Raw genomic sequence first — 144,179 nt, 5'->3', positions numbered from 1 at the left:
CTTAGTTTTGTTGACGTTGAGTGTGAGGTTATTTTCCTGACACCACACTCTGAGGGCCCTCACCTCCTCCCTGTAGGCCGTCTCGTCGCTGTTGGTAATCAAGCCTACCACTGTTGTGTCGTCCGCAAACTTGATGATTGAGTTGCCACGCAGTCGTGGGTGAACAGGGAGTACAGGAGAGGGCTCAGAACGCACCCTTCTGGGGCCCCAGTGTTGAGGATCAGCGGGGTGGAAATGTTGTTGCCTACCCTCACCACCTGGGGGCGGCCCGTCAGGAAGTCCAGTACCCAGTTGCACAGGGCGGGGTCGAGACCCAGGGTCTCGAGCTTGATGACGAGCTTGGAGGGCCCTATGGTGTTAAATGCCGAGCTGTAATCGATGAACAGCATTCTCACATAGGTATTCCTCTTGTCCAGATGGGTTAGGGCAGTGTGCAGTGTGGTTGAGATTGCATCGTCTGTGGACCTATTTGGGCGGTAAGCAAATTGGAGTGGGTCTAGGGTGTCAGGTAGGGTGGAGGTGATATGGTCCTTGACTAGTCTCTCAAAGCACTTCATGATGACGGAAGTGAGTGCTACCGGGCGGTAGTCGTTTAGCTCAGTTACCTTAGCTTTCTTGGGAACAGGAACAATGGTGGCCCTCTTGAAGCATGTGGGAACAACAGACTGGGATAGGGATTGATTGAATAAGCCAGCTGGTCTGCGCATGCTCTGAGGGCGCGGCTGGGGATGCCGTCTGGGCCTGCAGCCTTGCGAGGGTTGACACGTTTAAATGTTTTCCTCACGTCGGCTGCAGTGAAGGAGAGTCCGCATGTTTTAGTTGCGGGCCGTGTCAGTGGCACTGTATTGTCCTCAAAGCGGGCAAAAAAGTTATTTAGTCTGCCTGGGAGCAAGACATCCTGGTCCGTGACTGGGCTGGTTGTCTTTTTGTAATCCGTGATTGACTGTAGACCCTGCCACATACCTCTTGTGTCTGAGCCGTTGAATTGAGATTCTACTTTGTCTCTATACTGACACTTAGCTTGTTTGATTGCCTTGCGGAGGGAATAGTTACACTGTTTGTATTCGGTCATGTTTCCGGTCACCTTGCCCTGATTAAAAGCAGTGGTTCGGGCTTTCAGTTTCACACGAATGCTGCCATCAATCCACGGTTTCTGGTTTGGGAATGTTTTAATCGTTGCTATGGGAACGACATCTTCAATGCACGTTCTAATGAACTCGCTCACCGAATCAGCGTATTCGTCAATGTTGTTGTCTGACGCAATATGAAACATATCCCAGTCCACGTGATGGAAGCAGTCTTGGAGTGTGGAATCAGATTGGTCGGACCAGCGTTGAACAGACCTCAGCGCGGGAGCTTCTTGTTTTAGTTTCTGTCTGTAGGCAGGGATCAACAAAATGGAGTCGTGGTCAGCTTTTCCGAAAGGAGGGCGGGGCAGGGCCTTATATGCGTCGCGGAAGTTAGAATAGCAGTGATCCAAGGTTTTTGGTTGCGCAATCGATATGCTGATAAAATTTAGGGAGTCTTCTTTTCAGATTAGCCTTGTTAAAATCCCCAGCTACAATGAATGCAGCCTCCGGATAAATGGATTCCAGTTTGCAAAGAGTCAAATAAAGTTTGATCAGAGCCATCGATGTGTCTGCTTGGGGGGGAATATATACGGCTGTGATTATAATCGAAGAGAATTCCCTTGGTAGATAATGCGGTCGACATTTGATTGTGAGGAATTCTAAATCAGGTGAACAGAAGGACTTGAGTACCTGTATGTTGTTATGATCACACCAATGTCACGTTAACCATGAAGCATACGCCCCTCTTCTTACCAGGAAGATGTTTGTTTCTGTCTGCGCGATGCGTGGAGAAACCAGCTGGCTGCACCGATTCCGATAGCGTCTCTCCAGTGAGCCATGTTTCCGTAAAGCAAAGAACGTTACAGTCTCTGATGTCCCTCTGGAATGTTACCCTTGCTCGGATTTCATCAACCTTGTTGTCAAGAGACTGGACATTGGCGAGAAGAATGCTAGGGAGTGGTGCACGATGTGCCCGTCTCCGGAGTCTGACCAGAAGACCGCTCCGTTTCCCCCTTTTACGAAATCGTTTTTTTGGGTCGCCGGCTGGGATCCATTCCGTTGTCCTGGGTGAAAGGCAGAATACAGGATCCGCTTCGCGAAAGTCATATTCTTGGTCGTACTGATGGTTAGTTGACGCTGCTCTTATGTTCAGTAGTTCTTCTCGACTGTATGTAGTGAAACCTAAGATGACCTGGGGTACTAATGTAAGAAATAACACGTAAAAAAACTAAAAACTGCATAGTTTCCTAGGAACGCGAAGCGAGGCGGCCATCTGGTGCAGCTGGCTTCTGGGTTAAGTGAGCAGTGTGTCAAGAAGCAGCGCGGCTTGGCAGGGTCGTGTTTCAGAGGAAGCATGACTCTTGACCTTCACCTCTCCCGAGTCCGTAGGGGAGTTGCAGCGATGGGACAAGACTGTAACTACCAATTCGACATTATGAAAAATTGGTAAAATTACTTTAAAAAATTAATGCAATGTTCTTTAAGATATGTACCTGAGCATGTCTTTAAGAAATGTATGGAGCATGTGTTTAAGAAATATATGGAGCATGTATTTAAGAAATGTATGGAGCATGTCTTTAAGAAATGTATGGAGCATGTCTTTAAGAAATGTATCTGAGCATGTCTTTAAGAAATGTATGGAGCATGTCTCTAAGAAATGTATCTGAGATTGTCTCTAACAAATGTATGGAGCATTTATTTAAGAAATGTATGGAGCATGTCTCTAAGAAATGTATGGAGCATGTCTTTAAGAAATGTATGGAGCATGTCTTTACGAAATGTACCGGAGCATGTCTTTAAGAAATGTATCTGAGCATATCTTTAAGAAATGTTTGGAGCATGTCTTTAAGAAATGTATGGAGCATGTCTCTAAGAAATGTATGGAGCATGTCTTTAAGGAATGCATGGAGCATATCTTTAAGAAATGTATGGAGCATGTCTTTAAGAAATGTACCGGAGCATGTCTTTAAGAAATGTATCTGAGCATGTCTTTAAGAAATGTATGGAGCATGTCTTTAAGAAATGTATGGAGCATGTCTCTAAGAAATGTATGGAGCATGTCTTTAAGAAATGTACTGGAGCATGTCTTTAAGAAATGTACTGGAGCATGTCTTTAAGAAATGTATCTGAGCATGTCTTTAAGAAATGTATGGAGCATGTCTGTACGAAATGTACCAGAGCATGTCTTTAAGAAATGTATCTGAGCATGTCTTTAAGAAATGTATGGAGCATGTCTTTAAGAAATGTATGGAGCATGTCTTTAAGAAATGCATGGAGCATGTCTTTAAGAAATGCATGGAGCATGTCTTTAAGAAATGTATGGAGCATGTCTTTAAGAAATGTACCGGAGCATGTCTTTAAGAAATGTATCTGAGCATGTCTTTAAGAAATGTATGGAGCATGTCTCTAAGAAATGTATCTGAGCATGTCTTTAAGAAATGTATGGAGCATGTCTCTAAGAAATGTATCTGAGCATGTCTTTAAGAAATGTATGGAGCATGTCTCTAAGAAATGTATGGAGCATGTCTTTAAGAAATGTATGGAGCATGTCTTTAAGAAATGTATGGAGCATGTCTTTACGAAATGTACCGGAGCATGTCTTTAAGAAATGTATCTGAGCATGTCTTTAAGAAATGTATGGAGCATGTCTTTAAGAAATGTTTCGGAGCATGTCTTTAAGAAATGTATCTGAGCATGTCTTTAAGAAATGTATGGAGCATGTCTTTAAGAAATGTATGGAGCATGTCTTTAAGAAATGTATGGAGCATGTCTTTACGAAATGTACCGGAGCATGTCTTTAAGAAATGTATCTGAGCATGTCTTTAAGAAATGTATCTGAGCATGTGTTTAAGAAATGTATGGAGCATGTCTCTAAGAAATGTATGGAGCATGTCTTTAAGAAATGTACCGGAGCATGTCTTTAAGAAATGTATCTGAGCATGTCTTTAAGAAATGTATGGAGCATGTCTTTAAGAAATGTATGGAGCATGTCTCTAAGAAATGTATGGAGCATGTCTTTAAGAAATGTACTGGAGCATGTCTTTAAGAAATGTACTGGAGCATGTCTTTAAGAAATGTATCTGAGCATATCTTTAAGAAATGTATGGAGCATGTCTGTACGAAATGTACCAGAGCATGTCTTTAAGAAATGTATCTGAGCATGTCTTTAAGAAATGTATGGAGCATGTCTTTAAGAAATTTATGGAGCATGTCTCTAAGAAATGTATGGAGCATGTCTTTAAGAAATGCATGGAGCATGTCTTTAAGAAATGTATGGAGCATGTCTTTAAGAAATGTACCGGAGCATGTCTTTAAGAAATGTATCTGAGCATGTCTTTAAGAAATGTATGGAGCATGTCTTTAAGAAATGTACTGGAGCATGTCTTTAAGAAATGTACCGGAGCATGTCTTTAAGAAATGTATCTGAGCATGTCTTTAAGAAATGTATCTGAGCATGTGTTTAAGAAATGTATGGAGCATGTCTCTAAGAAATGTATGGAGCATGTCTTTAAGAAATGTACCAAGCATGTCTTTAAGAAATGTATCTGAGCATGTGTTTAAGAAATGTATGGAGCATGTCTCTAAGAAATGTATGGAGCATGTCTTTAAGAAATGTACCGGAGCATGTCTTTAAGAAATGTATCTGAGCATGTCTTTAAGAAATGTATGGAGCATGTCTCTAAGAAATGTATCTGAGCATGTCTTTAAGAAATGTACGGAGCATGTCTCTAAGAAATGTATGGAGCATGTCTTTAAGAAATGTATGGAGCATGTCTTTAAGAAATGTATGGAGCATGTCTTTACGAAATGTCGGAGCATGTCTTTAAGAAATGTATCTGAGCATGTCTTTAAGAAATGTATCTGAGCATGTGTTTAAGAAATGTATGGAGCATGTCTCTGAAATGTATGGAGCATGTCTTTAAGAAATGTACCGGAGCATGTCTTTAAGAAATGTATCTGAGCATGTCTTTAAGAAATGTATGGAGCATGTCTTTAAGAAATGTATGGAGCATGTCTCTAAGAAATGTATGGAGCATGTCTTTAAGAAATGTACTGGAGCATGTCTTTAAGAAATGTACTGGAGCATGTCTTTAAGAAATGTATCTGAGCATATCTTTAAGAAATGTATGGAGCATGTCTGGAAATGTACCAGAGCATGTCTTTAAGAAATGTATCTGAGCATGTCTTTAAGAAATGTATGGAGCATGTCTTTAAGAAATTTATGGAGCATGTCTCTAAGAAATGTATGGAGCATGTCTTTAAGAAATGCATGGAGCATGTCTTTAAGAAATGTATGGAGCATGTCTTTAAGAAATGTACCGGAGCATGTCTTTAAGAAATGTATCTGAGCATGTCTTTAAGAAATGTATGGAGCATGTCTTTAAGAAATGTACAAGATGGAGCATGTCTTTAAGAAATGTACCGGAGCATGTCTTTAAGAAATGTATCTGAGCATGTCTTTAAGAAATGTATCTGAGCATGTGTTTAAGAAATGTATGGAGCATGTCTCTAAGAAATGTATGGAGCATGTCTTTAAGAAATGTACCGGAGCATGTCTTTAAGAAATGTATCTGAGCATGTCTTTAAGAAATGTATGGAGCATGTCTCTAAGAAATGTATCTGAGCATGTCTTTAAGAAATGTATGGAGCATGTCTCTAAGAAATGTATGGAGCATGTCTTTAAGAAATGTATGGAGCATGTCTCTAAGAAATGTATGGAGCATGTCTTTAAGAAATGTATGGAGCATGTCTTTAAGAAATGTATGGAGCATGTCTTTAAGAAATGTATGGAGCATGTCTCTAAGAAATGTATGGAGCATGTCTTTAAGGAATGCATGGAGCATATCTTTAAGAAATGTATGGAGCATGTCTTTAAGAAATGTACCGGAGCATGTCTTTAAGAAATGTATCTGAGCATGTCTTTAAGAAATGTATCTGAGCATGTGTTTAAGAAATGTATGGAGCATGTCTCTAAGAAATGTATGGAGCATGTCTTTAAGAAATGTACCGGAGCATGTCTTTAAGAAATGTATCTGAGCATGTCTTTAAGAAATGTATGGAGCATGTCTTTAAGAAATGTATGGAGCATGTCTTTAAGAAATGTATGGACCATGTCTTTAAGAAATGTACTGGAGCATGTCTTTAAGAAATGTACTGGAGCATGTCTTTAAGAAATGTATCTGAGCATATCTTTAAGAAATGTATGGAGCATGTCTGTACGAAATGTACCAGAGCATGTCTTTAAGAAATGTATCTGAGCATGTCTTTAAGAAATGTATGGAGCATGTCTTTAAGAAATTTATGGAGCATGTCTCTAAGAAATGTATGGAGCATGTCTTTAAGAAATGCATGGAGCATGTCTTTAAGAAATGTATGGAGCATGTCTTTAAGAAATGTACCGGAGCATGTCTTTAAGAAATGTATCTGAGCATGTCTTTAAGAAATGTATGGAGCATGTCTTTAAGAAATGTACTGGAGCATGTCTTTAAGAAATGTATTTGAGCATGTCTTTAAGAAATGTATCTGAGCATGTCTTTAAGAAATGTATGGAGCATGTCTTTAAGAAATGTACCGGAGCATGTCTTTAAGCAATGTATCTGAGCATGTCTTTAAGAAATGTATCTGAGCATGCCTTTAAGAAATGTATGGAGCATGTCTTTAAGAAATGTATGGAGCATGTCTCTAAGAAATGTATGGAGCATGTCTTTAAGAAATGTACGGAGCATGTCTCTAAGACATTTATGGAGCATGTCTCTAAGAAATGTACGGAGCATGTCTCTAAGACATTTATGGAGCATGTCTCTAAGAAATGTATGGAGCATGTCTTTAAGAAATTTATGGAGCATGTCTCTAAGACATTTATGGAGCATGTCTCTAAGAAATGTACGGAGCATGTCTCTAAGACATTTATGGAGCATGTCTCTAAGAAATGTACGGAGCATGTCTTTAAGAAATATATGGAGCATGTCTTTAAGAAATGTGTGTTAGAACTGCTTCTGTACTGGATTGTTCCGGTTGTCAGCTAAGAGCAGATAGACCGGACTCCATACAAAGAACATACGGCAGGCCGCTTGTTGATACCCCCAGCACAATGCAGGCTGGGACAAGGCGCACCAATCTCCTTCAACCTTTAGAAATATCACATTTTTCTACAAAAGGTTCTAGGATGGGTGTTGCCACCTGTTGGGGCCTGCCTTCCAGGAAGAATACTCGATTTGGTGCAGGAGGTGGTGTAGGCCAATCAATGAGATACTATTTACTCCACACACAGAGTTTACAGTAAGTCATAAATCTGTCTGCTACCAGGGAGATAGCCTAATTCCACCTCCCTCACATCACACTGTAAAAACCCTTAACAACCTTGTTGATATACAGTATGTTGTGGAAGAAGCCAAAGGCATTTTTCTGCTTTTAGTTTAAAAAAAGAAGACTCTAAATTGTACAGTATATAGTTTATGTAACAGCTCAACCTGGTGTGGAATGAGGTCAATTGCAGAAAAAAAGTGAGCAACAATATCAGTCAGCTTCATGTACAATTCTCCATCTTCCTTTCCATCCTACTCTTGTACTACAGTAATCATGGTATTAATCATCATCGATTCTGGCCAATATTGACTCCACCAACTCCTCACAGTGGCACAAAGGAGGTTTATGGATTGCTTCCTCTCAATAGACTTCAGTGTATTATGATTTTACATAAGAGCTGTCCTTTACAGTCAAAACAACAGCACGAGTTCTGATCGGTCCACAGACATATTGATGGACTTTGTCATCAACATGACATCTTTGTCATCCACATTGTCATCCAGCCAACGAGGCCTGGGAAATCAGCAACACTGGCCACTGGGATGCCAGGCTGCAGCCAGCAAGATCATCTTACTCATGGCTTAGCTGTGTGAGTCATGCGACAGTGGTGTGATCGAGAGCGACTCATCTAGTCCACACCCATTTTACCAGGCGCCGGCATCTCTACCACACTAAAGCCAACCAATGGGATGACACTGTCTACTGGGCTTGTACCAACAGCTTCTCCATGAGCCTGGCAATGCAGGACTCCAACTGTACAGAGGAGAGACTGAAGCAGGTTGAGAGTATGTGGTGAATACCTGTCACATAACGCCTCTGGAAGGACTCCACACTGGAGGTGTGGCTCTAGCCGACAGGCATTTGTGTTTTTGACTTACAATACCTTCAGAATGTATTCACACCCCTTGACATTTTCCACATTTTGTTGTTTTACAGCCTGAATTTAAAATGGATTACATTCAGATTTTGTTTCACTGACCTACACACAATACCCAGATAATATCAAAGTGGAAGGATGTTTAGTTTTTTTTTACAAATTAATTTAAAAAATGTAAAGCTGAAATGTCTTGAGTAATCAAGTATTCAATCCCTTTGTTATGGCAAGCCGAAATAAGATCAGGTGTAAAAATGTGCTTAACAAGTCACATAGTAAGTTACATGGACTCACTCTGTGTACAATAACACTGTCTAACATTATTTCTGAATCACTACCTCATCTCTGTACCTAACATATACAATTACCTATGAGGTCCCTAAGTCGACCAATGCTTCGCAAACAAGGGCACCTATTGGTAGATGGGTGTATCAATACACCCAGTCAATACAAAGATACTGGCGTCCTTCTTAACTTAGTTGCCGGAAAGAAGGAAACAGCTCATGGATTTCAAACATGAGGCTAACGGTGACTTAAAAACAGTTACAGGGTTTAAGAAAAACTGGGGAGTTACAGCACATAATATGACCCCAGGGGAGTTAGAGCACATAATATGACCCCAGGGGAGTTAGAGCACATAATATGACCCCCCATAATATGGGGAGTTAGAGCACATAATATGACCCCAGGGGAGTTACAGCACATAATATGAGCCCAGGGAGTTAGAGCACATAATATGACCCCAGGGAGTTACAGCACATAATATGACCCCAGGGGAGTTACAGCACATAATATGACCCCAGGGGAGTTACAGCACATAATATGACCCCAGGGGAGTTAGAGCACATAATATGACCCCAGGGGAGTTACAGCACATAATATGAGCCCAGGGAGTTAGAGCATAATATGACCCCAGGGGGAGCACATAATATGACCCCAGGGGAGTTACAGCACATAATATGAGCCCAGGGAGTTAGAGCACATAATATGACCCCAGGGGAGTTACAGCACATAATATGAGCCCAGGGGAGTTAGAGCACATAATATGACCCCAGGGGAGTTACAGCACATAATATGAGCCCAGGGAGTTAGAGCACATAATATGACCCCAGGGGAGTTACAGCACTAAGTATGACCCCAGGGGAGTTAGAGCACATAATATGACCCCAGGGGAGTTACAGCACATAATATGAGCCCAGGGAGTTAGAGCACATAATATGACCCCAGGGGAGTTACAGCACATAATATGAGCCCAGGGAGTTAGAGCACATAATATGACCCCAGGGGAGTTACAGCACATAATATGAGCCCAGGGGAGTTAGAGCACATAATATGACCCCAGGGGAGTTACAGCACTGAGTATGACCCCAGGGGAGCCTGTCAGTGGAGGGGTGTGGAGCAGAAGGTGAGAGTGGCTGAGGATTGTTCTGTGTAAAATACAAATAAGGTAGAGCTTCCAATAATAAAACAAGGTAGAGCTTCTAATAATAAAACAAGGTAGAGCTTCCAATAATAAAACAAGGTAGAGCTTCTAATAATAAAACAAGGTAGAGCTTCCAATAATAAAACAAGGTAGAGCTTCTAATAATAAAACAAGGTAGAGCTTCCAATAATTAAAAACTATAAACACAGTTGTAGTTTTTCAGTCACTAGGTAGGCTATGCCAGCTCCTTGAAACCAATAAAACATGTAAAAATGGAGTGATATAATCAGTTTCATGTAATAGGATTACAAACAAAATGATAACTGTAATCAGTTATTTTTGTCATGATCCATGCCACTGCTGCTTTTAGTTTGAAGATGTAATCCGGAGACAGGTGTTTTCCCATCTCTTTAGCTATGTCACGCCCTGGTCTAGTATTTTGTGTTTTTCTTCATGTATTGGGTCAGGCCAGGGTGTGGCATGGGGTTTTTGTATTGTGGTGTGTTTTGTCTTGGGGTTTTGGTGTGTATGTATTGGGATTGTAGCTAGTGGGGTTATCTAGCAAGGTCTATGGCTGTCTGGAGTGGTTCTCAATCAGAGGCAGGTGTTTATCGTTGTCTCTGATTGGGAACCATATTTAGGCAGCCATATTCTTTGAGTTTGTCGTGGGTGATTGTCCTTAGTGTCCTTGTTCCTGTCTATGTGTTAGGTTACACAAGTATAGGCTGTTTCGGTTTTCGTTACGTTTATTGTTTTTGTAGTGTTTGTTATTGATTCGTGGTTTACGTTCATTATTAAACATGGATCGCAATCTACACGCTGCAGTTTGGTCCGACTCTCCTTCACCACACCTAGAAAGCCGTAACAAGCTATTATACTCTATGATTCAACATTATTAACAACACAGACTGACCAGCTCAAATAGACAAAAGCCTTCTATATAGCAGACCAATCCAAACTCATCTCTCGGCATGTCCAGCCCGCTCATTATCTCGGACAATCATGGCTAGTGGGAAGGTTGCTGTCTTAATATGTGGCTTAACCAACAAGGCTCGTAATTTAACAATTGTATTCGTATTTACAGATGGCATACAAGTTTGTTATTATGGCACATGAAAGTTCACATGTTCCAGAAGGCATTTCTGCTAAGAAACGCATTCTGATGAAAATATATGTTTACTTTCAAACTGCTCTCCTGTGAAGTCGTGACTTGCGACATACGCCGAGTTTCCTGAATCTGGTGATTCGTTTTAGCCAATCAGTTGTGTTGTGACAAGGTAGGTGTGGTATACAGAAGATAGCCCTACTTGGTAAAATATCAAGTCCAAATTATGGCAATAACAGCTCAAATAAGCAAAGAGAAACAACCGTCGATCATTATTTTAAGATATGAAGGTCAGTCAATGCACACAAGTGCTACGATGAAACTGGCTCTCATGAGGACCGCCACAGGAAAGGAAAACCCAGAGTTACCTCTGATGTAGAGGATAAGTTCATTGGAGTTAACTGCACCTCAGATTGCAGCCTAAATAATTGCTTCACAGAGTTCAAGTAACAGACACATCTCAACATCAACTGTTCAGACAGCTTGAATCAGACCTCCGTGGTCAAATTGCTGCAAAGAAACCACTACTAAAGGACACCAATAATAAGAAGAGACTTGCTTGGGCCAAGAAACATGAGCAATGGACATTAGACCGCTGGAAATATGTCCTTTGAGTCTGATCAGTACAAATTGGAGATTTTTGATTCCAACTGTCGTGTCTTTGTGAGACGTAGAGTAGGTGAACGGATGATATCTGCATGTGTGGTTCCCACCGTGAAGCATGGAGGAGGAAGTGTGATGGTGTGGAGGGCTTTGCTGGTGACACTGTAGGTGATTTATTTTGAATTCAAGGCAGACTTAACCAGCATTGCTACCACAGCATTCTGCAGTGATACGCCATGCCATCTGGTTTGCACTTAGTGGGACTATTATTTGCTTTTCAACAGGACATTGAACCAAAACACACCTTCAGGCTGTATAGGGGTTATTTGACCAAGGAGAGTGATGGAGTGCTGCATCAGATGACCAGGCTCCCCAATCACCCGACCTCAACCCAATTGAGATGGTCTGGGATGAGTTGGACCACAGAGTGAAGGAAAAGCAGCCAACAACACGTGCTCAGCATATGTGGGAACTCCTTCAATACTGTTGTAAAGGCATTCCTCATGATTCTGGTTGAGAGAATGCCAAGAGTGTGCAAAAAAGCTGCCATCAAGGCAAAGGGTGACTAGGTTGAAGAATCTAAAATCTAAAATATATTTTGATTTGTTTAACACTTTCTTTGTTACTACATGATTCCATATGTGTTATTTTATAGTTTTGTATTTGTCATGTTCTGACCTTAGTTCCTTTGTTTTGTTTTAGTTTTAGTATGGTCAGGGCGTGAGTTGGGGTGGGCAGTCTATGTTGTTTTTTCTATGTTGGTTTTTGAGTTTGGCCTGGTATGGTTCTCAATCAGAGGCAGGTGTCGTTAGTTGTCTCTGATTGAGAATCATACTTAGGTAGCCTTTTTCCACCTGTGTTTTGTGGGTGTTTATTTTCTGTTTTGTGTGTCATCACTAGACAGGACTGTTTCGTTTGTTTGTTCTTCCTAGTTGTTATTTTGTTTAGTGTTCAGTTTGATTATATTAAAAATCATGACCACTTACCACGCTGCACCTTGGTCCTCACCTTCTTCCACCGATGACGGCCGTTACAGTATTTCATAGATGTCTTCATATTTATTCTTCAATGTAGAAAAAAGTACAAATAAAGAAAACCCTTGAATGAGTAGGTGTGTCCAAACTTTTGACTGGTACTGTACACATTACTGTAAAAATCACTCCACAATATATATAAAATGTCTGTCTCTTCACAGTCCCCTTTGTGCAGTAAGGTGTTCTTTAATCTGTTTTTTGAAACTGTTTTATTGCTAGCTTGAGTTACTTGGGATGGAAGAGAGTTCCTTGTAGTTATGGCTCTATTTAATACTGTGTGTTTCCCAGCCTCTGTTCTGAACCTGGAGATTGCATGTCGTGTGTTGTACAGATGAGTGTCCGAACTGTGTGCCAACTGCTTGAACAGACAGTGCAGTACCTTCAACACCTCGCACAAAGACCAATAGTGATGCCGTCAATCTCTCCTCAACTTTGAGCCAGGAGAGACTTACCTGCATGTTACTGACACTTGACACTTTCCCTCCGTTTACATTTAAGTGCGATACGTGCTACTGTTCCGGACCAACTACAATTTACCTATGTCCTTCTTTGCCACACATGACCACACAGTCAGTAGTTCAGGTGCAGCAAAACTAGGGTCTGTAGGACCTGCCTAGTCAACTGAGATGTCAAGAAGGCAGAGCAACATCCTACCATGGACAGATCTCTTTGCATTTTAGCAGCCATTGAGTCTATATGTTTTGACCATGAAAGCTTGATATCTAGGGTTACCCCATGCAGTTTAGTCTCTTCAACTTGCTCAATAGCCACATTTTTCAATAATTGATCTAAACGAGGTTTAACATTGAGCGAGTGATTTGTCCCAAAAAATTATGCTTTTAGTTTTTGACATATTAAACACCAGCCTATTGCTAATGACCCATTCTAAAACTGACTGGAGCTCTATGTTAATAAGGGTGTCAGTTATCTAAAACTGACTGGAGCTCTATGTTAATAAGGGTGTCAGTTATCTAAAACTGACTGGAGCTCTATGTTAATAAGGGTGTCAGTTATCTAAAACTGACTGGAGCTCTATGTTAATAAGGGTCTCAGTTATCTAAAACTGACTGGAGCTCTATGTTAATAAGGGTGTCAGTTATTTGTTTTACTGTTGCAGCCGACGTGTATACTGTTGAGTCGTCAGCATACATAGACACACAGACTCTTATTCAAGATCAGTGGAAGGTAATTTGTAAAATCAGAAGAAACAAATATCTCTGGCAGGCTGCCCTGCGGTACACTACATTCAACTGAATTTGCATGAGAGAGGCTTCCATTAATGAAAACCCTCTGTGTTGTATTAGATAGGTAACTCTGTGTTGTATTAGATAGGGAACTCTGTGTTCTATTAGATAAGTACTCTGTGTTTTATTATATAGGTAACTCTGTGTTTTATTAGATAGGTAACTCTGTGTTTTATTAGATAGGGAACTCTGTGTTCTATTAGATAGGTAACTCTGTGTTTTATTAGATAGGTAACTCTGTGTTCTATTAGATAGGTAACTCTGTGTTCTATTAGATAGGTAACTCTGTGTTCTATTAGATAGGGAACTCTGTGTTCTATTAGATAGGTAACTCTGTGTTCTATTAGATAAGTAACTCTGTGTTGTATTAGATAGGTAACTCTGTGTTCTATTAGATAGGTAACTCTGTGTTTTATTAGATAGGTAACTCTGTGTTTTATTAGATAGGTAACTCTGTGTTCTATTAGATAGGTAACTCTGTGTTCTATTAGATAGGTAACTCTGTGTTTTATTAGATAGGTAACTCTGTGTTTTATTAGATAGGTAACTCTGTGTTCTATTAGATAGGTAACTCTGTGTTCTATTAGATAGGTAACTCTGTGTTGTATTAGATAGGTAACTCTGTGTTGTATTAGATAGGTAACTCTGTGTTCTATTAGATAGGTAACTCTGTGTTCTATTAGATAGGTAACTCTGTGTTCTATTAGATAGGTAACTCTGTGTTCTATTAGATAAGTAACTCTGTGTTGTATTAGATAGGTAACTCTGTGTTGTATTAGATAGGTAACTCTGTGTTGTATTAGATAGGTAACTCTGTGTTCTATTAGATAGGTAACTCTGTGTTGTATTAGATAGGTAACTCTGTGTTCTATTAGATAGGTAACTCTGTGTTCTATTAGATAAGTAACTCTGTGTTGTATTAGATAGGTAACTCTGTGTTCTATTAGATAGGTAACTCTGTGTTCTATTAGATAGGTAACTCTGTGTTTTATTAGATAGGTAACTCTGTGTTCTATTAGATAGGTAACTCTGTGTTCTATTAGATTGGTAACTCTGTGTTCTATTAGATAAGTAACTCTGTGTTCTATTAGATATGTAAACCACAATCCATAATAATGCAGAGGATGCAAATACATTTTTTCAGCAATAGCTTATGATCAATGACATATAAATCTGCACTGAAGTCTAACAAAACAGCTCCCACAAGATACTTTTAATAATACACTGCCTTCTCAAAAGTATTCATAACCCTTGACTTTTTCCACATTTTGTTGTGTTACAAAGTGGGATTAAAATCGATAGATTTTTTATTTATTGTATTTTTTATCTACACAACTGTAACTATGACAGTCAAATCTTTAAAATTGTTGCATGTTGCGTTTAGATTTTTGTTCAGTGTACTTAGCAGGTTAGCTAACCCTTCCCCTAACCTAAACCTTAACCATTTAACCTAACTCCGAACCTTAACCCTAACCTGAACCCTAACCTTATCCCCTAACCCCTAGCCTAGCTCAAGTTAGACACCTAGCTAACGTTAGCCACAACAATTGGAATTCCTAACCTATGATATGCTTTGCAAATTTGTAACATTGTACGGATTGAAATTCATAACATATCGTACGAAATGGATGACATCCACAAATGAATACATACCATACAATTTGTAACATATCATACAAACTGGAGTGTCCTGGATTTACATTTACTATCTTACCTCTACCCCCGAGTCCAGGTTGAACATAAGCCTTTCCTGCACCGATATTAACCTGTGTACATGACTATTACACTTTCATTTGATTTAACCAGACACACACAAACAACCAACAGCCTGGAGCAAGTTAGGTTATGCTAATTTGCCTAAATTTCGAATCCGCAGGTGATCTGTCAGCATTTGCTTTTGGAATGCAGTTTTTGTTGTGGTAAACTTACAATAGACAAAGCTTGGGATACACCCAGGTGAATGGACTCTCTGGCTTATCAAACACATGAACCAGACCTTGAGGGGATACGCATAATGTGCCAAAGGCGACTTGACCGCAAGGCCACCCTCAGGCTGATGGTTGTCATGACTGGTTACTCATTAAACAAACCTTTCCCGTGGTGCCCCAGGTTACTGAGTTAATGGTTACCGGATTCATTTAATCACGTAATTGTAAACACAGTTAATTATTCAAAAAATAGCATGTCATCACGTTAATACGCCACGACATAGTCTTACATTCTACCCATAAAAAAATGTGAAGCGGGTGCTGATGGGAAATCGTGTTATATAATTATATAACTAGCTACTGAACTAAGGACCTGCCATTCGACCCTCATAGGGAATGCAAATACACAAAGGAGCTTTCACAGATGTTTTATTGATGAATCTCAGAATACTAAAAGGCCGGTATTCAATCAATTGCAGATTCTGGATTTCAGGTTAGCGCTTTCAGAAGTGTGGTTGTTATACAGTGTGAATTGCACACACACACACACACACACACACACACACACACACACACACACACACACACACACACACACACACACACACACACACACACACACACACACACACACACACACACACACACACACACACACACACACACACACACACACACACACACACACACACACACACACACACACACACCTGCCAGTATTAATGCACATAATTGTAGAGAACACCGCCAGGGTGTGGCAGGGCACTGCCGGCTTTCATCATTAATTTGTGGGACACTGATCCTGTGCCAGTCCCAGGCAAAGCTTTGTCTGCTCCATGCCAACTGCTGGGTGGGTATGAGTGGGTGTGGTCCCTTGGCACAGGTAATGGGACATCATCAAGGTGATTTTGTTTTACACAGACTCATTGTAATACCAAAGAAATTGTTGTATGACCAGTCAACCTCTCCCCTTATGACAAATAAGAGTCAATCTTGCCCCATTCATCTCTCTACACGTTACATTATGAATACTGAATGTATGTTCTCTTTTGTTCAATCCTTTACAGTCTAGAGTTCCCCTAGGGAGGATACCTCCAACCACCCCACTCCTTAATCATTCTATAATGAAATGTATATCAAAGCTCATTTCAATGAGAAAGTGAACCGCTCAGAAGGGTGTTGTCTTGAAGCGGTTACATTTCATCTGAAGTACCTAGTCTTTACATCTACTGGGGTCTCTGCACCCAAATGTCCACCGTTAGGGCAGAAACAATGCAGCGTCATAAATGAGACCTTAGCAGCACGAGGAAGGTATTCTGAACCTTAGCAGCACGAGGAAGGTATTCTGAACCTTAGCAGCACGAGGAAGGTATTCTGAACCTTAGCAGCACGAGGAAGGTATTCTGAACCTTAGCAGCAAGAGGAAGGTATTCTGAACCTTAGCAGCAAGAGGAAGGTATTCTGAACCTTAGCAGCACGAGGAAGGTATTCTGAACCTTAGCAGCACGAGGAAGGTATTCTGAACCTTTCCCGTACTGCTCTCTCTGATGTCAAACAGTATGTCTCACTTACCACATTTAACGAGGGCTGCTTCTCCTTTAGCTGTACCGTTCTTACATCCACTATCATTTTAATATTTCATATTTATAAACCCCTAAGGCCTAACTCCTAGGGGGAAAGCACATGCCATAGTATGACAATAAAAACCAACCATTTAAAATGTTTTTTTTTGTCACTTCTATAGGGAGTGGCTTCACCTGTGTTTGATTGCCTTCAAGATCTATTAACGATGATAACATACTTGTTTTCGTCTCTGTGGTGAGATTGACAAGACACTTCTATCTCAGCAGTAAGTCACTTTAACGACTCTGGAAAGACAACGCCCATCCACAGTTACGAGAGTTATAGCTGCCTGACTGAGAGGGGTATTTTAGCCCTTACAGAGGCTGATAGGAAGAAACATGCAGGAGAGGGTTTTTGTATCTAACCTTATACTTAATCCTGACCCTGACCTTTGTTGACATAAAGTAGCGGACTTACTTTCACGTGAACATAATGGCACAATGCTCTGCAAAGATGTAGTACCACAGGTGTCCAAGGTCTGAGACCATACAAATCCCTTTACAACATTTTGATGTGCTTTGTCCAACGGAAGTCTTGCATAATTTGGAGACAGGGTGGTGAAATGAAGTCAATCTGATCAGAATGTCTCCTTCACTAGAGTTGTAATTGTGGTTCTGAACCCAGATGCAATGTAGAGCTGATCTGGGATTACTCTTGTTCATGAGAGTGCCGGTACTACAGTCATTAGACATTGAGAAGGTAAACAGGGACATTAAGATACTATAGTCATTAGACATTGAGAGGGTTAACAGGGATATTAAGATACTATAGTCATTAGACATTGAGAAGGTAAACAGGGATATTAAGATACTACAGTCATTAGACATTGAGAAGGTTAACAGGGATATTAAGATACTACAGTCATTAGACATTGAGAGGGTTAACAGGGACATTAAGATACTACAGTCATTAGACATTGAGAAGGTAAACAGGGACATTAAGATACTACAGTCATTAGACATTGAGAGGGTAAACAGGGATATTAAGATACTAGAGTCATTAGACATTGAGAGGGTAAACAGGGACATTAAGATACGACAGTCATTAGACATTGAGAGGGTAAACAGGGATATTAAGATACTACAGTCATTAGACATTGAGAAGGTAAACAGGGACATTAAGATACTACAGTCATTAGACATTGAGAGGGTTAACAGGGACATTAAGATACTACAGTCATTAGACATTGAGAGGGTAAACAGGGATATTAAGATACTATAGTCATTAGACATTGAGAGGGTTAACAGGGATATTAAGATACTACAGTCATTAGACATTGAGAAGGTAAACAGGGATATTAAGATACTACAGTCATTAGACATTGAGAGGGTAAACAGGGATATTAAGATACTACAGTCATTAGACATTGAGAAGGTAAACAGGGACATTAAGATACTACAGTCATTAGACATTGAGAGGGTTAACAGGGACATTAAGATACTACAGTCATTAGACATTGAGAGGGTAAACAGGGATATTAAGATACTACAGTCATTAGACATTGAGAGGGTAAACAGGGACATTAAGATACTACAGTCATTAGACATTGAGAGGGTAAACAGGGACATTAAGATACTACAGTCATTAGACATTGAGAGGGTTAACAGGGATATTAAGATACTACAGTCATTAGACATTGAGAGGGTAAACAGGGACATTAAGATACTACAGTCATTAGACATTGAGAGGGTTAACAGGGACATTAAGATACTACAGTCATTAGACATTGAGAGGGTTAACAGGGACATTAAGATACTACAGTCATTAGACATTGAGAGGGTTAACAGGGACATTAAGATACTACAGTCATTAGACATTGAGAGGGTTAACAGGGACATTAAGATACTACAGTCATTAGACATTGAGAGGGTAAACAGGGACATTAAGATACTACAGTCATTAGACATTGAGAGGGTAAACAGGGATATTAAGATACTACAGTCATTAGACATTGAGAGGGTTAACAGGGACATTAAGATACTACAGTCATTAGACATTGAGAGGGTTAACAGGGATATTAAGATACTACAGTCATTAGACATTGAGAGGGTAAACAGGGACATTAAGATACTACAGTCATTAGACATTGAGAGGGTTAACAGGGACATTAAGATACTACAGTCATTAGACATTGAGAGGGTTAACAGGGACATTAAGATACTACAGTCATTAGACATTGAGAGGGTTAACAGGGACATTAAGATACTACAGTCATTAGACATTGAGAGGGTAAACAGGGATATTAAGATACTACAGTCATTAGACATTGAGAGGGTTAACAGGGACATTAAGATACTACAGTCATTAGACATTGAGAGGGTTAACAGGGACATTAAGATACTACAGTCATTAGACATTGAGAGGGTAAACAGGGACATTAAGATACTACAGTCATTAGACATTGAGAGGGTTAACAGGGACATTAAGATACTACAGTCATTAGACATTGAGAAGGTAAACAGGGATATTAAGATACTACAGTCATTAGACATTGAGAGGGTTAACAGGGATATTAAGATACTACAGTCATTAGACATTGAGAGGGTAAACAGGGACATTAAGATACTACAGTCATTAGACATTGAGAGGGTTAACAGGGATATTAAGATACTACAGTCATTAGACATTGAGAAGGTAAACAGGGATATTAAGATACTACAGTCATTAGACATTGAGAAGGGTAAACAGGGATATTAAGATACTACAGTCATTAGACATTGAGAGGGTTAAACAGGGATATTAAGATACTACAGTCATTAGACATTGAGAAGGTAAACAGGGATATTAAGATACTACAGTCATTAGACATTGAGAGGGTTAACAGGGATATTAAGATACTACAGTCATTAGACATTGAGAGGGTTAACAGGGACATTAAGATACTACAGTCATTAGACATTGAGAAGGTAAACAGGGATATTAAGATACTACAGTCATTAGACATTGAGAGGGTTAACAGGGATATTAAGATACTACAGTCATTAGACATTGAGAGGGTTAACAGGGACATTAAGATACTACAGTCATTAGACATTGAGAGGGGATATTAAGATTAACAGGGATATTAAGATACTACAGTCATTAGACATTGAGAGGGTTAACAGGGACATTAAGATACTACAGTCATTAGACATTGAGAGGGTTAACAGGGATATTAAGATACTAGAGTCATTAGACATTGAGAGGGTTAACAGGGACATTAAGATACTACAGTCATTAGACATTGAGAGGGTTAACAGGGATATTAAGATACTACAGTCATTAGACATTGAGAGGGTTAACAGGGATATTAAGATACTACAGTCATTAGACATTGAGAGGGTTAACAGGGATATTAAGATACTACAGTCATTAGACATTGAGAGGGTTAACAGGGACATTAAGATACTACAGTCATTAGACATTGAGAGGGTTAACAGGGATATTAAGATACTACAGTCATTAGACATTGAGAGGGTTAACAGGGACATTAAGATACTACAGTCATTAGACATTGAGAGGGTAAACAGGGACATTAAGATACTACAGTCATTAGACATTGAGAGGGTTAACAGGGACATTAAGATACTACAGTCATTAGACATTGAGAGGGTTAACAGGGACATTAAGATACTACAGTCATTAGACATTGAGAGGGTTAACAGGGATATTAAGATACTACAGTCATTAGACATTGAGAGGGTTAACAGGGATATTAAGATACTACAGTCATTAGACATTGAGAGGGTTAACAGGGACATTAAGATACTACAGTCATTAGACATTGAGAGGGTTAACAGGGACATTAAGATACTACAGTCATTAGACATTGAGAGGGTTAACAGGGACATTAAGATACTACAGTCATTAGACATTGAGAGGGTTAACAGGGATATTAAGATACTACAGTCATTAGACATTGAGAGGGTTAACAGGGATATTAAGATACTACAGTCATTAGACATTGAGAGGGTTAACAGGGATATTAAGATACTACAGTCATTAGACATTGAGAGGGTTAACAGGGATATTAAGATACTACAGTCATTAGACATTGAGAGGGTTAACAGGGACATTAAGATACTACAGTCATTAGACATTGAGAGGGTTAACAGGGACATTAAGATACTACAGTCATTAGACATTGAGAGGGTTAACAGGGACATTAAGATACTACAGTCATTAGACATTGAGAGGGTTAACAGGGACATTAAGATACTACAGTCATTAGACATTGAGAGGGTTAACAGGGATATTAAGATACTACAGTCATTAGACATTGAGAGGGTTAACAGGGACATTAAGATACTACAGTCATTAGACATTGAGAGGGTTAACAGGGACATTAAGATACTACAGTCATTAGACATTGAGAGGGTAAACAGGGACATTAAGATACTATAGTCATTAGACATTGAGAGGGTTAACAGGGACATTAAGATACTACAGTCATTAGACATTGAGAGGGTAAACAGGGACATTAAGATACTACAGTCATTAGACATTGAGAGGGTAAACAGGGACATTAAGATACTACAGTCATTAGACATTGAGAGGGTAAACAGGGACATTAAGATACGACAGTCATTAGACATTGAGAGGGTATACAGGGATATTAAGATACTACAGTCATTTACACATTGAGAGGGTTAACAGGGATATTAAGATACTACAGTCATTAGACATTGAGAAGGTAAACAGGGACATTAAGATACTACAGTCATTAGACATTGAGAGGGTAAACAGGGATATTAAGATACTACAGTCATTAGACATTGAGAGGGTAAACAGGGATATTAAGATACTACAGTCATTAGACATTGAGAGGGTAACAGGGATATTAAGATACTACAGTCATTAGACATTGAGAGGGGATATTAAGATACTACAGTCATTAGACATTGAGAGGGTTAACAGGGACATTAAGATACTACAGTCATTAGACATTGAGAGGGTAAACAGGGATATTAAGATACTACAGTCATTAGACATTGAGAGGGTTAACAGGGATATTAAGATACTACAGTCATTAGACATTGAGAGGGTTAACAGGGACATTAAGATACTACAGTCATTAGACATTGAGAGGGTAAACAGGGATATTAAGATACTACAGTCATTAGACATTGAGAGGGTTAACAGGGATATTAAGATACTACAGTCATTAGACATTGAGAGGGTTAACAGGGACATTAAGATACTACAGTCATTAGACATTGAGAGGGTTAACAGGGATAAGATTAAGATACTACATTAAGTCAGTTAGACATTGAGAGGGTTAACAGGGATATTAAGATACTACAGTCATTAGACATTGAGAGGGTTAACAGGGATATTAAGATACTACAGTCATTAGACATTGAGAGGGTTAACAGGGATATTAAGATACTACAGTCATTAGACATTGAGAGGGTTAACAGGGACATTAAGATACTACAGTCATTAGACATTGAGAGGGTTAACAGGGACATTAAGATACTACACATTGAGAGGGTCATTAATTAGACATTGAGACTAACAGGGTCATTAAGATAGACATTGAGAGGGTTAACAGGGATATTAAGATACTACAGTCATTAGACATTGAGAGGGTTAACAGTCATTAGACATTGAGAGGGTTAACAGGGATATTAAGATACTACAGTCATTAGACATTGAGAGGGTTAACAGGGATATTAAGATACTACAGTCATTAGACATTGAGAGGGTTAACAGGGATATTAAGATAAGTCATTAGACATTGGAGGGTTAACAGGGATATTAAGATACTACAGTCATTAGACATTGAGAGGGTTAACAGGGATATTAAGATACTACAGTCATTAGACATTGAGAGGGTAAACAGGGACATTAAGATACTACAGTCATTAGACATTGAGAGGGTTAACAGGGACATTAAGATACTACAGTCATTAGACATTGAGAGGGTTAACAGGGATATTAAGATACTACAGTCATTAGACATTGAGAGGGTTAACAGGGATATTAAGATAGATACAGTCATTAGACATTGAGAGGGTTAACAGGGACATTAAGATACTACAGTCATTAGACATTGAGAGGGTAAACAGGGATATTAAGATACTACAGTCATTAGACATTGAGAGGGTTAACAGGGACATTAAGATACTACAGTCATTAGACATTGAGAGGGTTAAACAGGGATATTAAGATACTACAGTCATTAGACATTGAGAGGGTTAACAGGGACATTAAGATACTACAGTCATTAGACATTGAGAGGGTTAACAGGGATATTAAGATACTACAGTCATTAGACATTGAGAGGGTTAACAGGGATATTAAGATACTACAGTCATTAGACATTGAGAGGGTTAACAGGGACATTAAGATACTACAGTCATTAGACATTGAGAGGGTTAACAGGGATATTAAGATACTACAGTCATTAGACATTGAGAGGGTTAACAGGGACATTAAGATACTACAGTCATTAGACATTGAGAGGGTTAACAGGGACATTAAGATACTACAGTCATTAGACATTGAGAGGGTTAACAGGGATATTAAGATACTACAGTCATTTACATGTACATTTTAGTCATTTAGCATCTGCTCTTATCCAGAGCAACTTACAGTTAGTAAACTCATCTTAAGATAGCTAGCTGGTACAACCACATATCACAGTCATAGTAAATATATTTTTCCTCCATAGTAGCAATCAGCAAAGTCAGAGCTAGCCAGAGGGGAAAAAGTTAAGTGTGAATATTAGTTCACAAAAGGGGGGTTGCTGGGAGATTATTTAAGTTTCAGATGTTTTATGAAGATGGACAGGGACTTCAGGGGGAAGCTGGGTTCCACCATTGCGGTGCCAGGTCAGAGAATAGCTTGGACTGGGCTGAGTGGACGCTGTCCTCCCGTAGGGGTGGGAGGGCCAAGACACCGGAGGTGTCAGAAAGGAGTGCTACGGTTGGGGTGTAGGGTTTGAGCATAGCCTGAAGGTAGGGAGGGGCAGTTCCTCCATAGGCCAGTACCATGGTCTTGTAGTGGAAGTATACCCTTGACTATTTGAGTATAAAATATACACAAATAAATACCATTTAGTGAATGCTTCTATCGAAAGTGAAAAGCAGTGTTACTTATCAGACCTGAACACTATGTGTGTACAGTAGGGCCTATGCTTCAGAATGTTCAGTTAACGGTACAACTCCAAAATGCTGGCGGAGTTGTGAGATGCAATGATTCATTCAGACTGCAACAAAACAGTTCCTCCATTTTAATAGTTCATTTTACGTCAGAGGCTCATTTTGCTCAAGTAATCACTAGCTTTTCTCAGTAAAACCTGCCAAGTATCTTGAGATAAACTGAATTTGAGCTGTGCTCTCAATGAAACAAGAGCAACATACCATACCAAAAGGCAACCTAACTTGTCACATGTCATAGCTGAGAAGATCTAAGATTCTGTGACTGGCTGATTCCCATCTACTATCTTTGAAGAAGGTTAACAACAATAGGTGCACAGAGATTATGAATACAATTAAATAAAATGCTGTGACCTGATTGTGACGACCATGGTGCCAAAGCTAGTGCCTCCACTACAGATTACGATTCTACAGTCATTAGACATTGAGAGGGTATACAAGCATTCAAATCAAATCAAATAATAAACAGGTACATTTGCATGCAAGCATACTGTAAAGCCCATGCAGACCTTTTAAATTGACATGGCATTGACACTGGTATGACATTGACAGTGTCTCTGATATCATGTTGCACTTTTCTGACAGTACCATGCTTGGGAGAAAAATGTCTGTGTAAGCCCTGTGTGCGTGACGGCATGAAGGGTGTGTCCCGCCCATAGTTCACTTGCACCCTGCAGACATTCTAGGTGTACTACGGAGAAAGGGATGTCTCCACCTATGGCTTAATAAGTCTGAACAAGTATTTCCTTCTCATTTTCGCTGTCCTTTCTTCTAAACTGTCAATGCGACACTCTGCCATGTTTAAGCTTCCCGTTTTTTGCACAATAAACCAACTTAAAGTGCATTTAGTAACCCAGAAATAGCCAGTTTACGGTATAGGACCATTTACAATAAAATAACAAACCGCTAAATGTTGCATATAGTGTGACTCCCCTAAAAAACTTTTCAAGATGTTAGCGTCTTTTGGCAACAAAGCGGTAGGTGGTATGCTTTCCAATTGCAGCCCATACAGTAGCAGGGCTAGACACGGAAGACAGCCAATGCCAATGCCATAGATCCCTTCAAACTCAACTCTGTACCTCAAAGCCAGTTCCACTACATTTTTTATTGTTCCCCTCTAATCAGGAACTGACTTAGAACTGGGACACCAGGTGTGTCCAATGAATTATCAGGTAGAACAGAAAACCAGAAGGTTCCGGACCTAGTAGGGTAAGAGTTGACCACCCCTGCATAGATGATGACTGGAAGGCTTGGGGCATGCTACCAGCTCACCTTATCATGCTAGCTTCTCTCCTATGCCTTCACCAGGAGAATATGAGCCAAGAAATCAATCAGATGTCTAATAGTAAGGTAATTGTCAGAATAAAAAACGAATCATAGCCTTGTTGTTATTTTCTTTATAATAATACTGTCAAAGTTCCAGTAAACTGTGCCAAAAGCACCTTCCTTACTTCATAAAAATGTATTCAGAACACCGACAACTCAATCACTCCCTCAGAGTAAATATTTTTCTCTGTGCTTTATTTCTCTGGTTCTCTCAGAGGATCAAATTACTTACAGTACGGCTGTAGAATCTTAATTTGAGCATGTTTGCTACAGCAGGAAAATAATCCTGCAGCAACAGGAAATGTATATTGTGGATTATAATTAATGTACACTTTTTGTTGGGGTTAATACATTTTTCTTTAGGGCAAATCAAGTCTGGCATTTTAAAGTGGAAATTTTTTTATTTTATTTTTTTAAACTTTAGAAACCTTTTTAACCTTGAATACACTACAAGTTTGCATTTCCTGCGGTGCAAAAAAATGATCAGGAACAACATTAGTGATCAAATTAAGATCCTACACCTGTGTGTGTCCCCACAGCACTGAGCTTACAGTGTTTTGACTTCACAAGGTAACTATAGCAACACACAGACTACAATTATAAATATTTAACTCTTATATTGTCTAAGCCTACAATAAAGTTAGTCTTCTTCTATGCCTTTTCTGCATCCCCTCCTTATCTCCATTGCCCTCCCACAGTTCAGCTCTTTTTCAAAATTTTGTCATTCCCTCGACCAAGATCAAGAGTAACTCCAGAACAACTCCCTGTAACCAAGACACTAAACATACAAGAGACAGGCTGAGACAGAGTCAGGCAGTTACATTCCTCCCAGCACAGTAACACCACCTACAGAATGTAGTGCCATACATTTCTGTCACCCCACTACGGTGTAAGAATAACCCTTAGGGTCGTGCTGCAGAGATGAAACCTACATTGTAGTTAGGGATTTATCAATCTCTAAATAAAAATGTCACAGATCCTAACAAACACTGATGAATGTGAACAAAACATTGAACTATTCTCAGGTATTTTGATACGACCAGTCTCCCGGACGACCAATCCAGTCTGTGTATCCGTGAGTGAGGCATTGAGTAGAGGGAACAGAGCAGTGTTTGTGTTTTCCAGACAGTTGTAGTCTCTGTTTCCGTGGGGATGAGTGAGATGATAGCCTCTTCTGATGAGAGATTAGGAAGCGTGGTACAGTCTCTTCAGCAAACGTTACACATTCAACAATTCCAACACAACCTGCAGGATATATTATCCTATCCTATACAGTCCATGCAGATATTAGTCTTTGCTCAATCATGCAAAGAGTAGCTGACTTTTTGGATATCACCATGCACAAAACCCCAGATGAAATTATGTGATGAACATTTAGTCTTCAATACACATGAGAAAGTAATGTCTCTGAGAAATAACTGAATGGGTTTGCCATTCCTCTGTGTGTGCACCTGGGTGTGCCGGAAGCCTGATTAGTTTACAGCGGCTACCCGTCTGACGAGCTGGGTCGCTCCAACCCCTCAGCCTGCAGGTGAGAGAACTAGGAGGCAGGCAGATGCTGGGGAGGAGCCCTGTGCCATGCAGACCCACCCCTTGAGAGGGAAATATAAGCCAGCCGCCTCCAGAGAGCAGTCACTCAGAGGGACTTGACTTTCCTCTTAGTGAGATCATCTGCACCACCAATCCTCTCTGTCTCACTCCATTTCTACTACCCCCCTCAGAGGACCAGAACAGCTGCAGCCATGAGCATCAGTTACAAGAGCAGTGGCAGCATGAGCGGAGGCTTCGGCTCCAGCAGAGGATTCAGCTCCGGCGGTGGTGGCGGCGGCGGCGGTAGTGTGAGGAAGAGCTTCTCCAGCTTCTCCTCTTCAGCAGTTCCCATGGGCTCCAGCCGTATGAGCAGCTCGTCGGTTAGACGCTCTGTAGGCGGCAGTGGTGGAGGAGGCTTCGGCCTGGGTGGTGGTGGTGGTGGAGGAATCTCCAGCTACAGCTACATGAGCGGTGGTGGAGGCATGGGCGGTGGCGGTGGAGGTGGAGGCTTCGGCGGTGGAGGCTTCGGCCTGGGCGGCGGCGGTGGAGGCTTCGGCCTGGGCGGTGGTGGTGGAGGCTTCGGCCTGGGTGGCGGTGGTGGAGGCTTCGGCATGGGTGGCGGCGGTGGAGGCTTCGGCATGGGTGGCGGCGGCGGCGGTGGCTTCGCCCCAATCACAGCTGTCACAGTCAACACAAGTCTGCTAGCCCCCCTCAACCTGGCCATCGACCCCAACATCCAGACCGTCCGTACCCAAGAGAAAGAACAGATCAAGGGTCTCAACAACCGCTTCGCCTCCTTCATTGATAAGGTCAGTAGTGTTCTATTCTCTGAAAGCCCTTCCGTCTAACAGGATGTTAAAAGTATTAAGTATGCCATAACTATGGGCCTGTCCAAGTAAATTAAATATACTGCATTGATCATCATCTACCATATGCCAGCATAGACAGGATGCAGATACAGTATACTACAAATCAGACACTGCAAAGAGATACTGCAAAGTATCTGCAATAGCAATTGGCTGGGATACTGTTTTATGGTACAGGTTGCAAATAGCACACTTGACTAGCTGCAAGACTGTGTCTGTTGTACGTTATTCTAGGGCTCATTAAATATTTCACAGCCACTCATTATGCAACACCCGGAAATCCTAACCATATAGGAACCAGTTAAGACTGGCTGTGAAAACAAATACACTGAATGCTGTAGTGGCTGCATCCTTTGCCTTAAAGTAAAAACAAGGGTGTATCCTTTACCTTAATGTATAAACAGGGGCATATCACTTTGTCACAGGTGGTCAAAGTTCCAATGTGCAGACTGTAGCATTGAAACTGAAAGTGCATCACTGCTTGAGTAGTTTTGTTAGACTGTAATTGCCCTGGCTCTGTGAGTTAGAGGGGGGTGAGTTTGGAAACCCTAGCCCAGGCAGATCCTATAACCACGGGCCCACTCTGAGTGGAGTGAGGGACGGGATCAGGTTATAGCCCCATTCCCATGGCAGCAGCAAGGGACTCGCTGGCTTTCAATAGAATGCTCTGTCTCTGATGGTGCACCTGAGAGTTTCTCCTCTCTCCCATCTCTCCCTCACAACTGGCAGAGACCCACCTGCAAGAGTTTAAAGTTAATATGGCTAAAATTATACTTTATCAATCTGTCTGAAACAGCAAGTTGTGTTAGAGGTTGTTCCTAAATACTTTAATATTTCAGATTACGATGGTATGGACAATAGTGAAGATCAGACATCTTCTCAAGGGAGAGATAGAAATCACCTAGCCTTACCCTGTTAGTGAAAATGCATATTTTCATCTTTTCACAGACATGGACCTGCTTTTTTTCTGGATGGTCGAACAGATAAAATTCAGTCATCTCATTTGTCTTTCTTCTGCAAAACATTTATATTTAATAAACCCTTAATTCCCTAACTCAACCAAATGTAAATCAATGAAGACTTGTTTTACCAAAACAGGACAGTAAATGCCCTCAGGCAGGTATTTCTCAGATGCTGTAGAATAATGTCTTATAATTACAGGGTGTGGCAGCAGGCAAGTTCATTCACTAGGCCATTCCACCTCAGGCTAAGGCGGGGCAACCCAGCGATATCTGCTGGGGCTTGCCATTGGTGATAATAAGGGAGGATTGGCTCGGGTATGGCAGGCTAAGACTCCCTCCCTCCTCAGGGATGTGCAGCCTCGCCCATGTACCTCACATGGAAGGAATCTTCTGTAAGCAGGAAACTGTTGAAACTTGTTCAGGTTATGGCAAGTCAAGGCAACATCACCTCACTAGAACAGAACACACATAGTACAGAGAGATATAAAGTGGATGGATGTCTTCCTGTCCGCCCCAGCCCTGAGGGAAGAGCTACGCTCAGTACCTGTTAACAAGGGCCCACAGAGGGCTGCGTGTGCAAGTCAGTCCTTTTATACAGAGGTGTAGGAGAACAGCAGCTTTGTCTGAGACCCAATAAACAACTACAGGCATACCGTCTTCATTAACTTAGTGAATGCAAGTCTTGAGACACTAAATAAATACACAAGTTAATGTTGCCAGGGAGATGTTACCAAGGCAACTCATATGGCATTGCATGTAAATCAAATCAATCAATTAAATGTATTTATAAAGCCCTTTTTATATCACCTGATGTCACAAAGTGCTATACAGAAACCCAGCCTAAAACCCCAGACAGCAAGCAATGCAGATGTAGAAGCACAGTGATACAAGGTGATAAAATATTACGTAACCCGGATTGGTATTCTGTAGTGGAAGATGTGTGCAACCCTGGTTGTAGTTGTAAATATGACACCTGATAGTAACTGTTCCATTTGCATCACAACACACAGGTACGCTTCCTGGAACAGCAGAACAAGATGCTGGAGACCAAGTGGAGCCTCCTGCAGGACCAGACCACCACACGCTCCAACATCGATGCAATGTTCGAGGCCTATATCGCCAACCTGCGCAGACAGCTGGACGGCCTGGGAGGAGAGAAGGTCAAGCTGGAAGGAGAGCTGATGAACATGCAGGGTCTGGTGGAGGACTTCAAAAACAAGTGAGTTTGACACCAGACGTTGCATGGATGCTCTAACTGTCCTAAATGCTGGCCCCATATAACCATATGCAATGTGTTTTTGTAGATATGAAGATGAAATCAACAAGCGTGCCTCAGTGGAGAATGAGTTTGTCCTCCTCAAGAAGGATGTTGATGGCGCCTACATGAACAAGGTTGAGCTGGAGGCCAGGGTCGACTCCCTTCAGGATGAGATCAACTTCCTCAGGGCCATCTATGAAGCAGTGAGGACCATGTCAAAATACAATAAGCTTTGCATTTATTTTTCATTTTTATCCACATTGCGGCTTTCCTGACTTCCTCCTATCTCCTTCTCTCTCTCCAGGAGCTGAGTGAGCTGCAGGGCCAGATCAAGGACACCTCAGTGGTGGTGGAGATGGACAACAGCCGTAACCTGGACATGGACTCCATCGTGGCTGAAGTGCGCGCCCAGTATGAGGACATCGCCAACCGCAGCAGAGCCGAGGCCGAGTCATGGTACAAGCAGAAGGTATGAGGAGACTTTAGTATATTTCTATCACAGGAGGTTGATGGCAACATTTATTGGGGAGGATGGGTGTGTAGTAATGGCAGGAGCGGAATGAGTGGAATGGTATCAAATACATCAAACACATGGTTTGATGCCATTCCATTCGCTCCGTTCCCCTCAGCAGCCTCCACTGATTTTTATAGATATCCTTTAATTAGGTACAGTACATAATAACATATAGGCTTCACACTGACTCATGCCTGGGCCTCTATTCCTCCAGTTTGAAGAGATGCAGTCCTCTGCAGGACAACATGGGGATGATCTGCGCAACACCAAGGCAGAGATGGCCGAGCTGAACCGCATGATCAGCCGTCTCCAAAACGAGATCGAAAACGTCAAAGGACAGGTACAGTAGTTTGTCAAAAGACGGCCAATTCAAAATAGTATCAGGTCTGGCACGATCTGAATTCTGATCTTGTCTTTCTTTTACCTTGTAGCGTGCCAACCTGGAGAACCAGATCGCCGAGGCTGAGGAGCGCGGGGAGATGGCGGTGAAGGACGCCAAGCTTCGCATCAAGGACCTGGAGGAAGCCCTCCAGAGAGCCAAGCAGGACATGGCCCGGCAGGTGCGCGAGTACCAGGAGCTGATGAATGTCAAACTTGCCCTGGACATTGAGATCGCCACCTACAGGAAACTACTGGAAGGAGAGGAGAGCAGGTAATTACACAATCAAATAAATAGATAGTGAAACAAAACGTACCAAATGGATGGATAGGAAAAGTAAAGGCTCAACACAATTGAAAATCTTTTAAATGAAGTCAGCTCTTTCACTGTAGTATATGCTTAGTGATCATGTCAACTAATCTATGAATCTCTTCAAAGGATTACCGGAGGTGGAACTGGAGGTGGAATTGCAACCATCCACGTACAGACCTCCAGCAGTGGTGGTGGTGGCGGTAAGAACCTCATATGCATTCAAATTCAGTTAGACAAGAAAATGATAACAGTGAAGACAATCGGTCTGATTAGTCCAAGTACTGACTTCGCCCCTTCCATCTTCCTCTCCCAGGCTCCGGCGGTGGATTCGGCATGGGTGGTGGTGGAGGCGGTGGAGGTGGAGGTGGCTTCGGATATGGAGGTGGCAGTGGCATGTCCATGAAAAGCAGCAGCGGCTTCGGCATGAGCAGCGGTGGCGGCGGTGGATTCGGCATGAGCGGCGGTGGTGGCGGCGGCGGCGGCTTCGGCATGAGCGGCGGTGGTGGCAGTGGATTCGGCATGAGCGGCGGTGGTGGTAGTGTCTCCATGTCCCGTTCCTCCATGACCTCCACATCCAGACGCTTCTAAACACAGAAGTCTGTCTGGCTGTCCCCACCTCCCCCTCACCTCCTCCTCTCCCTCTCTTCCTCGACAACCAAAGCAAGTTACAAACTCCTCCTGTCACATGCAGGCACAGAGCATCTATTGATCTACATTATAACCCAGGGTGGTTTGACCTCCTTAGCTGCATATGCCCCATAGTTACTGGCTGATAGGAAATACTGGATGCACTTTGAATGCAGCTGACAGATCTTTTCCAGCCCAATATTTCATGTGATTTATTCCTGCACTGAGTATCCTGTCCCTCACAGATTCAGAACATACACCAACAAAGATGGAGGCAGAGAGATAGTGAGAACCTGCAGCAGAGAAGTGAGTCTGCTCACTCTACATTCAGCCTGGCTGTCTTTAGTTGCTGGATGGTGCCTGTCATGGAGACACAATATTGGTTGACAGTGCTGTGACAGTGCATTTCATAAGGTAACAGTAGGTTCCCTTTGCACACATAGCCTCCAAATGGGCCTGGCAGAGACGTGCCATGCTGTTCACTCAATGTTGAGACAGCTGACAAGTACAGAGTACACCCCCCCCTCCCAACCCCCTATCCCCACTGCTTTGCTGCCCCCATATTGCTATGCATTGTGGGGACTGCCAGGAGATCAACATAAGCAGCCATACTAAAGTGTCGCCCTTTGCTCTGAGGTAAATAATCTAGCATTAACTCTTAACTCTCCCTATCATAGGGACAATGGGTTCTCCACTGATGTTTGCAAACAGTGTTTTTCTTGTCATTCTGACTGGTACACCCAGATTTATTGAATGTTATTGATCATGTACAACCAAAACATTGTGAATAAATCGGAGTTCTATAAAATACTTGTGTTCACTCTTTCTCTTCTTACTATATCTGTTCTACATGAACACAATGACATTACTGACAGGGCTGATAGGGTTACTAAAAGCAACCACACTTTTAAAGTTTACAAAGAGTTAACTTACTTGTAAATGACCTCTTTGTATTTGTATTGGTATTCACAGCTGATTTTGAAAAGGCCATTGATAAAGCACGACTAGAATTGATATATATATATATATATATATATGCCTGGACTATTTCAATTTTGGAGAATCTCTTATAAAATGGGTTAAAGTTATGTATAGTAACCCTAGGTGTAAAATAGTAAATAATGGCTACTTCTCAGAAAGTATTAAAAGGTCAAGAGGAGTGAAACAAGGTTGTCCATTATCGGCATATGTGTTTATTATGACCATCGAAATGCTAGCTATTAAAATTAGATCCAACAGTAATATCAATGGGCTAGAGATCCAGTGCTTTTTTTTATTTTACTTTGCAAGTCAGTTAAAAACAAATTCTTATTTTCAATGATGGCCCAGGAACAGTGGGTAACTAACTGCCGTGTTCAGGGTTAGAACAACAGACCTTTACCTTGTCAGCTCAGGGATTCGATCTATCAAGCTTTCGGTTACTGGCCCAACACGCTAACCACTAGGCTACCTGCTGCCACAGGCTTAAATCAAAGTGGTCATGTTTTCTTTTAAATCTGCAATTTGGAACGCTCCACAGCCTCAAAGAAGATCTAGATATTTTCTCTCACCTCTCTGGATACACCTTATCCAAATACATTTAAACTCAATTTAACAATTCCTGACATTTAATCCTAGTAAAAAAAATCCCTGTTTTAGGTCAGTTAGGATCCCCACTTCATTTTAACAATGTGAAATGTCAGAATAATAGTGGAGAGAATCATTTATTTCAGCTTTTATTTCTTTCAGGACATTCCCAGTGGGTCAGAAGTTTACATACTCTCAATTAGTACTTGGTAGCATTTCCTTTAAATTGTTTAACTTGGGTCAAATGTAGCCTTCCTCAAGCTTCCCACAATAAGTTGGGTGAATTTTGGCCCATTCCTCCTGACAGCGCTGGTGTAACTGAGTCAGGTTTGTAGGCCTCCTTCCTCGCACACAATTTTTCAATTATGCTTGGGGTCATTGTCCAGTTGGAAGACCCATTTGTGACCAAGCTTTAACTTCCTGACTGTCTTGAGATGTTCCTTCAATATATCCACATAATTTTCCCACCTCATGATGCCATCTATTTTGTGAAATGCACCAGTCCCTCTTGCAGCAAAGCACCCCCACAACATGATGCTGCCACCCCCGTGCTTCACGGTTGGGATGGTGTTCATCGGCTTGCAAGCCTCTCCCTTTTTCCTCCAAACATAATGATGGTACCTTCAGGTGTTTGAAATTAAAAAGTCACTTGCACATCTGAGCAATCTTTTTTGCAGGTGCATGGCAACAGGTGACGGTGAAGGAAAGAGCAGTGTGCGGTTCTTTTTCTTTCACCTTCAGGCATTTGGAAATTGCTCCCAAGGATGAACCAAACATGTTGAGGTCTAGAATTTTGTTTCTGAAGTCTTGCCTGATTTCTTTTGATTTTCCCATGATGTCAAGCAAAGAGGCACTGAGTTTGAAGGTAGGCCTTGAAATACATCCACAGGTACACCTCCAATTGACTCAAATGATGTCAACTAGCCTATCAGAAGCTTCTAAAGCCTTGACATCATTTTGAGGAATTTTCCAAGCGGTTTAAAGGCAGTCAATTTAGAGTATGGAAACTTCTGACCCACTGGAATTGTGATACTGTGAATTATAAGTTAAATAATCTGTCTGTAAACAAATGTTGGAAAAATTACGTGTCATGCACAAAGTAGATGTCCTAACCGACTTGCCAAAACTATAGTTTGTTAACAAATTTGTGGAGTGGTTGAAAAACAAGTTTTATTGACTCCAACCTAAATGTTTGTAAACTTACGACTTCAACTGTATGATAACTGTACCATATTACATATTGGATCACATTTAAAAAAAAAAACATTTTTCATTACCGTGTAGTTTACCAATAAAAAGGTCTGACGGTGTAGTGGACATACTCGCTATTTATATCCTGTCACGATCGTCGTAAGAAGCGGACCAAAGCGCAGCGTGGTGTGAATCCATTCTTTTATTGAATGACGAAAAACACAAATAACACTTAAACAAAAACGACCGTGATGCTATGCTAAAGAGTGCTGACACAGGCAACTACACATAGAAAATAACCCACGAAATACCCAAAGAAGATGGCTGCCTAAATATGGTTCCCAATCAGAGACAACGATAAACACCAGCCTCTAATTGAGAACCAAACTAGGCAACCATAGACCTACATAAACACCTAGATGGACACAACCCCATAAATCTACAAAACCCCTAGACAGTACAAACACCCTAGATGAGACAAAAACACACATATCACCCATGTCACACCCTGACCTAACCAAAATAATAAAGAAAACAAAGAATACTAAGGGCATGGCGTGACATATCCGAAAGAAAGAAACGATCAAACTGCAATACATTTTTACAGAAAGTTATCAAAAATAGATAGGATCTTGCTACCATGGAAAGGTGAACACCTGTCTATTTGTTGAAAAATCACCCTGATTAATTCTTTAGTCATATCGCAGTTTACCTATGTACTTATGGCCCGGACTATACCAAACAACTTGTTTTTAAAATATATGAACAAACAATATTACATTTGATTTGGAACAGCAAGACAGACCAAAAATTAAACGGTACAATTTATATAATGAATATGATTTCAGAGGGCTGAAATGATTAAATAAGAAATCATTGACCCTCTCACTTAAGGATTCAGTAATACAAAAGTTGTACTTAAATCCTAACTGGTTTTCTAACGGATTAGTAAGAATGGCTCATGCCATGTTTAGAAATGGCCTTTTACCCTATATTCAGATTACAACCTCTGGCATTCATCATTACGCACACCTGGCATTCATCATTACGCACACCTGGCATTCATCATTATGCACACCTGGCATTCATCATCACGCGCACCTGCGCTTCATCATTAGGCACACCTGGACTCCATCACTTCACTAATTACCTCCCCTATATCTGTCACTCCCTTAGTTCCAGTCCCCAGGCAGTATTTGACTATGTGTGTCATGTCTATACATGACTCGTGGCTGTTATTGTGGCAAATGGTCTGTTTATTATTAAACTCATCACCTGCACTTGCTTTCTGACTCCAGTTTTGTACACCAGCTGAAAATACAACATATTTGTTTATGGAAAATGTATTTCATTGGTTTATATGGTACAATGATTCTCCACACGATTCTTTCTTGTTTTGCCACATAAACTGAAATTAAGGAACTATTAGAATTTTTAGCCACCAGGAAAACAAGATGCAATCAGACACGAACGGCTCTTTGCAATGTCAAAGTGTGAGCTGACTTGTGAAGAATTCGATTTCAAACCACAAAATAGCCAAATGTAATGACACATCGTCAAGGCCTGTAACACAACATTGAGGAATTTATCCTCACTATAATCTAGTTAACCACTAAGTTATTAAAGGGATAGTTCATCCAAATTACAAAATGGCATTGTTTTCTTACCCTGTGTAAGCAGTCTATGGACAAGGTATGACCGCACTCCATGCATTGGTTTTGTTTACCTGGCCACTGTTTCAAAAGATATCTTTTTAGCATTTGTAGCACAAATGAAATGCAAGTTAATGGTACCTATATAAGCATTTTTACTCTTCATGTCCGAATCATGTAAAAATGTATCGCAACTCATTGAAGTTTCTTATAGATGATATGTTCATAAAGAGCAACAATTATAATATAGGTACAAATGATTTGCATTGGATTTGAGCCAAAAATGCAAAAAACTTAGCATTTGAAACAGTGACCAGGTAAAGAAATTAACAAAGCATGATTGTTGTCATACCTTGTCCATTAACTGCTGACAGGGTAAGGAAAACAATATAATTTTGTAATTTGGATGAACTGTCCCTTTAAATGGGATTTACAATGAATCTGACAGTATTAGATTGTGTGAACATGTGTTACTTCTCTTTACTATAAAAGAAATATCAACCATGTATGGATGTTTTCTGAGGAAATTGGGATAGCATTTATAGCACCCAAAACAATACAATCAAACATTCATATTGCCCTCTTTTTGGAATGCTAGTGAATCGTTACAGGCAAAAGCAGTAGTACTGTATTAATTAAAATGTAATTCAATCTGATTCAATTTAAATGTATTTAATCTACTTCAATTTCAGCAGGTGGGATACAGGCAGACAACTTTAATTAACGTAACACACGCATACATCTACTGTAACACAATGGTGAAAAAGGTACTCAATTATCATACTTGCATTAAGCAGACCAGATGGCACAATTGTCTTGTTTTTTTTATTGACGGACAGCCAGGGGATGCACTCCAACACTCAGACATAATTTACAAATGCAGTATTTGCAGTGAGTCTGTAAGATCAGAGGCATTAGGGATGACAATGCGTTATATTGATAGACGCGTGAATTGGACCATATTGCTGTCCTGCCTGAAAATTCTGAAAAGTACTTTTGGGTGTCAGGTAAAATGTATGGAATAAAAGGTACATTATTTTCTTTAGGAATGTAGTGTAGTGAAGGTAAAAGTTGTCAAAAATATAAATAGCAAAGTACAGATACCCCCCAAAAATGACTTAAGTAGTACCTTAAAGTATTTTCGACTTATTACCATTGCTGTAACAGAACTGAAATGATGACCTATCTGACCCGTTCACAAAAAAAGGGCAGCATAAGAACATTATACATTACACTGAACATGTGCCGTCTACTGTACACTATGTGGATCTATTGATTGAGATTTAGTTTTCTGGCATCAAACATCATTTTTCAGTTAAGATACCAAAACATGCTTAATTTTGGAAAATGCTAATTGAGTCAGAGATGAAAATGTGTTCATAGATGAGATTGATTTGAGGTATGAGGTTTTACTCAGTCATGATAAAAACATTGTTCATACATAGATTGTAGCCAATTGGATAAACATGCAAATGGTGGGGTTGATTACCACGTTACTATATTTAATATGATAATACTACTAATATATTAAAAGGTTGTACATCATTCATATTCCTTTATACGAAGCATTCTGAAAATGTATACCTTAAAACAAGTTAAAACCATGACCTACCCTTAAAACATGAGGGATCCTTAAAAATGATGACATACCAAATCAAATCAAATTGTATTTGTCACATGCGCCGAATACAACACTGTGAAATGCTTACTTACAAGCCCTTAACCAACAATGCTTTTAAACAATCGCACAATTAGTTACGGGATCGTAAAAAGACAGCCATCTCCTTCGGCGCCATTCTTTCCAGTATCATGTTTCATGAAGTCATAAAACCATGTTGTGAAATGTGATGCTTTTTATAAGATGGAGCAATGGTTGAGCCATGTGGGAGCCAGTGTTCTGTTGTGTCTGTCTGCTACATTGCAGTGGCACTGGGGTTTCTGGGGTCAAAAGTCATAATCTCCATGTGGATCAGACCTAACAGGAAAAGAGTAAATATTTTTTACATTTTACCACATGAACCACACCCACCATACAGTATTTTGGAATTGAATTTCCTAAAAGGGAAACTTTGCAGAAGTGTAAGTGTAGGGCTCTAAAAGCAGTGGGTAATTCAGGATAAATCCCATCAGCATGTACAAGGTAATCAGTCATAGGTAAGATATACTCACTACTCCACTCTCCCACGTCAAGCTCCATGCTTTCAAAGGAGTCGTCGTACGGTGGGGAGTCGGGTTCAGATTCTGGATCATGGAACTCAGAGAGGTAGGGGTGTGAGAGGCCCTCTTTAGCTGTCATCCTGGTGTCTGGGTCCAGCAGCAGTATGCTGTCCAGCAGATCCACCGCTGGACAGAGGTACACACAGGACATGAAGAGAGAGAGGTAGGCATTTAAGCAGTAAGGCCCAAGGGGGTGTGGTATATGACCAATATACCACGGCTAAGGGCTGTTCTAACATACGACGCAACACGGAGTGTCTGGATACAGGGCCTTAGCCGTGGTATGTTGGCCATATACCACAAACCCCCAATGTGCCTTCTTGCTATTTTAAACTGGTTACCAAGGTAAATAGAGCAGTAAAAATAAATAGTCATACCCGTGGTATACGGTCTGATATACCACGGCTGTCAACCAATCAGCATTCAGGGCTCAAACGACCCAGTTTATATTAGGAAATAGAGCATGAAGTAGAGTCATCACAGCCCTCAACTGTTCTCAATACAAAGCAGAAAAACATCACTGAAGAACTGGATATTCATAACCACCATGCAGAATGTTCCATTAGCAAAATAATGATAGATAGACCAACTCACCATTTACATCCAAGGAGGGAAAGACTTCCTTAAAGTTTTTCTTCTTTTGGATAGGGAGACCCTGCACATATGAACGAGCCTACAAGACAATACCAACAATGTTCAACTGTCAATCCCATACTGACCATAACTTGTGACTTCAACACCAAGCTACATTGAATCATTGCAAGCTGAATAGTTGCCATTAGACTGAGATGACAGTAGGCCTACATCTTTGCTCTGCATCTTCTGCAGCAGGGAGGACGGTGGTGTTCCTGTTACGTGGAGGATCTTCTTCAACTGGTCAATGCCTGAACAGGACGGTCAAGGAGGGGGTAGAGACACACAAAGGCAGACAGTGGAAACAGTTTCAAGCAAAATAGTTACAGCAATGATCAGTGAACAGTCTGATTGCATGATTGGTGTTGTACTTTGTGCAACTGCACAATGATAACTACACAATAACTCCATCAGCTAACTCCACCTGATAACTACATCAGATAACTACATGATAACTACACCTGATAACTACCAAATAACTACACGCTAACTACACCAGATAACTGCATGATAAGTACATCAGATAACCTGTCACGCCCTGGTCTTAGTATTTTGTGTTGGTTTTGTGGGTGATTGTTCATGTCTCTGTGTGTGTTAGCACAAGACAGACTGTATAGGTTTTCACGTTCCGTTTCTTGTTTTTGTATTTTGTCATGTTTATTCATTCATTAAACATGTATCGAACTAACCACGCTGCATTTTGGTCCGACTCTCTTTCGACGGAGGATAGCCGTAACAGAATCACCCACCACAACTGGACCAAGCAGCATGGTGACAGGCAGCGACAGCAGAAGCAACAAAGAGAGGAATGGACATGGGAGGATGAATTGTTCGGAGAAGGACCCTGGGATCAGCCTGGAGAATATCGCCGCCCCAAAGAAGAACTGGAGGCGGCGAGAGCTGAGAGGCGCTGGTATGAGGAGAAGCAACAGCGGCGGCAGGAGCAACAATATCGGGACTACACTACTTGGGAGGAAATAGACAGGTGGGCTGTCGACCGAGAGAAAGTGCCGGAGCACGCCTGGGATTCGCTGGAGCAGGTTATCGGAGAATGGAGTTGGCGAAGCAGGCATGGCGGCGCGGACGGAAGACCGAGAGTCAGCCCCAAAAATTTATTGGGGGGGGCTCAGGGAGAGAGTGGACCTGAGTGTCAGACCTGAGCCAACTCTCCCTGTTTATAGTGAGGAGCCAAGGAGGAGACCAGAACCATAGCCGGTGTTAGAGGTGAGCGAAGCAGAGACTGTGAAGGAGTTAATGGGGAAATTGGAGGAGAGAGTAATGAGGGAGTTGCTAGTTTGGTGCTTTAGGTACGATATTCGTCCGACGGAGCGAGTCGGGGATTTGATGGCACCTGGGTCAGCGCTCCATACTCGTCCTGAGGTGCGTGTTAGTCGGCTGGTGAAAATTGTGCCAGCCTCACGCACTAGGCCTCCTGTGTACCTACCTAGCCTTGCACGTCCTGTGCCAGCCCTGCTCTCAGGCTCTCCAGTACACCTTCACGGTCCGGTCCATCCTGTGCCACCTTCACACACCAGTCCTCCGGTGGCAGCTCCCCGCACCAGGCTTCCTGTGCGTGTCCTCGGTCCTGTATCACCAGTTCCAGCACCACGCACCAGGCCTTCAGTGCGCCTCACCTGTTTAGCGCTATCAGAGCCTTCCTCCTCTCCAGCGCTGCCAGAGCCTCCCGCCTGTTCAGCGCAGCCAGAGCTTTCCTCCTCTCCTGCGCTGCCGGAGTCTCCCGCCTGTTCAGCGCAGCCAGAGCCTTCCTCCTCTACAGCGCTGCTGGAGTCTCCGGCCTGCATGGAGCAGCCAGAGCTGTCAGTCTGCATGGAGCAGCCAGAGATGTCAGTCTGCATGGAGCAGCCAGGGCTGCCAGTCTGCATGGAGCAGCCAGGGCTGCCAGTCTGCATGGAGCAGCCAGAGCTGTCAGTCTGCATGGAGCAGCCAGAGCTGCCAGTCTACATGGAGCAGCCAGATCCGTCAGTCTGCCAGGATCCGCCAGTCAGCCAGACTCTTCCAGATCTGCCAGTCAGCCAGACTCTTCCAGATCTGCCAGTCAGCCAGACTCTTCCAGATCTGCCAGTCAGCCAGACTCTTCCAGATCTGCCAGTCAGCCAGACTCTTCCAGATCTGCCAGTCAGCCAGACTCTTCCAGATCTGCCAGTCAGCCAGACTCTTCCAGATCTGCCAGTCAGCCAGACTCTTCCAGATCCGACAGTCAGCCAGGATCTGCCGGATCCAACTACCTGCCTGAGCTTCCTCTCAGTGCTGAGCTTCCTCTCAGTACTGGGCTTCCTCTCAGTACTGGGCTTCCCCTCAGTGCTGGGCTTCCCCTCAGTGCTGGGCTTCCCCTCAGTGCTGGGCTTCCCCTCAGTGCTGAGCTTCCCCCCAATGCTGAGCTTCCCCTCAGTGCTGAGCTACCCCTCAGTCCCGAGCTACCCCTCAGTCCCGAGCTTCCACCTCAGTCCCGAGCTGCCCCTCAGTCCAGTGGGGTCCTTGGTGAGGGTTATTAGGCCAAGGTCGGCGGCGAGGGTCGCCAATCAAAGGACGCGTTACAAGGGGACTAAGACTTGGTTGGAGTGGGGTCCACGTCCCGAGCCGGAGCCGCCACCGTGGACAGATGCCCACCCGGACCCTCCCCTATGGGTTTTAGTGTGCGGCCGGGAGTCTGCACCTTGGGGGGGGGGGTTCTGTCACGCCCTGGTCTTAGTATTTTGTGTTTTCTATTTATTTGGTCAGGCCAGAGTGTGACATGGGTTTATTTTATGTTGTGTTTTTGTATTGGGGTTTTAGTAGGTATTGGGATTGTGGCTGATTAGGGGTGTCTAGCATAGTCTATGGCTGCCTGAGGCGGTTCTCAATCAGAGTCAGGTGATTCTCGTTGTCTCTGATTGGGAACCATATTTAGGTAGCCTGGGTTTCACTGTGTGTTTGTGGGTGATTGTTCATGTCTCTGTGTGTGTTAGCACAAGACAGACTGTATAGGTTTTCACGTTCCATTTCTTGTTTTTGTATTTTGTCGTGTTTATTCATTCATTAAACATGTATCGAACTAACCACGCTGCATTTTGGTCCGACTCTCTTTCGACGGAGGAAAGCCGTAACATAACCACAATATAACTACACCAGATAACTATATGAAAACTACATCAGAAAACTACATCAGATAACTTCACCAGATAACTAACTACATAATAACTACACCAGATAACTACTTCAGATAACTTCCTGATAACCACAATATAACTACACCAGATAACTTCCTGATAACTATACCAGATAACTGCATGATAACTACATCAGATAACTGCATGATAACTACACCAGATAACTACACCAGATAACTGCATGATAACTGCATCAGATAACTGCATGATAACTACACCAGATAACTACACCAGATAACTTCCTGATAACTACACCAGATAACGACATGATAATTACACCAGATAACTACTTCAGATAACTACACGATAACCACACCAGATAACTACACGATAATTACACCATATAACTACATCAGATAACTTCATGATAACTACACCAGATAACTTCATGATAACTACACCAGATAACTTCATGAAAACGACATCAGATAACTGCATGATAACTACACAATATAACGTCATGATAACTACACCAGATAACTACATCAGATAATTTCATGATAACTACACAATATAACGTCATGATAACTACACCAGATAATTTCATGATAACTACATCAGATAACTGCATGATAACTACACAATATAATGTCATGATAACTACACCAGATAACTACACCAGATAACTTCATGATAACTACACAATATAACGTCATGATAACTACACCAGATAACTACATGATATCTACACCATATAACTTCACTATAACTACATGCTAACAACACCAGATAACTACAAGATAAGTACATCAGACAGCTAAATGATAAGTACATCAGATAACTAGATGATAAGTACATCATTAATATACACTGGATGGGGTACAGAATCTATGTGTTTGTGTTGATGTATAATGAGTGAGTTTTACAGTGGAAGTGTCAGAGGGAACATTAGAGGATACTGTCTTTGCCTGGGAACAGAACCTGGCCTGTGATCATCTCAGCCAAGATGCAGCCTGCTGACCACAAGTCCACTGAGAGGGAGACAGACACACAGAATATATAACACATGAGATACCAATGAGCCAATAGTACAATAGTAAGATAACCCTAGAAGTGTTTGCAATACAAGGAAAGTGAAGCCCAAAATATATGAAATGGTTTTCATTGTGTGTTGGCGATAGGTCACCTGACTGGCTATAGTGCATCCAGTTGAAGATGACCTCTGGTGACCTGTACCAGCGTGTCACCACATAGCCCGTCATCTCACTCTCTGCATGTCTCGCTAGACCAAAGTCCAGGATCTGAGATAGAAAGAGAAAGCGAGGGAATGTGAAGGAAAAGTGAGGTAAAGGTTATTAAAAGAGAGGCTTATATTTAATCACAACAATCAAACAATAAAGTGTGGTCTTTAAACACCCGTGTGGCATCTTTCTAAATCAAGTAAATTACATTTCTCTCACTGTCTGAAGGTTATAAAGTGCAGTATTATAAATACATGGACATGCAGGTTGTTGCCCAATTCTTATTTACCTTCAATTCACAGTTATCGTTCACGGCGAGGTTGCCAGGTTTTAGGTCCTAAAGAATAAAGCAAAGTATTGTAGGATGTTATACGATCTGGTCACTCAAATGTACTTAGAAATGTGTTTCATGTATATTGATAAGAGCCTAATACAAACCCGATGGATGATCCCTGCAGAATGGATATACTAAGGGTAGAAAAATAGAAAAATATACATTTTCGATGAATCATTTTCACATTGGTAATAGCATTATTTAAAGGCCTGTGTATACACTTAATGAGTGGTAGTAAACACCTTGAGGCCACATAGAAGCTGGTAGAAGAGGTAAACGATGACGCGATCAGTCAATCTCCTCCTCTTCATGATGTTACCGAGATCCTCAGCAACGAAGGGCATCACCATGTAACTGTGACATGAAGAGAGAGAGAGGGGGGGGCAGTAGCCAGATACAAACAGTATCACCATGTAACTGTGACATGAAGGAGAGAGGGGGGGAGTAGCCAGATACAAACAGTATCACCATGTAACTGTGACATGAAGGAGAGAGAGGGGGGCAGTAGCCAGATACAAACAGTATCACCATGTAACTGTGACATGAAGGAGAGAGAGGGGGGCAGTAGCCAGATACAAACAGTATCACCATGTAACTGTGACATGAAGGAGAGAGAGGGGGGCAGTAGCCAGATACAAACAGTATCACCATGTAACTGTGACATGAAGGAGAGAGGGGGGAGGCCAGATAGCCAGATACAAACAGTATCACCATGTAACTGTGACATGAAGGAGAGAGAGGGGGGCCAGTAGCCAGATACAAACAGTATCACCATGTAACTGTGACATGAAGGAGAGAGAGGGGGGGCAGTAGCCAGATACAAACAGTATCACCATGTAACTGTGACATGAAGGAGAGAGGGGGAGGCAGTAGCCAGATACAAACAGTATCACCATGTAACTTTGACATGAAGGAGAGAGGGGGGCACTAGCCAGGGGGCAGTAGCCAGATACAAACAGTATCACCATGTAACTGTGACATGAAGGAGAGAGGGGGGCAGTAGCCAGATACAAACAGTATCACCATGTAACTGTGGCAGAGAATACAAGCAGGGAAATGGAATGATGCAAAACATAATGTACTAATTCTACCACCTACAACTAAAAGTGCTGCAGGTGTATCATAACATGACAAAATAATGCAGGGTACATCATATACTGTGTCTCGTGGTAAGAATCCTAAACCAGACATCAAATCTATGTTTTTTCTCAGATATGAGAAGATATCACATACTCAAACACAAACAAACATGAACAAACCTGCACGCCTGCAAGCACACACACACACACACACACACACACACACACACACACACACACACACACACACACACACACACACACACACACACACACACACACACACACACACACACACACACACACACACACACACACACACACACACATACACACACACACACACAGACACACACAAACACAAACAGAAAACACACACTATGAAACTTAAAGTCCAAGATACACTCTGAGCAGTCTGTCTCAACAAGCTGAGACAACTGGCAGAGGAATGCTATTCACAGCTCACCACTCACAATGTCTGGAATTTCTCCAGGGAGAAATCAGGTGTGAAGACATTAAGGAGGCAGATCACCTTTAGGAAAACAACAGGGAGTAGGAGAGGAATGGAAGGGTTTATTCCCACGATAAGTGAGCACACGCACATTATACATTGCAGTGAGACTTATTCATCGCCCGTGACAGAACAAGTGGGCCTGATGAACAGTTCTCTAGGAATATGTGCACTGTGAAGTGTTGAGTGAAAACACTGGCCCATAACGGCCGCTACTCCTTTCCCCTAAACATAAATAAACACATAGGAAAGAGGCAAAGCAATACAACTGGATGCTGAATAGTGTCCATTGGACTGCAAATTACTCTGATGTGAAGTACTGTAGAATGACAATTACTGCATTGTAATGAAAAGCCTCTACATTTTTGAGTGACTGGAATCTCTGTCTAGGGGAGCGCATCTCAGATATCCCACTATAATAGTAGCTAACAAGTACTTACATTGTCATGCTGGATGTGGCGCAACAGTCGTAGTTCCCGGTAGGCCCGTTTAGCATGGATCAGGGACTGAAATGGACGATAGAGCTTCTTAATGGCCACCTTCTCCTTGGTCTGCTGGTCAATAGCAGAACTAATAAATGAGACAAGGTCAGAAGTCAAAGTACATTAGTGCTGGATATAACAATTATGTTTCAGACTAGATAGACTGGTTTACTCTCAATAACAACAGACTGTGAGGGATATAGATAGAATGGTTCACTCTCAATAACAACAGACTGTGGGGGATATGGATAAAATGGTTTACTCTCAAAAGCAACAGACTGTGGGGGATATAGATAGAATGGTTTACTCTCAATAGCAACAGACTGTGGGGGATATAGATAGAATGGTTTACTCTCAATAGCAACAGACTGTGGGGGATATAGATAGAATGGTTTACTCTCAATAGCAACAGACTGTGGGGGATATAGATAGAATGGTTCACTCTCAATAGCAACAGACTGTGGGGGATATAGATAGAATGGTTTACTCTCAATAGCAACAGACTGTGGGGGATATAGATAGAATGGTTTACTCTCAATAGCAACAGACTGTGAGTGATATAGATAGAATGGTTTACTCTCAATAGCAACAGACTGTGGGGGATATAGATAGAATGGTTTACTCTCAATAGCAACAGACTGAATGGCATGGTTTGGATATAGATAGAATGGTTTACTCTCAATAGCAACAGACTGTGGGGGATATAGATAGAATGGTTTACTCTCAATAGCAACAGACTGTGGGGGATATAGATAGAATGGTTTACTCTCAATAGCAACAGACTGTGGGGGATATAGATAGAATGGTTCACTCTCAATAGCAACAGACTGGGAGGGATATAGATAGAATGGTTCACTCTCAATAACAACAGACTGTGGGGGATATAGATAGAATGGTTTACTCTCAATAGCAACAGACTGTGGGGGATATAGATAGAATGGTTTACTCTCAATAGCAACAGACTCTGGGGGATATAGATAGAATGGTTTACTCTCAATAGCAACAGACTGTGGGGGATATAGATAGAATGGTTTACTCTCAATAGCAACAGACTGTGGGGGATATAGATAGAATGGTTTACTCTCAATAGCAACAGACTGTGGGGGATATAGATAGAATGGTTTACTCTCAATAGCAACAGACTGTGGGGGATATAGATAGAATGGTTTACTCTCAATAGCAACAGACTGTGGGGGATATAGATAGAATGGTTTACTCTCAATAGCAACAGACTGTGAGTGATATAGATAGAATGGTTTACTCTCAATAGCAACAGACTGTGGGGGATATAGATAGAATGGTTTACTCTCAATAGCAACAGACTGTGGGGGATATAGATAGAATGGTTCACTCTCAATAGCAACATACTGTGGGGGATATAGATAGAATGGTTTACTCCAGTGAAGGCTGCTGAGGGGAGGACGGCTAATAATAATGGCTGGAACGGAGCAAATGGAATGGCATGTGTTTGATGTATTTGATACCATACCACTAATTCCGCTCCAGCCATTACCACGAGCCCATCCTCCCCAATTGAGGTGTCACCAACCTCCTGTGGTTTACTCTCAATACCAGGTCATCAAAGACTGCAAAATCTTGGATTGACTTTTATGTCAGAGTTTGAAAAATTATTATCTGAAGTCCTACAAATAACATTTGATTTCAGACATTCCATATGACCTATATCTGGCAGAGGTAAAACTGGGTTTCAAGATTACGGGGCTTGCTCCAGGTTGGGAGAGCAAAATTCTTGTCTTATCTCGAAACCTGCTTCAACTTGCTTATTTGCTTGAGGAAATACAATAGTGCCTCTGTTAGCAATGACCAGTCTATTCAGTATCGAACAAATGCAACAAAAAAACTGTCAAAATCCAATAATGTAGAGTTTTGGATTTTATTGAAAATAAATAAACAATTATAGGCTAAGGGAAAGTTGTTCCTTCCATTATTTTTTATTTTCTACATATTTGAGACATGACTGAGAACAACTGTATTTATACAGAGGTATATTCTAAAGAATACAAACACATGCTGGTTTGGCGTGAGGTTATTCCTGCAAGGCCTCCCAATAATTACCCGTTCACCCAAAGGGTTTGTGCTATCCTTGGGATATCCCTACCCCCATTGAAGTTTACATTTTACATGGAGAAGGTAAGGGTTAAGAATATGGTTTGGTAAGGGATATGGTTAAGGTTAGGGTAAGGGTAAAGGTTAGGGTAAGGGTAAGGGTTAAGGTTAGGGTTTAGGGTAGTGATGTCCCAAGAATCCCAGAATGCACTGACCGTTCACAAAGTCAACTCACCATACTGTCCCGTAAGCACCTGAGCCAACAGCTTTCAGTGCGGTATATTGCTCCGGAACCTCCCATGTTGTTTTCTGTATTTCCAGTCTAAGGAAACCTTTCTTCACGGGCAATTCCATTTTGTCAATACAAAATGTCCCTTTAGTTCAAACCAGTGAGGTACCTATTGGAAATCTGTAATCGCTTTAAGATTTGGAAATGACAGGTAAGCAAAGGTAGCTGGGAGACGCCCACCCTGAGGGTGCGTTAGTAATTTCACTCTGGTTATCTACTACGATTTCAGAGCTCTTGTCTGAGTGTGCCAGAGTGCAGAATAACTTCTGAGTTTATGAATATGGCCGGTGTCAGTAAATGTAGGCAAAAAAGCGTAATTCAATTATTGCCAGCAGCACAGTTACAGTCACCAACAGGCTGGATAACATGAAAACAGCCTAATCATCTCTGCTAGGGGGAATAAAATGGTCAAAGTAAGGTGCTTTCTTATTTGTGTCTGGAAGTAGTTAGCATGCTAGCCAAGTTAGCCTTTTAGCTTGGTTGCTTGTAAGGTCAGAACGCTCTGATCAACCCTACTCCTAGGCCAGAGCGTCCAATGTGCGCTCTGAACACTTCGAGAACGCAATGCTCTGAATTTAGGAACAGACAATCTGACAATGCTCTGAATTTATGAATGCCCAGAGCGCAATCTGAGCACACTCTGGCACTCCAGATTGAATTTATAAACACACCACATCTTGTCCTTTCCGCTGTACTGCAATGTGTACACAGTCACCTGTCAGAGGCTCTGTATACCTCCTCCCGCCTTGAATCATCAACATTAACTAATTTCTGATTACCCATACTTTTAAAGCAACACTAAGTAAAACTATTTGGGGGGGGTTAAAACAATGGAGGAATCTCTTTTAGGCATTTCAACAGTGCTCATTCATGATACTCACAAACATCACATCTATAGGCTTTAAAACTTCTTATGGCTGGGATCCTGCTGATGGGATCGATATGACAACAGCCAGTGAAAGTGCAGTGCGCCAAATTCAAAACAACAGAAATCCCATAATTAAGATTCCTCAAACATAGAAGTATTTCACACCATTTTAAAGATATACTTCTTGTTAATCCCAACACAGTGTCCGATTTCAAATTGGCTTTACAGCGAAAGCACCACAAACGATTATGTTCTGTCAGAGCCAAGTCACAGAAAAACACAGCCATTTTTAGTTAGTGATCAAATTAATCACTAACCTTTGATGATTGTCATCAGATGACACTCACAGGACTTCATGTTACACAATACATGTATGTTGTGTTCGATAAAGTTCATATTTATATAAAAAAATCTCAGTATACATTGGTGCGTTATGTTCAGTAGTTCCAAAAACATCCGGTGATTTTGCAGAGAGCCACATCAATTTACAGAAATACTCATGATAAATGTTGATGAAAATACAAGTGTTATGCATGGAACTTTAGATACACTTCCCCTTAATGCAACCGCTGTGTCAGATTTAAAAAAAAGCTTTACGGAAAAAGCACACCATGCAATAATCTGTAACGGTTCTCTTGTGGTGAAGGAGAGTCGGACCAAAATGCGGCGTGTAGATTGCGATCCATGTTTAATAAACAAACGTAAAAAAACACGAATCAATACAAACACTACAAAACAAAGAACGTAAATGAATGTAACGAAAACTGAAACAGTCCTATCTGGTGCAAACACAGAGACAGGAACAATCACCCACAAACACACAGTGAAACCCAGGCTACCTAAATATGGTTCCCAATCAGAGACAATGACTAACACCTGCCTCTGATTGAGAACCATATCAAGCCAGACATAGAAATAGACAAACTAGACATGAAACATAGAATGCCCACCCAGCTCACATCCTGACCAACACTAAAACAAGGAAAACACATACGAACAATGGTCAGAACGTAACATAATCTGAGTACGGCGCTCAGAGACTAAACAAGACCAAACAAGCCAAAAAGATATCCACCATATTGTGCAGTCAGAAATAACATTATAAATATTCACTTACCTTTGATGATCTTCATCAGAATGCACTCCCAGGAATCCCCGTTCCACAATAAATGTTTGTTTTGTTCAATAATGTCCATCATTTATGTCCAAATAGATACTTTTGTTAGCGCGTTTTGTAAACAAATCCAAACTCACGAAACTCCTAGCGCGTTCACTAGGAGCAGACGAAATGTCAAAAAGTTCCGCTACAGTCTGTAGAAACATGTCAAACGATGTATAGAGTTAATCTTTAGGATGTTTTTAACATAAATCTTCAGTAATGTTCCAACCAGAGAATTCCTTTGTCTTCAGAAATGCAATGGAACGGGAGCTACCTCTCACGTGAACGAGCGTCACGAGCTTGTGGCAATCTGCCAGACCACTGACTCAAAGAGCCCTTATGAGCCCCTCCTTTACAGTAGAAGCATCAAACAAGGTTCTAAAGACTGTTGACATCTAGTGGAAGCCTTAGGAAGTGCAACATGACCAATATCCCACTGTATCATCAATAGGGAATGAGTTGAAAAATGACCAACCTCAAATTTTCCACTTCCTGGTTGGATTTTTTCTCAGGTTTTTGCCTGCCATATGAGTTCTGTTATACTCAAAGACATCATTCAAACAGTTTTAGAAACTTCTGAGCGGTTTCTATCCAAATATAATATCCAAATATAATGTAATAATATGCATATATTAGCAACTGGGACTGAGTAGCAGGCAGTTTTCTCTGGTCACCTCTGGGCACCTTATTCATCCAAGCTACTCAATACTGTCCCCAGCCATAAGAAGTTATTAATGTTCCTCTCTTTTTGTAGCACCAGTCTAAATGCTACCAAATTCCTCTTGCTCTTATGTTCAATCAGAAGTGTAAGAAAAAGGTTTGTGTTTGTGTGTGAGATCAGGTATGAATGCTTCTTGTACCTGGTAAAAGCTCTGTCATGCACAGATTGCACACTTATTAAGGTCACACAGATCCACACAGATGACAGTTACAGTTTTTTGATTGGTCCATGGTTGGTTGTACAGAAAGCTAATGACATTACAAGTATGCATTGAGTATTGCAACTCAAAGGCTACTGTAAAATGCATACTGTACAGTTCAAGCCCTGAATACTGAAAGCCATATTTTTTTTCTTCCTTTCTTTAAATAGGCAAGTCAGTTAAGAACAAATTCTTATTTTCCTTGACAGCTTAGGAGCAGTGGGTTAAATGCCTTGTTCAGAACAACAGATTCTTACCTTGTCAGCTCAGGGATTTGATCTTGTAACCTTTCAGTTACTAGTCAAACACTCTAACCACTAGGCTACCTGCTGCTCCATATCAGACAGTATACCATGGGTATGGTAAAACTGTTATTTTTACTGCTCTAATTATGTTGGTAACCAGTTTATAATAGCAATAAGGCTTCACAGGATTTGTGGTATATCGCCAATATACCACGACTAAGGGCTGTGTTCAGGCACTCTGTGGTGTGTCGGGCTTAAATAACAGCCCTTAGCCGTGGTATATTGGCCATATGCCACACCCCTTCAGGCCTTTATTGCTATTGTAAGACATTTGTCTGAGCTCATTAAATTATTTACTATGGGACTTCTAACATGAACATTTGTGGAATATGGGCATCCTATGGACACTCCTGGCAGCAAAACAAATACAACAAGTTATTGATTCAAAGCCAGCCCAGATTTTCTCATCTGAATGTTCAGACTGAATTGACCAGCAGCCGGAGTGAGGGAGACACTTACTGGTCATAAAGAATACTGCTGGACACTCTGTCAAATAGACCTTATTGACCATAAAGAATACTGCTGGACACTGTCAAATAGACCTTATTGGTCATAAAGAATACTGCTGAAAACTGTTAAATAGACCTTATTGGTTATAAAGAATAGTGCTGGACACTGTTAAATAGACCTTATTGGTCACAAAGCATACTGCTGGACACTGTTCAATAGACCTTATTGGTCACAAAGCATACTGCTGGACACTGTTAAATAGACCTTATTGACCATAAAGAATAGTGCTGGACACTCTGTCAAATAGACCTTATTGACCATAAAGAATAGTGCTGGACACTGTCAAATAGACCTTATTGGTCATAAAGAATACTGCTGAAAACTGTTAAATAGACCTTATTGGTTATAAAGAATACTGCTGGACACTGTTAAATAGACCTTATTGGTCACAAAGCATACTGCTGGACACTGTTAAATAGACCTTATTAGCGTAAAGCATACTGCTGGACACTGTTAAATAGACCTTATTAGCGTAAAGCATACTGTAGTTGGACGGACTACAAGTGCCGACACTTCTGAAACCGTTGCATTATTCATTTGAGTCCCTGTAATATGATTATCTGAAAAGTAGTTTTACAAGTTGTAGAAGCTAACCTATTCAAAAAGTTCCTGATAGCCGTTCTAGCAAAGGTGGGATTGCAACGTGTTCATACGGGCAAAATAATCCCTTTCCAAACATCCATCTTTGATCCTTTGTTTTGGCCATTTTTAGCATAAAAGATAAAAACATAATTCCATACAGGCAGATATTATTACAGTAGACACATTGTGTAGATCTTAGAGCTCCTACTCTAGATGGAAAGGAAGGAACTATATAAACCCTACACCACCATGCACTTGTGGAGATCTGAGAGTATTGGAATGGTAGAAGCAAAATGGTGGAACTTCCAGCTAGCCTATCAGAGTGCAAAGTGGAGCTGTTACCATATTGTTTACACCTGTCAAAAAAGAAAAGTGTATAGAGTGTAGGGCTTAGGGGTCCACTTGGGATTGGGTCGTATACTCTCTATGGGAGGATCTGAATTGGTTTTGCTCGACTCCTCGCATCCTCTCTTCTGTCCTCTCTCACCTCCTTTTGAAAAAGGTCAGTCTCCATTCGTGTGTCATTAGGCAAATGATGTTTACAGGGGTGGATCCCATAATAAATGATGTTTACAGGGGTGGATCCCATAATAAATGATGTTTACAGGGGTGGATCCCATAATAAATGATGTTTACAGGGGTGGATCCCATAATAAATGATGTTTACAGGGGTGGATCCCATAATAAATGTATAAAGTGATCAAAAGGAATTATGTTAGCTGTGGAAGACATTTTACAGATTAAACAATAAGTAGCATCATGTTTTTCTCCTCTGACAAAACTAAAGCTGATTCAAAGGGGGTGTGGCAGATAACTCTTCTGCGGTTGGATACACATGAGTATCCTCGATGAAAGGTGCCTATATCGAGGAGGGGAGGAAACTCTTTCATTTGATTACTAACAAATTGACACACAGCTCGACCACTCGTCAACTTAATGGTTACCGGGTCACTGAGGAGAGAGGATGGTCTTTTGCCCAAAGAAGAAAAGCCCATTCCCTCCAAACATGTGACCACATCATATGGTGGACATACCACAACAACAGAACACAATCCACATTTAATTTAACTAGGTAAGTTAGTTAAGAACAATTTCATATTTACAATGACAGCCTCCTGGGGAACAGTGGGCACCGGCAGAATGACAGATTTTTTACTTTGTCAGCTTGGGGATTCAATCCAGCAACCTTTTGGTTACTGGCCCAACGCCATAACCACTAGGCTACCTGCACCCCAAAGGTAGACACATAGGTAGACGAAAATGGCTCATACACAATAAAGAATGAAAGTCATGCTATACAATTATTAGTGATAATCCAATCTGTTGTTTGTCTAAATGTGCTTACAGTCCCATTGGCAACCACCAGAGGAGGCTCATCTTACATAGGCCAACATCACAGAAATGCTGAGAGAGGATGATGTGATGTTATCCATTAATTGCCTCTTGTGTTACCACCTGGAACTGTGAATTCATACCATTCTTTGTTGTTGATAATTAAATATGTCTGTGGTGGTGACAATTACTAATATTCTGGGCAGGGTATACATAGCCTATTGGGAATCTGGTAAACCATTAAATAATTAAAAGTAGTGAAACAAATATGAATCATTTTTATTTATTTATTATTATTTAGCATGGAAGCTATTTGTAAAAATTAGACAAAACGTAGGCCTATGTCATACATTTACTGCGTTATCAAACCATAAAAACAGAAGATGCCCACTTGTTATGCCTAAAAAGAATTCTGCCACTCAGCTAGAGCTTGTTCGTTGTGGTAACTGTTCCTCTGAACTCCTCGTGCGCATAGCCAGGCAGATGGTCAGCTGTGGGGATGCTTAAAGACACAACGAATGTACCCACATAACAACGGACAAAGTGCTGCCAGGTAAAGAATAGGAAGGAGCACCTGAGTAAAACAAACGCACGCTTGGATTAAGTGGAGGTAGCGGTCCTACTTTTGGACCGAACAGACACTTTTTTTTTCGCTATTTAAGGTAAGAATACAGTTTGATAAGAGTGTATTTAAACAAATAATTCCTAGAAGTTGTCTGAAGTGCCTAATAAATATAATAGTGAAGAAACAAACTTGACAATTCAGACTACTAAACACATTTTAATGAAACTGCACTAGAATGGTTGTGCCGCTAGCTTGTGGTTACAAATCTAACCGATTTCCACATTCAGATAGGAAGGTGGCATGATTTGTTATAGCAGTAGCGTTGCCAGAAATTCGTTGGTGGGTGGGCCTGCAGAAATGTGGGTAAAGAAACATATGATTTTACCATGGTGCAAAGAGAAAAATGTGCAGTTCAATAGTTTATCTCATGCTATTCTACACATTTTGCCATGAGGCTTAGAGAAATGATGAATTTAAGCTACAATATAGGTGTGTTGACTGTGATAAAGACACTGGATCATGAGCTGTCTTGTTTGCTAAATGAGCAACTGAAGTAGGCAGTGCCATGGTGTATACAGCAATAGAAGCACAGTGACATATGCCTCAATGTGGTCATATTGGTGGCTTATTGGGGGTGTGACTTTCTTAGTTATTTTGGCCACCCTTCCCATGAGAATCAATGCCATTCCAATGCACTGCTTGCTATGAATTCTCTCTGATGGTGTTTACATGTTTAGGTAAAAAGACAAATAATGTCCCATTTGCAGATGTGGAAAACTACCCCCAGATAATAAATATTAAATTAACTTTATTGTATTGAGTGAGAAATGCCTCTTTCATTTGTGTAGATCTTTGTTTTTGGTTGCATTTTGTGAAGCGCTGTCATCTACTACATGTGGCCGAGTCACATTGAAAAAACTAGTTCCTGCAAAGATGTTGGGAAATGCAAGATGTCTGGCAGCTAAAATTGCGAGGTGATTCCTCACTTGGTGCAAAAAGTGGATTTGATATCTTTCTGAATATGTTTTTTGAAGTTCCGCCTGTAACTGGACACAGGCATTTTAATGAGACAAGAAAAGAAAGTAGTATTGACAAGAAAAGGTTAGTTGAACAATTGATGCCAGGATTTTCCCCTAGCTACGATGGAACAGTTCTATGGAAGAATTCACATTATCACTGTTACAATGTGTAGCTAGCCATATAGGTCCATTCTACTTTCTTGATGCAGGGATTGATCGAACCCACACATTTGGGCTCCACTGTCACCTGTTATACAGTACCGGATGTGTTGTGTGTTTCAAATGCCATTTTCACCTGCTGTCACATTTGGGCTCCACTGTCACCTGTTATACAGACAATTTTTATGCCATTCAGCAATGTGCGTTCGAGCTTTTTACCACTTCACAGCATCTGTGGAAAGGTGGCAAACGGTGCCACATTGAATGTCATGGCTGAAATAACCGAATCCACTAATTTGAAGGGGTGTCCACATACTTTTGCATATAGTGTATACTCTAACCCAAACCCTTACACTTAAGCCTTATCCTAATGCTAAACTTAGCCCTTACCCTAAACCATGTGGAACACCATTTGGGTCTTTGCTTGTTAAAAAAGATACAAGTCAAATAACACTATTTGACACGCCAAATAAGCTTGTTGACCGATCAGGATCTGAATATGACTGCACGTCTCAGAATAATTTAACATGTTCATACATTTAGTACGAGGGCACACGGTCTGTGAATGTATTGTAATGTTTTTTAAAATGGTATAAACTGCCTTAATTTTGCTGGACCCCAGGAAGTCAGTTCCCAATAATGGGAATCCATAATATATACAAATACATAGTAAATACACATTGATTACACTATCACTCATATTTCTTATGTCACAGAGATTCACTGATACATATGTTATGATGCTGGAAAAGTTGCCTTGCATTCCCGCCGCTGTGGCACAAGGCAAGCACACACTTCCCGAAGCACTGGGACAGTGCTGGTCAGAAAAAAAGCTAGCTAGCTGATGGATGCAAAAAAAATCCCCCTAAACATTGCAAAACGACATCATCTTTTTCAGAGGTGGAAAAAGTACACAATTGTCATACTAAGGTAAAGATACCTTCATAGAAAATTACTCAAGTAAAAGTGAAAGTCACCCAGTAAAATACTACTTGAGTAAAAGTCCAGAAGTATTTGGTTTTAAAAAAGTATATGTAATTGCTAAAATATCCTTAAGTATCAAAGTAAAAGTATAAATCATTTCAAATGTTTTATATTAAGCAAACCAGACATGTAACGATCCTCTTCCTGTGAATGACTGGACCAAGGCATAGCGTCAGACGTGTTCATGATATTTATTTATTAAAATCAGAACACTAGAACAAAAAACAACAAAGAGGAAAACAAACAGTTATGTAAGGAAACTAACAATACAGAAAACAACTACCCAAAAATCTGTCCGGAGCTGCCAGAGTCGCCCTCCTGTCCGGAGCTGCCAGAGTCGCCCTCCTGTCCGGAGCTGCCAGAGTCGCCCTCCTGTCCGGAGCTGCCAGAGTCGCCCTCCTGTCCGGAGCTGCCAGAGTCGCCCTCCTGTCCGGAGCTGCCAGAGTCGCCCTCCTGTCCGGAGCTGCCAGAGTCGCCCTCCTGTCCGGAGCTGCCAGAGTCGCCCTCCTGTCCGGAGCTGCCAGAGTCGCCCTCCTGTCCGGAGCTGCCAGAGTCGCCCTCCTGTCCGGAGCTGCCAGAGTCGCCCTCCTGTCCGGAGCTGCCAGAGTCGCCCTCCTGTCCGGAGCTGCCAGAGTCGCCCTCCTGTCCGGAGCTGCCAGAGTCGCCCTCCTGTCCGGAGCTGCCAGAGTCGCCCTCCTGTCCGGAGCTGCCAGAGTCGCCCTCCTGTCCGGAGCTGCCAGAGTCGCCCTCCTGTCCGGAGCTGCCAGAGTCGCCCTCCTGTCCGGAGCTGCCAGAGTCGCCCTCCTGTCCGGAGCTGCCAGAGCCGCCCTCCTGTCCGGAGCTGCCAGAGTCGCCCTCCTGTCCGGAGCTGCCAGAGTCGCCCTCCTGTCCGGAGCTGCCAGAGTCGCCCTCCTGTCCGGAGCTGCCAGAGTCACCCTCCTGTCCAGAGCTGCCAGAGTCTCCCTCCTGTCCGGGGCCGCTGCTACCTAAGTATGGTTCCCAATCAGAGACAACAATAGACAGTTGTCCCTGACTGAGAACCATACCCGGCCAAAAACAAAGAAATACAAAAACATAGAAAAAAGAACATAGAATGTCCACCCTAGTCACATCCTGGCCTAACCAACATAGAGAATAAAAGCCTCTCTATGGCCAGGGCGTGACAAGACGGCACAATTTTCTTGTTTTTTTAAATTTACAGATAGCCAAGGGTGTACTCCAACACTCAGACATAATTTAAAAATGAAAAATGTGTGTTTAGTGAGCTCGCCAGATCAGACTCAGTAGGGATGGCCAGGGATCTCTTCTTGGTAAGTGCATAAATTGGACAATTGTCCTGCCCTGCTAGGCAATCAAAATGTAACGAGTACTTTTGGGTGTCAGGGTAAATGTATGGAGTACAAAGTACATCATTTTCTTGAGAATGTAGTGTAGTAAAAGTTGTAAAAAATCGGAATATTAAAGTAAAGTACAGATACCCCAAAAAACGACTTAAGTATTACTTTAAAGTATTTTTACTTAAGTACTTTACACCACTGATTTTGCTAACTACAGAGCCTTCAGAAAGTATTCACACCTCTTAACTTTTTCCACATTTTGTTGTGTTACAGCCTGAATTTAAAATGGATTAAATGGCGATATGTTTTTTTTTGGTGACTTGCCTACATCCAATAGTAGTGATGCACCGATATTACATTTTTGCCCGATACCGATATCCGATATTTTCGTTTCCCAAAAAAACCTGATACCGAAAACCGATATTTAAAATTTTAGCAGCCTTTTAAGCATTCTATACAGTTAAATAGTTAACACACACACACATGGACGCAGTGGTCTAAGGCACTGCATCTCAGTGCAAGAGGCATCAGTACAGTCCCTGTTTCAAATCCAGGCTCTATCACATCCGGCTGTTTGTTCACCGGTAGGTCGTGCATCCCTACCCAATACCCCATAAAGTCAAAGTGGAATAATGATTTTCGAAATTTTTACAAATGAATAAAATATGAAAACTGTAAAGTATTCAACCCCTTTGTTGTGGCAAGCGTATATAAGTTCAGGAGTAATAATTTGCTTAACAAATCACATAATAAGTTGCATGAACTCACTCTGTGAGCAATAATAATGTTTAATATGATTTTTGACGGACTTCCTCATCTCTGTACCCACACATACAATTATCTGTAAGGTCCCTTAATCGAGCAGTGAATTTCAAACACAGATTCAACCACAAAGACCAGGGATGTTTTCCAATGCCTCACAAAGAAGGGCACCTGTTGGTAAATGGGTTAAAAATTATTTAATTCAAGAAAAACACCAGTATAAACACAATACTATGGTGCTTGAAAAATACCCGTAGCATGAAATAAACGGGCGTAATAACAAAACCCGGTAACAAATATACCAGCCGTCAGATACAGCCTTACAATAAAACAAACATGGGGGAAACCATCATGAACATGTAATAGGGGAATTGAAACCAGGTGTGTAAAAATCAAAGACAAAACAAATGGAAAATGAAAAGTGGATCGGTGATGGCTAGAAGGCCGGTGATGGCTAGAAGGCCGGTGACGTCGACCGCCGAACGTCGCTCGAACATGGAGAGGGACCGACTCCGGCGGAAGTCGTGACAGGAAAGATCTTAGAGACATGTAATCACTGCCAAAGGTGATTCTACAAAGTATTGACTGAGGGGTGTGAATTCTAAGTGACCCCAAATTAGTTAACACAACATGCCATTGAAAAACAGGAGTGATGGTTGCTGATAATGGGCCTCTGTACGCCTATGTTGATATTCCATCAAAAATATGCGGTTTCCAACTATAATAGTAATTTACAACATTAACAATGTCTACACTGTATTTCTGATCAATTTAATGTTATTTTAATGGACAAAACATTTCTTAGTTACCCCGGCAGTGTATGTAAATTTCATTTTCAGTACATTTGCTAAAATGTCTAAAAACATGTTTTCACTTCGTCATTATGGTGTAGATGGGTAAGAACAAATTACAATTAAATCCATTTTAATTCCACTTTGTAACACAACAAAATCTGGAGAAAGTCAAGGGGTGTGAATCATTTCTGAAGGCACTGTATCTAGCTAGGTGTCATCATCTAAAATACCCCTAATTTATAAAACAGTTTTTGTATTTGGGTGATGATGGTTGGACCCGGGCCAGTCAACCCACACTAGCCATGCTTATAACGACAACAGGGCTAGGTAGCTGGCTAGCTTTTTTAGTTATCTATACTGAACAAAAATAGAAATGCAACATGCAACAATTTCAAAGATTTTACCGAGTTACAGTTCATATGGGGAAATCAGTCAATTGAAATAAACTCATTAGACTGTAATCTATGGATTTCACATGAGTGGAAATACAGATACAGTAACTTTAGGGGCGTGGATCAGAAAACCAGTCAGTATCTGGTGTGACCCATTTGCCTCATGCCCCAGGATCTCATCACAATATCTCTGTGCATTCAAATTGCCATCAATAAAATGCAATTGTGTTTGTTGTCCATAACTTATGGCTGCCCATACCATAACCCCACCACCACCATGGGGCACTCTGTTCACAATATTGGCTTCAGCAAAACGCTCATCCACCAGATGGCGTACACATTGTCTGCGGTTGTGAGGCCAGTTGGACGTACTGCCAAATTCTTTAAAACGACATTAGAGGCGGCTTATGGTAGAGAAATGAACATTACATTCTCTGGCAACAGCACTGGTGGACATTACTGCAGTCAGCATGCCAATTCCACACTCCCTCAAGACTTGAGACATTTGTGGCATTGTGTTGTGTTACAAAACTGCATATTTTAGTGGCCTTTTATTGTCCCCAGCACAAGGTGCCCCTGTGTAATGTTCATTCTGTTTAATCAGCTTTTTGATATGCCACACCTGTCAGATGGATGGATTATGTTGGCAAAGCAGAAATGTTCATTGCACAACATTTTAAAGAAATAAGCTTTTTGTTCATATGGAAAATATCTGGGATCATTTATTTCAGCTCATGAAACATGGGACAAACACTTTACATGTTGCGTTCATATTTTTGTTGAATGTAGCTAGCTATCTAGTTATTTTCATGAACTGAAGTTCAATTTCAATAGGAGAACAACAAGTTGGTGCCTAGTCACATTCCTAAATTATTGCTAAGAATATTTACAATTATTGCAGTTTCTGGTCATTGTTCTCAGGCTGGTTGAATTGGTACTAGTTAGTTACCAAGCTAAAGCTAGCTAACTAGCTACCACAGAAGTTGCTAAAACATCTGTATTAAATACATTTGTGAGTGACTTTGTCATACTGCAAACCGAAGTCAACTTAGTAAGGAGAAAACCGACCTCCTGTTCCAAAACTGTAATCAATGTTGACAAAATGCTTGACTACTATTCTGTATTTTGACTAGCTAGGATGAATCAGGTGCAACTGCTTGGGATATGGCTGGCTGGCAGAAGAAGCAGGATCACCATCCTTTCTCCCCAGCCTGTAGTCTGGCTGTATGTCATGGAGAATGTTGGACTACCAAGCTAACATTTTTGATTTTGCTCGTTTGATCCTGATCTTATTTCAAATGCTCACACAGACGTTTTGTCATTCGGTTGAACAAATAATGGTTTATTACCAACGCGGTACTGTAAACACATCGTGGCCGGTGTGTGTGTGCTTGTTTACAGATTCTTTTGCTACTGACCTTAGTGGTGGCGCTTGGCTTGCTCATACAATTTCAGAGCACACGACATTCAAACTAAAAGCTTATTTGACACAAACAGTGTTAAATTAAACCTAGCCCTAACCCATACTTAACTCCTATCCTAACCCATACTTAACTCCTAAACCTAACCTTAACAGGCAGTTTTTTATCAACCGATAGTTTGCTGATAGTATGGCCATCTGTCGATCATCTATATGGGACCATCCAAATAAAGTGTTTAAAAAAGATGTGTGTGTGTGTGTATATATATATATATATATATATAATTAACCATCATTTTTTAACCTAGCCCAGTGACATCACTAGCAGAAGACTATAGTAAAATGGCCATGAGCATGACCTTCGATCTCTTACACACTCTTTCACTTGTTTTGCTGTTCAAAACCCAGACAGACATTCTTGAATAGCAGGCCATCTGCTAGTCCAAGTGCACGATATCTCATTACCCTCAGATCACTGTGTAAAAGTGTGGATTGATGTGATTGGTTGGCAAGGGGGAGCAGAGTCTCATTTGCCTCTTAGACACAATGTCTGGTAAAAATGTGTTTTTTTTTACCCCCTTTGTCATCATATCCATGTGATGGTTACAGTCTTGTCCCATCGCTGCAACTCCCGTACGGACTTGGGAGAGGCGAAGGTCGAGAGCCGTGCGTCCTCCGAAACACAACCCCGCCAAGCCGCACTGCTTCTTGACACAATGCACGCTTAACCCAGAAGCCGCACCAATGTGTCAGAGGAAACACTGTACACCGGGCAACCGCGGCAGCTTGTATGCGCCCAGCCGCCGCTAGAGTGCGATGGGACAAGGACATTCCGGCCGGCCAAACCCTCAATAACTCAGACAATACTGGGCCAATTGTGTGTCGCCTCATGGTTCTCCCGGTGACGGCTGGCTGCGACACAGCCCAGTATCGAACCAGGATCTGTAGTAACGCAACTAGCACTGCGATGCAGTGCCTTAGTACACTACACCACTCAGGAGGCCCTGGTAAAAGGCTTTATCATTTGTGTGGGTGGCTTCCACTCAGGCCATCTTTGCTTCCTCTAAAAACCCTGCCATCTGATTGGTTGAGAATTGCGGGCTCACTTTCCTTGGCTGGCAATGGGCACCACCTGGGATAAGTCTCCGATTTGGATTGCTGTGTGCTTTTGATCATGTCTTCGAAACTGTCTGCCTATTTGGTCCATAGGCCTACGTCAAGTTTGCAGGTAACAGGGATGAAAACATCTAATGTTGTAGACACTTGGACCTCTCAAGCAGACTGCAGGCACTGGGACCTCTCAAATAGACAGCAGGCTATGGGACCTCTCAAACAGACTGCAGGCTCTGGGACCTCTCAAACAGACTGCAGGCTCTGGGACCTCTCAAACAGACTGTAGGCACTGGGACCTCTCAAGGGGAACTGTAAGCACTGGGACCTCTCAAACAGACTGAAGGCTGTGGGACCTCTCAAACAGACTGTAGGCTCTGGGACCTCTCAGGCACACTGCATGCACTGGGACCTCTCAAACAGACTGCAGGCTCTGGGACCTTTCAAACAGACTGCAGGCTCTGGGACCTCTCAGGCACACTGCATGCACTGGGACCTCTCAGGCACACTGCATGCACTGGGACCTTTCAGGCACACTGTAGGCACTGGAACCTCTCAAGGGGAACTGCAAGCACTGGGACCTCTCAGGCTGACAGGAGGGCCCTAGGACCTCTCAGGAGGTCTGCAGGCACTAGGACTTCTCAGGCAGATGAAATTAAACACTTCAACAACAGTTCCTATATCATTCTTGCTTTGTGACTGATGCTTCTGTAAAAAGCTATTTTTACAAGCAATAGAAGGGTGGCTGTCATCTACAGGCTACACAGAGAGGGTGTTTTGATTGATAACAGTCACATGTTACGGATGTAGGCTAACCCCTTTGATTTTATCAACATGAGAACAAGCAGACAGAGGAGAGATTTTTGTCGGCCCTTTTGAAATAGGAGTAGGGGGTTACCCAGAGTGACTGTTGCAAACAAGTATGTCCTGAGATCATAAAAAGTAGCTGTTCACATGTAACATGACCATTAATGGTGCGTTTGACATTTTTTTGGCCCTGCCCAACTGGTCTAGCCATTCCTCCTCATCCTCTTCAGACTCGTTGTGTAGACTTGTATGCTAGGCCCCAGAGACACAGGGGATTGACATCTTGGATTGGTGGAGATCCAAGCCACAGTACAAGTGTAGCATTGCACAGGGGATTGACACTTGTCTTCCTCTGTATCAGCAGTAGATGTATCTAAAGTAATTATTCTCACAGTGGAACAAACACTAGCGCAGCCCTAGATGACAGAGACGTGGCAATAGAAAGAGAGAGGGTCAAAGAACCCCAAGCATATCTAGACAGAATGGCACATCTTCTACTTCAAGAAAGATTAGTTGGGGAGAAGATGGGCAACTTGATATTTGGGGGATGGATGGCAGATCTGAGAGGTTGGTGATTGGAAGGAGGTATTTGGGGCTTCCACCCCATCAGTCACTCTAGCAGCAGCAGCTGCTCTGGTCTCATGGTGCATTCTTGCGCTGAGGCTGTGCTTTTTGATGGTATGGAAGGTTGACCAGGGGGCACTAACCAGGGGACATTAACCAGGGGGTACTAACCAGGGGGCACTAACCAATGAGCACTAACCAGGGGGCACTAACCAGGGGGCACTAACCAGTGGGCTCTAACCAGGGAGCTCTATCCAGGGTGCACTAACCAGCGGGCTCTAACCAGGGGTATCTAACGATGGGGCTCTAACCAGGGGACTCTAACCAGGGGACTCTAACCAGGGGGCTCTAACCAGGGAGCTCTAGCCAGGGGTATCTAACCAGGGAGCTCTAACCAGGGAGCTCTAGCCAGGGGTCTCTAACCAAGGAGCACTAACCAGGGAGCTCTAGCCAGGGGTATCTAACCAGGGGGCTCTAACCAGGGAGCACTAACCAGGGAGCTCTAGCCAGGGGTATCCAACCAGGGAGCTCTAACCAGGGAGCACTACTTTGGACATACTGCTCAGAACATCACTGTGAGAAATATTTAAGGAATATTATAAGTATTGAAATATAATGTCTGCTTATTGTTTGTAGCACTTATGGTGTTTTAACAGTCAAAAGGTTTTGATCTGATTTGATACAATTACGTAATATTATGTCTACCACAATGTGATGTCACTGATTATGATGAACATACATCCTGCTGTTTTGGTAATTACATCTGTCAGTCAGACCTGTTGCTACTTGCACTGCACAGGGGAGTGTACATTATGGTTACTATGTAGATCTCAGAAGCAGCCGACTCCCTGTCTGCTCTTCTTCGCATCACTAAGCCCACCCAGGATGGGGTATTCATTATCTAAAGCTAACACATATGAAAGCTCTGCATAGTTTCCTTCTTGTTAGGCAAAAGGGTCTCTTCATGCCCTCTGCTTTCATGTCTCCCCTCTCTTTCATGGTTCCCCTCTGCTTTCATGGTTCCCCTCTCCTTCATGGTTCCCCTCTGCTTTCATGGTTCCCCTCTCCTTCATGGTTCCCCTCTGCTTTCATGGTTCCCCTCTCCTTCATGGTTCCCCTCTGCTTTCATGGTTCCCCTCTCTTTCATGGCTCCCCTCTCCTTTATAGCTCCCCTCTCTTTCATGGTTCCCCTCTGCTTTCATGGTTCCCCTCTGCTTTCATGGTACCCCTCTGCTTTCATGGCTCCCCTCTCCTTCATGGCTCCCCTCTCCTTTATAGCTCCCCTCTCCTTCATGGCTCCCCTCTCCTTCATGATTCCCCTCTCTTTTATAGCTCACAGCCCCTCTCTTTCATGGCTCCCCTCTCCTTCATAGCTCCCATGGCTCCCCTCTTTCACAGCTCCCCTCTCTTTCATGGCTCCCCTCTCCTTCATGGCTCCCCTCTCCTTAGCTCCCCTCTCTTTCATGGCTCCCCTCTCCTTCATGGCTCCCCTCTCCTTAGCTCATGGCCCCTCTCTTTCATGGCTCCCCTCTCCTTCATGGCTCCCCTCTCCTTCATGGCTCCCCTCTCCTTCATAGCTCCCCTCTCCTTCATAGCTCCCCTCTCTTTCATGGCTCCCCTCTCCTTCATGGCTCCCCTCCTTCATGGCTCCCCTCTCTTTCATGGCTCCCCCTCTCTCCCCTCCTTCATGGCTCCCCTCTCTTTCATGGCTCCCCTGGCTCTCTGTCATGGCTCCCCTCTCTGTCATGGCTCCTTTCATGGCTCCCCTCTCCTTCATGGCTCCCCTCTCCTTCATGGCTCCCCTCTCTTTCATGGCTCCCCTCTCTGTCATGGCTCCCCCCTTTCATGGATCCCCTCTTTCATGGCTCTTTCCCTCTCCTTCATGGCTCATGGCCCTCTCCTTCATGGCTCCCCTCTCTTTCATGGCTCCCCTTTCCTTCATGGCTCCCCTCTCCTTCATGGCTCCCCTCTCCTTCATGGCTCCCCTCTCCTTCATGGCTCCCCTTTCCTTCATGGCTCCCCTTTCCTTCTTGCAAGTCACTGTGTGGAAGTTGGAACACACACCGGCTGCTGATCCTCCTCTGAGGCTGTGTCCATTTGATTTGGCTTCCTAATGAATAGTTGTAAGCATCTTCTGTGTTTTGCTTACCCATGATGAGCTTTATCGTCTCCTGGCTAATCTAGGGACAGTGCTTATGTTCTATAACCTCCCTGGCGTCTGGTCTGGTGATGGACGGGTTGAAGATAAGCCTCCCTGGGGTCTTCCCATACCATAACCCCACCACCACCATGGGGCACTCTGTTCACAATATTGGCTTCAGCAAAACGCTCATCCACCAGACGGCGTACACATTGTCTGCGGTTGTGAGGCCAGTTGGACGTACTGCCAAATTCTCTAAAACGATGTTGGAGGTGACTTATGGTAGGGAAATGAACATCACATTCTCAGGCAACAGCACTGGTGGACATTACTGCAGTCAGCATGGCAATTGCACACTCCCTCAAGACTTGAGACATCTGTGGCATTGTGTTGTGTTACAAAACTGCATATTTTAGTGGCCTTTTATTGTCCCCAGCATAAGGTGCCCCTGTGTAATGATCATGCTGTTTAATCAGATTTTTTATGTGCCACACCTGTCAGATGGATGTATTATCTTGGCAAAGCAAAAATGTTCATTGCACAAAATTTGAGAGAAATAAGCTTTTTGTTCATATGGAAAATATCTGGGATCTTTTATTTCAGCTCATGAAACATGGGACAAACACTTTACATGTTGCGTTCATATTTTTGTTGAATGTAGCTAGCTATCTAGTTATTTTCATGAACTGAAGTTCAATTTCAATAGGAGAACAACAAGTTCGTGCCTAGCTAATAATTCGTCACATGGATTCCTAAATTATTGCTAAGAATATGTACAATTATTGCAGTTTCTGGTCATTGTTTTCAGGCTGGTTGAATTGGTACTAGTTAGGTACCAAGCTAAAGCTAGCTAACTAGCTACTCTAGAAGTTCCTAAAAACATTTGTGAGTGACTGCAAACCGAAGTCAACTTAGTAAGGAGAAAACCAACCTCCTGTTTCAAAACTGTCATCAATGTTGACAAAATGCTTGACTACTATTCTGCATTTTGACTAGCTAGGATGAATCAGGTTGAAGATAAGCCTCCCTGGGGTCTGGTCTGGTGATGGACGGGTTGAAGAGAACCCTCCCTGGGGTCTGGTGATGAACGGGTTGAAGAGAACCCTCCCTGGGGTCTGGTCTGGTGATGGACGGGTTGAAGAGAACCCTCGCTGGCGTCTGGTCTGGTGATGGACGGGTTGAAGAGAACCCTCCCTGCTGTCTGGTCTGGTGATGGACGGGTTGAAGAGAACCCTCCCTGGGGTCTGGTCTGGTGATATACAGGTTGAAGAGAACCCTCCCTGGGATCTGGTCTGGTAGTGAGCAGTTTGAAGAGGAGCACTGTCTGGAGACCAACCTATTAGGCACAGACGTCAATTCAATGTCTATTCCACATTCGTTCAGCATCATTTCATTGAAATGACTTGAAAACCATATTTATTCAACCAGTGTGTCCTCAGTGGGAAGTTACTGGCTTTTTGTTGTTCTTTCTCTGGTCTTTGGAAACAGGTGATTTTAGAGACTGAGGAAACAAGGACAGACACACATAGAGAACAACCAAGGTCGCAACTTTCACTGGGGACATGTCCCACCCCACCCCTCCCCCCACATCTGAAATTGCATTTTTGTCCCCCCCACCCCTCCCCCACATTCTGAAATTGCATTTTTGTCCCCCCACCCCTCCCCCACATTCTGAAATTGCATTGCTGTCCTCCCCATAGTTGTATCATTGGAATGTGATATGAAACTAGGCAGCGGTGTGCTTTAGGACCACTCGGACATCACCGAGAGTCAGTTAGGCTGTTTGGAGTGTTTATCCGAAAAATAATTATGCACCTCCCCACAATTTATGCCCCTCCCCACTTCTAAAACCAAAGTTGCGCCCCTGGAAAACACCAAGAGCTTTCAGGTGGTATGATAGGTTAATAAATAATTATTCTGGAATAAAATATTCTTATTGGCTGTTTTTACACTGTATTCTGGTGTCATCACATTCTATGCTGTATTCCGTCAAGGCTTTATATGAAGGCAGTTAAAGTTCTACAGTGAATGTCAATTAATAATGTCCCTATGATCCACGTTGACACTGTTGACATTTATTCAAAATGGTAAATTAAGCTTTAATGCGTGTTGGTGTCAGCTGAAAATGCCCCCTCTATCATGCCTCTCTTCAGTCACATGGGAAGCCCCAGAAGTGGAAGGGGTGGTTATTGTGCCCTAGTGGAGCAGCCTCCCTCTCTCTGGACACTTGCCTGTGAGCCCAGCTGAGCTATGCATGTTGTCAATCCCAGTTGTTAGCGTTCCCTTGCTAAAAGACATCCCTGTAGTAGAATCTTGTGGTCTCGACTTTAAATGACATCACTGACAAATGGCGTTTATGCAGTAAGGCATCAAGTTATATTCACACAAGTAATGACTAAAACCAGTCTATGATCAATTTGAACATTTGAACATTTGAACATCTGAACATTTGTCAGGTGTGTTTTTTGGGGGGGGAATTGATTGATCAAACATAAACCTCCAAGTGTCTTCATCTTATCCATTTGTCAATCGAGTTAATGGATATGGGATTACTGCACTTGTACAGAGTGGTGTATTGCAAAGTCAGCTTGGCTTCTCACAATTTTTTTGTTTCTCATCTTAATTAGTAGGGAATGAGATTTGGAGAGAGTCTGGGTAGATAGGAGATCGCTTTTATCCCCTTTACCTCAGACAATGAGATTGGGGAAGAGGAACTCTGCACTGGAAACAAAGGCTGAGTCTTGCACCATTGTCAAGCTGCTTTACTCTCTCTCTCTCTACTTCCTATATCTAACTGCCTGAAGCACATTGACAGGTTGTGATAACTCCTCCTTAATGATGTAACTAGCTACCCTGTGGCTCAATATTGGAATATAGTGCTAATATTTAAATTAACTCCCTGCCTTGCCAAGTTGTTTTGGAGGGTGGTTTCAGTATCGTCATAGGAATTGCTATGAGATGCTCCACAGAGAGTTTCATGTTTAGATATTAGTTATGTCCCTTGATTAAGGAAAAAGTTAGAGTAATTAATTTTAAGTTGAACTCTGGCTTGGTTTAAAGATTAGATTATAATGCCACAGGCACCCAGTCTTGATGTGTCACGCCCTGGTCTTAGTATTTTGTGTTTTCTTTATTATTTTGGTCAGGCCAGGGTGTGACATGGGTTATTTATGTGGTGTGTTTTGTCTTGGGGTTTTTGTAGGTCATGGGATTGTGGTTAGTGGGGTTGTCTAGAATAGTCTATGGCTGTCTGGAGTGGTTCTCAATCAGAGGCAGGTGTTTATCGTTGTCTCTGATTGGGAACCATATTTAGGCAGCCATATTCTTTGAGTGTTTCGTGGGTGATTGTTCCTGTCTCAGTGTTTGTTTGCACAAGATAAGGCTGTTTAGGTTTTCACGGTACGTTTATTGTTTTGTATTGTTCGTGTTTATCTTTTATTAAACATGAATCGAAATAACCACGCTGCATTTTGGTCCACCTCTCCTTCACCGGAAGAAAACCTTAACATGATGCTCAGCCCAATCTGGCCCAAACTGGCTATGTCTCTACAACATTTGGGTCACCCAATAACTGATTGACCAGTTTGTTTAGATATTTAGAGGGGGAAAACTCAGCAACAAGGAAAGCAAGATAACAAAAAATATTTATATGTTTTTGTCTTTGCATGTTTTTGAACAATTTTGACCTTAGGGCTCAGAGTCAAAGGCAAGTAATTGACTTCACAAACATTCCCTTTTGATCTCACAGGAATTGACATGGTTGTTCTGAAATGTCCACGTAGATATCAGCATTATAGTCCCCTGGTTTGTTTATCCTTATAATGCACATGGATGTGCAATAATGGTGTTTATTCAGAAACCACATTCAGAGACCTAAACTAGAGCCATTATGGTAGGAGCAGAGTAGAGGGTCTCACAAGCGGCTTGTACTTAAATGAACAGTTAACACCTTTATAAATCTAAGACCTAACTCACAGTCACAGCACCTTCATCAGTCTACCCTCCATTGGAAATACTTCTTGGGGACCCTTGAGCGGAAGTCAAAGTTGCGGGAGAGGGACAGCAGGGGGGTATGGAAACAGGAAGGAGATTGTTATGTGTTTCTAATTAGATAGCTAGGTATAGAATAACATGTGTTTTTCATAGAACAGTACAGTATTACATTAGACCACAGAGTCTTTGTCAAGGGGGAAGGTACAGTATTACATTAGACCACAGAGTCTTTGTCAAGGGGGAAGGTACAGTATTACATTAGACCACAGAGTCTTTGTCAAGGGGGAAGGTACAGTATTACATTAGACCACACAGTCTTTGTCAAGGGGGAAGGTACAGTATTACATTAGACCACACAGTATTTGTCAAGGGGGAAGGTACAGTATTACATTAGACCACACAGTCTTTGTCAAGGGGGAAGGTACAGTATTACATTAGACCACACAGTCTTTGTCAAGGGGGAAGGTACAGTATTACATTAGACCACACAGTCTTTGTCAAGGGGGAAGTGAGCCACACAAAGCTAACAGATCCTCCAGCTCTGTCTAATACTTTAAACCTCTCCTCTCTCTGTTCAGTCACAGCTCTGCTGCTTGCTTCTCCCTGTAAAACTTGGCAAAGATACAACTCTCTGGTGATCCTGCTACATGCTCCAGGGAGCCATAGCCCTGTCAGCTCTCATTATCTGCAACGTTGTGTTGTCCGTGAGGATGTGTTATGGGTTAAGATTTGAGTTATTTTCCACAACTTAAGTGAATAGTTGGAAAACTCCCATGGAAAGACAGTGCTTTTTTAGACTTGAATGTTAACCTAGGCAACTGTGTGTAATTGACCTTTCTAATTGCTGCTGTTTAGAAAGAGACTAGCCACAAACCGTCCATTTGTGTTTTAGATGACAGCATTTGAAGCTTTTAATGTGTTTTTTATTTCTAAGCACAATAAGGGAGGGAGCTTTTCCTAGCCTTTATAAATACATTTGATTGATTGATTAAATAATGATATAGGCCTAGTACCACAACGCTACTAGAGAAGGAATAAAACATTTTTTAAAGTATGTCTTGGCCTTACCTCTTGACAGGACTATGTTGTCTGGATGCCTGAGGGTTTATGAAGATGGAAATGTGATCCACATAATAAAGTTATATCTAATCTATCTGCTCATCTTCACACAACACAAAACCAGAAATACCTTATTTACATAAGTATTCAGAACATTTGCTGTGAGACTCGAAATTGAGCTCAGGTGCATCCTGTTTCCATTGTTCATCCTTGAGATGTTTCTACCACTTGACTGGATACAACCTGTGGTAAATTCTATTGATTGGACATGATTTGGAAAGGCACACACCTGTCTATATAAGGTCCAACAGTTGACAGTGCATGTCAGAGCAAAAACCAAGCCACGAGGTCGAAGGAATTGTCCGTAGAGACAAGATTGTGTTGAGGCACAGATCTGGGGAATGGTACCAAAAAATGTCTGCAACATTGAAGGTCCCCAAGAACACAGTGGCCTCCATCATTCTTAAATGGAAGAGGTTTGGAACCACCAAGAAGCCTCCATAGAGCTTCCCTGCCAAACTGAGCACTCGGGGGAGAAGAGCCTTGGTCAGGGAGGTGACCAAGAACCCAATGGTCACTCTGACAGAGCTCCAGAGTTCCTCTGTGGAGGTGGGAGAAACTTCCAGAAGGACAACCATCTCTGCAGTATTCCACCAATCAGGCCTTTAGGGGAGAGTGTCCAGACGGAAGCCACTCCTCAGTAAAAGGCACATGATGAAACCAAGATTAAACTCTTTGGCCTGAATGCCATGCGTCACGTCTGGAGGAAACCTGGTGAAGGATGGTGGGGGCAGCACCATGCTGTGGGGATGTTTTTCAGCGGCAGAGACTGGGAGACTAGTCAGGATCGAGGGAAAGGTGAACGGAGAGACCCTTGATGAAAACCTGCTCCAGAGCACTCAGGACCTGACTGGGGCGAAGGTTCACCTTCCAACAGGACAACAACCCTAAGCACACAGCCAAGACAACGCAGGGGTGGCTTCGGGACAAATCTCTGAATATCCTTGAGTGGCCCAGCCAGAGCCCAGACTTGAACCCAACGAACATCTCTGGAGAGACCTGAAAATAGCTGTGCAGCGACGCTCCCCATCCAACCTGACAGAACTTGAGTGGATCTGCAACGAAGAATGGGAGAAACTCCTAAAATAAACGTGTGCCAAGCTTGTAACTTCATGCACAAGAAGACTCGATGCTGTAATCGTTGCCAAAGGTGCTTCAACAAATTACTGAGTAAATGGTCTGAATACTTATGTAAATGTGATATTTCCATTTTTTTTATACATTTGCAAAAATGACTAAATAGTTTTTGCTTTGTCATTATGGGCTATTGTGTGTAGATGACAAAAAAAAACAATTTCATCAATTTTAGATTAAGGCTGTAACGTAAAAACACGTGGAAAAAGTCAATTGGTCTGAAAACTTTCTGAATGCACTGTGACCTTTTGCTGCTGACTCTCAGGCAGGGAGGCAGTCTGTTGCTGAGTGAGTGCTGGGATGGGCCAGAGGGTGGGCCGGAGGGTGGGCCGGTTTGTGGGTCGGAGGGTGGGCCGGAGGGTGGGCCGGTTTGTGGGTCGGAGGGTGGGCCGGAGGATGGGTCGGAGGGGAGTGTGTGTTGAGAACACTGCAGCAGGCAGCTTTGTCCACTATTGGCTGAGTCACGTGAGTGAGAGTTGTAGGTAGGCTATTTAGATTGTCATTATGGCGACACCAGTTTTTTCCAACCCTTTTTCCATAAAACATTAACATGCTAAAACTGATGCGCATCAGGAAATAATGGCGAAAAAACACAGGGAAAAGACTAGGCGCACGAGAGCATTAGATACATTTGCTCGTGGTGTTTTAAACTCCATTCTACTCTAATGTCGACTTTGCTTATGGAAAACGGTATCAAGCTAAGTGTTCTTGGGGGCTGCGCGAGTAGAAATTTGAAATGGAAGTTATGGTACTCCCTCTCTGTTATGGGGGAAATTAATCTGACATTAAATGAGGAGAATGATAGGTACATTTGCATTTGTTGAACAGCAAGTAGCCTGTTAATTTATATGTCATTGTAGGCTACAGTAGGCTACCATTTGATACAATAAATATGTTGAAAGAACTATATCATTGGAGTCATTGCAAATCAATGTGTAGCCTACCTGGAGCTGGCAAACAGATTGAATAAATAGCCTGTGTTGTTGTGCAATTATTAATGACCATGTTTAGATATTAAATTGGAAGTTATCAAAGCTCTATTGGAATTGCCGATCAGATGTTAGAAAGCAATAGATTGACGATAACAGACAGACAGATTAGGCTACAGGTTAAAAAAAACACAGGCTGTTCTTGAAAAACATATTACGTTCATATATACAGTTGAAGTCAGAAGTTTACATAGCCAAATACATTTAAACTCAGTTTTTCACAATTCCTGACATTTAATCATAGTAAAAATTCACACCTTTCCAGTACTCCTCACCCCCCCCCCGCCCCAAACTCCACCCTCAACACAATTACCAATCAAAAACTAGCTAATTATCTAAAGAAAATGACATTGCGACCAAAGAGAACAGACGAAATGGACATTGTTTTCATGAAGCCAGCTTCTTTCTATGGTGCTACCCAGGGTTAGGACCATAACCATGAGAGGACTTGAAAATGAGCCAGAGCTGAGAGGATCACCAAAACTAAAGGTATTTTGGTTTCAGTGCATTTTCTTTAAAAACAAATGTATATATCCTATCAATGTTTAGGCATACTTTGTAATAAATTGATAATTAAATGTGGAGATCAGTGGACAAAGGGCTGGACAACGGGCCCCAATGAAAAAAACGCATGGTTGCCAAGAAAGCGGATAGTTTTTCTAGATTCTTAAAATGTGTACACAGCATTTCTGTGCTGGAGTCACTTTTAATTCTTTATTGAACTACCGTTTCTATCATAGGCCTCTGTAATCGATGGGGGCTCAGGGTGGTACCATTCTGCTCATCTGATGAAGGAGCACATAGATCAGATTCAAACTTTGAAGACTGAGATCGAGTCATTGAAGGCAGACCAGCAGAAAGATAAACATTATCTGAGTGCAGAGATACGGGCAACAGCTGATGCATTGGTCCAGAGCCAGGCCACATTGGCGGAGAGTCAGGCGGAGAATGATACGTTAAAGAGGGCGAGGAACGAGATGGAGTCACAATCCATGCCAGGCACACCTGTGAGCTCTGGAACTTCACCTCAGACGGGCAGAGTCAACATAACTGACGGGTTCATCAGGTTGCCGGTTCATCCTGACTTTTCCATTCCTCTTCTGACAACAGAACTTGACCAACTGCTCACGAGGCACAGCAAGGGCCGTCCGGATCGCTATGTTGTTCTACTATGTTGTTCTGCTATGTTGTTCTACTATGTTGTTCTACTATGTTGTTCTACTATGTTGTTCTACTACAGCCTAATTAACAAATGCAGGTGGCGTGTATCTTCAAAATGCTTTAAATGCTTTATTATCCAAATGTAAAAGCATATATACGGTATTTATTCATCAGCATCTTTGTTTTCGTTAATAAAAGAATGACAAAATACTCTTTCAAAATGCCAATGTTTATTTAGTTATGGATCCATAACGAATTACAATGGGAATAAATATCACTGAATTACAGAAATATTGGAACAAAGTTGTCCAATGAAGGGAAACAAAATGTTGCTTACTGGAAAATACTCTTTCAAACACACACGGTCACGTTGTACAGCACAATTATGGCTATTAGCAGTTAGCTGGACAGTAGACTTGCCAAGAAGGAGGGTAGGGGGAGAATTCTATCGTCAAATGTTTTTCTTAGGTTGGCTGTATCACAAACAGCCGTGATTGGTTTCAATTTCAGTTTAATCCACCAGAAATGGCTAAACAAATAATACAACACAAAGTATTATAATTATTATGGGAGTCTCATAGGGCGGCACACATTTGGCCCAGCGTTTCTCTCCCTCTAAAAACAGAAATAAATGTTTTAGCCTTTAGAAATATTATTTTGGCCTTCATTCAGATTACAATTGCTCACTTTAGTTTTTTTTTTTTTTACAAAATAATCTCCAAAATATCGTTCTATATTATCAAGTTGATGGCACAGTCATATAGCCTGGCACCTACATAAAGCTGTGGGACTCACTCATTCATGGCCCATTGTGGGCTATTAGCAGGACAATATACCTTTACCAACACCTCTCTGTATTTTGATAATTGGTTAGACTACAGTTATGGTGTAGAAATGTCATGCTCTTATTGTAACCTTTATTTAACTAGGCAAGCCAGTTAAGAACAAATTCTTATTTACAAGGACAGCCTACTCCTTCCTCCCTGTCAGGGAATTGAACCCCGGTCTCCTGCGTGCCCACATTCTTTAGCTAAATAACCCAGTACTGTATGTAGCCTACCGTCATGTTGTACAACCCCATATTTTCCGTTCCATCCTCATGGAAACCCAGAGGGTTTTTTGTTTTTCTTGGAATAGAAACACCATAATATTAAGCAAATTTTCTTAAAATCAGTCCCATATACAATGTTCTTGCAAAAAAGGTTTTAAATTATTTAGTACAGCCACTATTGAAGGTTATCAAATGCTTCTCAAAGATGCCCTTTGGTGGTCAAACTAGCACTAACTAGCATTAATGGTACCAGTGGTTGACACATAAATAACGTGCCATAGAATTCTGCGGCACCATGCAAGCTGTGCTGCAGTACGCTGCAACTTTTAAAGAAGAACCACTGTACCATACCCCCCGTGCCCTATTGCTTTCATAGCAGTCAAATTAGTTAAGTAGACATCCATTGATGGAACCTGATCTGGCGAGTTTAATAAGGGCAAATTATATTTTCTCTTGCGACATTTTGAAATGAGTTTATTAAGTCGAGTCATAGTTCGAAATAATTATTATTTGATGAAAACCTAATTTTGCTTCTAACATCGTTACAAGTTACGTCGATATTTTTTCTCAATTGGCTCAAATGTAATTGAAAAAGGGTTTATTGGAAAAATGTGGGTACTCCTCTCTTGCTGTGTGAAAACATTTTGGATGGGTTTTGAGTGGTCATTGTGCTAGTCCTGGCAACCCTGGATGAGACCAAAAATACAACAGGAGAACAAGCAGGCATAAACACTCATAAAAAAAACTAACAATAACAAAACCATAGATTCAGATATTTGGAATATTGCGCAAAAATATACATTTGATTTGATCAAATGAATTTGTTATATCGCCCAGCCCTACTGCCAGGTCTCTCAGGCCTACCACTCTCGTGCCATTGCCAAACTTGATGATGGTGTTGGAGTCGTGTGTGGTCACGCAGTTGTGGGTGAACAGAGAGTACAGGAGGGGGCTAAGCACGTCATGTGTTGAGTGTCAGCGTGCCTGATGTGTTTTTGCCAAGCCTCACATGTGGTGAATACAACAGGTGTAGACCTTACTGTGAAATGCTTACTTACTAGCCCTTAACCAACAATGCAGTTTTAAGAAAATAGAGTTAAGAAAATATTTGCTAAATAAACGGAAGTCAACAAAAAAAGTGACACAATAAAATGAGGCTATATACAGGGGGTACCAGTATGGAGTCAATGTGCGGGGGTACAATGCAAATAGTCTGGGTGGCCATTTGATTAATTGTTTAGCAGTCTTATGGCTTGGCGGTAGAAGCTGTTAAGGGGCTTTTGGACCTAGACGTTTTGCTCCGGTCCCATTTAATACGCAGTAGTAGAGATAACAGTCTATGACTTTGGTGACTGGAGTCTTTGACCATTTTTCGGGCCTTCCTCTGACACTGTCTAGCATATAGGTCCTGGATGGCAGGAAGCTTGGCCCCAGTGATGTACTGGGCCATAAGCACTACCCTCTGTAGCACCTTACGGTCGGATACCGAGCAGTTGCCGTACTAGGCGGTAATGCAACCGGTCAGGATGCTCTCGATGGTGCAGCTGGAGAACTTTTTGAGGATCTGTGGACCAATACCAAGTCTTCTGAGGGGGTAATTGCATTGTCGTGCCCTCTTCACGATTTTCTTGGTGTGTTTGGACCATGATAGTTTGTTGATGATGTGGACACCAAGGAACTTGAAAGTTTCGACCCGCTCCACTGCAGCCCCGTTGATGTGAATGGGCGTGTTTTCGGCCCTCCTTTTCCTGTAGTCCACGATCATCTCCTTTGTCTTGCTCACGTTGCGGGAGAGGTTGTTGTCCTGGCAATGCACTAGAGATTACATCATCTGTGGATCTGTTGGGGCTATATGTGAATTGGAGTGGGTCCAGGGTGTCTTGGATGATAGTGTTGATGTGAGTCATGACCAGCCTTTCAAAGCATTTCATGGCTACAGATGTGAGTGATAGTGATTTAGACAGGTTACCTTGGCGTTCTTGGGCATGGGGACAATGGTGGTCTTCTTGAAACATATGGGTATTACAAACTGGGTCAGGGGGAGGTTGAAAATGTCAGTGAAGACACTTGCCAGCTGGTCAGGGCATGCTCTGAGTACACGTCCTGGTAATGGCCATACGGCCCTGTGAATGTTGAACTATTTAAAGGTCCTACTCACATCGGCTACGGAGAGCGTGATCACACAGTCATCCAGAAGAGCTGGTGTTTTCATGCATGGTTTAGTGTTGCTAGCCTCGAAGCGAGCATAGAAGACATTTAGCGCGTCTGGTAGGTTTGCATCACTGGGCTGCTCGTGCCTGGGTTTCCCTTTGTAATCTGTGATAGTTTACAAGCCCTGCCACATCTGACGAGCGTCAGAGCCAATGTAGTAGGATTCGATCTTAGTCCCGTATTAACACTTTGCCTGTTTGGTGGTTCGTCGGAGGGCGTAGCGGGATTTATTATAAGCGTCCGGATTTGTGTCCCGCTCCTTGAAAGCAGCAGCTTTAAACTTGGCTAATCCGAAAGTAGCACAGCACATGGCTCTGTTTCATTCTGCCACAGTGGAGGAGACTGATGTGGAAAAAGAGGAACACACTGTGCCAAGCAGCAGATGTCCTTGTTAAACATTACACAGAAGGACGTGACATGCTAGAGATTACCTGGGGAGGGAGGGTTGGTTGGGTGGCCATTGTTGCTGACCAAATAAGAGCCAATTTAAGCTGGTAAATGTTTCCATATCACTTTTGATACAGCATTAATTTCACACATTGTCATAAATGTTACTTTGAACTTTCACACAGCTTGTTGCCTTTTTAGAGATTGGATGACATTTCAGAGATGTCAGACATTTGCAAATATGACAGTCTATGGAGTCTATTGGATGAGCATTAGCTGGCGACATGGAATCCCACCTCAAGCAAGAGGATATGTTGCCAGATGACAAGATAAAATCTGATTTGCTGTAGTACATGTACTGTACATGGCGATGCTGTAGCCCCATCATGCATTGTGACCACACAGTAGCGCCATACAATCCATCCATTGTGGCAACAGTCTGCTAACCAGGAGGAGTGTTCTCTCAGTGTTTATACAGATGAGCCTCCCTGTGTTGCGCTCCCTACAAGCAGCATATTGTTTTAATATCTCGCTTTCAGCTCAGCGTGTGTAATGGCAATTTGAGAAAGAGCGCAGCCCCCACGGTGGCTGTGTTTTAATTGGTTGCTCCAGGTCATTCAGTGGCATCTCTCGCCTGTTCTGAGACGTGCCTCAGTCTGACCAGGTCTGTTTGTCCAGCTGCTGGTTTACCCCCCACGCCCTTCTCACCCCCTCCACATTTCTCTCTTCCCTCTCAGTCCTTTTGAATACACGTGCAATCACACACACGCATTCACGTGCACACACTCATTCAAGATCAAATCAAAGTTTATGGTTGCCTACACAGTTTAGCAGATGATATAGCGGGTGAAGCTAAATGCTTTTGTTACTAGCTCCTAACAGTGCAGTAAAAATTTCAAACAAGTACACAAATAAGAATAACAAATAATTTACAAGAAATCATGAATGTCAGGTGGAATCCAGTTAACAACTCACACACTCACTGAGAGTTTTCCAATATTCCTTTGTCACAACAAAAATAAGTTCTGTTTTTCACCTTCACTTAGAGTGGCATGTCCAAAGGCCACGTCTCCCTCGGATTGTGGCTCAGAAAGAGTCTGGGGATTTGGATCGTTATTCAGAGATTCAGCGCTGGCTCGGGCATGCTGCTGGGATATGCTGCTGGGAAAGGCCAGCAGCATACCACCCTGCATACCACTGCTGGCTTGCTTCTGAAGCTAAGCAGGGTTGGTCCTGGTCAGTCCCTGGATGGGAGACCAGATGCTGCTGGAAGTGGTGTTGGAGGGCCAGTAGGAGGCACTCTTTCCTCAGGTCAAAAAAAAAAAATCCCAATGCCCCAGGGCAGTGATCTGTATAGGGTGCTGTCTTTCAGATGGGATGTTAAATGGGTGTCCTGTCTCTCTGAGGTCATTAAAGATCTCATGGCACTTATGGTAAGAGTATGTCCTAGCTAATTTCCCAATCTGGTTACCTAATAATCCCCAGTTTACAATTGGCTCATTCAGCCCTCTCCCCTGTAACTATTCCCCAGGTCATTGCTGTAGATGAGAATGTGTTCTCAGTCAACTTACGTGGTAAAATAACAGCCAAAATGTGAATGAGAGACTGATGAAGTGTGTACAGCCTGTGCAAAAAACACTGCAGATCTCATGCCTTTCAAGCAATTTCTGTATTAACAATCTAACCATATAGCCTGACATTTGTAGCATAAATAACTCTAAATGAAGAAAATAGGAGGACCTGTTTCTTTGTTAACCACTCAACACACCACTCAACACACAATAGCTGCATGTGCATCATCTTTTTGGAGAAAATATCCTTTCTATTTTATTCAGCTGTATTGTTCAATTGTATTCGTCATACTATAAAATAATTTCACAGAACTCTAAGAAAATATTTTATGCTAAATGAACTAGTGTAGCACACGGCCATATGACATAGCCAGATCTGGACCTAACATAAGGACAACTCAGTATGCTATTCTGTTCTTCTGAAATATATATTTTTTTCATATCATGCTTCGTTAGACCTGTCTAAAATAAATAATGGATTTATTGTGCAGGTGTAGGCTATATTACATGGATTTATTAGATTTTTTTAAAATGTAGATGTTCCAAAGGTCTGCATCAGGGGCTTTTATGCTATGCATGGAAGCCAGGAGATGCTAAATATGTTTATGCTACAGTTTTTTCTGATTGCTTGGGCATTATCTTTAAAACTCTACACACTAATCACAAAACATTACATCAAACCAGCAAAACATTTTACATCTCTTGCAAAAGCAAAAAATTCTTGCAAAACTCTTAAAAAAATCAAAGTTTTTGCGTCAATACTGTAGACACAAACCATCATTTGAAGAAGCACACAAAGCACCAACTATGCACTGATAGTATAAAGGAAAAACACTTGTGGCTTTAGCTTTTTCTGTCAGCAGGGCATAGCAGTTTGCAGTAAAGTTTTGTCATACATGTAGTATACACACATACACATAGGTATCCAAATGTGTAAAGTATGGATGTGTATTCCGAACATAACACACTATCAATACAAAAAAAATGTCAAAATGTTCCAACACTCCTCAAACAACAAAAGCGCAGTAGAAGAAAACAAAAACATTTGTTCTAGAAAAAAAATAACAGAAAAACTGTATATTCTTTCAGTTCCTCACATTTATTTTCCAGCGATTGAACGTTATCTAGCAGAACGGAGGGCAAGGGCAGATTAGCGACTCGTCGCCTGATCCTCGCAAGGCACCCTGATCTTTTGCCTCAAAATCTCAGTTTCCTTCCCCAGCGAATCACGGGGATCTGGGCCTGGTCGGGTGTCTGTAGTATTTCCTTCATGTCCGACTCATTGAAGAAGAACTCCTCGTTCAATTTGAGGTGAATAATCCCACTTCTGATGTCCAGAAGGTCTTAACAGTAAGAGACGGTAGCATCTGCTTCTAGCTCCATGACTCTCAGAAAGAGACAAGACAAAACAATGTAGCACAGTACGAAAAGACAGGGAACAGTCAATATGATGTAGCACCATACACTTCCAGATCCAGTACCAATGATAGGATAGTATAGCTTACCTGCACATGTTCATATCTCAGTTGTTTTACACGGTCTGAGTTTCTTTCGAAAGGGACTCTGTACAACTGCTTCATCCTAATTATATTGCGTTTCAGTAGACGAGACAGTGCAGAGACTCACTCTGTTGATGTTTAGGAATATGGTGTTATCTACAATTATTTGGTCCTGCAGTTCTCTGAGTCTGATGCAGTTATTTGCAGTGGCTATATTTACAATGTGGGTCTCCTGCTCTGGGGTGAACAGTTGACCTCTTCCACCAGATACTGGTTTTCTTACAGTTCTGTAAAAACATTTGAATGGTTTTAGTGATAGATCCTTCACATTATGAACATATGAACACATTATAAACACATATTATTATGAACACATAAGACTACAGCACTTACAGTTACTTACCGGTTCTCATTTCGAAATATCCAGATGATACATGCAACAGTATAGCGGCTCAGATTTGGTTGAACCTGTTGCCCAGCCTCCCTCATGCTCATCCCATGGTTGACAACATGGTCAACCACAGTCGCTCTATTTCATCAGTTATTGCGTACCTGACTCCCCTTCCTCTTCCCCTCCTCTTCTTCTCCCCGTCTTACTTCACCTCTTCCCTCTCCTCCTCCTCTTACTTCTTCACCTCCTCGTTCTCCTCGTCCTCTTCTTCCTCCTCCTCGTCCTCCTCTAGTTCTCACCCCTCTTACTCTCCGTCCAATATTGGCCTCCATCGTTGTCCAATCCAAATGTTTACCTGTGGCCTATTTATAGTGCTCAAGCTCTGATTTGTAAGTTAACTCGTTATCTAAAAGTTTTTTCATGTGTCAATGTGGAAAGGCAATTGGCGAAATAATGTATTCATGTACAGACCAATGTTTACAGTTTTGCTAGAAGTGTGTTATTAAATTGCAAACTGAGTGTACAGCAGTGAGTTATGTTTTACAGTTTTGCAAAAAGTCTGTTATAAAATTACAAACTGAGTGTAAAGCAGAGAACATGCATTCAGTTTGGCACACTTGGTAATTGCATTCATTGGCTACAAGTGTTAATGGTTTCAGAGATAGTGCTTCAAGAATCACTGTTAGTGTTTAAGCATTCAGAAAAAAAAAACTGTGATTAACGGTCAATTACCGTGAGACCAGCAGTTATTTCCATGACAAGAACCGGCTGACAAAATGTAATGACTGCCACAGCCCTAGAAGTGACCTCCCTCTGTTGTGTTATAAAACTCTTCGTCAGCTCTGCTAAAGTCCAGACACTGGTATGGCGCCTGGGCTTTCCCATGACTAGCCGCCCTAGAAGAATAAAGCAGGCTGACATTTTATTTTGGTCTTCCTCTACAATATTTTTACAGTATGTCATACAGTACGCTATAGCAGTGAAGGCGTAAAGAAAGAGTAGTATCTTGCTGAGCTAAAGTTTGCTTACCCTGGGTGTTGTTTTGGAGAAGGGGGGAGGAGTGAAGAGGGAGGAGTGGCGGGGAAGAGGAGTGTACCTAACTAACCATGGCATTTCAGTCCCCGTGGTGCACTGTTTATCTTTCACTGATCTGGCGTTGGCAGCATACCGGTATTTAGGGCTAGGCGTTGATGTTAGTATCTACAGTATGCAGGGATTTTTTTTCTCGGACCATGTGAGTTTTGCTTAGCCTTTTTGTGTGTGTAGACTTGACTCACTGCCTTGATGATTAATACACCAACGCGGAGTTAAACCCCCTGCAAATCCCATTAAAGCCCATCCACTCCCTCACACTAGTCTGATTAATGATTAATGCAGTCCCCAGGTGTCAGTCCTGTTAGCAGACTGTCTCAGCACCTCAGGGGGGTGAGCGCCCAGCTTGGTCTGACCACTCCCGTCTCCATGCTATGTTTTTCAAGACTGATCATAAGACTTCATACATCTACAGAAAGCGGTTGATTTTTTTATTGAAAGATGTGTATGTCATGGATTTCAGTGAAGATCTTTTCACTGTCTTCTTCTGCAGGTTCGATCCTAGATTTCATCTCCTAATTGTCCTCGGGTCACAATCAAGCACGTTTGCGTTAAACACAGCAGGCTCTGCACATTAATCATTAATGATTTTCTGTCAGGGATAAGAGAAAGGGGTTGTGTGTGTGTTGTCTCTGTGTGTCTGTGGCTTCTACTTAAGAGAGAGAGAGAGTGCACTCTATTAACCATTTGACAGTTGAAGACCTCCCACTCATAGAGGCCTGCTCTGATTCTCACCCAATTACAATGTGCCAGGGAAAAGGAAGGGGTGTCTTGAGGGCGGCCGTTATCTTTTAATTGAAGATGTCAGTCACCTCGCACACGAACAGAAGGCCACGACAGCTCTCACCTGCCTGTCTCTGCCTAAAATAAAACAAATTGGAAGGGGATCCTTTTATGCTATGATTTGTATGAGAGCATAGACAATGAAAACAACGTCAAAATATGTATTTCATTCATAAAAGCTGACCTTCTATGGCATCTTTTCCATATTGAAACAACCCCTCCACTTTCAGTCACTCCTCAGTGTGGTATGTTTCTCAACAGTGTTACTGAATTATTGCCACGTTGTGGAGGTGTCAATGTTCCATCATGTGTGTAATGAGAGTATGTAGCTTAGTGTATTTTCTCCTGGGAAAAAAAGGATTACAACACAATTACAATTGCATAGCTACATGATCATCAGTTTAGAAACATGTTTTTATAGTTTGACCAATGTACTTGGTACATTTGATTGCCACTGTGGGAAAGGAAAGCAATCCTCCATGAGTAGTCCTATTTTGCGGGTCTCTAGTCCAAAGTGAAAAGTGAATTTGGAACGCTTCTCAAGGGACCTTTAACCATTAGAGATTATTTCTGCATGATGACTCTGGCAACCGATGAAACACATGTGATGAAAGTAAGTCTTTGCATACACAATCATGTCAATGAGGTAATCTGGCCAAGTTTTTTTTTTCTCTTTTGGTTTAGCTAAAGAGATTGGACTGTAGATCCAGAAGCGTCAGTTGCTATGGGGCTTAAAGCAAGATCACTGTAGTTGGTCTTGCTTCTGTACCGTTTCGGATTCAAACAGGTTTAAAGCTGCAATATGTAACTTTTAGCTGACCCAACCGAATTCACAAAGAAATGTGTGTTATAGATCTGTCATTCTCATAGAGAGCAAGTCTAAGAAGCAGTAGATCTGTTCTATGTGCGCTATTTCTATGCTTCCCGTTCTTAAGTTTCGGTTTTGTACACCAGCTTCAAACACCTGAAAATATAATATTTGGGGTTATGGAAAATATATTTCACAGCAGTTTAGATGGTACAATGATTCGATACACGATAATTGCTTGTTTTGTCACCAACTGAAATTAGGTGAACTACTAAAATTATAAACACAACATGTAGAGTGTTGGTCCCATGTTTCATGAGCTGAACAAAAAGCGTATTTCTCTCAATTTTTGTGCACAAATTTGTTTACATCCCTGTTAGTGAGCATTTCTCCTTTGTCAAAGTGTGGCATATCAGGAATCTGATTAAACCGTAAGATCAGTACACAGTTGCACCTTGTGCTGTGGACAATAGAAGGCTACACAACACAATGCCACAATGCCTCAAAAGTTTTGAGGGAATGTGCATTTAGCATGCTGACTGCAGGAATGTCCACCAGAGCTGTTACCAGATAATTTTATGTTAATTTCTCCACCATGTCGCCTCCAACGTAGTTTTAGAGAATTTGGCAGTACATCCAACCGGCCTCACAATCGAAGACCACGTGTATGGCATTGTGTGGGCGAGCAGTTTGCTGATGTCAATGTTGTAAACAGAGTGCCCTGTGGTGGCGGTAGGGTTATGGCATGGGCAGGCTTAAGCTACGGACATCAAACACAATTGCATCTTATCGATGGCAATTTGAATACAAAGAGAAACTGTGATGAGATAGAGTCCCATTGTCATGCCATTCATCTGCCACCATCACCTCATGTTTCAGCATGATAATGCACCATGCTGCAAGGATCTGTGAATGTCCCAGTTCTTCCATGGCCTACATACTCACCAGACATGTCACCCATTGAGCAAGTTTGGGATGCTCTGGGTCAATGTGTATGACAGTGTGTTCCAGTTCCGAGCCAATATCCACCAACTAAGCAGAGCCATTGAAGAGGAGTGGGACAACATTCCACAGGCCACAATCAACAGCCTGATCAACTCTATGCGAAGGAGATATGTCGCGCTGCATGAGGCAAATGGTTGTCACACCAGATACTGATTGTTTTTACTGATCCACGCCCCTACCTTTTTTTTAAGGTTTCTTAAAATCCATATATTACGGCCTAATGAATTTATATCAATTGACTGATTTCCTTACATGAACTGTAACTCAGTAAAATCTTTGAAATTGTTGCGTGTTGTGTTTATATTTGTGTTTGGTATATTAGAATTTTAGCATCCAGGAAATGATGGAGTGATTTCTGCATAGTGTATCTTTAATTACACTGGCTGGTTATCCTTGACGAAGTAGAATGTCTTTCAGGTTGAAATATCAGACCAGAAAATCAAGTATTGAAACGCATACTGAAGGTAACTGTGGCTGATTTAAGAGAATGAATTATTAAATCATTCATTGAAATGTATAAACAGTGAGGTTTGACAGAGATGACTGATGTGAACATCTGAAATTAGTGCAGACACATGCACTGCACATACACTAACGTTCAAAAGTTTGGGGTCACTTAGAAATATCCTTGTTTTCCATGAAAACCTACATGAAATTAGTTGCAAAATTAATAGGAAATATAGTCAAGACGGTGACAAGGTTATAAATAATGATTTTTAATTGAAATAATAATTGTTTCCTTCAAACTTTTCTTTTGTCAAAGAATCCTTCATTTGCAGCAATTAGAGCCTTGCAGACCTTTTGGCATTCTAGTTGTCAATTTGTTGAGAAAATCTGAAGAGATTTCACCCCATGCTTCCTGAAGCACCTCCCACAAGTTGAATTGGCTTGATGGGCACTTCTTACATACCATACGGTCAAGCTGCTCCCACAACAGCTCAATAGGGTTGAGATCCGGGGACTGTGCTGGCCACTCCATTATAGACAGAATACCAGCTGGCTGCTTCTTCCCTAAATAGTTATTTCATAGTTTGGAGCTGTGCTTTGGGTCATTATCCTGTTGTAGGAGGAAATTGGCTCCAATTAAGCCCCGTCCACAGGGTATGGCATGGCGTTGCAAAATGGAGTGATAGCCTTCCTTCTTCAAGATCCCTTTTACCCTGTACAAATTTCTCACTTCACCACCACCAAAGCACCCCAGACCATCCTTGACAGATGGTGTCAAGTACCGCTCCAGCGTCTTTTTCTTTTTTCTGCGTCTCACGAATGTTATTCTTTGTGATCCGAACTCCTCAAACTTAGATTCAAGATGGCTTAGCAGTGGGATGTCTGTTTTGATGTCTTGTCCCGTCCCTTGTATATATTGTTTTTCTTCGTATATATTTGTATTATTTTTAATCTCATTGTCCATCTATGGACTGAACAACCTCTCCTGCAACCCGCCTCACCCAATGTGGTATGGATCTGCTATTTTTACCCTTTTGAACCCCTTCAGGAGCTAGCCAGCTAACTAGCTACTTGCTAGTAGTCAATTAGCCACTGCTAGCGGTCATCACGTTAACTCGGATATCTGCCACCCTCAGCCTAGGCAACTCCTGCCAGCCTGCACAGCGCGATATCTACCCAGAGCATATCATACTGCTTTTCTCTACCACATCTCCAGATTCCTACCGCAAGCTCTGAACCTTTACTCCAGATCATCGCAGCTAGCTAGCTGCTATCCGAGTGGCTATTCTTGTCTAACGTCTCTGTCCCGGAGCAAGCACCAGTTAGCCTGGAGCTAGGATCGAACTAGGCCCGAAGAGGTCCGTCAAGCAATTCCTGGGCTTCAATTAACTCTTTTGCCAATTGGCATGGACCCTTTGCTGCCGACACGGAGCCCCGCACGACTGGTCTACCGACGTAACCGTCCGAGGGGGTTTCTGTCCCGAAGCAAGCACCAGTTAGCCTGGAGCTAGCCTGGAGCTAGGCCCTGCTCCCTGCTAGCCAAAGTAATCCATCAGATAACTCCTGGGCTTCAATACCTCTTCTTCCAATTGGCCATGGATAACAGGCAACATCCACATCGAGTTAAAGGCTACAGATGCCACTTTCAAGGAGCGGGACACTAATCCGGACGCTTATAAGAAATCCTGCTATGCCCTCAGACTAACCATCAAACAAGCAAAGTGTCAATATAGGATTAAGATTGAATCCTTCTACACCGGCTCTGACGCATCGTCAGATGTGGCAGGGCTTGAAAACTTTTATGGATTACAAAGGGAAACCCAGACGCAAGCTGCCCAGTGCCGAGAGCCTACCAGACGAGCTAAATACTTTTTATGCTTGCTTTGAGACAAGGAACTCTGAAGCATGCACGAGAGCACCAGCTGTTCTGGACGACTGTGTGATAACGCTCTCGGTAGCTGATGTGAGAAAGACCTTTAAACCGGTCAACATTCACAAAGCCGCGGGGCCAGATGGATTATGAGGACATGTACTCAAAGCATGCGCGCACCAACTGGCAAGTGTCTTCCCTGATATTTTCAACCTCTCCCTGACTGAGTCTGTAATACCTACGTTTCAAACAGACCACCATAGTCCCTGTGCCCACGGAAGCAAAGATAACCTGCCTAAATGATTAGCGCCCCGTAGCACTCACGTCAGTAGCCATGAAGTGCTTTGAAAGGCTGGTCATAGCTCACATCAACAGCATCATCCCTGATACCCTAGATCCACTCCAATTCGCATTCCGCCCCAACAGATTCACATGTAACGCTATCTCTATTGCACTCCACACTGCCCTTTCCCACCTGGACAAAAGGAACCCCTATGTGAGAATGCTATTCATTGACTACAGCTCAGCGTTCAACACCATACTCCGCACAAAGCTCATCACTAAGCTAAGGACCCTGGGACAAAACACCGCTCTCTGCAACTGGATCCTGGACTTCCTGACAGGCCGCCCCCAGGTTGTAAGGGTAGGCAAAAAACATGTCTGCCACGCTGTTCCTCAACACTGGGGCCCCTCAGGGGTGTGTACTTAGTCCCCTCCATTACTCCCTGTTCACCCACGACTGCATGACCAAAAACAACTCTAACATCATCATTAAGTTTGCTGACAACATAACAGCGGTAGGCCTGACCACCGACAACGATGAGACAGCCTATAGGGAGGAGGTCAGTGAACTGGCAGTGTGGTACCAGGACAACAACATCTCCCTTAATGTGAGCAAGACAAAGGAGATGAATGTGGACTACAGGAAAAGGCGGGCTGAACAGGGCCCCATAAACATCAACAGGGCTGTATTGGAGCGGGTCAAGAGTTTCAAGTTCCTTGGTGTCCACCAACAAACTATCATGGTCCAAACACACCAAGACAGTTGTGAAGAGGGCACGACAAAACCTTTTCCCCCTCACGAGACTGAAAAGATTTGGCAGATCCTCAAAAAGTTCTACAGCTGCCCCATCGAGAGCATCCTGACCGGTTGCATCACCGCCTGGTATGGCAACTTCTCGGGCATTTGACTGTAAGACGCTGCACAGGGTAGTGCGAACGGCCCAGTTCATCACTGGGGCCGAGCTTCCTGCCATCCTGAACCTATATAAGGTGGTGGTGTCAGGTGGTGTCCATAAGCCCATAAAATTTTCAGAGACTCCAGTCACCCAAGTCATAGACTGGTTGTCTGCTACCTCACGACAAGCGGTACCGGACCACCAAGTCTAGGACCAAAAGGCTTATTAACAGTTTCTACCCCCAATCCATAAGACTACTGAACAATTAATCAAATGGCCACCGGACTATTACATTGACCCCCCACCTCCATTTGTTTTGTACACTGCTGCTACTCGCTCTTTATTATCTATGCATTGTCACTTCACCCCTACTTACATGTACGAATTATCTCAACTAACCTCTACCCCCACACACTGACTCGGTACCGGTACACCCTGTATATATCCCCATTATGGTTGTTATTTTGTAACTTTTTATTTTTATTTTATACTTTAGTTTATTTGGTAAATATTGTCTTAACCAACAGTGCAGTTGAAGAATAGTTAAGAGCTTGTAAGTAAGCATTTCATGGTAAGGTCTACACTTGTTGTATATAAAATTTGATTTGATATAATGAGTAGAAAATAACATGACTATAATCATTAATAGGGAGTAATAACATGGCTATATATAGGGAGTAGAAAATTACATGGCTATATACAGGGAGTACAAAATAACTTGGCTATATATAAGGAGTAGATAATAACATGGATATAAACATATATTATCATAACAAGGGGACGACCCAGATGTAGACACGGGAGGCAGATGGTTGGAGTCTTAGATGTTTAATAATCTAAAAATGAGTAGGCAAGAGAATGGTCGTGGACAGGCAAGAGGTCAAAACCAGCTAAGAGTCCAGAAGGTACAGAGTGGCAGGCAGGCTCGAGGTCAAGGCAGGAAGGATGGTCAGGCAGGTGGGTACAGAGTCCAGAAACAGGCAAGGGTCAAAACTGGGAGGACTAGAAGAAGGAGAAATAGCAAAGCAGGGGAAAGGGAAAAAACACGGGTTGACTTGGACATACAAGACAAACTGGCACAGAGAGACAGGTAACACAGGGATAAATACACTGGGGAAAACAAGCGACACCTGGTCTTAAGAATAGCCACCCTGGCTCTTCTCCAGGTACGTCGACAGCGGTGGACAAACATCTGGACCGAGGGTATGCCGATACCCCATGGAGCACTCGAAAGGGGAGAGTACCGTGGCAGAACAGGGAAGGGTGTTCCCGGGCATACTCCACCCGGACCAGTTGACTGCTCCAGGTAGACGGGTTGGTTGAGACCAGGTATCTTAAGGTGTTCTCCAGGTCCTGATTAGCTCAATCTGACTGGCCTTCTATTGGGGATGGAATCCAGAGGATAGACTGGCCGATGCCCCAATAAGGGTGCAGAACGCCTTCCAAAACTGAGATGAAAATTGAGGACCCCGGTCGGCAACCATATCCATGGATCCGGAAGATGTGCTGCACCATGAGCTGGGCTGTTTCCTTGGCAGAGGGTAGTGTAGGGAGAGGGATGAAATGAGCGGCCTTAGAAAACCGATCCATCACTGTCAGAACGACGGTGTTGCCATCAGACGGGGAATGCCCCATGACAAAGTCCGGAGAGATATGGGACCAGGGATGATGAGGGACCAGTAGTAACTGAAGAATGCCAGAAGGAGCTTGCCGTGAAGTCTTGTTCTGGGCGCAAACTGTGTATGCGGGGAGGAAGGCAGAGACGTCGGGAACCATTGTGGGCCACCAGAAACGTTGTCGAAGGAAGGCCTATGGTACGGCGGGAACCAGGATGACAGGTTAGCCTGGAGGATTGAGCCCATTCCAGGTTACCAGGACTGGACTGAGTTGGGGACAAACAGCCGGTTAGCCGGGTCCCCTTCAGGTCCAGGGTCGCAATACCCTAATCCACTGTGGCTTCTAGGCATGAGGTCGGGAGAATGGTTTCGGTGACCAAGGGTGTGGCAGAGGATATGTATAGGCGAAAGAGAGTGTCAGGCTTCACATTTTTGGACCCTGGGCGGTAGGAAATGTTAAAGTTGAATCTGGTGAACAACAGAGCCCATCTGGCCTGCCTGGGGTTAAGGCGCTTGGCTGTACGGAGATATTCCAGATTTTTATGGTCGGTCCAGACCAAGAATGGCTATTCTGCTCCTTCCAGCCAGTGCCTCCACTCTTCCAACGCCATCTTGACCACCAGGAGTTCTCGGTTGCCTACGTCGTAGTTCCTCTCTGAATTGAGACGATGGGACAGGAAGGCACAGGGATGAAGCTTTTGGTACTGGGCCGATCGCTGGGACAAGATGGCCCCCACTCCAACATCAGAAGCATCCACCTCAACCACAAATTGACACGACGGGTCCGGATGGATGAGGATGGGTGCTGTTGTGAACCAATACTTCAGGTCCACAAAGGCTTTGATGACAGCAGGAGACCATTTGAACGGTACTTTGGGAGAAGTGAGGGCCGAGAGGGGGGCCGCCAGGGTGCTGTAACCCTGAATGAAACTGCGGTAGAAGTTTGCAAATCCTAGGAAACGTTTCAACTGCACCCTAGACGTAGGTTGAGGCCAAACCACCACTACTTTCACCTTTCCAGGATCCATTTGGACATTACCCTCAGCAATGACATATCCTAGAAAAGCGATTGTAGAGCGGTGGAACTCACACTTCTTGGCTTTCACAAACAGTTGGTTCTCCAGGAGGCGCTGAAGGACCTGCCTGACGTAAAGAACATGTTCTTGGACAGACCGAGAAAAAAACAGGATGTCGTCAAGGTAGACAAACACAAAATGGTTGAACATGTCCCGGAGCACATCGTTTACCAAAGCCTGAAAGACAGCGGGGGCGTTGGTGAGTCAAAACGGCATGACCTGATCCTCATAATGTCCCCTGGCTGTGTTGAAGGCTGTCTTCCACTCATCCCCTTTGCGTATCCGAACCAGGTGGTAGGCATTCCGAAGGTCCAACTTGGGACAAATGGTGGTCCCCTGGAGAAGTTCAAAAGCCGAGGAGAGGAGTGTTAGGGGGTAATGACTTTTGATAGTAATGTCATTTAGTCCCCTGTAGTCAATACACAGACGCAGGGTCTTGTCCTTCTTCTCCACAAAGAAAAACCCTGTGCTGGCAGGAGATGCAGACGGACAGATGGCCCCAGTAGCCAGAGACTCCTCTATGTACTCCTCCATAGCCTTGGTCTCCGGCCCGGATAGAGAATATAGCCGACCCCGAGGTGGTGTGGTGCCTGGGAGAAGATCAATGGCACAATCATAAGGACATAAGGACGGTGCGGGGGTAGGGAAGTAGCACGTGCCTTGTTGAAAACTTCAAGTAGGTCATGGTATTCAGTGGGAATGACAGAAATATCCAAAGCCTTGCTGATGTCCTGAGGAAGACGTCTGGGGGAAGGCAGTGCTGCTTGAAGACAGTGGGAATGGCAAAATGAAATGGGCTCCAACCCATGATGGAGCTGGTCCAGTCAATACCAGGGTTGGAGCCAAGAAAACCCCAAGACAACAGGAACATGGGGAGATGCAATGAAGAGGAACTGTATGGTCTCACTGTGGTTACCGGAAATCCGTATTTGAATGGGCACAGTACCATGGGTGACTCCATCTATTGAGCAGCCCATAAAACTTTCATCCGCCCCTCAGTCAATAAGCACTCGGAGAGACTTAGATTGGTCACAGCAAAGCCACAAAAATAGGTGTGCGGGTGATGGGAATTAGGGAACTCCCAGTCTGACTCACCAAAGTACTTGTACCCACCAGAGACAAGGGTTTCCTAACAGGGCAGCTATGTAATGTCCTGCCCCTCCACAGTACAGACAACAGTTGGAATTCAGCCTACGTGAGCTTTCCCCAACCGATAACCTAGCTCTTCCCAATTGCATAGGCTCAGGAGAATCCAACTCACCTGTCGTTGATAATTCACGAGGGAGCTCGGGTGGCTTCGGATCCTTTCCGGATTCCTTCGAAGATGAGCAAGCCATAGCGGGTGAACAAGTGTGCCCGATGCCAGACGTCCTCTCACTCCTGTGTTCCCTTAACTTCTTGCGGATCATTGGGATGCTACCTTCCCACCTGGCCAACATCCGGTGAAATTGCAAAGCTCCAAATTCAAGTTACAGAAATCGTAATATTAAACATTCATGAAAATACAAGTGTCATACATCATTTAAAAGCTTAACTTCTTGTTAATCCAGCCGCTCTGTGAGATTTCAAAAAGGCTTTACAGCGCCCCGCACACAAAAGCATTACATACATTTCTAACCAAGCAGATGTGTCACGAAAGTCAGAAATAGCGATAAAATAAATCACTTACCAATCACAAGGGTCCCAGCTACATAACAAATGGTCCTTTTGTTCGATAAAGTCCTTATTTATATCCCAAAAAAGTGTTTCAATGGCACGCTTGACTCAGTAATCCACCGGTTTCCCTCTTTCAAAATGTATACAAAATGAATCCCGTAAGTTACCAATAAACTTCTTCGAAACAAGTCAAACAACGTTCCTAATCAATCCTCAGGTACCCTATTATGTAAATAAATGATACAATTTAAGACGGAGAATACCGGAGACCATTACCGGAGATAAATAACGAAGTACGCGCACTCACAGGAATGCGACACAAACACTACAGCCGAAATGGGAGCCACTTAGAAAACCTACAAATTCTAGCTCATTTTTCAAAAAACAAGCCTGAAACTCTTTCTAAAGACTGTTGACATCTAGTGGAAGCCCTAGGAACTGCCATCTGGGAGGACTTCCTTTTATATTCCCATTCCCAGGGATTGTAATCAGAGATGTGCTGAAAATAAACCAGAGGACAATCCATCCAGAATTTTTTTCGCCTGCCATATCAGTTCTGTTATACACACAGACATTATTTGAACAGTTTTAGTGTTTTATATCCAATACTACCAATTATATGCATATCCTAGCTTCTGGGCCTGAGTAACAGGCAGTTTACTTTCCGCACCTCATTCATCCAAACTTCCGAATACTGCCCCCTAGCCCGAAGAAGTTAAGATCTCCTCTCACTCTTGCGTTCCCTCAATTTTAATGGTTAGGGTGATGAGGGAGCTGAGATCCACCGGCAATTCCCGAGCAGCAAGCTAATCTTTTACCACCTCAGATAATCCATGAAGAAAGGTATCGAAGAGAGACTCCAGATTCCAGACACTCTCGGTGGACAACGTGTGAAAATCAACCGCATAGTCTGAATACCGGAGTTTTGATGTAAATCAAGAAGTTTACTGGCCGCCCCTCTCCCGGATACCGGAGACTCGAATACCTTCCTCACCTCCAGCATGAATTCCTCCAGATGACAACAAAGGGTGGATTATTGCTCCCAAACAGCCGTGGCCCATGAGAGCGCCCTTCCCGACAATAGCGTAATAACATGCTCTATCTTCGATCGGTCCAAAGGGAACGAAGATGGCTGTAGCGCAAAAATAAGCGAGCACTGAGAAAGAAAGCCCCGACAGGTACCAGGATCTCCAGAATTTTGCTCCGGAGGAGGTAAGCGGGGTTCTCGTGGAACCGGGGTAGGCTGTACAAACTCGCCACTAAAAGGATAAAATGCACCGGGAGGTTGGGGTCTTTCAGGGATATCAAAACAGGAGAACACAAAAAAAATGCTGGTTGACTTGGACATACAAGACGAATTGACACAGAGAGACAGGAAACACAGGGATAAATACACTGGGGAAAACAAGCGACACCTGGATGAGGTGGAGACCATAACAAGGACAGGAGAAACATCAGGGTGTGACATATATAGGGAGTAGAAAATAACATGGGTATACATATATAGGGAGTAGAAAATAACATGGCTAGATATAGGGAGTAGAAAATAACATGGCTATATACATACAGTTGAAGTCGGAAGTTTACATACACCTTAGCCAAATACATGTGAGTTTTGTCAGTTTTTCACAATTCACAATTCATCTTCACAAGGTCCTTTGCTCTTGTTCTGGGATTGATTTCCACTTTTCGCATCAAAGTACATTCCTCTCTAGGAGACAGAACTCGTCTCCTTCCTGAGCGGTATGACGGCTGCTTGGTTCCATGGTGTTTAATACTTGCATAGTATTGTTTGTACAGATGAACGTGGTACCTTCAGGCGTTTTGAAATTGCTCCCAAGGATGAACCAGACTTGTGGAGGTCTACAATTTGTTTTCTGAGGTCTTGGCTGATTTATTTTGATTTTCCCATGATATCAAGCAAAGAGGCACTGAGTTTGAAGGTAGGCCTTGAAATACATCCACAGGTACACCCCCAATTGACACAAATGATGTCAATTAGCCTATCAGAATATTCTAAAGCCATGACATAATTTTGTGGAATTTTCCAAGCTGTTTAAAGGCAGTCAACTTAGTGTATGTAAACTTCTGACCCACTGGAATTGTGATACAGTGAATTATAAGTGAAATAATCTGTCTGCAAACAATTGTTGGAAAATGTACTTGTGGCATGCACAAAGTAGATGTCCTAACCGACTTGCCAAAACTATAGTTTGTTGACAAGAAATTTGTGGAGTGGTTGAAAAATGAGTTTTAATGACTCCAACCTAAGTGTATGTAAACTTCTGACTTCAACTGTATATAGTGAGTAGAAACTAACATGGCTATCTCCATTTATAGGGAGTAGAAAATAACATGGCTATATACAGGGAGTACCATGATACTAAGCAGAGATGTGCTTGTTTCTTCTTGAAAATATAACATATTCTGAACTGAACAGGCTTTTTGGCTGACTGGCCTGTGTCTACTCGGAGTACTTAAGTATACACTGAGTGTACAAGATATTGGGGACATCTGGTCTTTACATGACAGACTGACCAGGTGAAAGTTATGATCCTTTATCCACTTCAAGCAGTGTAGATGAAGGGGAGGAGTCAGGTTAAAGAAGGATTTTTAAGCCTTGAGACAATTGAGACATGGGATTGTGTATGTGTGTTATTCAGAGGGTAAATGAGCAAGACTAAATATTTAAGTGCCTTTGAACGGGGTATGGTAGTAGATGACAGGTGCACCGGTTTGACTGGGTCAAGAACTGCGACGCTGCAGGTTTTTCATGCTCAACAGTTTCCCATGTGTATCAGGAATGGTAAACTACCCAAAGGACTTACAGGCAACTTGACACAACTCTGGAAAGCATTGAGCAGCATAGAGTCCATGCCCCGACGAATTGAGCCAGAATTGAGCCAGAGCTGTTCTGAGGGCGAAAGGTAGTGCAACTAAATATTAGGAAGATGTCTCTAATGTTTTGTGCACTTAGTGTAAGTGCTTCCATTTTACATTCGAGTAATTTAGCAGATGGCTACCTGCCATCCTAGTCGTTGAGGCCTCTATTGCCAGTAAACTAAAGCTTCCCCATTTTACATTCCCCAGTAGTGGAGTGTTTTGTTAGAATATACATTCATCCACACTGCTCTAGGCCAGAGCTTGGGAGAAGTCCTCACTGCCAAGCCTTAAACAAATAGTGGGCATTCTGATAGGAGCCTGTGACACCAGTCACTGAGGAACTGAGGAAGAGGAGAGGGAGGAGTGCAATGGGTCTCTGTTCTTATAGGCTTATGGGGCCCCTCTGCTGTTGCCTTTGTTTACTTATGAATTGCTGAGCACTTGTTTATTTATTTGTTTATTAAGTTTCCTCACTCCTCTATGAAAAATGTGTCTTGTTATTTTCAGTCCATCTCTGTAGATTCCCAGATTACGGAAACAAATAGCTTTTGCTTGCATGGTGCATCGAAAATCATTTTTATTGGTGTACTTTTTGTTTAAATATACTAATGTCTCGTGAAGTGAGGGGAATAATTCAATGCAGCACATGGAGCGTTTCTTACCATGACCTCTATTCTTAAATTATAATCCCATCAACCTAACCATGAATTATTTTGTCAGGGAAGCATCAGTGGTTGTACAGTTGCTACTAATTTAATTGCCTATGAGTTGACGCTAGGCTTTCTTTTCATCCAACCAGGAGACGTCGTCAAGACAACCACAAATGACAAAGGGCTTTCTCAGTCTATTCAGCGATATGAAAGAGAGGCTGTTTTGTGTGACGGAGATCAGTGGAGGCTGCTGAGGGGAGGACGGCTCATAATAATGGCTGGAATGGAGTCAATGGAATGGCATCAAACATGTGGTTTCCGTGTGTTTGATAACATTCCATTTACTCCATTCCAGCAATTATTATGAGCCGTCCTCCCCTCAGCAGCCTCCACTTACAGAGATGTAATAACACATGCAGTAGGTGGTAAGGTATGCAGCCAGGGCACAAATGCATGAATACGCCTGTTTCTCCCCCTCTTCAGCCTCCTGTGATGGCAACACAAAGACATACATTATCAATATCCTATTCACAGGATGCTAATAATGCCATATTATCTGAATAAAACATATTGACACAATCACACAACATACACTCTTCTTTAATCTCACTTCCATTGTAGCTACTTCTGCTCTGCAGAACACTTGTGGCCGAACTGCTAAATGCCAACTATATTTCACTTGCAAATGGATTGGTCAATCTGATCATGTTGGTTTGGTCTTTAAAGTTCACAGCAGAGGAAAGAGTGTAAAAGACAGATAGAAATCCAAGGAGACAGAATGTGTTTTTATTTATTCTTTTCTACATGCACACGCTCCTCAATGTTCACATTTTGGTCAGATCATTCCCTGAAGAACCCCACAGTCAGTAGTGTTGTCTGTAATTTGGTTGGAGTAGTTGACTCCTGTCCTGGTGCTGTGGCCACAGAAGAGTCAACAGGACCTGTCCACCTGCCTCTCAGTAGGACCTAAACCAGCCTCTCAACAGGACCTGACCACCAGCCACTCAGCAGGACCTGACCACCAGACTCTCAGCAGGACCTGACCACCAGCCTCTCAGCAGGACCTGACCACCAGCCTCTCAACAGGACCTGACCACCAGCCTCTCAACAGGACCTGACCACCAGCCTCTCAACAGGACCTGACCACCAGCCTCTCAACAGGACCTGACCACCAGCCTCTCAGCAGGACCTGACCACCAGCCTCTCAGCAGGACCTGACCACCAGCCTCTCAACAGGACCTGAACCAGCATCTCAGCAGTACCTAACCACCAGCCTCTCAACAGGACCTGACCACCAGCCTCTCAACAGGACCTTCTCTGAGAATTCCTTCGACCTCATGGCTTGGTTTTTGCTCTGACGTGCACTGTCAACTGTGGGACCTTATATAGACAGGTGTGTGCCTTTCCAAATCATGTCCAATTAATTGAATTGACCACAGGTGGACTTCAATCAAGTTGTAGAATCATCTCAAGGATAATCAATGGACACAGGACGCACCTGAGCTCAATTTCGAGTATCATTGCAAAGGTCTGAATACTTATCTAAATATATATGTTTCGAATTATTATTTTTAACCTATTTTCGCTTTATCATTATGGGGTATTGTGTGTAGATTTATGAGAGAAAAAACGTAATTTAATCAATTTTAGAATAAGGCTATATCAAAATGTGGAAAGAGTCAAGGGGTCTGAATACTTCCTGGATGCGCTGTATACTTTAGTTTTACACATGACTATTTATAAGTATATTTATTCTGATATATAGCTTATGTATGAATACATAATCCTTCAGCTGCCTACATCCATCATTCTTGCGGAATAATCTCTCTTTATCTCTCTCCTGCTCTCTCTCTCTCCCCCCTGCTCTCTCTCTCCTGCTATCTTGTTCTCTCTCCCCTGCTTTCTCTTTCTCTCTCCCCTGCTCTCTCTCTTTCTCCCTCTTCCCTGCTCGCTCTCTCTCTCTCCACTCTCTCCCCTGCTTGCTCTCTCTCTCCCCTCTCTCTCTCCCCTGCTCTCTCTCTCTCTCCCCTGCTCTCTCGCTCTTTCTCCCCTGCTCACTCACTCTCTGCCCTGCTCTCTCTCTCTCCTCTGCTCTCTCTCTCTCCTCTGCGCTCTCTCTCTCTCTCTTCCCTGTGCTCTCTCTCTTCCCTGCTCTCTCTCTCTCCCCTCTCTCTCTCCCCTGTTCTCTTGGTCTCTCTCATGCTCTCTTTCCCCTGCTCTCTCGCTCTTTCCCCTCTCTCTCTCCCCTGCTCTCTCTCTCTCCCCTGCTCTCTATCTCCTGCTCTCTCTCTCTCCCCCCCTTGCTCTCTCCTGCTCTCTCTCTCTCCCCTGCTCTCCTGCTCTCTTTCTCTCCGCTGCTCTCTCTCCCCTGCTCTCTCTCTCCTGCTCTCTTTCTCTCCGCTGCTCTCTCTCCCCTGCTCTCTCTCTCCTGCTCTCTTTCTCTCCGCTGCTCTCTCTCCCCTGCTCTCTCTCTCCTGCTCTCTTTCTCTCCTGCTCTCTCTCCCCTGCTCTCTCTCTTTCTCCCTCTTCCCTGCTCGCTCTCTCTCTCCACTCTCTCCCCTGCTTGCTCTCTCTCTCCCCTCTCTCTCTCCCCTGCTCTCTCTCTCTCTCTCCCCTGCTCTCTATCTCCTGCTCTCTCTCTCTCCCCTGCTCTCTTGCTCTCTCTCTCCTGCTCTCTCTCTCTCTCTCTCTCCTGCTCTCTCTCTCCTCTCCTCTCTCTCTCCCCTGCTCTCTCTCCCCTGCTCTCTCTCCCCTGCTCTCTCTCCCCTGCTCTCTCTCCCCTGCTCTCTCTCCTGCTCTCTCTCTCTCCCCTGCTCTCTATCTCCTGCTCTCTCTCTCTCTCCCCTGCTCTCTATCTCCTGCTCTCTCTCTCTCCCCTGCTCTCTCTCTCTCTCTCCCCTGCTCTCTCTCTCTCTCTCTCCCCTGCTCTCTCTCCCCTGCTCTCTCTCTCTCTCTCTCCCCTGCTCCCCTGCTCTCTCTCTCTCTCTCTCCTGCTATCTTGTCTCTCTCCCCTGCTCTCTCTCTCTCTCTCCCCTGCTCTCCTGCTCTCTCTCTCCCCTGCTCTCCTGCTCTCTCTCTCTCTCTCCCCTGCTCTCTCTCTCTCTCCCCTCTCTCTTTACTGTGCATAAGGCAGACCAGTGTAGTGTTTGGCTTGATCTCAGACTCTAGAGCCAACTGGAATAAGTCTGCGTTGATTCCCCATGACAAACCACCATTAGAAATGTCTAGGCCTACATGAAGGGTCCCGTTATAAGACCGACTGTGTGAAGCTCTTCACAAGGAAGTGGCTTTATTCTCCAACCGGTCAGAGAAGCCACTTGGCCAGAGAGGACTGAAAGGGACACTATTCCCACCAAAGGGCTTCACAGACCCCCTTTCAACACTGGGGACATAGAGAAAGACCCTCTGTGTGTTTATGTGAGGGCTGCTTGCTATAGACCTATAGAAGTGGAGGGAAATGGCAGAGGGCCAAGTGTGTGTACGTCTGCCTTTGATATCATCTCGTTTACATTGATCTTTGTCTATACCAACATTTTGTATTATATACTACAATAGAAGACATCTGTGACTGTGACTGGTCAGTGTTATTCCCTACAGAAAGACCCTCGAAGTCTGACAACTACACCCTATGCTGTGACATTTATGCTTTCTGTAAAACAGAAAATCTATGTGTTAGATTAACTGTACTGTAGTTGGATACTACCTTTCCCTCGTAGTCATGAAACTATGAACTATGATGGCTGTGTGTGCTCATCGGAGCCTGTCATAAATCAAGCAGACGGTACAGCACCATTTGGCAGTGTACCAAAGGGGGAGATTCCAGGAGCAACAGAAGAATGTCAGGTCTCCGAGCCTGAGGCCCATCTCATTCAGACGGCGCCTGAAAATAGTCAGTCTTTTTGGAGGAATTCGCTGCTGATCTCTGATTTTTATGGGGTCTTAACCTTTAAAACCCTGTTACAAGTCATTAGGAGTTGAAGGTTCAAACGTGCACTGCAGCCACTTTCAATGATTGATCAACATAAAGGAGAGTCTCCCGATCTCTCTGTTTCTGAGGTGTCTCTATGCGTAGAGCAGTGGAGCTTTGTGGACTTGGCTGTCGTGTAGTGGGATTGTAAAACCCTGGTCAGACCACCAGTGCTGTTGGCAGCCTAATAGTCTAGAAGTAGTTATTTTAGGTTTCTTGGACTGCACCAGGGCAGAGCCATGCTGTAACGGCGTTCTTCGTTTGTTGAAAGAGAGGACCGAAATGCAGCGTGGTGGTTACTCGTGTTCTTTAATGAATGAATGACGATACATGAAATAACTATTAAATACGAAAACAACAAACGGAACGTGAAACCTAATACAGCCTATCTGGTGAACACTACACAAAGACAGGAACAATCACCCACGAAATACAAAGCGAAACCCAGGCTACCTAAATACGGTTCCCAATCCGAGACAACGAGAATCACCTGACTCAGATTGAGAACCGCCTCAGGCAGCCAAACCTAACTAGACACACCCCTAATCATTAGCAATCCCAAATCCTATAAAACTCCAATACGAAACACAACACATAAACCCATGTCACACCCTGGCCTGACCAAAATATATAACGAAAACACAAAACACTATGACCAAGGCGTGACAGAACCCCCCCCCTAAGGTGCGGACTCCCGGACGCACCTCAAACCCATAGGGAGGGTCCGGGTGGGCGTCTGTCCATGGTGGCGGCTCCGGCTCGGGACGTGGACCCCACTCCATAAATGTCATAGTTCCTCCCCTTCGCGTCCTGGGATAATCCACCCTCGCCGCCGACCATGGCCTAATAGTCCTCACCCAGAACCCCACTGAACTGAGGAGCAGCTTGTGACTGAGGGGCAGCTCGGGACTGAGGGGCAGCTCGGGACTGAGGCAGCTCGGGACTGAGGGGCAGCTCGGGACTGAGGGGCAGCTCGGGACTGAGGGGCAGCTCGGAACCGAGGGGCAGCCCGGAACCGAGGGGAAGCCCAGTACCGAGAGGAAGCCCAGTACTGAGAGGAAGCCCAGTACTGAGATGAAGCTCAGGTAGGTAGTAGGCTCCGGTAGATCCTGGCTGGCTGGCGGATCTGGAAGATTCAGGTTGACTAGCAGATCTGGAAGATTCTGGTTGACTAGCAGATCTGGAAGATTCTGGCTGACTAGCAGATCTGGAAGATTCTGGCTGACTGGCAGATCTGGAAGATTCTGGCTGACTGGCAGATCTGGAAGAGTCTGGCTGACTGGCAGATCTGGAAGAGTCTGGCTGACTGGCGGATCTGGAAGAGTCTGGCTGACTGGCGGATCTGGAAGAGTCTGGCTGACTGGCAGATCCTGGCCGACTGGCACTTCTGGCGGATCCTGGCAGACTGGTGGATCCTGGCTGACTGGTGGATCTAACTGATCCTGACAGACTGGCGACGCTGGGCAGACTGGCGGCGCTGGGCAGACTGGCGACGCTGGGCAGACTGGCGACGCTGGGCAGACTGGCGACGCTGGGCAGACTGGGGGCACTGGCGGCGCTGGGCAGACTGGCGGCACTGGCGGCGCTGGGCAGACTGGCGGCACTGGCGGCGCTGGGCAGACTGGCGGCACTGGCGGCGCTGGGCAGACTGGCGGCACTGGCTGCTCCATATAGGCTGACAGCTCTGGCGGCTTCTTACAGACTGACAGCTCTGGCGGCTCCGTGCTGACTGGCAGCTCCTTGCAGACTGACAGCTCGGGCTGCTTCATGCAGACTGACAGCTCTGGCTGCTCCATGCAGACTGACAGCTCTGGCTGTTTCATGCAGACTGACAGCTCTGGCTGCTCCATGCAGGCTGGCAGCTCTGGCTTCTCCATGCAGGCTGGCAGCTCTGTCTGCGCTGAACAGGCGGGAGACTCCGGCAGCGCAGGAGAGGAGAGAGGCTCTGGCTGCACTGAACAGGTGGGAGACTCCAGCAGCGCTGTAGAGGAGAAAGGCGCTGGCTGCGCTGAACAGGCGGGAGACTCCGGCAGCGCAGGAGAGGAGAAAGGCTCTAGCTGCGCTAAACAGGCGGGAGACTCCGACAGCGCAGGAGAGGAGAAAGGCTCTAGCTGCGCTAAACAGGCGGGAGACTCCGGCAGCGCAGGAGAGGAGAAAGGCTCTAGCTGCGCTAAACAGGCGGGAGACTCCGACAGCGCAGGAGAGGAGAAAAGAGCTGGCTGCGCTGAACAGGCGGGAGACTCCGGCAGCGCAGGAGAGGAGAAAGGCTCTAGCTGCGCTAAACAGGCGGGAGACTCCGACAGCGCAGGAGAGGAGAAAAGCGCTGGCTGCGCTGAACAGGCGGGAGACTCCGGCAGTGCAGGAGAGGAGAAAGGCTCTAGCTGCGCTAAACAGGCGGGAGACTCCGACAGCGCAGGAGAGGCGAGGCGCACTGTAGGCCTGATGCGTGGTGCTAGAACTGGTGGTACTGGATCGAGGACACGCACAGGAAGCCTGGTGCGGGGAGCTGCTACCGGAGGACTGGAGTGTGGAGGTGGCACAGGATGGGCTAGACCGTGAAGGCGAACTGGAGATCTTGAGAGCAGTGTTGGCACAGGACGTGCAAGGCTAGGGATGTGCACAGGAGGCCTGGTGCGTGAGGCTGGCACCAACTTCACCAGCCGACTAACACGCACCTCAGGACGAGTATGGAGCGCTAACCCAGGTGCCATCAAATCCCCGACACGTTCCGTCGGACGAATTCCATGCAAAAAGCACCAACACAGCAACTCCCTCATTTCTCTCTCCTCCAATTTCCCCATTAACTCCTTCACAGTCTCTGTTTCGCTCACCTCCAACACCGGCTCTGGTTCTGGTCTCCTCCTTGGCTCCTCACGATAAACAGGGAGAGTTGGCTCAGGTCTATCTCCTGACTCACCACTCTCCCTCTGAGCCCCCCCCAATACATTTTTGGGGCTGCTTTTCGGTTTTCGCTCTGCGCCGCCATGTCTTTCTTTTCGACTCCATTCGTCTATAGCCCTCTTCGCACTGTTCCAGCGAATCCCAGGCGGGCTCAGGCACTCTCTCTGGGTCGGCCGCCCACCTGTCTATTTCTTCCCACGTCGTATACTCAAAGCCTCTGCTGTCCATAACTTCCTCCCTTCGCTGCTGCCTGTTAACACGCTGCTCGGTCCGAGTGTGGTGGGTGATTCTGTAACGGCGTTCTTCGTTTGTTGAAAGAGAGGACCGAAATGCAGCGTGGTGGTTACTCGTGTTCTTTAATGAATGAATGACGATACATGAAATAACTATTAAATACGAAAACAACAAACGGAACGTGAAACCTAATACAGCCTATCTGGTGAACACTACACAAAGACAGGAACAATCACCCACGAAATACAAAGCGAAACCCAGGCTACCTAAATACGGTTCCCAATCCGAGACAACGAGAATCACCTGACTCAGATTGAGAACCGCCTCAGGCAGCCAAACCTAACTAGACACACCCCTAATCATTAGCAATCCCAAATCCTATAAAACTCCAATACGAAACACAACACATAAACCCATGTCACACCCTGGCCTGACCAAAATATATAACGAAAACACAAAACACTATGACCAAGGCGTGACACATGCATTCCAGACATGGCCCATGAACTCTGGAGGTTGTTGGCTCTGCGTGCCCTGTCCCAGAGCCCCTCTCCTCCCATTGTGTTTAATCATTACAAACCGTACTGTAGCAGTAGTAGTAGTAACAGTTAAGTGTTACATTCTTATTACAATTTGGGCATTTGGCAGACACTCCACATTTCCAGAAGTACTTAGATTCAGATTGATGGTATTAGTAGAAGTACTATAGTGGCTATTCAGCTGAATAATCTTCTCCAGTTATGATCTAGTAGAGATATGATGTAAAGAAAACATTGGAAATTAGGCTCCTTTTTATGTTGGTAAAAAGGAATGATTGTTTTCCCAGTCCTGTCCTACGCTGCTACTCCTGTTACTAAGAGGAAGTTCCCATGACTATTGTTCCTGTTTCACTAAAAATATCTACAGTGGGACGTCAACCAGTCCAAGAGCAAGTGAGGACACCAGACCAGTAGCATGGCTGTGTTCTCTATTCTTCCCAGGCCTCACAGTGCAGCTTTGGTCCTGTCCGGGGGTGTCATCGGACGGGGCCACAGTGTCTCCTGACCCCTTCTGTCTCAGCCTCCAGTATTTATGCTGTGGTAGTTTATGTGTCGGGGGGCTAGAGTCAGTCTGTTATATCTGGAGTACTTCTCCTGTCTAATCCGGTGTCCTGTGTGAATTTAAGTATGCTCTCTCTAATTCTCTCTTTCTTTCTCTCTCTCGGAGGACCCGAGCCTTAGGGCCATGCCTCAGGACTACCTGGCATGATGACTCCTTGCTGTCCCCAGTCCAACTGGCTGTGCTGCTGCTCCAGTTTCAACTGTTCTGCCTGCAGCTATGGAACCCTGTCCTGTTCACTGGACGTGCTACCTGTCCCAGACCTGCTGTTTTCAACTCTCTAGAGACAGCAGGAGCGGTAGAGATACTCTTAATGATCGGCTATGAAAAGCCAACTGACATTTACTCCTGAGGTGCTAACTTGTTGCACCCTCGACAACTACTGTGATTATTATTATATGACCATGCTGGTCATTTATGAACATTTGAACATCTTGGCCATGTTCTGTTATAATCTCCACCCGGCACAGCCAGAAGAGGACTGGCCACCCCACATAGCCTGGTTCCTCTCTAGGTTTCTTCCTAGGTTTTGGCCTTTCTAGGGAGTTTTTCCTAGACACCTTGCTTCTACACCTGCATTGCTTGCTGTTTGGGGTTTTAGGCTGGGTTTCTGTACAGCACTTTGAGATATCAGCTGATGTAAGAAGGGCTATATAAATACATTTGATTTGAAATTTGATTTGTGTACCACGGGCCACTAGGTCTTCTTTGGCCCACGACCCCATATTGATATTTGAAGATTCTCATGACCCCAACCATGTGGAAACAATGATGTAACTAACAGCCAATGTTTACTTCTTTATTATGGGCTTTGGCAGTCAGTTGAAAAACATTCTAACATTATTTATGATTGTTTTCTCTACACAGCCCCACATTAGAAGTATGTGATGGTATGACAGTCAACTGCAAATTAGTCTGATATAATTTATCTTATCTCACCACCACTAATGAGATGGGTGTGGCTTGATGTATGTCTAAAAGTCAGGGGGCGTGACCGACAGTGCGCACCTCATCTCTGCTGTCACATCCAACCTGGATCGATATTTGGTTTTAATCCAGACAAGAGCAATTAATCCATCTTCAAACAGATATGAGCTGTGGAAGGGTAGCCTACCCTGAGTTTTATGGTCCTTTCAAGACAACTGGGAACTCGGAAAAATGCAATGTCAAATCATGGATTCAATGATCTTTAGATCTGAAAGTTGGCGTTCTAGAAAGAGGCCAGAGATCCCGAGTTAGAATTCCAAGTTGGATGACTTTTCGCAGTCGGAGCTCGTTTCTTTCAGGGTTCCCAGTTGTCTTGAATGCTCGGAAGTTGGAGATTTCTGAGTTCCCAGTTGTTTTGAACGCGGCATTAATGCTCAGAGGGAGATGGCAGGGTATTCCCTTTGAGTCAGGAACCAAAACTCCTCTGTAGTGACCCGTGAGTGCCTTGTCTGCAGCATTCGGTCACATGACATCTCGATCAGCTGTTTCGATTTGACTTACCGGCATGTCAACTGAGCCAGGATCACAGTCAAGTGGATTGGGAAGTAAGTCCCAAAGTGCTCTTCCAAGCGTTAGAGGTGAGCAGTCATCATTCGTGTGGGTCATTTACTGATGCTGTTATCTGTTCATTTATTTTCGTTACACAGAAGGTTAAGCAAGTCTTTTTTTAAATTTTTACATCCATTGCAAATGACAACAGTTCCTCTCGCAATGCTAGAAATCTTTGCAGCACTCTCCCTCGATAACCACCGCCTCACTATGAAATAGAACATTGTCATGCTCTGATCCCATAACTCCACATAGTTTTGTGAACAGACATACGCACAGTGGATGTGGTTTGATGTAGTTTACAATCAAAGTTACCTGCTGCATTATATCTCACTGGTTCTGTGCTCTGCTCTTTTTTTCCACCAGTTGCTCTCTGTGTATCATACAATACGTTCATATTGCAGAGGGAGACACTTTCATAAGTACAGTGCAGAGGGCTGCTCGCAGTTCCGCCATAGACGGAGCCCCATCTTTGCAAAAGCCCAGCATTCGATCCCATGGAATCTGTTTATCGTCAATATAGTCACACAGCACACTGAACATCGCCTATGCTTTTTAATGCTCGGGAATCGTGAGACAGAACATTATGTCCTCGTGAATAGCATCCCCGATGTGTATATTGAACAAAACCAATGCATCTCTGCCCTCACAGCTAACGTCCATTTGGAGAGCATATGTTGGGGACCCAGCTAGCAATGAGTAATTAGCCCAGAAGCGACCCTCTTGGCACGGAATCTTGGCCCGGAACTGATTGAATCTCCCCGGAATCGGGTGTCGGACTCGGCCCGGAATCAAAATGAATGACTGCCCAGAATCGACCCAAGTACATCGGCCCGTTTCCGTCTACCAGAATCCAGCCAACTTTGCCGGCATCTTACCAGAATCTCCCCAGAAGCGGCCCGATGCAAATTTAAATAAATGTATACAAAATTACCAGATTTTAGTCATTTTAAATATTACTATATTACTATTATACATACAAAAAATTGTCTCGGAGGAAACACCATACACCTCACCATACACCTGGTGACCATGTCAGCGTACATGCCACAGGAGTCGCTACAGCGCGATGGGACAAGGACATCCCAGCCGGCCAAACCCTCCCCTAACTCGGACGCCGCTGGGCCAATTGTGCGTCTCCTCATGGGTCTCCCGGTCACGGCCGGCACGGGTCTCAAACCAGCTTCTGTTGAAACGCAGTTTGTACTGAGATGCAGTGTCTTAGACCGCTGCGCCACTCGGGAAGTTCCATCGACAATGTTTTTAATGCTTATCAATTGCCTTCCACAAAGTAGCAAAATACTCAAATACTACACAGGACTCTTAAAGAATTTCATTTAAATGTTAATTGTATTTTTTGATCACAGAAACAATGAGGAAAATCTGGAAAAATAAATAAATGTTAAATATATAAAGCAGCCTGTGTAATCATCTGCCAGAGAGTAGCCCCAATCGGTCTGAGCCCCAAGTAAATACATTTGGGCCAGATAACTCTCACCGGAATCGGCCCAAGCTCAATCGCCGCATCCTAGCCATAAGTAATACTGCCAAAGGTGGCCCAGACTCGGGCCCACATGACGTTGGCCGAGTCTGACTCTCAGCCGGAATCGGCCCAGATCCACTGTGCTAGCTGGGAAGTTTGTGAGTCTTTCAGTCAGAGCATAAATGATTTGTTTAACAGTGTTATCCGACAATGTTATTGATGTGAGATTCTGTGCCTCTGTCCCCCCACACATTGTTTTCCTCATATCAATTGCTGCCAGTAATATCAGTCTCTGTAATAGTGTGTGGTTTCATAGCGTAGCAGGCCTAGCCATTCACCCTGAGAATTATTCAAGTGTGATGATCAAGTGCTGCCTTTCTCATGATCTAAGGGCTCTATCTCGTTGAATTGTATCTTTTAGATTTAAATAATTTTGATTTTTAAGGTTAACCATATTACAATGCGATACAGTACAAAGACAATATTATAATATATTTTGTAGAATATATATATATTTAAGGATTTTGGAAATTCTCCTGCGACCCCATTTTCATATCAGGCAACCCCACATGGGTTCTCGACCCCTAGTTTGGGAACCGCTGGTCTAGACAGAAACTGAGCATCAAGGACAACAGTGGCAGGGATTTAGAGGCCCACAAATAGATGTAAAGAGTAATCTTGATAGGGATAATGGCTCTATAAAGCAATTACAAAGTGACACCCCCCCCCATACTATTCTGGACATACAGGTAACTGCCAAAATAATGGGAACACTTGAATAAATGGGATACAGTATATTGAAATCAGATGCTTCCGCACAGGTGTAGTTCCTAAGTGAATTAAGCAGTTAACATCCCATCATGCTCAGGGTCATGTATAAAATACTGGGCAGGCCATTATTTTGGCTACCATGGCTATGCCTCCATGGGATGACAATGCCCCCATCACTGAATGGTTTGATGAGCATGAAAATGATGTAAACCATGTGTCATGGTCGTCTCAGTCACCAGATCTCAACCCAATTGATTACTTATGGGAGATTCTGGAGTGGCCCCTGGGACAGAGCTTTCTCCAGTTCCAGACATGGCACGGTGCATTGAATCTGTTCTAACTCATGGTGGCCCAACACCCTATTAAGGAACTTTATGTTGGTCTTTCCTTTATTTTGGCAGTTACCTGTAAAGTTTTTCTCAATAAAATGCACATGGAATTGTATGTTGTATGTATTTTTCATGGACTACTTCAACCTCTTGGTGATTTCGTTCCACTCCTGTGGCATTGTGTGTGGAGTTACCATACAAGACGTGACCATCCCCTGTGGTCGTGGGCTTGGCGAATACTGTCCAAGACGTGACCACCCCCTGTGGCAGTGGGCCTGGCGGATACTGTCCAAGACATTACCACCCCCTGTGGCAGTGGGCCTGGCGAATACTGTCCAAGACATTACCACCCCCTGTGGCAGTGGGCCTGGCGGATACTGTCCAAGACGTGACCACCCCCTGTGGCAGTGGGTGTGGAGTTACCGTTCAAGACGTTACCACCCCCTGTGGCCGTGGGCTTGGCGAATACTTCCGGCGCCGACAGAGATGGCCGCCTCGCTTAGTGTTCCTAGGAAACTATGCAGTGTTTTGTTTTTTTACGTGTTATTTCTTACATTAGTACCCCAGGTCATCTTAGGTTTCATTACATACAGTCGAGAAGAACTACTGAATATAACATCAGCGTCAACTCACCATCAGTACGACCAAGAATATGTTTTTCGCGACGAGGATCCTGTGTTCTGCCTTTCAACCAGGACAACGGAATGGATCCTATGCGGCGACCCAAAAAAACGACTCCGAAAAAGAGGGAAACGAGGCGGTCTTCTGGTCAGACTCCGGAGACGGGCACATCGTGCACCACTCCCTAGCATTCTTCTCGCCAATGTCCAGTCTCTTGACAACAAGGTTGATGAAATCCGAGCAAGGGTAGCATTCCAGAGGGACATCAGAGACTGTAACGTTCTTTGCTTCACGGAAACATGGCTCACTGGAGAGACGCTATCGGAGGCGGTGCAGCCAGCGGGTTTCTCCACGCATCACGCCGACAGAAACAAACATCTTTCTGGTAAGAAGAGGGGCGGGGGCGTATGCCTTATGGCTAACGAGACATGGTGTGATGATAGAAACATACAGGAACTCAAATCCTTCTGTTCACCTGATTTAGAATTCCTCACAATCAAATGTAGACCGCATTATCTACCAAGAGAATTCTCTTAGATTATAATCACAGCCGTATATATCCCCCCCCAAGCAGACACATCCATGGCTCTGAACGAACTTTATTTGACTCTTTGCAAACTGGAATCCATTTATCCGGAGGCTGCATTCATTGTAGCTGGGGATTTTAACAAGGCTAATCTGAAAACAAGACTCCCTAAATTTTATCAGCATATCGATTGCGCAACCAGGGGTGGAAAAACCTTGGATCATTGTTACTCTAACTTCCGCGACGCATATAAGGCCCTGCCCCGCCCTCCTTTCGGAAAAGCTGACCACGACTCCATTTTGTTGATCCCTGCCTACAGACAGAAACTAAAACAAGAGGCTCCCACGCTGAGGTCTGTCCAACGCTGGTCCGACCAAGCTGACTCCACACTCCAAGACTGCTTCCATCACGTGGACTGGGATATGTTTCGTATTGCGTCAGATAACAATATTGACGAATACGCTGATTCGGTGTGCGAGTTCATTAGAACGTGCGTTGAAGATGTCGTTCCCATAGCAACGATTAAAACATTCCCTAACCAGAAACCGTGGATTGATGGCAGCATTCGCGTGAAACTGAAAGCGCGAACCACTGCTTTTAATCAGGGCAAGGTGACTGGTAACATGACTGAACACAAACAGTGCAGCTATTCCCTCCGCAAGGCTATCAAACAAGCTAAGCGTCAGTACAGAGACAAAGTAGAATCTCAATTCAACGGCTCAGACACAAGAGGCATGTGGCAGGGTCTACAGTCAATCACGGACTACAAGAAGAAATCCAGCCCAGTCACGGACCAGGATGTCTTGCTTCCAGGCAGACTAAATAACTTTTTGCCCGCTTTGAGGACAATACAGTGCCACTGACACGGCCTGCAACGAAAACATGCGGACTCTCCTTCACTGCAGCCGAGGTGAGTAAGACATTTAAACGTGTTAACCCTCGCAAGGCTGCAGGCCCAGACGGCATCCCCAGCCGCGCCCTCAGAGCATGCGCAGACCAGCTGGCCGGTGTGTTTACGGACATATTCAATCAATCCCTATACCAGTCTGCTGTTCCCACATGCTTCAAGAGGGCCACCATTGTTCCTGTTCCCAAGAAAGCTAAGGTAACTGAGCTAAACGACTACCGCCCCGTAGCACTCACTTCCGTCATCATGAAGTGCTTTGAGAGACTAGTCAAGCACCATATCACCTCCACCCTACCTGACACCCTAGACCCACTCCAATTTGCTTACCGCCCAAATAAGTCCACAGACGATGCAATCTCAACCACACTGCACACTGCCCTAACCCATCTGGACAAGAGGAATACCTATGTGAGAATGCTGTTCATCGACTACAGCTCGGCATTCAACACCATAGTACCCTCCAAGCTCGTCATCAAGCTCGAGACCCTGGGTCTTGACCCCGCCCTGTGCAACTGGGTACTGGACTTCCTGACGGGCCGCCCCCAGGTGGTGAGGGTAGGCAACAACATCTCCACCCCGCTGATCCTCAACACTGGGGCCCCACAAGGGTGCGTTCTGAGCCCTCTCCTATACTCCCTGTTCACCCACGACTGCGTGGCCACGCATGCCTCCAACTCAATCATCAAGTTTGCGGACGACACAACAGTGGTAGGCTTGATTACCAACAACGACGAGACGGCCTACAGGGAGGAGGTGAGGGCCCTTGGAGTGTGGTGTCAGGAAAATAACCTCACACTCAACGTCAACAAAACTAAGGAGATGATTGTGGACTTCAGGAAACAGCAGAGGGAACACCCCCCTATCCACATCGATGGAACAGTAGTGGAGAGGGTAGCAAGTTTTAAGTTCCTCGGCATACACATCACAGACAAACTGAATTGGTCCACTCACACAGACAGCATCGTGAAGAAGGCGCAGCAGCGCCTCTTCAACCTCAGGAGGCTGAAGAAATTCGGCTTGTCACCAAAAGCACTCACAAACTTCTACAGATGCACAATCGAGAGCATCCTGGCGGGCTGTATCACCGCCTGGTACGGCAACTGCTCCGCCCACAACCGTAAGGCTCTCCAGAGGGTAGTGAGGTCTGCACAACGCATCACCCGGGGGCAAACTACCTGCCCTCCAGGACACCTACACCACCCGATGTTACAGGAAGGCCATAAAGATCATCAAGGACATCAACCACCCGAGCCACTGCCTGTTCACCCCGCTATCATCCAGAAGGCGAGGTCAGTACAGGTGCATCAAAGCTGGGACCGAGAGACTGAAAAACAGCTTCTATCTCAAGGCCATCAGACTGTTAAACAGCCACCACTAACATTGAGTGGCTGCTGCCAACACACTGACACTGACACTGACTCAACTCCAGCCACTTTAATAATGGGAATTGATGGGAAATTATGTAAATATATCACTAGCCACTTTAAACAATGCTACCTTATATAATGTTACTTACCCTACAGTATTCATCTCATATGCATACGCATATACTGTACTCTATATCATCGACTGCATCCTTATGTAATACATGTATCACTAGCCACTTTAACTATGCCACTTTGTTTACATACTCATCTCATATGTATATACTGTACTCGATACCATCTACTGTATCTTGCCTATGCTGCTCTGTACCATCACTGTATACTTCCGGCCCTTCTTTGGACACTGTGTTCACAACCCTCCAGGCAAGCTTCAATGCCATACAACTCTCCTTCCGTGGCCTCCAATTGCTCTTAAATACAAGTAAAACTAAATGCATGCTCTTCAACCGATCGCTACCTGCACCTACCCGCCTGTCCAACATCACTACTCTGGACGGCTCTGACTTAGAATACGTGGACAACTACAAATACTTAGGTGTCTGGTTAGACTGTAAACTCTCCTTCCAGACCCATATCAAACATCTCCAATCCAAAGTTAAATCTAGAATTGGCTTCCTATTTCGCAACAAAGCATCCTTCACTCATGCTGCCAAACATACCCTTGTAAAACTGACCATCCTACCAATCCTCGACTTTGGCGATGTCATTTACAAAATAGCTTCCAATACCCTACTCAACAAATTGGATGCAGTCTATCACAGTGCAATCTGTTTTGTCACCAAAGCCCCATATACTACCCACCATTGCGACCTGTACGCTCTCGTTGGCTGGCCCTCGCTTCATACTCGTCGCCAAACCCACTGGCTCCATGTCATCTACAAGACCCTGCTAGGTAAAGTCCCCCCTTATCTCAGCTCGCTGGTCACCATAGCATCTCCCACCTGTAGCACACGCTCCAGCAGGTATATCTCTCTAGTCACCCCCAAAACCAATTCTTTCTTTGGCCGCCTCTCCTTCCAGTTCTCTGCTGCCAATGACTGGAACGAACTACAAAAATTCTGAAACTGGAAACACTTGTCTCCCTCACTAGCTTTAAGCACCAACTGTCAGAGCAGCTCACAGATTACTGCACCTGTACATAGCCCACCTATAATTTAGCCCAAACAACTACCTCTTTCCCAACTGTATTTAATTTTAATTAATTTATTTATTTTGCTCCTTTGCACCCCATTATTTTTATTTCTACTTTGCACATTCCATTGCAAAACTACCATTCCAGTGTTTTACTTGCTATATTGTATTTACTTTGCCACCATGGCCTTTTTTGCCTTTACCTCCCTTCTCACCTCATTTGCTCACATTGTATATAGACTTGTTTATACTGTATTATTGACTGTATGTTTGTTTTACTCCATGTGTAACTCTGTGTCGTTGTATCTGTCGAACTGCTTTGTTTATCTTGGCCAGGTCGCAATTGTAAATGAGAACTTGTTCTCAACTTGCCTACCTGGTTAAATAAAGGTAAAATAAAATAAATAAAACTCATTCATATATCCTTATGTACATATTCTTTATCCCCTTACACTGTGTATAAGACAGTAGTTTTGGAATTGTTAGTTAGATTACTTGTTGGTTATTACTGCATTGTCGGAACTAGAAGCACAAGCATTTCGCTACACTCGCATTAACATCTGCTAACCATGTGTATGTGACAAATACAATTTGATTTGATTTGAAGACATTACCACCCCCTCTGGCAGTGGGCCTGACGGATACTGTCCACGATGTTACCACCCCCTGTGGCAGTGGGCTAGGCGGATACTGTCCAAGACGTGACCACCCCCTGTGACAGTGTGTGTGGGGGTTACTGTCCAAGACGTGACCACCCCCTGTGGCACTAAGTTCTTCGTTAGGGGGAGGACTGGGGAGAGATGTTTAATTATTGAAGGGTTTCAGCTGTACTAGAGGGCTCCCGGTGTCCCACTGGCCCATTGATTCACTGGAGTAGTGAGGTGACGAGTGACAAGTGTCTAAATGGAGCACGGGCTGCATCACTTCATTAAAGTGTCTGCATGGCAGGTTCTTGAACATGATCCAACCAAAGTAACTCCTGATGGATTATTGGGTGATATTAGATTGTAATAATATTTTCATGTTTTCTTTTCTCTACAGGTGGAGTGAACAAGAATGGTTTATGTTTGTGGATGAGGAGGAGACTTGAGCTTAACGTCGGACACAAATGGTTAGAAATTGTATAACTGTATAGAAATATATTTGTGTAGCAAACTTGATGTTGAGCGTCCTTTAACTGTATTTGTCTTTACAGAATATTTGCCATGCCACTTGGGATGTCTCTGATCTCAGCCCTGCTCGTCTTCCTCCTGGTCACCACCACATGCTCCCTCGCTGTCTGCACTTATCCCCGCTTCTCCAGAAATGATACTTCATTTGAGCACCTGGTCCTGCACCCAGACCCCTCTATAGGCACGGTCTACGTGGGGGCCAGGGACCATCTCTTCCAACTGGACGGGATGGACGGCCTGCGTCTGGAGCAGGAGGAGAGGACCGGCCCAGTGACTGATAGTAAGGAGTGTCTTCCCCCTGTCACAGAGGCCAACTGCCCCCAGGCCCGGCACACCTCCAACCACAACAAACTGCTCCTGGTAGACCCCTCAGCCATGGAGCTCATCACCTGTGGTAACGTCCACCAAGGCACCTGCCAGAAGCGCAGCCTAACCTCTGTGAAGGAGGTGCTGTTCTCCACAGAGAGGCCGGTGGATACCCAGTACGTGGCGGCCAACGACCCGGGGGTGTCCACCGTGGGGCTGGTGGTGGGGCCCCGAGGCGGGGAGCGGGCTGTGCTCTATGTGGGCCGTGGTTACACAAGCAGCCATCCGCCCATCTCCACACGCCACCTGGCCCACGAGCCTGTGTTCTCATACGACGAAACCGCCAAGCTGGCCGTGGCGGGAAGGCTTTCGGAGTACGACCACCATTTTGTAGCTGCCTTCGCTCGGCATGGGCATGTGTACTTCTTGTTCTATCGCCGTGACATTAAGGCTGTGACGCGGGAATACCGTACGTATGCTGCCCGCGTGTGTCTGGATGACTCCTCCTACTACTCCTATGTAGAGGTACCCCTGGTGTGTCACTCCTCCTCTACCTCCTCCCCAGAGAGGAACTACAACCTTCTGCAGGCAGCCCAGGTGGGTCAGGGGGGCGGCAGAGAGGGGGAGAAACTGCTTGGGCTCTTCTCCACCAGGGCCAGCTCCTCCAACGGGCCCTCAGACGACTCGGCTCTGTGTGTGTACGCCCTGGACGAGCTGGACAGACACATCGACTCCACACGAGACCTGTGCTACACGCAGGATGGTCGGGTGGAGGGAGGAGGGGAGGTGGCCTACATCGAGTACGAGGTCAAGTCCAGCTGTGCCAATTTACCCACGGTAAGTTATTCAGAGAAGCAGATGTAACCGTTCACATGATTCCTCTGGTTCATCAGCATGAAAGTGTAGGTTTGCACTGCTCAATGTCAAGCATGTACCTTCTTTTTCCTAACGTCAGGGTACTAGCAATGGAATGCCTTATAATCTAGTGAAATCCTACTTGTTCTCTACCTTCGCCGCTGTAATGCTTATTGGCTTCCGCAGTCAGGAAGTGGACTAGATCCATGCTTAAAGCAGAACAGCCATAGAGAGAGGAAGGGAAATGGAACATAAAGGGCCTTAACGAACCCTGTGTCAAACAGCCAAGAGATCCCTGAGGCCTGTGAGTGATGTAGCCATGCAGGCTTACGACCCCGGGATGACCTCCAGTCTGGGCCCGGAGCCCAGAGCTCATCAGGCCTGCTTGCCTGGAGCATTTTAATAAAACAAACTGTCCCAACTCAGCTATCGGACTGTTAAATGAAGGCTGACAAGGATGGGGAGGAGCCCTTTGAAGTCCAACGAGACGGACAGATGGATTGTAACAGAAAGTTAGTTTGGTAAACAATGCATCTTAAAGTAAACAAGTCCTGGAACAAAAGACATCCCAATTTACTGGAGTTTGCTGAATACTTATTGGTATGGATTTAAGGGTGTTAAGCAAAATCAAAGGAGCAAGATTGCAGTTTTGGTATGCTTCTAATCTAATATTAATCCTCTTATTAGAACTAAGAGGATTGGTTAGACTGTGAGTCAATGATGTGAATAATTATTACTGAATGGAAGTAATACTGTTGAAATTACTAACCAGGTTCCGGTGATAATGTGAACGGAACATTCTCTAGAGAGAAATCTATTGTTTGTTTTCTGTGTTCCAGAACACCCTGAAGGCTTATCCCTGTGGCTCTGACCACACCCCCAGTCCAATGGCCAGCAGGGTGCCCATAGAAGCTGAGGCATTATTGGATAGCCCGTCCGCCCGTCTCACTGCTGTGGCTGTCAGTGTGAGGGCGGGGCACACAATTGCCTTTTTAGGAGACTCTAAAGGAAATTTGCACAAGGTATGCCAAGTTACAGTAGGTTATGAAGCATGTTTGAGTTAATACATGAGATTTAGATCAAGATAGCATTGTTTCAGACATACTTCTACTCAAATGGAGCTAGACATCGTTTAGTAGCGTTGTTAAAGCCATTGCCAGGGGAGGTGGGGGAGCCCTCCTTCCTCAGCCCTCCACACCTCGGCCTTCCTCATCTCTCCACCCTCAGCCCTCCTCGTTCAGCCCTTCTCTCCTCAGCCCCAGACAGAACAGAAGAGAGGGCTTTGAGTCCCTCAGCATGCAGCCCACTGAAGTTACCCGTTTTAAAAGGATTATCTCATCTGTGTACACCAAATTCCACAAACAGCATTCAGACACACACACAATGTGGGTACCACCTGCAGGTTTCTAAACCATTGTGTCGGCTCGCTAAGATGTTCTGAGAGTCCACTTGACAAACCAAAGAGATTCCTACAGCACTGCGTTCACTGGAGGCTTATGGAGGCCAACACCAAATCTATGCTAATCTCATTAAACTCAGGTAACTTGAGAGTTTGAGGGCTTATGATTCACTTAGGAAAAGGTGTCTTGGTATCCTCCAGATTAGATTTACTGACTGACAATCAAATTAACTGTTCTCTTCCCAATACAATCCTGTAGATAGTGCAAATGCACCTTTAATTTGCTTTTAGCCACATATTCTAGCCACAAATGTCACTTCTCTTTTTCAGTTGCCTTTCAGTCGGTCACTCTGTATAACATACTATGGGGAGTCAACGACCAATCCTATTCACCTGAAGCAAACAGAAATCATGGCCAATGGGCCAATGGATGCTGAGCCCGCCCTCGAAAGCCCCTCCTGGGGTCATGTGTGACTGTTTTGCACTTTTGCCTAAATAAAATGTGCGCCTGTTCACAAATCTCTGCTCTCCTGCACCTGATTTCGCTACCAGTACGTACACATCTGACATCGCGAGAGAAACTCTGAAATAAATTAACTAAAATCTCATGTGGTTTTCACAATGGAAATTAAAAGATACTCACGAGTGCTGTCCTATTTCCTTGGGTGGAAACACACTCAAGAGGCCTTGGCTCAGACCAGTTGTGTGACCATTGTCTCCGGCTGAGGTCAACTTCCATTGGGAGTCGGGCTGACTTTGTGTAGAAGATTGGTGGATAGAGTAGAGCCCAGCCAGGTGAGGCTCATTCCGGTTTCTCTGGCAGTGTTCAGAGTTAGGATTCCTGGGATGATATAGCATCCCTGAATGGGTCTGGAGTGTTTTCAGAGTGTGAATCGGATGACATCAGTCCGGGCCAGCCTGAAGCCCTGGCTTTGGATTTGACAGGGGAGAGTGTTGGTGTTGAACGTGGCTTTGATGGTGTTTTCTCCCCCGCAGTGGAGTTCTTCCAGTTCAACAGTTTGCTGTGTGTCCTCCTCCTTTTCTTGGCGTCAATGGTCCGTGTTTTAAACAAGCACCTCAAGGTTGAGGTGCTCACACTTCTCTGGCTATTGAAGCAGTTCATGTCAATAGATATAAAGGATGGATATGTTCATGTGCTGTACTATATTTCCTGTCCTCTCCATCTCCGCCATCATTTCTATAGTGGTGGAGGCGTCTTTGGCACTGGTGTGGTGCCAGGGGATCAGGGTATTGGCTTATCTCGACAATTGGCTGGTCGTAGCGGAGTTGAGGGAACTTGTGGAGCTCCACACTGCCACGCTGGTTTCACATATTCAGTCTCTGGGGTTCATAGTGAATCGTAAGACTCCGGCTCAGCGCATTGTTTCTGAGTCTCGCTCCGGACTCGGTTCTGAACTGTATTTTTGTCCCAACAGAGGAGGGTCACATTCTGGATCTGTCTGACACGGTTTCAGCTTGGGCACTCAGTGCCTTTTCTCTGTGCCTGCGGTTATTGGATCTGATGGCCTCTATATAGTGGCTCTGGGACTTGATGTGTTGATGTGTCTGTTTCAGCGCTGGGTGATAACAGGATGGTGGTGGCTACATCAACATGCCGGGACGCGGTCACTCTCTCTGGCCTGTTATCTGCTCATATGGACCAGTGTGCATTTCCTGTTGCTCAGGGTGATGTATCTTCCCAGATTTTCATTCCAGGGGGGTGGTCCTACCTCTACGGAGTGGAGAGTGCACCACTTAGTGGTGGCCCAGATATGAGACCGGTTCGTCAGAGTCGACGTAGATCTTATGCATCGCGAGAACACACATTGTTGTCTGTTCTTCTCAATAAGGGATCCAGGCACTCCATTGGGAACGGACGCTTTGACACATCACAGGCCTCGGATAAGGCTCTATGCATTTCTCCAGTGAACCTGATTCAGGCCATTGAAGATAGGGTCCATCAGGAGGATCTGTTGTCGATTTTGGTGACTCTCCGTTGCCCCAGACAACCCTTGTTCCCAGAGATCATCCGCCTGTTGGGCTGCGTTATTGGATCTATTGTCCCAGGCGCACGGATCTGTGGGTTTGGACCCTGAATGGTTGAATTTGTTGGCTTGAAGTTTACCCTTGAATGTGATTATGACTGCGTTTGAGAGTTGCTGTCAGGGTAAAGGAGTTTATCCTTTTTCAGAGCTCTTTTGGTGGACATTTTGAAATTCGTGCAAGAGATTTTTGAGCAGTGCCTTTTTCCACATTGACGGTTTATATGGCAGCCATCTTGGTGTCATGTAGGGATTGATGGCTCTACCTCATGGTCTCATCCTCTGGTGGTGCGGTTCCACATTGAATTAACCTCCGTTTGAACCAAAGGATTCTGTGGACCTGAAGGTTCTTCCTACAAGACTGCCCTGCTCATGGTCTTGGTGTCGGTCAATCGCATTTGGAATTTCCACGCTCAAAACACCCTTGCTGTTTTGAGTTTGCACCTGGCGACTCCAAGGTGAGGTTACGTCCTAATGCAGCTTTTGCTCCAATGGTTATACCTATGTCTTACAGGTCCCTGGCTTTCTAGCTGTTCCCCATCTCACCTCCTCTGTTTGCTTCCAGTGAACAATGGAGGTTGCATGGCCTGGGTCCGGTGCAGACTACGCACATATATGGACAGGAACAAGGAGATCCACATTTGTGACCAGCTTTTTTGTCTGTTTCCCTAATCCGGCTCGGGGTAGGGCACTTTCTAAGCAGAGTCTTTCTCATTCGATTGTGGAAGCCATTTCCCTGGCGTGTGACAGCAAAGGACAAGGGTTGCCTAGCGCTGCATGCGTGCTCACTCCATTAGGGGTGTGGCGGCTTCTTGGGCATTGTTCAAGGGCATGAAGATTGGTGATGTCTGTGCTGCAGCGAGTTGGGGGTTCCCCACATACCTTTTGTGAGGTTTTATCGCTTGGTCGTAGGTGCTCCCAGTGTGTCTCATAGTGTTCTTATGGCTGGGTCCAGGATTGGATATTAGGCAGCGAGCAGATTATTTATTTATCCGGGGTACCACAGTTTCCCTTTGGGTTTGAGCCTTGGTCTGCTGTGGTTCGTCGATAACGCATTATCAAGTCACAGCAGGTGCCCTGTTGTCTTGGACTTGCGGTTCCCTGTGTGTGTTCTGGCATTCCAGACTCCTCAGGTCTTGGTGTGAGCCTTTTAGGAAACCGGTAGGGTTTATGGACTTGGTCGATGTTAGGCAGCATTTTGACCGGGTTATCACAGTTTTCCTGCAGGTTTTAGCCTTGGGCTGCCGAGATGTGCGGCAGTGCGCAGAGTGTGCATTAAGTAGGGTTACCACAGTTCCCTGTGGGTTTGACCCTCAGCCTGCCGTGGTTCATCGACTCTGGCCGTTGCTATGCAGCGTGCGTGTGCGCTTTACCAGGTCACGACAGGTGTTCTGTTGTTTTCGACTTGCAGTTCGTTGTACGAGTTCTGACATTTCAGGCTTGCAAGTTAAGTATTGTTTCTGGAACTGTGGGATCATGGGACTTGGGCTGCAGTGGCAGTATGTCAGTACACATAGCCAAGCTGCAGCAGGTTCTGGTTCCCTATATGGGGATCTGACAGTTTAGGCTTCTCGGGTAAGTATTAGGGAAGAAGGTGGCTTCTGTAACCCCTATTTGGAGCCGGTGGAAACTGTGTGTGCTTGGGCTGCCGTGGGCCTCCTAGTTTGGTACCCTCTGAGCCAGGTTGGGGTGTGATTTTATGTCTAAAAGGGAGCGTACAGTTATGAATATAACTATGGTTCCTTGAAGGAGGGAACGATGTATAACATATTTTGTCCCCGTGCCGTCAGGGGGTTTGCACATACAGTACATATAAAACGTACAGTACACACTCAGCACATACAGAACATATGTTCCCTGAAGGAGGGGATGAGGTATAACATACTATTGGGAGTCCAACAACCAATCCTATTCACCTGAAGCAAACTGAAATTACGCTCAACGGGCCAATTAATGCCATGCTCGTCCTCGGAAGCCGGGCCTCTCTGGTTATAATGCCACAAAATAGCCGCATGTGCCCACTCCCTCAAATCGTTTGGAGAACATATCCTTTCTATTTTATTCAGCTTTGTTCGATTGTATTCTTCATACTATAAAATAATGCCACAGACTTCTAAGCAAATCTTGTCAGCTAAATGAACTAGTGTAGCACACAGCCATTTGGCATAGCCAGATCATGGCCTAACATAAGGACAACTCGGAGTATGCTGTTCTTCTGAAATATTAATCATGCTTCTTTAGTACTGTCTAAAATACATAATGGATTTATTGTTAAGGTGTAGGCTATATTACATGGATTTTATAGACTTTTTAAAATGTAGATGTTCCAAAGGTCTGCATCAGTGGCTTGTAGGCTATGTGTGGAAGCCAGGAGATGCTAGATGTGTTTATGTTAATTAACGGTCAATTACCCTGAGACCAACAGTTATTTGCTTGACAATCACCGTGTGACAAAATTTTGTGACGGCCACAGCCCTACTTGGAAATGATTGATAGTTTACGACAGTAACCATCTGCTTCCTTCCAGGTGTTTCTAGGCTCTGGAGGTAGGGTGGAGAAGTACTCCTCCATACTCATCCAGCCCAACTCACCCATCAGCAGTGACCTCCTCCTGGACCAGATGGAGACGCACATCTACATCATGACCAGCACAATGGTTAGTCTGAGTGGACGCCACACAGCAAAACACAGCTCAAACACATCATCGCTAGCTACTTGACTCTCCTAATATAGGGCAGGAATCATCAACTAGATTTAGCCACGTGCCGTTTTTTTCCTTGATCGGGTGTTTGGAATGCAGTGAAGTAGATCAAGGGCAGGTACAGGTGTGTTGTTGCCTTTTGTCTGTTGGCACTCTCCCTTTTAGATTAGAAAGCCTGGCTAGGAAACACAATAATAGCACCTCTATGGCTTCATTGTCCATGTATATACTAAGTACAGCTGTTCTTAAGAAAGGGATGTGTGGGTAACATTTCAGGTGGAGAAGCGGCCGGTGGCAGAGTGTGGAGATCACCTGGACTGTCAGTCCTGTCTCTCAGCCCGAGAGCCGTACTGTGGCTGGTGTGTTCTGGAGGGCAGGTGAGGAAGCACCAACTGACTATTCTAATTCTATACCACAGAGAGTCAAGTTAATAGAAGTTAACTTCTCACTTGTTCCTCTCTTTGGACCTGTGTTCCACCCCTCACCCCCACATCCCCCTGTGATGTCAGGTGTGGCCAGCGTTCCCAGTGCAGTCGGGGGGCTCTGCAGGGCCAGTGGCTGTGGAGCTTTGACCAGCAGCAGCAGTGTCTCAGTATCCAATCCCTGAGCCTGTATAACATCAGCCTTGGAGTGGAGACAGACGTAAGACATGAGAAGAGCAAGATACAGTGATTGTTTTGAGCTTTAAAAAAAAGATGAATACCCTTTGTCACCTGTCTGTCCCTCTTTCTTTTTCTTTCTCTCTCTCTTTCTTTCTTTCTTTCTTTCTTTCTTTCTCTCTCTCTCGTTCTCTCTGTCTCGGTCTGTCGATCTCCCTCTCTCGGTCTCTCTCTCTGTCTCGGTCTGTCGATCTCCCTCTCTCGGTCTCTCTCTCTCTCTGTCTCTCTCTCGGTCTCTCTCTCGGTCTCGGTCTCTCTCTCGGTCTCGGTCTCTCTCTCTCTCTCTCTCTCGGTCTCTCTCTCAGATTGCTGTTTCAGTGAAGGGGTTGCCCAGTCTAGTGGAAGGCGAAGAATACAAATGTTTCTACCAGGATGTGGAAAGTCCTGCCAATGTCACAGACACTGGTGTGACCTGCTCTACCCCCGACTCCAGAAGGCTGCCTCTTATTGGCCAAGGAGAAGGTGAGTGACATTGGTGGGAGACCAATAGGACATTACAATGCAAAATAATTCCACTCTCATTCTCAATTATCACCATAGTTAACAATCCTACTAATGTCGTCTCCTACTCAGACTCCGTCACCGTCCCTCTGTCCCTTCGCTTCCTCAATGTGACAGTGGCTGCTTGGGAGTTCACCTTCTTTGACTGTGGCGTGGTCCAACAGCTCTCTGGAGGCATGCCGTAAGTTAAAATGCGGACATTTTACCTCAATACAATTGTATTTCTCTCCCTGTTAACCTCTCACGGTCTCCGTCTTCTCTCTGTTTTCAGGTGCAGAGGGTGTGTGAGCAGTCGCTGGGGCTGTAACTGGTGTATTCACCAGCACTTCTGCACCCCCAACACTTCCTGTGATGAAGGAGTCACAATTTACAACAAACACGTAAGTCCACCTACGGTTATCAGTCAGTGCAGTTACAGGACTGCTAGCTGGAACGTACTATATCTACTAACCAGCCTATTCAGGTTTGCTTTGTAGAGAAACGGGTAACTGCCCAAGGTAACTGTTAGTTCATTCATGTCTTGTTGTATTCCATTGTCTCTGTTTTTAGTTTTTTTTTTTTGTAAATGTTTTTTTGTTTTTTTTGTGATGTCAGTCTTATTTGCATATATTTCTTGCCTATCCTGTCGTTTTACTGTCGTTCCCTCCTCTCTCCTTCTCTGGTCATGTTGTTACCATCTCAAGTTGAAACCACCAACAGCAGCCAAACAATCTGATACTGTAACTCCAACTGTTCTGGCTGCTCCAACACTCCCATACACAGAGGTATCTGTTAGGACCACTCCCCCAGTCCCAGCCAGCACGGATGTGCCCTTAGCCACTCCCCCCACCACCGCCGAGCCCACTGCAGTCCCCACCACCCTCTCACAAACCATCGCCACCACCACATTTTCAACCACACTGGCCACCCAGGCTATGACTGCACTGGAAGTGACAACCAGTCTGCAGGCAGGGGCCATCGCAGAAGAGACCAAAGTGGAGGGATATGGAGACGGGAGTCTCCCCAGGACTACTGGTGGAACAGAGCAGACAACAGTCACCAGGGTTGAGCTGCTAGACTGGCCCGAGGCTCTAGAGATGTTTCCTAGTAGTACTGCTGGACTGACTGGCCTCACTGGGATGGAGCCCTCGTCCCCTGACACCACCTCAACCATCTCCAGTGTTGTCCCCCTGTTAGTGGACCTGCCCACTGGCTCTGACAGGGATGAGATCCCCCTTGCCCCCTTCCAAAGTACAGCCTCACCCTCCTGGACCGGGGAATGGGACAAGGGGGAGGGAGAGACCGAGACAAACATGGACCCTGCAACATCCTCTGCCACAGTGCCCTCTGGAGTTGATGAACCAAACCAGCCCTCTCAATCATTTACCCTCACACCTGACCCTGAGTCTGAGTCTTCACCAGACTACCAGTCTGACTCCTTTGCTCTGCTGGTGAGTGGGCCAGGGCTTCCACTGCCAGTGGCTGTCTAGCTGATGCACCCAGTACAAGACATGTGTTTAATCAGATAAGTGCATTTGCATTGTGTTAAATAGGTTACTCTTAATTTGATCCCAAATCCCTACCCTCTTATTTATGTCATGATATGTGTGATGTGTGTAAACAGCATCACCATTATGTTGTGTGTTTTGAGTGTCATTGAAGTTGTCAACTGGCAATGCTTTGGAGCTCAAAGCCATCAAAACATGGCTGTCTTCAGTTCACACTAAACCTGCTGTTTTTTGTTTTACAAATTGTTTGTCAGTGTTTCTGTTATTTTCCTCGATGTCATGTTATAGACCTTTAGACTATAGAGCAAACATTTTGGACTGGGATTAATTGTGAATTGTTCTAACAGTAAATCTGGTTTAAAGCAGCAATTATAGTTTCAAACAATAACAAAGTGTCCCTGTTTTGGTCAACAGATGAGGGATGGGGCTGAGAGAAATGTAGCCACTCTCAAATTCAGAGACAGCTATGAATGCATGGACTGACCATCCGTGACGTAAAAAAATATAGTTTTAGCCATGTTTTGAGGTTATATAGTGTTTTTTATTTTATTTACTTTGTTTAAAAACATTGGGGTAAAAGAAGCTTATGTTTGGGTTCTGATGGGATACGACAGTTGAATTAAGTTCATGAGGCATTTATAAGTTATATTTTTCAAGAATAAAAGGGTACATATCATGAATTTATAAGTCAACGAAATGTATGTAGCAAGTGCAGAACGGCCCTTTTAATGACTGAAACTGACGAGACATCACCTGGGGATGTAGGATGCTGATAAGTGTGATGTCCCCTGTGTGTGTGTCCTGTAACATGTCCTATAATGTGAGTAGGACTGCCCGTGTGTGGAGAAGGTCCAGGGCTCCTCTCTACTTCCTGTTAATGTGGAGAGGAAGATCACTCTGGTGGGACGCCACCTTCACCTCTTCCAGGTGGGTGAGGAATGCTGGCTGGTGGTTTACTTGTCTTCAGGTGCGTGGTGTGTGAAATGCGGTCTGTATGTCATCTACTGGCGTGTGCCTGTGTGTGATCAGGATGAGGGTCTGGACTATGAGTGTGTCCTGACCATCGAGGGACGGTCAGTGGTGGTGGACGCGTACGTGGAGACAGAGGACACCCAGCCCTCTCTCTACTTCATCACCTGCCAGCTACACCAGGTCACTCTCTATTCAATATCAGTTCATGTGGTATTGCAAAAATGCTGTTCATTTGAACAGTGTTTGTCTGTCTGTTTCATGTTTTTTTGAAGGGGGATATTTCAGCTATGCAGGAAAGCTATGATTACGTTCACGGCTAAGACTGACTTATTTTGTCATGTTGTTGCAGTATGCCTATACTGCCTTTGCGGAGGAGTACGATGCCGTGATCAATGTGAGGAGGAGAGACACCTTTCAGATTGATAGTGCTGACGACCTTCATGGTAGGTTACAAAGGAGAAGACCTATCGATGTAGATCTGTGCTGTTGTTGGGTCGTTGACTTGTGGTATCCTCTCTGTTCCAGTGACGTTGTTTAACTGCTCTGTGGGCCGGTCAGACTGCAGCCGGTGTCGTATGGCTGATCAGAAGTATGGCTGTGTGTGGTGCGGGGGAGCTCGTTCCAGATGCAGTTACCGGGACTCCTGCGCTGGCGAGATCAAGCAGTCCTGCCCAGCACCCGTCATCCACTTTGTGAGGCTTGATTTGGGTCATTTTCCTTTCATGTGTTTTCGTCTTCAGACAGTGAAATAGACTCGTTTCTTGACTTCTCCACGACTGTGTTGCAGATGGAGCCCATCTCTGGACCAGTAGATGGTGGTACTGTGGTGACCATCTCAGGCTCCAATCTGGGACAGAAAGCTGAAGACATCCAGAACTCTGTCACTTTAGCTGGTGTCCCCTGCACGGTCATCAACAGCAGATATGAGATCTCCTCTAGGTAATGTTCTTCTCATGAAAATATGTTCATTTTTTTCTATGTTCTGCATCTCTAGTTGTATCTGCATTCAGAGTAGTAACCTGCTTTAATCCTCCATTGTTCTGTAGGATTGTGTGTGAGACCACAGCCAGTGGGGGACAGAAGAGTGGCCAGGCCTCAGTCGAGGTGAGAGGAGGAGGGCTTGGACTCTCCAGTCAAAGGTTCAGCTTCCAGGTATCTATAACAGACTTTGTTATCTTCTATTAAAATGCTGATCTAGCCGAGTGGACAATACTGGCCCTCAAATGAAGTCTGATAAAGTTTTATTTTCTAACGCCCTTTCTCTTCTTCTCAGGACCCAGTTCTGTTGGAGATAGCCCCTCATAAGGGGCCCAAGGCTGGGGGCTCTGCGTTGACCGTAATGGGCCAGAGCCTGAAGACTGGACACCTCAGTGAGGTCAGCGTGCTGATTGGAGGAGTCCCATGCCTCATGTGAGCCTCTTACATATCTGTAACATTCAGTCACCAGATCAAACAGTGGTTTACAGTGGTGTCTGCGTTATGTGAGAGAATTCAGAATTCATTTGTCAGTTTCCTCAATAAAAGCCCTGTAACATTCTGTAGCGGTAGTTGTGATATCTGGTTCAACTCATTCTCTAGCTCCTCGGAGGTCAAGGATGACCAGATTACATGTATGACTGGAGGCAGCAACAGAACTGGAGCACATGGAATCACTGTCCGATTTGGTAGAGCAGAGCGCCATCTAGAGGGAGACATTTACTATTACACCTCAGACCCTAACGTAACCATGGCTACACCCTCCAAAAGCTTTCTCAGGTGGGTGGAACACTGTCACTCACAACACATTGTGTCAGAAATATATACCATTTCGTTATTAAAGTCTTCTCTCTGTGTGTCCAGTGGTGGAAGACTGATACGTGTGTCCGGACAAAACCTGGATGTAGTCCAGGAGCCCAGAATCCGGGTGACCGTTAGTCCTCTGGAGTCCCTCTCACCGAGGAAGAACAGGAGGACGAGGAGGAGCAGCAGAGATGGAGAGAGTAGAGTGAGACGTAGAGAAATCCCACTCAAGAGGCAAAGACGGATAGTTCCTGAGCCAGACTGTCCTGAAGACATGCTCTGTGCTGTCAAACAGAACTGGAAATGCGTGTTGAGTCCTCTAATATGATGTTCAGTTGTCTCCTTGCTTCCATTTAGGGATATACACTCTTTTCTTTGATAATGTCCTGTGATGTATCACCGTAAAGTTGAGAATTATTCACTGCTTTCCCTAAATAGCAAATGGCAAAACATCCTTACTCTTTTTGCTGCAAAAAATATCACGTTTCTATGTGCTTGATCTATAAATCAACTCCTCTGTCTCATCTCTCCCTCTCCAGTTTGAGACGCGCTGTGCCGTGAGCAGCTCCTCTCTGATGCTGTGCCCTACGCCTGCCGTGGGGACGGAGGCCCACAGTGCCCGGGTCAAGGTGGACTTCCTACTGGATAACCTGCACTTTGACTTCAGCGCTGTGGGCAGCGGTGTTTTCAGTTACGAGCTCAACCCCATCCTAATCCCACTGAACCAGAATGACCCCAGCAAACCCTACCAGCACAAACCTGGCAGCATCATCTCTGTGGAGGTGTCTGCTACATCCCATCTCAACTACCATAACAGCTTCTGCAACAGTTTTTCAGAGCCTATGAGTGTTGTCTGTTTTTGTCTAATAACAGTATGGTTCTGAATCAGGGGGAGAACCTGGACCTGGCCATCTTTAAGGAGGAGGTGGTGGCTCTGATCGGGGATGGGGTGTGCTCGGTGAAGACCTTGACCCATAACCACCTCTACTGTGAGCCTCCATCCCAGCAGCCCTCAGTGATGGCCAGCAAGAAGCAGGAGGGCATGGATTCTCTCCCCGAGTTCACTGTACGTCCTCACTCCTTGGGTTACCACTGTTTAAATTGGAAATCAGAGAGGGCACGTCTTACATTCTGGAGGATAGTCACACCTGTAACTCTGAATGTGATGAGTAATGCTGTTGATGGATGATCTAGTGACTATAGTTGTGGTGATAGTAGGGTTGAGATGTACAGTATAAAACACATCAACCCTCCCACTCTAAAATCCATTGCGGTCTTGTCCCAGGTCCAGATGGGCAACCTGAACTTCTCCCTGGGCAGAGTGCAGTATGACACCCAGGTCCAGTCCACCTTCCCCCTGGAGGCCCAGGTGGGCTTGGGGGTGGGGGCCTCCATCGTAGCCCTCATCGTCCTCATCATAGTGCTCATATACAGGTGGGTGTGGGAGTAGGGCCTCATCATTGTCCTCATCATTATGGTCCTATACAGGTGGGTGTGGGGCCTGCATCGTAGCCCTCATCGTCCTCGTCATAATTCTCATATACAGGTCGGTGTGGGGGTGGTGCCTCCTCATTGTCCTCATCATAATGCTCATATACAGGTGGGGGTGGGGGTGGGGCCTCCTCATTGTCCTGATCATAATGCTCATATACAGGTGGGTATGGGAGTGGGGCCTCCATCGTAGTCCTCATCGTCCTCGTCATAATGCTCATATACAGGTAGGTGTGGGGCCTCCATCGTAGTCCTCATCGTCCTCATCATAGTGCTCATATACAGGTGGGTGTGGGGCCTCCATCATAGCCCTCATCGTCCTCATCATAATGCTCATATACAGGTGGGTGTGGGGCCTCCATCATAGCCCTCATCGTCCTCATCATAATGCTCATATACAGGTAGGTGTGGGGCCTCCATCGTAGCCCTCATCCTCCTCGTCATAGTGGTCATATACAGATGGGTGCCGACACAGTCACTAGTCTACCAAGTATAAACCATTTCATCTGTTCAAAGTAATGCTCGGTATACTGGATGTGAGCTCTTCTGTCTGTCCATATGTCTCTCTGTCAGGAGGAAGAGCAAACAGGCCGTGAGGGACTACAAGAAGGTCCAGATTCAGCTGGAGAATCTGGAGACCAGTGTGAGGGACCGCTGCAAGAAGGAGTTCACAGGTATGAGAAAGCACCATAAGCAATAAATTCACATATAAATGTTTTATTTCTTTATTTAACTGATATTTTACCATTTTTTTCTTGTTGAGATAAACATCTATTTTTCAAGCGAGACCTGGACATAACAGCATCTTATATCTCAAAAACCTAAAGTGGACATAAATAAGATGGTTTTTTTTCGGGTGTGGGTTGCATATGCTGTTGCTAAAAAGATTCTCATTCTATCTCAATGTGGTTTGTTTCCCTCCCTCTTCCTCTGTGCAGACCTGATGACTGAAATGATGGACTGTTCCAGTGACCTGGTGGGTTCTGGTATCCCCTTCCTGGACTACAGGGCATATGCAGAGCGCATTTTCTTCCCTGGCCACCGGGAGTCGCCACTGAGGCGAGATTTGGACGTGCCGGAGTGCCGTAGACAGACGGTGGAGCAGGGGCTGGTTCAGTTGTCCAACCTCCTCAACAGCAAACTATTCCTCACCACGGTAATCTCTACTGACTCTGAATAAGTATGATGTCCAGTCTCTTTTGTTGTTGATTGAACTCGAACTACCTCAATGGCATTCAGACTCTAAAACATCTATAGTAATATCATAGTAATATCATAATGCATATATTTAATGCTTCTCTTTCACTGTGTCACTGTTTTGACCCCAGTTCATCCACACCCTGGAGGTGCAGCGAACCTTTTCCCCTCGGGACCGGGCCTACGTGGCCTCCCTGCTCACCGTGGCCCTGCATGGGAAGCTGGAGTACTTCACTGACATCCTGAAGACTCTGCTCAATGACCTGGTGGTGCAGTACATGGCCAAAAACCCCAGACTGATGCTCCGAAGGTGAGGTGGATGATCTGTAGGATGTTCGCCTCAGTCTTGGTAATGACAGGCTTCTTGCGAGGTCGTCTAAAGTCTGTTGTGGATGGGTGTTCTTATCAATAGCAGACACATTCATATCGAATATGATGTCCTGTTTCAGAACTGAGTCAGTGGTGGAGAAACTGCTGACCAACTGGATGTCAATGTGTCTGTTTACCTTCCTGAGGGTGAGTCTCTCAGCCTGCCATGTCCCCATTCACCTCCTGTGTCTCCTCACTAAAGAGACAGATAACCATGTCCCCATTCACCTCCTGTGTCTCCTCACTAAAGAGACAGAGGACCATGTCCCCATTCATCCCCCTGTCTCCTCACTAAAGAGACAGAGGACCATGTCCCCATGCACCCCCTGTGTCTCCTTACTAAAGAGACAGAGAACCATGTCCCCATTCAACCCCCTGTCTCCTTATTAAAGAGACAGAGAACCATGTCCCCATTAACCCCCCTGTCTCCTTATTAAAGAGACTGAGAACCATGTCCCCATTCAACCCCGTGTCTCCTTATTAAAGAGACAGAGAACCATGTCCCCATTCAACCCCCTGTCTCCTTATTAAAGAGACAGAGGACCATGTCCCCATTCACCCCCTGTGTCTCCTCACTAAAGAGACAGAGAACCATGTCTCTGTGTTGTGTTATTAGGACACTGCAGGGGAATCCTTCTACATGCTGTTCAGAGCCATTAAACACCAGGTGGACAAGGGACCGGTGGACGTTGTGACAGGAAAGGCCAAGTATACACTCAACGACAACAGGCTGCTCCGCGAGGATGTAGATTACAAAACCCTGGTGAGAGCACAGCACACATAATCCCTGATGTCCCTTTACCATTAATACACATCTACATGCAATGCTTTCTGTTGCATTACAAAGCAGAGGCTGGAAAGGAAGGAGTTGTGCAGCATGGTGAAGTAGTCCTAGTTTCAGGATAGTGGTATAATGATCCACCAATAACCTTTCAGACACTGAATGTCCTCATGCCAGCGACAGGCAACGGTGGCATGCCCCAGACGGCTCCTGCCAAGGTGCTGGACTGTGACACCATAACCCAGGTGAAGGAGAAGCTCCTGGAGCAAGCATGGAAGAGCATGTCCTTCTCCCAGAGGCCCCACACAGACTCTCTCCACCTGGGTGAGCCTCCGCTACAGCTCTCTATCGTTCACTGTTCAATATGAAAAGGTGACATCCTCGTCCAACCTGGCATGCCAGGTTGAAGTCAAGCCAAATAACATGTATCCAAGTTAATGGACATACTATAGAATTGACAAAGCCAACAGAATCCCTCCTTGGCCGTGTCATTTATAATGAACTAATTCATTTTCTGTATTGTGTCCTTGATCAGAGTGGCGTGCGGGCACGGCAGGTCACCTGATTCTGTCTGACGAGGACCTGACGTCGGTGGTGCAGGGCTCCTGGAAACGCCTCAACACCCTGCAGCATTACAAGGTCAGACACAGCAGGCCAAACATCCCATCACATTATATCCCTCCCTATCCCCCTTAAAGGGATAGTTCGATATTTTGGCTATAAAGCCATTTTTTCTACTAACATACTAGCTGCTCCTGCAGACTTTGACATTGCGCAAACATCAGTTAGCAATGCCTCCAGAAACTACCTTGAAATTGCACACAGAGACATACAAATGGTATCCATGAATTTATCTGACTCTGGGGAAGTAGATAAAATGTGTAACAATCCCTTTAAACATAATGACTAACTACATCACTGTAAAGTCTCCTTTTTGTTACTTTGTTAAAGATATACTTCTCCATAATGCAAACGCTGTGTCAGATTTCAAAAAAGCTTTATGGAAAAAGCACACCAAGCAATTATCTGAGTACAGCGCTCAGGCACCAAAACAAGCCATACAGATACCCACCATGTTGTGGAGTCAACAGAAGTCAGAAATAGCATTATAAATATTCACTTACCTTTGATGATCTTCATTGGAATGCACTCCCAGGAATCCCAGTTCCACAATAAATGTTTGTTTTGTTCGATAAAGTCCATCATTTATGTCCAAATACCTCCTTTTTGTTCACGTGTTTAGTTCACAAATTCGAATTCACGAGGCGCAGTCACTTAGTCCAGACGAAAAGTCAAAAAAGTTATATTACAGTTCGTAGAAACATGTCAAACGATGTATAGAATCAATCTTTAGGATGTTTTTAACATAAATCTTCAATGATGTTTCAACCGGACAATTCCTTTGTCTTTAGAAATGAAAAGGAACGCAGGTCGCTCTCACGACCGCAATTGGACCAAATTTACACTGTATCTTGGATAGGCAAAGACTTGAAAACCTACAAACCTCAAATTTCCCACTTCCTGGTTGGATTTTTTTCTCAGGTTTTTGCCTGCCATATGAGTTTTGTTATACTCACAGACATCATTCAAACAGTTTTAGAAACGTCAGAGTGTTTTCTATCAAAATGTACTAATAATATGCCTGAGTAGCAGGCAGTTTACTCTGGACACCTTATTCATCCAAGCTACTCAATACTGCCCCCAGCCATAAGAAGTTAACTTGATTTCATGATTTCACAAATGGTCTGCAGGTTCCGGATGGAGCCACTGTTGCACTGGTACCCCGGAACACCAAACACATCCACAATGACAGCCATGATTACATTCCTGGAGAGAGTGAGTCTGCACAATGACAGCCATGATTACATTCCTGGAGAGAGTGAGTCTGCACAATGACAGCCATGATTACACTCCTGGAGAGATTGAGTCTCAACTAATCTATAATCTAGGGCAGCATGGTCATAGGATAGTGTTTAGCATCAATAGAACACAACAACCACATTCAGACAATTCACACAATATTATGTTGTTACGGTGTGATACTGTATAACTAGCATTGGTGTTTTTCTGAAGAAACAGCCCTTCAACTGTATTATGGGGGACCTTACCTTATCTACCAAGACTAGGTCAGAGATGGCCTGCAGGGGCACTGTATGACCATGCGTGTTCCTCTGTCTTACAGAGACACCTATGTTGGACGATGGGGACGAGGGAGGCGTGAAGCTCTGGCACCTGGTGAAAGCCAACGAGGAGCCAGACCTTCCCAAACACAGGCGTGGCAGCCTGAGGGAGAGAGAGAGGGCCAAAGCCATCCCTGAGATCTACCTCACTCGCCTACTCTCCATGAAGGTGCCATAATGCACATGCAACACAATCCCACACACACAGGCTCACCCACAAACAGTATTTGTAACAATTTACACTCAACATTTGCACATATTTATTCCCATAACTTCCTGCTCATCCTCCCAGGGCACACTGCAGAAGTTTGTGGATGACTTGTTCACAGTGATCCTGAGCACTAACCAGCCAGTTCCCATGGCTGTCAAGTACTTCTTTGACCTGCTGGATGAGCAGGCTCTGCAACACAACATCACAGACTCTGAGACCATACACATCTGGAAGACTAACAGGTAACAACTCAGCACTACTACTGGTTCATTTGCTTGCAAACACTGAAGTGTTTCATATCTTTTATAATAACAGCAACCAATACAGATCAGGGCCTCGTCATTGAAGGAAAGGTTCACCCATTTTGAATGTTATATTGTTTTTGTGCATCTCCGAGTGATGTTCTATCTATTCTCTGGGTCATTTCACGTTTTCACGAGTATCTGAGTTATTGGCGTTCAAGCAGGCAGAAATCCGGCCGGTGTGACGAAGCATCGTGATAAAGTCTCTCTCACTACACTGGAAGTTAATAGGAATATGACTTTTAGATAGTGAAAACATCTATCATACATGTCAGATTTTAATACCGGCCAATGTTCTCAAAGTCAGTGTATATGTGGAGAAACGTCTATTTTTCTCTAAAGTACGTAATGTTACGATTCCAAAGCTATACGATACTACAGATAGCAAGTTAATTCAAATCAAATCAAATGTTATGAGTCACATGCGCCGAATACAACAGGTGTAAAACGTACAGTAAAATGCTTACTTACGAGCCCCAAACCAACAATGCAGTTTTAAAAAATATGGATAAGAATAAGAAATCAAAAGTAACAAGTAATTAAAGAGCAGCAGTAAAATAACAATAGCGAGACTATATACAAGGGGTTACCGGTACAGAGTCAATGTGCAGGGGAACAGGTTAATTGAGGTAATATGCACATCAAATAAAATAAAATGTATTTATAAAGCCCTTCGTACATCAGCTGATATCTCAAAGTGCTGTACAGAAACCCAGCCTAAAACCCCAAACAGCAAGCAATGCAGGTGTAAAAGCACGGTGGCTAGGAAAAACTCCCTAGAAAGGCCAAAACATGTAGGTAGAGTTATTAAAGTGACTGCATAGATGATAACAACAGAGAGTAGCAGTGGTGTAAAAGAAGGGGGAATGCAAATAGTCTGGATAGGTATTTGATTAGGTGTTCATGAGTCTTAGTGCTTGGGGGAGAAGCTGTTTAGAAGCCTCTTGGACCTAGACTTGGCGCTCCGGTATGACTAGGGTGGCTGGAGTCTTTGACAATTTTTAGGGCCTTCCTCTGACACCGCCTGGTATAGCGGTCCTGGATGGCAGGAAGCTTGGCCCCAGTGAGGTACTGGGCTGTTCGCACTACCCTCTGTAGTGCCATGCGGTCTGAGGCCGAGCAGTTGCCATACCAGGCAGTGATGCAAATAGTCAGGATGCTCTCAATGGTGCAGCTGTAGAAACTTTTGAGGATCTGAGGGCCCATGCCAAATCATTTTAGTCTCCTAAGGGGGAATAGGTTTTTTCGGGCCCTCTTCACAACTGTCTTGGTGTGCTTGGACCATGTTAGTTCGTTGGTGATGTGGACACCAAAGAACTTGACGCTCTCAACCTGTTCCACTGCAGCCCCGTCGATGAGAATGGGGGTGGCTCTGTCCTCTTTTTCCTGTAGTCCACAATCATCGTCTTTGTCCTGATCACGTTGAGGGAGAGGTGGTTGTACTGGCACCACACGGCCAGGTCTCTGACCTCCTCCCTATAGGCTGTCTCATCGTTGTCGGTGATCAGGCCTACCACTGTTGTGTCATCGGAAAACTTAATGATGGTGTTGAAGTCGTGCCTGGCTGTGCAGTCATGAGTGAACATGGAGTACAGGAGGGGACTGAACACGCACCCCTGAGGGGCCCCTGTGTTGAGGATCAGCGTGGCGGATGTGTTTTTACCTACCCTTTCCACCTGGGAGTGGCCCGTCAGGAAGTCCAGGATCCAGTTGCAGAGGGAGGTGTTTAGTCCCAGGGTCCTTAGCTTATTGATGAACTTTGAGGGCACAATGGTGTTGAATGCTGAGTCATTGAATAGCATTCTCACATAGGTATTACTTTTTTCCAGGTGGGAAAGGGCAGCGTGGAGTGCAATAGAGATTGTATCTTCTGTGGATCTGTTTGGGCAGTATGCACATTGGAGTGGGTCTAGGGTTTCTGGGATAATGGTGTTGATGAGAGCCATGACCAGCCTTTCAAAGCACTTCATGGCTACAAGCGTGACTGCTACAGGTCGGTAGACATTCAGGAAGGTTATCTTAGTGTTCTTGGGAACAGATGCTATGGTGGTCTGCTTAAAACATATTAGTATTACAGACCCGGACAGGGAGTGGTTGAAAATGTCAGTGAAGCTGTCATGCTCGCAGTACACGTCCTGGTAATCCGTCTGGCCCTGCGGCCTTGTGAATGTTGACCTGTTTAAAGGTCTTACTCACATCGACTGCGGAGAGTGTGATCACAGTCTTCCAGAACAGCTGGTGTTCTCATGCATGTTTCTGTGTTATTTGCCTTGAAGCGAGCATAGAAGTAGTTTAGCTCGTCTGGTAGGCTCGTGCCACTGGGCAGCTCTCGGCTGTGCTTCCCTTTGTAGAATGTAATGGTTTGCAAGCCCTGCCACATCCGACGACATTCAGAGCCGGTGTAGTACGATTCGATCATAGTCCTGTATTGGCACTTTGTCTGTTTGATGGTTCGTCAGAGGGTGTAGCGGGATTTCTTATAAGCTTCCAGGTTAGAGTCCCGCTCCTTGAAAGTGGCAGCTCTAGCCTTTAGCTCAGTGCGGATGTTGCCTGTAATCCATGGCTTCTGGTTGGGGTATGTACGTACGGTCACATAGGGGGCGACATCATCGATGCACTTATTGATGAAGCCAATGACTGATGTGGTGCTTCTACACCTGCATTGCTTGCTGTTTTGGGTTTTAGGCTGGGTTTCTGTACAGCACTTTGAGATATCAGCTGATGTACGAAGGGCTATATAAATACATTTGATTTGATTTTTGTGTACTTGTCAATGCCATTGGAGGAATCCCAAACAGTCATGCTTAGCATCTGCTTAATCTGACAACTTTTTTATTGATCTAGTCACTGGTGCTCCCTGCTTTAATTTTTTATGGAATCAGGAGGATATAATTATGGTCAGATTTGCTAAATGGAGGGCAAGGGAGAGCTTTGTATGCATCTCTGTGTGTGGAGTAAAGGTGGTCCAGAGTTTTTTCCCTCTGGTTGCATATTTAACATGCTGATAGAAATTTGGTTAAACAGATTTAAGTTTCCCTGCATTAAAGTCCCCGGCGACTAGGAGTGCTGCCTCTGGTTGAGCATTTTCTTCTTTGTATATGGCGGAATACAGCTCATCCAATGCTGTCTTAGTGCCAGCCTCTGACTGTGATGGTATGTAAACAGCTACGAAAAATACAGATGAAAACTCTCTAGGTAGATAATGTGGTCTACAGCTTATCATGAGATACTCTACCTCAGACGAGCAATAGCTCGAGACTTCCTTAGATATCGTGCACGGGCTGTTATTTACAAAATACATAGTCCTCCGCCCCTTGTCTTACCAGATGCCGCTGTTCTATCCTGTCGGTGCAGCATATAGCCAGCTGTATGTTGATAGTGTCGTCATTCAGCCACAACCCCGTGAAGCATAAGATATCACAGTTTTTAATATCCTGTTGGTAGTTTTGCCTACAAATTCTCAGAAGGCAGCCCGCACTCCGGCCCCTTTTTCTCCGCCTCCTCTTCACACAAATCACGGGGATCTGGGTCTGTTCCCGAGAAAGCAGTATCGTTCGCGTCAGCCTCGCCAGACTCGTTAAAGGAAGAAAATGATTCTGCCAGTCCGTGGTGAATAATCGCAGTCCTGATGTCCAGAAGTTATTTTCGGTTATAAAAGACGGTAGCGGCAATATTATGTACAAAACAAGTAAAAAAATAAGTTACAAACAACGCAAATAACCTACCAAAATAACACAATCGGTTTGGGCACATAAAACGTCTGCCTTCATCCCCTGCTCCATCTTACTTACATTATAATTACAATTATCTCACATCTCAGAAAAGATTTGTAATGTTGAAGTTCTTGTTGAGGAAATTTGTGCTAATGTTAGATTTTTAAGCTTGCGCTCAATAGAATCCCATTCACTCCTTGAATGAGCTTGTCCCACAATAGCCCAGAATGCACCGGGTTGTCCATTGATGTAGCATGGGCAACATTACCCATCGAAAGTACATCTGCGATTGCGAATGTTAGACTACACTCTGTGAGGCACATTGGTCTACAGGTTGAACATGGTGAGATTGTAGACTCCTAAATTGATTGAGCTAATTGTTTGTTTTCCCACCAGTTTACCCCTGAGGTTCTGGATTAACATCCTGAAGAACCCTCAGTTCATCTTTGACGTTCAGGCATCAGACCACGTGGACGCTGTGTTGTCTGTCATAGCCCAGACCTTCATGGATTCCTGTACCATTGCCGAGCACAAGCTGGGCAGGGTGAGACAAACACGGAGAGGAGACATTACTGAGAAGGTTAAGGGCCTGGGGGAATGGAAGGTCTAGCAGAAATGAAGGGAGAGTAGAGATGCCAGGGGGGATTGAATGAAATAAAGAAGAATAGAGAGAGAGTACGAGAGCATGCAGGTTCTAAACACTCATGGAACCGTACTGTGTTTTGAGTAGAACATTACATTTTTTCCTTCTAGGACTCTCCTATCAACAAGTTGCTGTATGCCAGAGATATCCCACGGTACAAGCAGATGGTAGAGAGGTGAGAATATGACCCTGGGCAAGGCAGAGAGGGCACAGCCAATCTGTCAGTGCCATGGAGCGGGCTCACTGAGCATGCAGGGATTCTTCTGGAGAGAGTCTGTCGGCTTGGCAGCACACACCACTGCCGTAGCTATATAGGGAACTCATGTCAGAAGAATTGTAATGTATTCATTTGCATGAAATTGGTGAATTAGTGTTGTATGAGACATGGATAGCATATGGATATTATGGAGGGTGCAATAATCTCAGATTCCCATTCCTTCACTACCCCCCCTCCTTTCAGATACTATGCTGACATCAGGCAGACCATTTCTGCCAGTGACCAGGAAATGAATTCTGCACTTGCAGAACTGTCTCGAGTATGTTACATTTAAAATAACTACACCTTGGTGCATGTTTTGAGGTTAATATTGTGCTGTAGGTCTTAGGTTGTTTTTCTATAGATCACGTAGAAGTTCTGTAGCAACAAAGTTTTACTGAGTATTTCTACCTTCTTTCTTTACAGAATTATGCTGGCGAGGTGAACTACCTTGTGGCCCTGCATGAACTGTATAAGTACATCAACAAGTACTATGATCAGGTGAGTCCTCCATTTCTATCCATCGAGGCTTTTCAGCCCCTTCCTTGTAATTTCCATTAGATGTTAACCTCTAGCTTCGAGCAATCCCTTATCCGGGAGCGTAATCATAGCCTCAAGCTCATTAGCATAACGCAACGTTAACTATTCATGAAAATCGCAAATGAAATGAAATAAATATATTGGCTCACAAGCTTAGCCTTTTGTTAACAACACTGTCATCTCAGATTTTCAAAATATGCTTTTCCACCATAGCTACACAAGCATTTGTGTAAGAGTATTGATAGCTAGCATAGCATTAAGCCTAGCATTCAGCAGGCAACATTTTCACAAAAACAAGAAAAGCATTCAAATAAAATAATTTACCTTTGAAGAACTTCGGATGTTTTCAATGAGGAGACTCTCAGTTAGATAGCAAATGTTCAGTTTTTCCAAAAATATTATTTGTGTAGGAGAAATCGCTCCGTTTTGTTCATCACTTTTGGCTAAGAAAAAAACCCGAAAATTCAGTCATTACAACGCCAAACTTTTTTCCAAATTAACTCCATAATATCGACAGAAACATGGCAAACGTTGTTTAGAATCAATCCTCAAGGTGTTTTTCACATATCTATTCGATGATAAATCATTCCTGGCAGTTTGGTTTCTCCTCTGAACCAAATGGAAAAATGCACGCAGCTGGAGATTGCGCAATAATTTCGACGGAGGACACCATGCGGGCACCTGGTAAATGTAGTCTCTTATGGTCAATCTTCCAATGATATGCCTACAAATACGTCACAATGCTGCAGACACCTTTGGGGAAACGACAGAAAGTGTAGGCTCATTCCTGGCGCATTCACAGCCATATAAGGAGACATTGGAACACAGCGCATTCAAAATCTGGGGTACTTCCTGTATGAAATGTCATCTTGGTTTCGCCTGTAGCATTAGTTCTGTGGCACTCACAGACAATATCTTTGCAGTTTTGGAAACGTCAGTGTTTTCTTTCCAAAGCTGTCAATTATATGCATAGTCGAGCATATTTTCGTGACAAAATATCTTGTTTAAAACGGGAACGTTTTTTTATCCAAAAATTAAAAGAGCGCCCCCTAATGTATAACTGGTTAAGCTAGCTGAGATAAACAAAAGCAATTGTCTGTCTTAAAGTAACTGTCCAGTGTTTCCAGATTTCTCTAATATGACCTAGAATTAATTACAATATGAGTGAAATAGTTTTTCTTCCAAATAGTTTTGATTAAGTATGTTAAAAAAGAAGCGAGTAGACCGCTGAGAATGACATCATGTTCTATGAGGAAATAGCAAGCATTTTTTTTAAATCGGTCTGTTTCAGATATACATGTTTTTCAATTTATGCATTGGCTACAAATAAGAGTATAGGATGAGTCAGCAACATTATTTGGGTATGAGTTAACAGAATATTAACTTCTAATCAATAATGGCTTTTGATCGTCTTGAATGATCGTCTTTTATTCAAATCTTTGGAAGCTTTTAACTTTCCAGCGGAAATAATACATTTAATAAAAAATATTGTATAAATATCCTAAATCAAAAATATACACAAAAAATACATTATTGGATTTTTTTCAGAATACTCAAAAATCTCAAATTATAAAATTAACGTGGAATGATCAAAATAATGGCAATAGGAAAAAGGAAAAGAATAACTGATGAATTAAAGCCTTTAAATGGACCACAAAAAAATATGGTATATTTAGGATGCTTAATAAATGACAATAAACAACACATGTATAAAGATAATTCATATTGTTGAGTAATGGAATAAAGTTGAGATTTAATTCAAATGAATAATATTCTTAAAAAATTCTTAAAGGTAGAATAAACCTCTTTAGAATGACTGCCAAAGTTTTTGGATACATTTTCTGTATTATTTTTGGTAATAGCAATTATCCCACCGAAGACATTCTGTAAAAAAAGTATACTCGATCATTATAGACTTTATATGGGCACATAAAATTCATAGAATAAAAACACAAGTTTTACATCTTCTGAAATCTGAGGGAAGTTTTAACCTTCCAGACTTGGAATTGTATCAACTCGCTACCCAAGGCTTTTACATGTGACATATAGTTAAATGCACTAAAGAGGAACAACGGGTACATGTTTAAGATGTGTATGCTCATCCTCAGAATCTTTTTAGGTGTCTATTTTCGAAGGATAAAGCTAAGAACATGAACAACTTCATAGTTAAGAACACTATAACGATATGGAAGAAAATTCAAAATATTTTACAAGAACCAATATCACTCCCTAGAAACACAACCTTACGGAATAATCCTTGGATAGCTTTACAGAATGAATCAAGAAATAGGCCCACATGGAAATCAAAAGGCATAGAATCCGTAATTTACTTGGTAACCGAAAATACATTTTTTTCCTTGAGAGGATTAAAAGTAATTTTGTACTGACCAATGTAGATAGTTTCAAATACATGCAACTTAAAAGTTAAATATCACGAAATTTCGATTTGAAATCTTTTGGACATCAGAGCAACCTTGAGGGAATCTTATTTGAGTCAGAAAAGGATGTTCATATGAAAGATGTACAAAACCTTGCAGAGACCATATCCACCTGACAATCTATTAGAAAATATATATATAAACTGTTGGAACCAAGATTTAAAAAGAACTGATGTTGGAATAAAATGGAGGGAAAGTTGGAGCATAACTAATGAAATTACAGTTAACGCAATGTACGCTCCAGTATGAACGAATGTACAGAATGTATTATGCATAAGACAAAATTCACAAATTATACAGCACAAAGGCAGAGTCATGCTGGAAAAGTGTAAGACTAATAATGACTGAATAATCCATTATTTCTGCGAATGCCATTAAATTCTGAAGTTGTGGGAGAAGCTAGAACGTTTGCTGTTGGAAGTATTACAATATAAACTTACTTTTAATCCATCAGTCTGCATATTTCAAGACATGACATATAGGGTGTAGTGAGATACACAATGATCTGGACGATTCTCTTCTCATCACTCATCTTGGAAAAAATGTATACTAAAAACTTGGAAGTTAATCAATCCCAATCATTGACACAATGGAAACATCTAATTATTTATTATTTAAATATTGTAATAGCATGGACGACTGAGACAAAAAAAAATGTTTTAGACCAAGTTGCAAACAATAATGCACGAGAGATGGGGGTGTGAGCAGGCTAGTCTGGACAGATGAGATGTAGTCATTGTTTGTATGTGTCTGTAAGTTGTCGTTCGTATGTATGAGTTTGTTTTTGGAGTGTAAAAAAAATGAAGAAAGGGACAAATAAAACATTTAAAAAGTGAGATTTTCACTGGACAGTTACTTGAACCTGTTATTGGTACTCCCTCCTCCCAGATCATCACTGCTCTAGAGGAGGACTCTACAGCTCAGAAGATGCAGCTGGGATACAGGCTCCAGCAGATCTCGGCTGCCGTGGAGAATAAAGTCACTGACCTATGATGACAGAGTGGCCCTGAGACAGGGGACAGGCCGTGACACTGAGATGACAGAGTGGCCATGAGACAGGGGACAGGCCACAACACTGAGATGACAGAGTGGCCCTGAGACAGGGGACAGGCTACGACACTTAGGAGAAGACAACAGCTGAGATGAGTAGTCCCAAATGAAAAAATGTGTGAAAAGGAGGAAGACACAGTGAAATGAACATACAGGGTGTGATTTCATACAGGGTGAGATTTTCCTCTCTTTTTGGCAGACTGAAGGAAGGAAAGAAGGAAGATGGTTGAGGGGCACTCAGTAGCCACGTCCTTGTGGAGTTCCTGATCATAGATTCTCCTGATGAGCTGCACAGGACATTTCCATGGCAACCTGACTACATGTTCCCACTACTGCTCAGTGTGTAGATACATAGACATTATTCTGAGTAAGTAAGCAAAGTCCTGTTGAACTCTCTGCATGGCTGCAGAGTCTCTGCAACAGGAAGTCAGTCTTACTGGGAGGAAATGGATTTATGAAGCTTACAGCACTGGAGAGAACTGAATAGCAGTTAGTGCATTGACGCTATTGTCATCGAATGCCTCCTGTTTCTTTGAATCACATTTTCTAAGTCTTACTTTTGATTAAATAGCTAACATTTACAGACATTGTGTGATGTTTCCGACAAGCTCAATGAGAGATAGTATTGTCTTCACTCCTCTTCACTCCCATCAGTGTTTTTTGGCTATACACAAATGTATGTGTTTCTGCTTCATGTAGTAACTTTGCCCCTACCTGTCACCCAGCATTGAAATTCTCTATGATTTGAATGTTCCTTGTCAATATCATGTATAATCTAGGCTACAAGTTCCCTATAACTACAGTAGCCAAACTGATTGTGTCTGACCTAATGCTGAGATTATGATAGACATCTCTACCCAAAACCTCCAGAGACACATCTCAGCTGCTTAATGTTTTATCCCCAGCACTGTGCCAGACCACACTACACATTATCATTCAATGGCAGACCAGAAGGTGCTCTCACAGCTTTCATGAGTAGCAGGAGGTGGTAATCATACACAACCATTCATAGAACTAAATGTGGTGGAAGAGTTCAGAAAATGCCTGGTTATCATGCAAAAGTTTAGATTTAGTTCATTCTGACATTTTGATTATTCAGCTATCTGTAGTTGTTCCGGCTCGCAGGTTTTTCGTCACTGGTTATTTGAACAAATCACGATTTAGCAGGGAGTAAGCATCTTTTGAAATTCGAAAAGGCAGGGGACATTTGGCCCATAGATTTGACACGAAACTTGCAGAGTGAGTGGGGTGGAGCTACCGCCCTGCATCCTCTCCTTGTTCAAGTATCTTTTCTCATACAGTACTTTATGAAAGTATTCACAACCCTTGATTTTTTCCAGGTTTTGTTGTGTTACAGCCTGAATCGTTTTGTCACTGGCCTACACACAATACCCCATAATGTCAGAGTGGAGTTTCGTTTTGTCACTGGCCTACACACAATACCCCATAATG

The 144,179-nt window shown here is 43.8% G+C and overlaps 3 protein-coding genes and 1 long non-coding RNA gene across 6 annotated transcripts; 2 read left to right on the top strand and 2 right to left on the bottom strand.

The window, feature by feature from the left end:
• The first annotated feature begins 27,297 nt into the window (after positions 1-27,297).
• On the top strand, positions 27,298-32,936 carry LOC112235072 (intermediate filament protein ON3). The gene is made up of 8 exons (XM_024403467.2): positions 27,298-28,017; positions 30,047-30,255; positions 30,341-30,497; positions 30,599-30,763; positions 31,023-31,148; positions 31,240-31,460; positions 31,626-31,699; positions 31,813-32,936. Exons 1-8 carry the CDS (start codon positions 27,421-27,423, stop codon positions 32,085-32,087), a joined length of 1,824 nt encoding a protein of 607 aa, XP_024259235.1. The 5' UTR covers positions 27,298-27,420; the 3' UTR covers positions 32,088-32,936.
• Positions 32,937-37,231: 4,295 nt separating this feature from the next.
• Positions 37,232-48,692, bottom strand: LOC112235071 (mitogen-activated protein kinase 14A). Of its 2 annotated transcripts, XM_024403465.2 has the most exons (12): positions 48,442-48,689; positions 46,098-46,227; positions 45,620-45,678; positions 44,310-44,421; positions 44,172-44,201; positions 44,023-44,070; positions 43,679-43,793; positions 43,452-43,523; positions 39,557-39,636; positions 39,347-39,425; positions 38,705-38,878; positions 37,232-38,510 (listed from the first exon to the last, which is right to left on the bottom strand). In XM_024403465.2, the coding sequence occupies exons 1-12, from the start codon at positions 48,558-48,560 to the stop codon at positions 38,449-38,451; spliced, it is 1,080 nt and encodes a 359-aa protein (XP_024259233.1). In that variant the 5' UTR covers positions 48,561-48,689; the 3' UTR covers positions 37,232-38,448. The 2 variants fall into 2 exon arrangements, with proteins under 2 accessions (XP_024259233.1, XP_024259234.1); XM_024403466.2 differs by lacking the exon at positions 43,452-43,523 and having other exon boundaries at positions 48,442-48,692.
• A 5,895-nt stretch (positions 48,693-54,587) lies between these two features.
• plxnb1a (plexin b1a) lies at positions 54,588-143,310 on the top strand. 2 transcript variants are annotated; one of them, XM_024403463.1, is made up of 38 exons: positions 54,593-54,833; positions 114,725-114,794; positions 114,879-115,998; positions 116,856-117,038; positions 121,985-122,113; positions 122,435-122,535; positions 122,668-122,800; positions 123,123-123,279; positions 123,391-123,499; positions 123,590-123,698; positions 124,002-124,748; positions 125,634-125,732; positions 125,835-125,957; positions 126,127-126,220; positions 126,303-126,469; positions 126,565-126,716; positions 126,824-126,929; positions 127,051-127,187; positions 127,356-127,532; positions 127,617-127,761; positions 128,096-128,338; positions 128,446-128,622; positions 128,842-128,990; positions 129,621-129,721; positions 129,986-130,203; positions 130,376-130,554; positions 130,694-130,760; positions 131,230-131,376; positions 131,550-131,718; positions 131,930-132,033; positions 133,146-133,230; positions 133,577-133,743; positions 133,867-134,027; positions 138,197-138,344; positions 138,554-138,618; positions 138,904-138,979; positions 139,126-139,200; positions 142,566-143,310. In XM_024403463.1, the coding sequence occupies exons 3-38, from the start codon at positions 114,889-114,891 to the stop codon at positions 142,668-142,670; spliced, it is 6,414 nt and encodes a 2,137-aa protein (XP_024259231.1). In that variant the 5' UTR covers positions 54,593-54,833; positions 114,725-114,794; positions 114,879-114,888; the 3' UTR covers positions 142,671-143,310. The 2 variants fall into 2 exon arrangements, with proteins under 2 accessions (XP_024259232.1, XP_024259231.1); XM_024403464.2 differs by lacking the exons at positions 133,867-134,027; positions 138,197-138,344; positions 138,554-138,618; ... (1 more) ...; positions 139,126-139,200; positions 142,566-143,310 and having other exon boundaries at positions 54,588-54,833; positions 133,146-133,273; positions 133,577-133,706.
• Positions 80,353-82,828, bottom strand: LOC121839641. The gene is made up of 3 exons (XR_006079123.1): positions 82,760-82,828; positions 81,743-82,626; positions 80,353-81,626 (listed from the first exon to the last, which is right to left on the bottom strand). It is a non-coding gene; the product is annotated as an uncharacterized LOC121839641 (long non-coding RNA).
• Positions 143,311-144,179: the final 869 nt, after the last annotated feature.

This window comes from Oncorhynchus tshawytscha, linkage group LG16 (genome assembly GCF_018296145.1).
Source record: "Oncorhynchus tshawytscha isolate Ot180627B linkage group LG16, Otsh_v2.0, whole genome shotgun sequence".
Taxonomy (NCBI): domain Eukaryota; kingdom Metazoa; phylum Chordata; class Actinopteri; order Salmoniformes; family Salmonidae; genus Oncorhynchus; species Oncorhynchus tshawytscha.
The sequence above is the reverse complement of the archived record's forward strand: the minus strand, read 5'-3'. Positions and strand labels throughout refer to the sequence as shown.

Excerpts from the sequence above, each read along its gene's own strand:
- LOC112235072 (XM_024403467.2), top strand. The coding sequence starts at position 27,421 with ATGAGCATCAGTTACAAGAGCAGTGGCAGCATGAGCGGAGGCTTCGGC. Across the intron at positions 31,149-31,239 it reads TCGAAAACGTCAAAGGACAG|CGTGCCAACCTGGAGAACCA; the intron begins GTACAGTAGTTT and ends TTTACCTTGTAG. Across the intron at positions 31,700-31,812 it reads CAGCAGTGGTGGTGGTGGCG|GCTCCGGCGGTGGATTCGGC; the intron begins GTAAGAACCTCA and ends TTCCTCTCCCAG.
- LOC112235071 (XM_024403465.2), bottom strand. The coding sequence starts at position 48,560 with ATGGAATTGCCCGTGAAGAAAGGTTTCCTTAGACTGGAAATACAGAAA. Across the intron at positions 44,422-45,619 it reads CTGGAGAAATTCCAGACATT|TTACATGGTGATGCCCTTCG; the intron begins GTGAGTGGTGAG and ends TTCATGTCACAG. Across the intron at positions 39,426-39,556 it reads AGAAGATGCAGAGCAAAGAT|GCTCGTTCATATGTGCAGGG; the intron begins GTAGGCCTACTG and ends ATTGTCTTGTAG.
- plxnb1a (XM_024403463.1), top strand. The coding sequence starts at position 114,889 with ATGCCACTTGGGATGTCTCTGATCTCAGCCCTGCTCGTCTTCCTCCTG. Across the intron at positions 117,039-121,984 it reads CTAAAGGAAATTTGCACAAG|GTGTTTCTAGGCTCTGGAGG; the intron begins GTATGCCAAGTT and ends GCTTCCTTCCAG. Across the intron at positions 131,377-131,549 it reads ATGTAGATTACAAAACCCTG|ACACTGAATGTCCTCATGCC; the intron begins GTGAGAGCACAG and ends ATAACCTTTCAG.